Here is a 118895-nt window from a genome sequence, read left to right on the forward strand (position 1 = left end):
GCATTTACATCACCTAATATACACTGTTATCCAGAGCAACTTACAGGCGCAATTAGGGTTAAGTGCCTTGCTCAAGGTTAAATCAACAGATTTTTCAACTAGTTGGCTCAGGGATTCAAACCAGCAACCTTTCAGTTCCTGCCCCAACACTCTTTACCACTAGGCTACCTGCCGCCCTGCTGGCGTACAGTGTGTTCATTGTGCAGTTTCTGCATTCCTTTTTATACAATATAAAACACAACATACTGTTACTTGTGTACAATGAAAGACTGTATAATTCATAAAATAATCATGCTTTCCACTATGTTTAAAATTATTCAAAAAAGGTTTGGTCTTCATGCATCTTTATACAGTATATATACATATATATACATATACATACATACATATATACATATATATATATATACACACATACATATATACATATATATACACACATATACAGTTGAAGTCGGAGGTTTACATACACTTAGGTTGGAGTCATTAAAACTCGTTTTTCAACCACTCCACAAATTTCTTGTTAACAAATTATAGTTTTGGCAAGTCGGTTAGGACATCTACTTTGTGCATGACACAAGTAATTTTTCCAACAATTGTTTACAGACAGATTATTTCACTTATAATTCACTGTATCACAATTCCAGTGGGTCAGAAGTTTACATACACCAAGTTGACTGTGCCTTTAAACAGCTTGGAAAATTCCAGAAAATGATGTCATGGCTTTAGAAGCTTCTGATAGGCTAATTGACATCATTTGAGTCAATTGGAGGTGTACCTGTGGATGTATTTCAAGGCCTACCTTCAAACCCAGTGCCTTTTTGCTTGACATCATGGGAAAACCAAAAGAAATCAGCCAAGACCTCAGAAAAATTGTTGTTGACCTCCACAAGTCTGGTTCATCCTTGGGAGCAATTTCCAAACGCCTGAAGGTACCACATTCATCTGTACAAACAATAGTACGCAAGTATAAACACCATGGGACCACGCAACCGTCATACCGCTCAGGAAAGAGACGGGTTCTGTCTCCTAGAGATGAACGTACTTTGGTGCGAAAAGTGCAAATCAATCCCAGAACAACAGCAAAGGACCTTGTGAAGATGCTGGAGAAAACAGGTACAAAAGTATCTATATCCACAGTAAAACGAGTCCTATATCGACATAACCTGAAAGGCCGCTCAGCAAGGAAGAAGCCACTGCTCCAAAACTGCCATAAAAAAGCCAGACTACGGTTTGCAACTGCACATGGGGAAAAATATCGTACTTTTTGGAGAAATGTCCTCTGGTCTGATGAAACAAAAATATAACTGTTTGCCCATAATGACCATCGTTATGTTTGGAGGAAAAAGGGGGTGCTTGCAAGCCGAAGAACACCATCCCAACCGTGAAGCACGGGGGTGGCAGCATCATGCTGTGGGGGTGCTTTGCTGCAGGAGGGACTAGTGCACTTCACAAAATAGATGGCATCATGAGGAAGGAAAATGATGTGGATATATTGAAGCAACATCTCAAGACATTAGTCAGGAAGTTAAAGCTTGGTCGCAAATGGGTCTTTCAAATGGACAATGACCCCAAGCATACTTCCAAAGTTGTGGCAAAATGGCTTAAGGACAACAAAGTCAAGGTATTGGAGTGGCCATCACAAAGCCCTGACCTCAATCCTATAGAAAATGTGTGGGCAGAACTGAAAAAGCGTGTGCGATCAAGGAGGCCTACAAACCTGACTCAGTTACACCAGCTCTGTCAGGAGGAATGGGCCAAAATTCACCCAAGTTATTGTGGGAAGCTTGTGGAAGGCTACCTGAAACGTTTGACCCAAGTTAAACAATTTAAAGGCAATGCCACCAAATACTAATTGAGTGTATGTAAACTTCTGACCCACTGGGAATGTAATGAAAGAAATAAAAGCTGAAATAAATAATTCTCTCTACTATTATTCTGACATTTCACATTCTTAAAATGAAGTGGTGATCCTAACTGACCTAAGACAGGGAATTTTTACTAGGATTAAATGTCATGAATTGTGAAAAACTGAGTTTAAACGTATTTGGCTAAGGTGTATGTACACAAAAAAGGTTTGGTCTTCATGCATCTTTATATATGTAGCCCCTCTATACTCACCTGTTGTGTTTGGTACTGGACCCATAGACTGTATACTATAAAGAATAAATACAAACCACTCAACAGTCAATAGCTGAAAGCACTGAATCATTAACCCATATGACTCATTTCCTTAGAGGCATTCAAGGATGACTATGAACTGAGTTCACGTGACAGTCACATAGAAAAAGGTTGCGATGTCTCATGGTTGGAATTATAGAAGGGCTGACCAGAAAAGGAGTTGTTTAGAATTAATTCACTCTTTGAAGTCAATGGAGAAACAACTGTTATAGAGATGGACTCAGTGCGCTCCTGGCTCCTGGCCTACAACAACATAATAGCCAGGCTCAGGTTGGTTATATTTGGCTTAACTCAAGCAATGTTCTGAATAAACAAACGTATTTCACAATGAAAGGGAGCTAACACTGTTCCACAAGTAACAAACTCAGCTATACTAACGTTTCCACACTAACGTCAATGTTTTCTGAAAGTGCTTGAGAGAATCTTCATGTGAATTGATGAAGTCGTTAGAATTGTTAGAGAAAGTGACACTAGTGTTGAAGAGATGGTTGTGGATGCACCACAGTCCATAGTGAATGTTTGTCAACCAAGAGAACCAGACATACTTTATGTAAAGAAAGTGGATTTTGTGGCGTTCATTGCAACTGTGATAAACAGCACGGCTCAGGAATTCACAGCCAGTGGTGGAAAAGTACCCGATTGTCATACTTGAGTAAAAGTAAAGATACCTTAATAGAAAATGACTCAAGTAAAAGTGAAAATCACCCAGTAAAATACTATTTGAGTAAAAGTCTAAAAGTATTTGGTTTTAAATATAAAGTATTTTTACTTAAGTACTTTACACCACTGTTCACAGCTGAATAGTTGTAAGGGTTATAAACTACAGAAGATTTGCTGCCCTCCCAGGCTCCTGAGCCTGTGTAGGGATCAGACATAGATTATTGATTTTAACAGTAGAGGCAAGGAGCATGTTGAGTGACTATGTGGTAGTCAGTATGAGTTGAGTATTTTTATCCACATAATTTTAGTATTTTGGGATCTTTTATTTTCATTCTGCCGTAAAACACAACGAAGAAGAAGAAGTGGGCGCAGCCTTGTCTCGTGATCACAACTGTTCAATCGACTCTCGACTCATCCTGTCTGGCTCGGCGGGTACTGTGCTTTTGGGAAGATAGGGCGGCTGCTCGACTTCGCAGGAATTTACCTAATAAACTTTATTCATACAGGGATGTACATTGAGACCAACACACAGGTAATTTGTGTTATTTAGTCGAAATTCAGTTATGAGTGTTCACTCCTTCATTTATCTAACTTCAGTGGACCTGCTATCTCGCTTGCTAGCTCACTGACTCGCCGGGCACTTAATCAGAAAGCTAGCTAGCTAGATATACAGTACCCCATTCATAGACGCTAACATTCTTGGGCAAGCTTTAGAGTCTGTTCGGCTGCTACTGTAGCTATATGAGTTATTAAGTTAATGGATTTAGATCTGCATGGTACTTCTTTACAGTGGTTATTGGTGGGTTGATTTATGTTTGTCTTCTTGCATGGCGATGATAACTAGTTAGTTGTGTTACCACAGGTGTTACTCTTAACAATAGTCAGTTAGCTAGCAGTATTAGCTATACACTAACAGTATGGCTATGTAGCTAGTTTACACACATTATCATCCTTAGCTGAAGCGGGTGTTTGAACGCGGCTCGTGTATAACTACAACCAGTTAGCAAGTCGGACATTTCAGAGTTTCCTAGTTCCGACTAGCACTTGAACGCAGCATTAGCTATCTCAGCTGTCATCATAGGCCTAACGTTAGTGGTCACATGACATGGAGGAAAACATTCTGGTGAGGTTGTCATTTTCCTCCGGTCCATCCCTCCGCCAGTGGTAGCTACTTCTCTTACTGCTGTTAAGAGCAACAGTTTATCTTCGTTTGATGACGAAAACAGCAAAAGTGAGATATTACATTTATTGCAAGTACAAATTCCGTTGTTTTTATCAAACAGTACTTTTTGTCTAATTTGCATGTTCTGGACTTATGCAGTGATAAGTTCATCAGCTCAGTGGTAGAGGATGCTTGTTGTTGACATGACTTTAATAGGACATATGTTCTACTAAGTAGGCTAGTCTAAATCACTTGTTCTTGCCCTTGAACACCATTATTTGAAGAGAGAAATATACAAGATACAGAAATAACTATGTTGTACTGTATTTATACTCAACCAGATATAAGCTGGTGTTGGTTTGCATTCGTGGATCATGGTAGGTCGACTGCAGCAGTTGTACTCCTGGACCACTCCAAGTCAACAATTCGAGAGCTTGGGACTCTAAGGTTCTATCTACATTTTTGTCAAAATTGAGTTATTGACATGGACTTGTTCTGTTCAATGTTCTCTACCTTTTATAGTACTCTAAATACCCAAATTCATGTTGTTAAGTTTAAAAGAATACAACATAAAAATTGTTGACACCATTCAAACCAATGAGGGTTTGGATCTTTAAAGCCAGTCATCTCAGAATCATCTTTTTGCAGATAGAACCTTAGAACTAAGAAGTGTCAAAAAATCACAATAAATCGAATAAATTCTATTCTATCCCACTTTCTTCCCTTTCTGCTCGTAGGCTAACGTCTCTGCCTTCCTTCCTGTTTCTTTCCTGTTTGCTATGTTACAAAGTAGGGTGAGAGTGAGAAGAATCATGTGCCTCCTCTGAGGGTAAGCCTGTGAAACATGCAGTTCACAACACAATCACTACTGCTCTGGGCCGTTCTGCACTCAATGACTTCCTTAGGATTATGTTCTACCTAGTAAGCTAAAGGTGCAATTCGATCAAACCAGCATTGCTGTATATTTGCAGTAACTTTTTTCCCATGGTCAAATAAAATCACATAATGGTTTTGAGTACTGTAGTTTATAAACCAAGATGATGTGTAATATACTGTTGCTGTGACAGGCTCAATGAAGTTGAGCATAAGTGGTGAAGTTGTTTCACTGCCCTAGAAGATGGAACATCATTTAATGGAGACTAGTAAGAACAGTAGTTCCAATTCTGTTTATGGGGTTGGTTCACAAGAAAATGACTAAATGGGTATGATGGTAAGTGTCTGAAAGGAGAGACAGAGGAACTGAACGTTAAATAGCTGAAGTATCAGCTTCAAACGATCAACTCACAGCCCAGTTAAACTACTGAGGACAGGACTTATTTAGAACTACCACAGGTAAAATGTAGGTCAAAAGTAATGGTTTGAATATCAATTAAAGTGTAGCTCATTGAAATGTAAAGTAGGCAATGGCACTGTTTAGGCCTAGTTGTCATCACATGGTCAAGCAGAAGATCACCATGACGTGACCGCAATGTTCTGGTCTCACCAAGAGATCATTTGTCTTTCCAACAGGAGCAGTGACATGGCTGCTGATGACAAATCCTCCTCCTCGTCCTCTACACTGGATTGCAGTGTGGAGCCTCCCATCTCCCCTGGCAGCCCATCCCACCTGACACACTTCAAACCCCTGACTCCAGAGCTGGACGAGCCTCCGCTCCGATCAGCCTACAGCTCCTTCGTCAACCTGTTCCGCTTCAACAAAGGTCATTACCAAGATCATACACACACACACAAACACACACACATAGATTGTTTTGAGATTGTTGACTTGACAGTCATTTGAAATGTTCATCTTCTTGTAAGCCTATGCATTACGATGAAGAGACAAGACAAAATGATTGAGTCAGAGGGGAGCACATTCTCTATTAACCACAAGGACGTTTATTAATAGCTTAATGTTGTTTTGTCACACTGCTCTTATTATTTCTCATTCTGTGGAGTAACCTATAGCAGCCTATAATTTGCAGTACTGTACAGTCTAGGCAACTGTACTGTCCCCTAGGATGCAGGGAAAGGTACTTCTGTAGCCTTGACCACCAGCCTGGTTTACAGTCAGAATTGGTTTGAGGAAACAGAATGGAACGGAATGCAGCTCAGAGCAGAGCCCATGTCCTGTGAGGTAATGTGATAGAATGTTGGATAGGTGCCAGGAGGGGGCCTTTCAACCACATAGGCCATCATGTGTCGCCCTCTCTTCAGGCCCTGCCCTCACTGGCAGGCCCCTCACCAAGGCAACAGAGCTCTGCTCACATACCGGAGCCTGGAGCGTTTAAATATTCTGTCCTGCTTTATTTGAAGTGCAACTTATGAAGGCGTCATAAAGCATTCATATAGGCTTCATAAGCACTACATAGATGTTTCACGAATAATCTATAACCGTATATCATGCTCTATAAAGATTCATAAGGTGGCATAACTGTGTGACATTAGGGGTGGGCGATATGGAAAAAAATTCATACCACGATATTTTCCACTGTCCGGACGATAACGATATAATATCACGATATACTGTATAAAAATGTTTTAACATTTTATGAGCCCTTCAAAGTTAATAAATGACTAAATATTGCTTTTAACCTTAAAGAAAGGGGGCATTGCACATTTTTTAAATTATTATTTGTTTTACTTCTGTGGTAAACCTGTGCAAACATGAAACATAAACAAAGGTATATGAGTTAAATAAATATGCAGTAACATTTTATAAAAAAAATATTTAAAGTACTCAGGATGTAAACTTTTTCCTGCCAAATATAAGAAGTGCAGTCTTTTTTCATATAACACCAGTCATTATGAATTCAAGTTGTAAACCTTTTCAAATTAACTTCAAGCATTAACCAGACAGTCTGTATGTTTCTCAGTTAGCATATAACAATTCACTGCCTCCCTCTTCACAAGTTCCGTGCCAGGAACATCAGTCTATTGACAGTTTCTGGCTTCAAAGTTGCCCTGTGGCATGTGACCACATTGCCCCCAGTGCTAAATGCTCTCTCAGAGGGTGAACTTGTGGCAGGGATGCATAATTATTTATTTGTCAGACAACTCAATTGTGGGAAGTTCGATGCGTGAACTCGTCACCACTCCAAAGGATCAGCCTCACTGTCTGCTGCCATCAGTGTAGCTGTCCAGCTCTTGCTCGATGACCTGTCTCTGGGTTCTTAAGGCAGGTGCAATACTGGTTTTCTTAAAGAAGCTCCCAAGGCTCTTCTTGTACTTCATTGCTGATTGTGGAGCAGTGGCAGCTCCTTTCTCTATCTCACTCTGGTCCTCTTAAAAAGAGAAGTCTCCCACTGTTGTGTTCCCTACCAGGAGGGCTTCTGTCTCGGAGGCAGCTCTCACCTTCACCTCCACCAGCTTCTCAGTAGTCATGTAGGTGGTCTTGAACCTTGGGTCCAGAAAGATAGCCATGGTGAGCAGCTCATCTGTTTCAGGGTCGGTGTATTTGTCATTCAGGTAATTGAGGACCCTCATCTTAATCTCTCCGGTCAGTTTGGCTTTGCCCTCATTTGATTTCAGAACCTCCGTCTTGAACAAATGGAGGACCGGCTTCAGATAGGACACACTCACATATATGTCTCCTGACAAGGCATCTGTGAAATCCTGGAGGGGCTTAAGTGCTGCCATGATAGATTCAAAGATATCAATGTCTTGCCAGGAGGGTGCAAGGTGCCGTGTTTTTTTGCCTGCTGCCAGGACTTGTGTGATGGCCTTTTCCTGCTCCAGGACTCTTTCCATCATCTGCAGTCGAGATCCCCGCCTTGTCGGGGATTCTGTGATGAGCTTGTGGAGGGGCAGGCTTAGTTTATCCTGTGCACTTGTCAGGGCCTTCTGCTTCTTCCAACTATAGGAAAATGTGCTGACCACTTTCTTGCACACTCCTATGGCCCAGGAAATAAAAAGGTGAAAAATAATTACATATTAATCACAATTATTCAATAGAAATAACATAGCATCTACTGTAATTACAACAATTTACAGCATGGACAGTGATCTAAGGCACTGCACTAGAGATCCTGGTTCGAATCCAGGCTCTGTCGTAGCCGTCCGTGACCGGGAGACCCATGGGGCGGTGCACAATTGGCCCAGCGTCGTCCAGAGTAGGGGAGGGAATGGCCGGCAGGGATGTAGCTCAGTTGGTAGAGCATGGCGTTTGCAACGCCAGGGTTGTGGGTTCGATTCCCACGGGGGGCCAGTATGAAAAATAAAGTCGCTCTGGATAAGAGCATCTGCTAAATGTCTAAAATATAAATGTAAATTATTACAAATGTAATCCATCTATAGATTTACAAACAACTGTTGTGATTAAGAGAGCTATGTTGCTTTAGAAAACTGGATAATTTATTGAGTAGGCTATTTATTATTGAAAGAGAGAGGATAGATGCATATATTGAAACCATAGGCTAATGTATCAATTATAAATAAAAGCAATGTAATCCATGTAATGTTTGGATATTGCACACATTTACAAATTACAAATATTCTAGATTTGCATAGCTGTATATATCCGGCTTAACGTATAAGGATCAGGCAGTGTAGTCAGCTCTAACTTTAAACAGAGGAGATGAGGAATACAATAGTTATTCTGCATTTTATGTTGTTGTTGAAATTGCCTCCCTCAGCCCAGCTGCAATTATTTCTCCGGTGTGGTCGTCAGGGAAATAAAAGGTCTGAAGACATTTGCTTTGCAGCTTCCAGTTGTCGTCAATGTAATGAATCGTGAGGCTAATGTATGGCTCTGTGGGTCCGGCTTGACCATAAATCGGCAATGGTAGAGAAGAATCCAGCGTTACGGATTTCGTTGGCACCTCTGTCCCGACATTATGTGTAGAGTTCTGGCAGACATGTTTTACTGAAGTATTTACCGCTCGGGATCTCGTATCTTGGGTCTAGATCTCAAATCAACTTTCTGAAACCGTCTTTCTCCACAGTTTGAATTGGTTCCATGTCTTTCGCTATGTGAAACGTAAATGCACTCGTTATGACATTCCACTTCTTGCTCTTCTTGTCATAGGGAGTACCACTAACGAATGATGCCTTGAGTGACAGCTGAGTGCGGGTCTGGCTTGAAGATGTCTTGTGACTTGCTCCGCTGCTCCGGGGGTTTGTTGCACGCATTCTGGTAGATTCTTCATATTCGCGCACATGCAGGGTTTTCAGGTGGTGAAAAAAAATGCTGGTGTTTCCACCTTTGGCACAATGCGTCTCCACAACCTACACAGTACTGTTTGCCTTTGGCTAGCACAATGCGTCTCCACAACTTACACAGTACTGTTTGCCTTTGGCTAGCACAATGCGTCTCCACAACCTACACAGTACTGTTTGCCTTTGGCTAGCACAATGCGTCTCCACAACTTACACAGTACTGTTTGCCTTTGGCTAGCACAATGCGTCTCCACAACTTACACAGTACTGTTTGCCTTTGGCTAGCACAATGCGTCGACACAATTTACACAGTACTGTTTGCCTTTGGCTAGCACAATGCGTCGACACAATTTACACAGTACTGTTTGCCTTTAGCTGGCACAATGCGTCGACACAATTTACACAGTACTGTTTGCCTTTGGCTAGCACAATGCGTCGACACAATTTACACAGTACTGTTTGCCTTTGGCTAGCACAATGCGTCGACACAATTTACACAGTACTGTTTGCCTTTAGCTGGCACAATGCGTCGACACAATTTACACAGTACTGTTTGCCTTTGGCTAGCACAATGCGTCGACACAATTTACACAGTACTGTTTGCCTTTGGCTAGCACAATGCGTCGACACAATTTACACAGTACTGTTTGCCTTTGGCTAGCACAATGCGTCGACACAATTTACACAGTACTGTTTGCCTTTGGCTAGCACAATGCGTCGACACAATTTACACACAGTACTGTTTGCCTTTGGCTAGCACAATGCGTCGACACAATTTACACAGTACTGTTTGCCTTTGGCTAGCACAATGCGTCGACACAATTTACACAGTACTGTTTGCCTTTGGCTAGCACAATGCGTCGACACAATTTACACAGTACTGTTTGCCTTTGGCTAGCACAATGCGTCGACCACAACCTACACAGTACTGTTTGCCTTTGGCTAGCACAATGCGTCTCCACAACTTACACAGTACTGTTTGCCTTTGGCTAGCACAATGCGTCTCCACAACTTACACAGTACTGTTTGCCTTTGGCTAGCACAATGCGTCTCCACAACTTACACAGTACTGTTTGCCTTTGGCTAGCACAATGCGTCTCCACAACTTACACAGTACTGTTTGCCTTTGGCTAGCACAATGCGTCTCCACAACTTACACAGTACTGTTTGCCTTTGGCTAGCACAATGCGTCTCCACAATTTACACAGTACTGTTTGCCTTTGGCTAGCACAATGCGTCGACACAATTTACACAGTACTGTTTGCCTTTGGCTAGCACAATGCGTCGACACAATTTACACAGTACTGTTTGCCTTTGGCTAGCACAATGCGTCGACACAATTTACACAGTACTGTTTGCCTTTGGCTAGCACAATGCGTCGACACAATTTACACAGTACTGTTTGCCTTTGGCTAGCACAATGCGTCGACACAATTTACACAGTACTGTTTGCCTTTGGCTAGCACAATGCGTCGACACAATTTACACAGTACTGTTTGCCTTTGGCTAGCACAATGCGTCGACACAATTTACACAGTACTGTTTGCCTTTGGCTAGCACAATGCGTCGACACAATTTACACAGTACTGTTTGCCTTTGGCTAGCACAATGCGTCGACACAATTTACACAGTACTGTTTGCCTTTGGCTAGCACAATGCGTCGACACAATTTACACAGTACTGTTTGCCTTTGGCTAGCACAATGCGTCGACACAATTTACACAGTACTGTTTGCCTTTGGCTAGCACAATGCGTCGACACAATTTACACAGTACTGTTTGCCTTTGGCTAGCACAATGCGTCGACACAATTTACACAGTACTGTTTGCCTTTGGCTAGCACAATGCGTCGACACAATTTACACAGTACTGTTTGCCTTTGGCTAGCACAATGCGTCGACACAACTTACACAGTACTGTTTGTTGGTCGAGGTCGGATATCTTAAAGCCAAACCAGTTCCAAACGACAGAGCAGGCCCCCTTTTTTCGGACCAATTCTTCGTCATCCTGCAAATCAACCTCAATAGCATTATTTTCTGACACTTTTACCTACGAAAGGGGTTTACTTCACTAAATGTTTGCTTACTCTGCAGTTGCGCATGCTTGTTTGTTGACTTTGATTGGCAGGCAGATTGCGTGTAACGTCCATGCTTCTAGTTTTTTTCTTTGCTAAAAAAGACTATGTTTCTAGTAAAATTAAACAATTTGAACTAGCCCACTAGGCTGTATCACTCGACTGAAATTTTGAACAAAACAAAAACGCTTTATTTAATTTAATTATCATGATATGCACGATATGGCAAAATCCATATCATGGCACAACGTCATACAGGTATTCCAGTATACCGCCCACCCCTATGTGACATAACCTTCAATTTATTTGTTCACCTTTGTTAATCTTTTATAGAGCATGAAATACAGTTATAGATGATTTGTGACCCATTTATGCAGTGGTTATAAAGCCTATATGAATGCTTTATGAAGCCTTCATAAGATGCACTTAAAATAATGCGGGACCAAATATTCTATGCACAGTATTCACATTCTTTAAATTCCTCTGTTATTATAAGATGGCGATTCAATTCTGATTGGATTAGTAGAGAGAGCAATGTATACAGTAGCCATGGTTTGCTCCTCTTATTAGACACAACATACTTCATCTCTTATTTAAAGTTACATTTGTGTTGGTAAAATAGGAGTACTGATTTGACACACCAATGGTTGTTTGTGGGTAGGAATGTACTACAGAGGTATAAAGCGTTGTCATGTTTGTAGTATGACATGTTTATAAAGATTCCAAATGTCATACTACAGTATACAGCTTTGTCTTCATGGGTAGGTGTGATGATGTTTATTGACCTTAAATGATATGTTCTGATTGGTCTGTGTGTACAGAGGAGGGGCGGCCACCCCCAGTGACAGAGAAACCTGATGTGACATCATCCACTAGGGAGCGTAGGAACTGGACCAGCCCAGCACACTCCACCCACGGCTCTGGGACCCATAGGAAACAACACCCCAACCTGCTCCGTAGAACATCCACCACCTCAGGTAACACACAGACACATTCCTACTCATACTAAGGCCACAGGAGGGACATATACAGTGTATGTCCAATGCTGCAGTTGTTTCACAGTTGTAAGCCAACCTATCCTCTTCCAACAGTGATTCTTTAAAACGTTTACATTTTGAGTGATTGCATTATCTCTGACCTGACAATGATGGTGAAAGTATCAGTTTCACCCTTAACAAATTGATGTGACTAGTCGTGATTTCACCTAAGAGGTGACCCCTAATCAAGTGTAGAGGAGAGACTTGCCAGATGCATTGAGGAGAGGATGGACTGTGTGTTTGGACTATTTCTTATATTACCCCACAGTTGTATTGTATAGCTGTGAGGGATATACATTCTTGACATTGACATTCGTTTTAACATAGAGAGGCGCGAAGTAGAATGGATGTACAATGTGAGTAACCTGACATCCATTCAAAACGCTGATGTATGTCTTTTCTTTTTGCAGTGGACTGGCCATTATGGCCGGGTGAGGGTGAGGGCCTTCTATACTGTGTTTGCTAAGATCTCTAAAATGGTTTTGTGCTTGACTTTAACAACCTGGTTTCAGAGTGGGCGGCTAACCCAAGCACCTGAGTGGTTTTGGTGTGTGTGGTTGATTTAGCTATCTTTTGGCATGTATCGATTAAGGGCCTTCTCGTGTTTTGTTGCCAACACTGATATTTGGAAAGTTGTGTGTGTTTGCATAATGATTATAAGAACTAACATCATACTACCTTTTTGGTTTCTTACTCAATTGCATTATCTGTATAATTCTATTCATGTGAACCATAATTGTTCACTAGAGTCTAGTTTATGGTAACTGGTTTACCGGTAAGCTTCTGTTGTGCTATTGTGCCGTCCTTTTTAAACTAACCTGCCATTATCAAAAGCAAATCCTTGTAGACATTTATTGTACATTTTCATGCCCATATTGGGCTAATTGCCTACAGTCTCTTAGGAGAGGTCCCTCCTTTACCTTTCTGCATTGTATTTGCATGAAAAGGGAGCTTTTGCATGCCATGAATGGTTAGGTGAAGTGTGTTTTATGAAGTGGATACTGAATGTTTGCACCATGTTTGCTCCTAGAGGGTCGTAGGAAATCAGAAACCCCCCTGGTCACTCACGACCCCCGTACGGCTGTTCAGCTCCGCACTGCTCTGAAAAGACTCAAGGAGATCATGGAGGGAAAGAGCCAGGTATCTATCACGCCAATTAGCCCATCACGCCAATTAGCCCATCACACCAATTAGCCCATCATGCCAATTAGCCCATCACACCATTACACAGTTGCTGTTGTTTATTGTACCTCACAACACACTGCTGTTGTTTTACTCACCATTACTCTACTGCAGTTTGTTTTTATATGGAGTAATAAAGCCTAGCTAACCATCACAGTCACACACAGGCAACTGTTCCAAATATAGGACAACATGTTAAGACCCCTCTCATTCTTTAAAAGGAGGCGGTTATTGTTTCATCTGACCATTTGATTTCAGTGAAACATAATTTCCATACACTTTAATAAGACGTCCTCAGCATGAGTTAACACAACAGTTGTTAATAGAAGAGTGGAATAAAGAAGGCCACATTACAAACAGACTCTCTGGGATTGCTTGCAGGACAGCGACCTGAAGCAATACTGGATGCCAGACAGTCAGTGTAAGGAGTGCTACGACTGCAACGAGAAGTTCACCACCTTCCGCCGCCGCCACCACTGCCGGCTCTGCGGACAGATCTTCTGCAGCCGCTGTTGCAACCAGGAAATCCCTGGCAAGTTCATGGGCTACACGGGTGAGTGCTTTGGAGGGGGGAGGCTCACAGGAGTGGGTAGGTGGGGGCCATGCCCACTCCCTGCCTGCATCATTATCATAATCCCTAGAGACCTCCTGAGGAGAGGGGAGACAGCCTCTAAAGTTGTTCACAAATCAGGGTCACAGTGTGTTAGAGAGGCCACAGGCCCTACTAGTTTAAACTGCATTGTATGCATTGTTGTACCTATAACTTAGATCTCTTGCATGAAAGCTCTAGGAGATCTACCGCTGGAGTTATATGTACAGAGGCCTATGGGTACTCAAAGCATGGTGTGTGTGTTTTTTCTGCTGTGGTTGTGTGTGTTAGCGAAGTTGGATTTTGGGTAAGTTGACTGGTTGACCAGTAGTGTTTGAGCACCCCTTTGAAATAGCCCAAACATTGCTGTGATGTGAGAATCTGAGACCAATGAGACATGTTTAACCTTTGATGATGCTGAGATGTGACCTAACCATGCCATGGAGTGACCACGCCACAGTAACCACAATACTGCCTCCATCCTAGCTCATAGCAGGACCCGCTCTTCCTCTCACTGACTCCTCCCCTCTCTCTGTCTCTTTCATTTCCTCCATTGTCACCTACCTCTCTCTCTCTCTCTCTCTCTCTCTCTCTCTCTCTCTCTCACTCTCTATCCCTCCATTGTTACTGTGGGTAGGAGACCTGCGGGCTTGCACCTACTGCCGTAAGGTTGCTCTGAGCTACGCCCACTCTGCAGACTCTTGCTCCATAGGGGAGGACCTGTCTGCTCCGTCTGACTCCTCCATCAGCTCTGTCTGCGTCCTGGAACCCAGCGAGCCTCGTACCCCGGTCGGAGGACGCAAGTCCAGCCGCAACATCTTCCTAGAGGAGGACCTGACCTGGCAGAGGTGAACTAAGAGAGGAGACAGAGAGAAGAGGAACCATAGAGAGAAATCAAGATTTAAATAATATATTTATCTCTTTGAGGAACTATGCATGCCCCACAGAATTAAATAGAACAATATATAATACATTTTAGTGTATCTCTACGGCATGCACACCTCCCTCGCATGGACCTGTAGTCATTCGTCCCATTCCGCTCCTACAAAAGATGCATGCATTCTAGTCATCTATTCGTTCCCCTACCTCACCTTTTTCCTCAGTGTTTTGTTTCTCTCTGTGTATGTCCTCCATGTTTCTCTCTGTGTATATCCTCCATGTTTCTCTCTGTGTATGTCCTCCATGTTTCTCTCTGTGTATGTCCTCCATGTTTCTCTCTGTGTATGTCCTCCATGTTTCTCTCTGTGTATGTCCTCCATGTTTCTCTCTGTGTATATCCTCCATGTTTCTCTCTGTGTATGTCCTCCATGTTTCTCTCTGTGTATGTCCTCCATGTTTCTCTCTGTGTATGTCCTCCATGTTTCTCTCTGTGTAGCCCTACTCTCATCTTTGTCTTTTCCTCCAAATGCAGAGTTGAAGAGAGAGGAGAGAGACACACTAAGCGCTCTTCATCCCCCATGTCCTGTCCTCTCCCTCCCTGCCCACTCCATCCTTCTCCTGTCCCCTCCGCCTGTCTTCCTTTTCTTCCCCTGTATACTGGGTGGGTTCTTTCTCCCTGCTTGGTCCTACTTTCATTGGATCTCTTTTATTAAAAACCATTTCTCAGCAATTTTTCTGATCCATTTTCTGATCACAAATTGTCAATGCAGAAAACAAGCAAATTATGAAAAGAAAATATTTGGGGTTATTGTGTTTTTCAAAGACAGACCTTGTTTGATTTTGTCAGAGAACGCATGCTATTATGTAATTGATTACCACTAATAACATTCCATCCCATTAAACAATGTGACTCGCTTTGATCCAATCATCAGTGTGCTACTCTTGCTCCTAACGACATGTCTCAAATAAAATATCTTTCCCCTTCTCTCCTGGCGTAGAAAAACTCCCATTGGGATGAGAAAGAAGTGAGTCCTGCTGTTGTTTTTATGACCATTCAAACTTCTCTGACAGCTTGTAACAGTTTTGGCTTTCTTTTACTTTTGAGTTGAGCTTTACCCTTCTAGCCCTACCATATTGACACTACTGCATACGTCTACCTTAACAAGTTACGGTAGTATCACATGGACAACAAAGTCAAATGATTTTGTTCAGGAATGAATTTGTTTGTGTGTGTGTCAGTTTGATTCACCAGGAGTCTCAGAACAGTGGGATGAATTCTAGACTGGCTGGCCTACAAGAGGATGGAGGCAAGTCCCCAATAAAGAACCGGTGAGTGTCTGCTTTTGGCCCATCATTTTATACAACCCTTTTACAACTAGTTTTTTTCCCAACTCAGTTTAGGGCTTGTATTTTAGTGCCGTATTCACTGATGGTGCACCCTACAGAGAGAGATGTACGCTATATATACAAAAGTATGTGGACACCCCTTCAAATTAGTGCATTCGGCTATTTCAGCCACACCCGTTGCTGACAGGTGTATTAAATTGAGCACACAGCCATACAATCTCCATAGACAAACATTGGCAGTAGAATGGCCTTACTGAAGAGCTCAGTGACTTTCAACGTGGCACTGTCATAGGATGGCACCTTTCCAACAAGTCAGTTCGTCAAATTTCTGCCATGCTAAAGCTGCCCCGGTCAACTGTAAGTGCTGTTATTGTAAAGTGGAAATGTCTAAGAGCAACAACGGCTCAGCCGTGAAGTTGTAGGCCACACAAGCTCACAGAACGGGACCGCCGAGTGCTGAAGCGCGTAGCATGAAAAAAGTGTCTGTCCTCGGTTGCAACACACACTACCGAGTTCCAAACTGCCTCTGGAAGCAACGTCAGCACAATAACTGTTTGTCGGGAGCTTCATGAAATGAGTTTCCATGGCCGAGCAGCCGCACACAAGCCTAAGATCACCATGCGCAATGCCAAGCGTCGGCTGGAGTGGTGTAAAGCTCGCTGCCATTGGACTCTGGAGCAGTGGAAACACAATCTCTGGTGTGATGAATCACGCTTCACCATCTGGCAGTCCGACGAACAAATCTGGGTTTGGCGGATGCCAAGAGAACGCTACCTGCCCCAATGCATAGTGCCAACTGTAAAGTTTGCTGGAGGAGGAATAATGGTCTGGGGATGTTTTTCATGGTTCGGGCTAGGCCCCTTAGTTCCAGTGAAGGGAAATCTTAATGCTACAGCATACAATGACATTCTAGACGATTCTGTGCTTCCAACTTTGTGGCAACAGTTGGGGGAAGGCCCTTTCCTCTTTTCAGCATGACAATGTCCCTGTGCACAAAGCGAGGTCCATACAGAAAAGGTTTGTCGAGATCGGTGTGGAAGAACTTGACTGGCCTGCACAGAGCCCTGACCTCAACCCCATCAAACACCTTTAGGATAAATTGGATCGCCGACTGCGAGCCAGGCCTAATTGCCCAACATCAGTGCCCGACCTCACTAAAGCTCTTGTGGCCGAATGGAGGCAAGTCCCCGCAGAAATGTTCCAACAGAAGAGTGGAGGCTGTTCTAGCAGCAAAGGGGGATCAAATCCATATTAATGCCCATGATTTTGGGCACACACACACACACACACACACACACACACACTGGTGAATAAGGTGCAGAATGAAAAAATAATTCCATCCATTGAGTAACGGTCCTGTAATGCCAGCCCTGTCCTATCTAGGTCAGCCAGTGTGACCAACCTGTCCCTGGACCGTTCTGGCTCCTCCATGGTGCCCTCCTATAACAGCTCAATGAGCCCCCAGACCAGTATGGCCATGCCCAAACCTGACCACAGCGAAGCGGAGAGGAAGGTACTGCTGGTAAGGATGCTATCTATTTCTTTACTTTCCTCTTTCCCCTTCTATCTCTCTCTGTATCCCTTTCTCTCACTCTCTCCCTCTTTCCATTTCATCCTTTTGCTCTCCCTCTATTCTCTTTCTCTCCCTCTTTCTAGCCCTGTCTGTATATTTGTTCACTCCAATTTACACTCCATTGTTGACAAAGCATACAATAAAAACGTATTTTTGACTGACTGACTGTCATGACATGTAGGACTCGTCCCAGCTCAAAGACCTGTGGAAGAAGATTTGTAACAACAGTACTGGCATGGAGTTCCAGGACCATCGCTACTGGCTCCGTACATACCCCAACTGCATTGTGGGGAAGGAGCTGGTCAACTGGCTGCTGAGGAGTGGAACCATCTCCACCAGGTATAGACATACTGTATCATGGCTACCTGACTGATGTCTGAGTAACCATCCTATTGTATAAAGCAGCGATTACATGAGTTAGTAAATGTTTTTTCTCTCTCGCGCTCTCTCTCTCTCGCTCTTCCATCTTTCTCACTTCTCTACTGTCTCCCCGTCTCTCTCTCTCTCTCTCTCTCTCTCGCTCTTCCATCTTTCTCACTTCTCTACTCTGTCTCCCCGTCTCTCTCTCTCTCTCTCTCTCTCTCTCTCTCTCTCTCTCTCTCTCTCTCTCTCTCTCTCTCTCTCTCTCTCTCTCTCTCTCTCAATTCAATTCAATTCAATAGACTTTATTGACATGGCAAGTAAAATTACTTACATTGTCAAAGTATACATATAACAAAAATGGTGGGACCAACAGCAATAATAATAGTAGTAGTGGAAATGGGATTACCATTAACAGCAACTACAACAACAATATTAATGAGAATAACAATACATTAAAGCAATAGTAGTCAACCAATCTCAACATGACTGAGAAGACACATTACATGCTATGAAAGCCAAAACAAAACAGGAAATATTATTGACATTACATTACACTTTTCACTGGCTGTCCCTCAGGTTGTGGCAGGAGGACACATATTTGGCTGCCAAAATTGCACATTTTGGCTTTTCACCCAATAAATATTTGATTTTTTCTTCCTCTTTTATAGTTTCAAATTCTTTGTACTGAATGATACTTTTGGGAAAGAAAGATTCTCTTAGGTCTGAGTATTTGTCACAGTGTAATAGGAAATGCAGCTCTGTCTCTACCTCTCCCCGGGGGCAGAGTGAGCACAGCCTGTCCTCTCTGGGCAGCCAGGTTTGCCTGTGACGACCGGTCTCTATAGCCAGACTGTGCTCACTGAGTCTGTACCTAGTCAGTGTTTTTCTCAGTTTTCTATCAGTCACAGTGGTCAGATAGTCTGCCACCATGTACTGTCTGTTTAGAGCCAAATAGCATTGAAGTTTACTTTGATTTTTTGTGGTGTCTTTCCAATAGGTGATATATTTTTCTTTTTGCTTTGTGATGATTTGGTTGGGCCAGATTTTCTGAGTGCTGTCCTGAGGCTCTATGAGGTTGGTTTTGGTTAGTGAACTGAGCCTCAGAACCAGCTGGCTGAGGGGACTCTTCTCTTGTTTCATCTCTTGACATAGTAGTGTGATGGAATGTTTTGGGGTCACTTGTTTTTAGATGGTTGTAAAATTGTATGGCTCTTTTTTCTATTCGAATAAGGAGGGGATATTGGCCCAATTCTGCTCTACATGTGTTATTTTGAGTTTTTCTTTGCACTTGCAATACAGTCTTGCAAAACTCTGCATGCAGTATTTCGATTGGATGTTTGTCCCATTTGGTAAATTCAGTATTAGAGAGCGGACCCCATACTTCGCTGCCATATAGAGCAATTGGTTCTATAACTGATTGGACATTTTTGAGCCAGATTCTAATTGGAATTTCGATTTTAATATTCATTTTAATGGCATAGAATGCTCTTCTTGCTTTGTGTCTCAGCTCATTCACAGCCATGTGAAAGCTACCTGTGTTGCTGATATTTAGTCCTAGGTATGTGTAATTTTTGGTGTGTTCTAATAGAACTGTGTCCAAATATAATTTATATTTGTCATCCTGATTTCCTGACCTTTTTTGGAATATCATTATATATTTTTTTTTTAGATTAACGGTCAGGGCCCAGGTCTGACAGAATCTGTGCAGATGATCTAGATGCTGCTGTAACCCCTCCTTAGTGGGAGACATTAGCACCAGGTCATCTGCGTACAGCAGACACTTGATTTCAGTGTTGTGTAGGGTGAGACCAGGTGCTGCCGATTCTTCTAATGTTTTTGCCAATTCGTTAATGTAGATGTTAAATAGTGTTGGACTTATTGGGCAGCCCTGTTTCACTCCACGTCCCTGAGAGAAGAAGTCTGTTTGCTTGTTGCCGATTTTAATCGCACATTTGTTTTTAGTGTACATTGATTTAATAACATCATATGTTTTCCCTCCAATACCACTTTCTATTAGTTTGTAAAAAGACCTTTGTGCCAAATTGAATCAAATGCTTTCTTGAAGTCTACAAAACACGAGTAGATTTTGCCTTTGTTTTGATTTACTTGTTTGTCAATTAGAGTCTGGAGGGTGTAAATGTGGTCTGTTGTACGATAATTTTTTACAAATCCAATCTGGCTTCTGCTTAGGACGTTGTGTTCATCAAGGAAATTATGTAGTCTGCTGTTTATGATACTGCAGAGAATTTTCCCCAAGTTGCTGTTAACGCAAATTCCTCTGTAATTATTTGGGTCAAATTTGTCTCCATTTTTATAAATTGGTGTGATCAATCCTTGGTTCCAAATATCGGGGAAAATACCTGCAGTTAGGATAATGTTGAAGAGTTTGAGTATAGCCAATTTGAATTTGTGGTCTGTATATTTTATCATTTCATTTAAAATACCATCAGCACCACAGGCCTTTTTGGGTTGGAGAGTGCAAAGTTTTTCCAATAATTCTGGTTCTGTAATTGGGGTATCCACAGGATTCTGCTAGTCTTTGACTGCTGATTCAAGGATTTGTCATTTTTCTTGTATATCTTGTTGTTCTGGGCTCTTTGTTATATTGCTGTAGAGGTTTGCAAAGTGATTTCTCCACATATCCCCATTTTGGATAGCCAATTCCTCATTATGAGGTTTGTTTAATTTATTCCAATTCTCCCAGAAGTGGTTTGATTCTATGGATTCCTCAATCACATCTAGCTGATTTCTAATGTGCTGTTCCTTTTTTGTTCTTAGGGTGTGTTTGTATTGCTTCAGTGTTTCCCCATATTGAAGGCGTATATTTTTGTTGTCTGGGTCTCTGTGTTTTTGATTAGATATATTTCTCAATGACTTTCTTAGATTTTTGCAATCATTATCAAACCATTTTTCATGATCTATTATTTTTGGTTTGCTCTTATGTTTCTTAAGATTAGCCAAGGAGGCTAATTTGTCAAATATAATGTTTATGTTCCAAACGGACAAATTTATACCTTCATTGGTGTAGGAGAATGTTAATGCTAAAAAGTTGTCCAGGAGAGATTGTATTTTTTTTTTGTAGATTTCTGTACTGTTTGCACTCCATCTATAGGTCTGTTTAGTACCATGTAATTTATTGGGCTGTGATGCTTCATGGTTGGGTTCTGCTCTTTTCAGATACACTGTGATTTTACTGTGGTCAGAGAGAGGTGTTAGTGGGCTGACTGTGAAGGCTCTGAGAGACTCTGTGTTAAGGTCTGTGATGAAGTAGTCTACAGTACTGCTGCCAAGGGATGAGCTGTAGGTGTACCTACCAAAAGAGTCCCCTCTTAACCTACCATTGACTATGTACAGACCCAGTGTTCGACAGAGCTTCAGGAGCTGTACTCCATTTTTGTTTTTCACTTTGGCATGTTAGCTCAGTTGGTAGAGCATGGCGTTTGCAATGCCAGGGTTGTGGGTTCGATAAAATAATGTATGCGCTAACTGTAAGTCGCTCTGGATGAAAGCGTCTGCTAAATGACTAAAATGTAAATGTCATAGTTGTTTCTAGGGGGGTATGTGGGGAGGGAAAGGTTGTTGCTTCCCGGTAGGTGTTTGTCCCCATGACTGTTAATAGTGTCTAGTTCTTCTGCTGTTCTAGCATTCAGGTCTCCACAGACCAGCACATTGCCTTGGGCCTGAAAGTGACTAATCTCCCCCTCTAGAATGGAGAAACTCTCTTCATTGAAGTAGGGTGACTCTGAGGGGGAATGTATGTGGCACAGAGGAAGACGTTGTTATCTGTTAAGATAGCCTCCTTGTTGATTTTTAGCCAGATAAAGAATTCTCCTGTTTTGATCAATTCGATTGAATTAGTTAGTACAGATTTATACCATATTAGCATTCCCCCTGAGTCTCTGCCCTGTGTGATTCCTTTTAATTTGGTGGATGGTACGATTATCTCCCTATAACCTAGTGGACAGCCAGTGGAAACATCACCTATGCACCATGTTTCCTGTAGTACTACAATATCAACATCATCAATTTCTTTAAGGAAGTCTGGGTTTCTGCTCTTTAGCCCAAAAGCAGAGGACTTCAAGCCTTGTAAATTCCAACATGCAACGTAAAAAGACTTCATAACTGTTTTTTCTTTACATTCAAAATGAGATAAACACTCACAATCCAACAAGAACTATTAAAATAGGATTTTTCAATTAAGGTAAACTCTTATTATGCAAATGTGATTTGTTTATCATTTAAGATAGTATTTGTGTCATGCCACTTGGGTGGATGTAGTGTGAGGATGGTGGAGTTCTTGTGTTCATCTTACCATGACCCTCGGCCTATCACATGTGAGCATAGTAGATTCAGCATTTGTTTGATGTCACTCATTTCGTTGGTGGGAGCTGGACCAGTTGCTCCTCTCACAGCTTGTGCATAGCTCTGTCTGCCAGGCTGTGGCTCCCTCCAGGTGTGGGTCTGTGGTGGGGGGAGGGGGGGTGTTAGGCCTCGTCTGGGTGGGTCTGAAGCTGGGCTGGGGTGGTCTGTGCTGCGCTGGATGTGGTGGGCATTGAGGTTGGTGGTGCTGTGGCCGTGGCTGGGGGTCCAGGGTACTGGTCCGGGGGTGTTGTCTCGGTGATCTCGGGGGGGTGGAGATTGCTCCGCTGTTCCTGGGTGGAGAGGTCGGGATGCGGTTTAAAGCGACGTCCTTGAGAGTCTTAGCAAGGATGGGGACTGTCTCCCTGTACAGGTGAACATGGTCATAGAGACAGTCCAGATCGAGGGTGGGATGTTGGACCAGGTGTACATTGGGTCGCAGGGCACAGTCCTGGGAGAGGCTGGCGTTTAATCTTTGGATTGTGGCAGGGTGGAAGTCCTTCCTCTGTAGAAGGGTTGACACCATGATCCTTGAGTTGGGGAAGATTGCGGAGGCCTTCTCAATCACTCCCCGTAGTGAAGTCGCCACCCTCTCCTGCTGAGCACGCAGGTCGTTGCTTCCGGTGTGTATGATTATGTGGCTTGGTGACCCAAGGTGGGCCTTATCAAGCAGCGCCATGGCAATCTGCGTTGTTGGGCACCACACCTTTCTCGTTTTGTGTCTAGGGAAAAGTTTCTTCTCCTGAACAAACTTCCCATTTGAGTCCATCAACAGGACAATCTCAGCCAGTGTTTCTTCTGGACTGGAGGGGGTAGAGTTGGGGCTGGTGGGTGTTGGAGCTGGGGTGTGGCTGGTCTGTGCCGGTGCCGCTGTCAGTGTGAGGCTGTTCTGGGGGCTGGGGGGGAGGCATGCAGCCGGCAGGGCTGGGGAGGCCTGGCTGGTGGGCTCCTCTGCTGTGTGATGGCAGGTTATAGAGTGGTGATCTAGCTGCTCCTGCAGTCTGTCCTCTGTTCTCTTTCTCTCCTGCAGCTCCTCTCTTAGTGTGGTCAGCTTGTTATTACTGCTCTGCCTATCTTTTTGGAGCTCTCTCACCTCCTTTGTTAGATCAGCCAGCTCTCTCTTGAGTCCGTCTCTCTCTTGCTGAACTTCTTTCAGCTGTGTTGCAAGGCTGCTGTCCTGCTCTGTCCGCACCTTGGTTAGGAGCTCCTCTAAGGTGTGGATGTCTGGTTGCTGTTTGCTCACACTCTCCCTGAGCAGGACTACCTCTCCCTCCAGTGTAGTGAACTGATCCCTCATGGCAGCCATGGTGGTGAGGAGGGCCTGAGCCTGCTCTGCACTGAGGGGGTCGCTCTCCTCCTGTGGCGTGTCCTCCACTATGGTGGGAAGAGAGGTGCTGGATGTGCCTTTTTGGGTGAGGATAGTGGGGGTGAGGGTGGTGCTGGTGGAGTTTGTCTTGTGGGAGGGCATGTCACTGGTGGTGTCCTTCTCTCTCTCTGCTCTCTCCTTAATGGTCTGAAAGTCTGTTTCAAACAGCCTAAGGTTACCTTGCACCATGACAGTCCCAGTCTTGTAGAGGTTGATTGTTGTCAGGGTCATCTGTCTCTTTCACTTTCAGCTTCCACCCATTACAGATTCCCTCTTTCTTTACGGATGGGTATTGAGAGCAGACTGTTGAGCGCCATGCATTTGGCTGGTCAGTGAGAAAGATTAGATTACTCACATCACCGTTTTTATAGAGGTCTGTGAAAAGGGTTTCTGGCCTCCCCTTTAGTAGATTCTGTTTAAAAGCTTTCCTCGTTGTGTCATTTTTGGCCTCTGGAGGGTAGAGAACGGACTCAGCGCTGAGGGGGAGTGGGGACATGGTGCCTGTGGGCTCTGCTACTACTGCTGCTGCTGCTCTGTTCTGCTGCACCGTTGCTATGGCAACCAGTTTTGTTTGTCTGCTGCTGTTGCTAGCTAGCTCCTGTTTAGCTCAAAAACCAGCAAAAAGAGTGAAAGATCTTCACACACAAAAACAGAAGATATGTTTAAAGTTGGAGTCCGTGCTTCTTTTTGATATACTCACTCAGTTTGGTCGTTTGATGTAGTTGTATTAACTCCCCTTGCTAGGCTGGCTTGTTAGCCTGCTGGCTAGGTTTTTGTTGTGTAGCTAGCTAGTGAGAGTCAAAACTTCTTAATTTGAGGCGCAAAGTTACTTTTTTTTCTATTCTGATTTAATAGAGTTGTTGTTCATCACTTCTTGCCTTGAATTCTTTTTAGATTCCAGTGTTTATCTCATTCTAAAAACAAAAGAACTGAAATAAATCAGGAGCTCATGTTGAGCATGACCTTTCTCTCTCTCTCTCACACACTCACACTCACACACACACACACACACACTCACTCACTCACTCACTCACACTCTTGCAGGGCCCAGGCGATAGCCATTGGTCAGGCTGTGGTAGACGGTCGTTGGCTGGACTGTGTCACTCACCACGACCAGCTGTTCAGGGATGAGTACGCTCTCTATCGCCCCCTCCAGGTGAGATACTGTTTTGCGGGAATAAGGGGAAGCACCTGCCTGCTTCTCTGTGTAGCCACTTGGTTTATTAGATGTAGCCACTCCTCCAACAGCTTTATGCAGTACGCACTTGGTTGATGCCACTGCAGCCGACGGGCGCTAAAAGCTCACCACACTTCAATTAAGATAGTGGTGGTGGTGATGATGTTCTCTTGTCTTCTCATCAGAGCACAGAGTTCTCTGAGACCCCGTCTCCTGACAGTGACAGTGTCAACTCTCTTGAGGGACACTCCGAACCCTCCTGGTTCAAAGACATCAAGTTTGACGACAGTGACACAGACCAGGTGGCTGACGAGAATGACTACGTCACGCCCAGTACGTATCCTAGCATGCCTTGTGACTCTGGCCCTCAGGCTAAACTTTACAACAACCAACATCATGTCTATGTCTGCTTTCTTCTTAAAGGTCCAATGAAGCCATTTTTATCTCAATATCAAATCATTTCTGGGTAACAATGAAGTACCTTACTGTGATTGTTTTCAATTAAGATGTTCAAAAAGCAAGAATTTTGTTAGGACTGTCTGGGAGTGGTTTGAGTGAGGAGGGGAAAACTGAACTAGCTGTTATTTGCAGAGAGGTTTGGAACTCTTTCTTATTGGTCTATTAACCAATTTATCGCCTGGTGATGTCTGCAGGCAGGCAAAAAACGTAATCCCATCAAAACAGGCTGAAGTTTCAGGCAGTCTTTTCAAACAGCTCTTACACTAAAACGACGTTATCATAATTATCACAAATTCACAGTATTATTCCAACCTCATAGTGTGGAAGTATATATAAAACACAGGAAAATCACATTTTTGACTGCACTAGGCCTTTAATATTGAGAGTAAACAATAGGTAGTTGAGTCTTTCTGTAATGTCTCTGACATTTCTCTTAGTATTTCTCTTACTACTGAGCTCGTGAACTTTAGAACTAGTGTGTACTCCCCATCCATGCTGCTATGCATCAAGAAGACAAATTACATGTTTTTAACGTGACTAATAAATATCAAACAATTAATTAATCAATCAATCAATCAATGCACCCCCCTCCCCCTCGTTAGACTCATCCAGCCCCAGTAAGAGGACATCAGTCAGTAGTTTCCAGTCAGCGGTGGACAGTGACTCTGCTGCCTCCATCAACCTCAATATGGAGCAGGACAACGTCAACTTCCACATCAAGAAACAGTCCAAGTACCCCTATGTACCCCCGCACCCCACGGAGCAGAAAGGTACAGAGCCACTTACACACACACTGTCCCACCCCCATCGCTTCCACCTAAACAGGAACAGCCAGTCCTATCCCCCTTCACTAGAATGATTGGTTGCTATTGTCTTGCTGAAAGCAAACGCCTTTACATAGACTTTTATTTGATCGATTCACCTTAATCTGCAATAGCATAGCATACAAAGAGGAACTTAACCTATCTGTTTGCTCAGCCAGTTCCCATAACAGGTATACGTTTATGGAAGGTGGAGTTGTGGGTTGATGCATTTCTCCTCTTTCTCTCTCCTATATCAGAGTACCTGGTCTCAGAGGACAGAGGACAGAATATCTCCATCAGTGACGCTTTCATCAAAGGTAGGAACTCCCCACTTCCTAGTTAAGTCTGGCTTCGTTATGGATGTTTTTTTGCAGTTGGTACACTTTTGAACTCTTTAGCAGCTGTGTATTCTTTCTATTGAACAAGCAGTTGGTACTGGACATAATGTACTGTAGCTGTAAACCAAGCTATCATTCTCTCTCTCTCTCTCTCTCTCTCTCTCTCTCTCTCTCTCTCTCTCTCTGTGTCTCTCTCTGTGTGTGCTGTAGAGTCCCTGTTTAACCGTCGTGTGGAAGAGAAGGCTAAGGAGATGCTGTTCACTCCTCTGGGCTGGCACCACAGCTCCCTGGACCAGCTCAGGGAGGAGAATGGAGAGAAGGAGGCAATGGAGAGGCTACTGTGAGTACAGTCGGATAACTTAGAGGTTTGAAAGTTGCTCAAATGTTTTTGTCAACCCTTTTTTTTGTTCATTAAATAGGTATGTGGACTACAGGAAATGCTAGACACTAGTAAAAAGTGGGAGGTTTGGAAAGTAAAGACTAGTCTCTAGCCTACTGAATTGAAGTGGAACTGGAATTGAAGTGGAACATATTTATGAGTCATTCTTTAGATGAAGCAGAGCTCTCTCAGTATGAATTAGAGTGTACTACTGTGTTATGTAAAATGTTTTGCTGGTGAATTTGCATGTTATGCTGACCAAAAACAGCTGTTTTCTCTTGCAAAGAAAATGGTTAACTTCTCTCACTTCCCTCTCCACAGCTCTGCCAACCACAGCCACATGATGGCGCTGCTGCAGCAGCTGCTGTACAGCGAGTCCCTGTCCCTCTCCTGGCGTGACATCATCGTTCCCGTGGTGAGGCAGGTGGTGCAGACGGTACGGCCGGACGTTCGCAGCTGTGATGATGACATGGACATCAGACAACTGGTTCACATCAAGAAGGTACCTCACTGACAGCGCTCTATTCTAATCTGGGTGATTACCTCGACTTTCCTCGAAAGTCTCCATATTGACGTCAATGAACGATTTACACAAAGTCTGAGTTGCCTGCACTTCTCTCAACTCTGAATCAGGTCTTTGTCATTTGGCTTTACGTAGACTGCACATACTGTAGGAGTAGACTGATGACTGATTTAAGGTGACCAAAATGTCGGTCGTTTAACCTTCATTCTTTTTATGTTTGTGTTTTTGTAGATTCCTGGAGGGAAGAAATTTGACTCTGCTGTAGTGAATGGCTTTGTCTGTACAAAGAACATTGCCCACAAAAAGGTAGGTTCCCTCTCCCCTGTAACAACAACCACCATCTCTCCCTGTAAACACAGTCAGGATGACACATAAAGTACCATTTTATCTTGTCTTATTTTAGATGAACTCGTACATCAAGAACCCCAAGATCCTGCTTCTGAAGTGTTCTATAGAGTATCTCTACAGAGAGGAGACCAAGTTCACCTGCATTGACCCCATCGTGCTTCAGGTCAGCCAGTTAGACACTGAGTCAGTGGTTTGTGGGTTAGCTGTCATCTTGGTTTAAAACATTAATGATTTATGTAGCTAGAATAACAAGGTGCAAGTGTGATTTCAAATAACTTTTATAATCAAGGGCTAAGCATTAGCACAAGCAAATGTAGAGAAAATATTTCAGTAATTCCACATTTGCTAGCACCCATCCACAATTTCTAGAAATGAAGAAAAAGAAACGTCATCTTTGTATGTGTCTTTGTTCCCCAGGAGCATGAGTTTCTGAAGAACTATGTTCAGCGTATAGCGGACGTGCGTCCCAACCTGGTGCTGGTGGAGAGGACCGTGTCCCGTATCGCTCAGGACATGCTGCTGGAGCACGGTATCGCACTGGTCATCAACGTCAAACCGGTCAGTACCTCTCTGTACTACTAGTTAAATAATTAACTGGTGTTATCAATGTCAAACCAGTCGGTACTTCCCTGCCCTCTCTCTAGCTCCCTGTACTAGCTAGCCTTGGTTGTGTTTCCATACCCACCTTTATCAAGCGTAAGAACATCTTACTTGTCTAGCTGTTGTTAGATTATTTTATTACTCTTTTTGTATTATGTTTTGCAAATAGATTGTGGTTCTATCAATGTAATTGTTTGCATAATTTCCAATCCCCCATATATATTTTCTATAAATATATTATTTTAAATATATATACAGTGGGGAAAAAAAGTATTTAGTCAGCCACCAATTGTGCAAGTTCTCCCACTTAAAAAGATGAGAGAGGCCTGTAATTTTCATCATAGGTACACGTCAACTATGACAGACAAATTGAGAATTTTTTTCTCCAGAAAATCACATTGTAGGATTTTTAATGAATTTATTTGCAAATTATGGTGGAAAATAAGTATTTGGTCACCTACAAACAAGCAAGATTTCTGGCTCTCACAGACCTGTAACTTCTTCTTTAAGAGGCTCCTCTGTCCTCCACTCGTTACCTGTATTAATGGCACCTGTTTGAACTTGTTATCAGTATAAAAGATACCTGTCCACAACCTCAAACAGTCACACTCCAAACTCCACTATGGCCAAGACCAAAGAGCTGTCAAAGGACACCAGAAACAAAATTGTAGATCTGCACCAGGCTGGGAAGACTGAATCTGCAATAGGTAAGCAGCTTGGTTTGAAGAAATCAACTGTGGGAGCAATTATTAGGAAATGGAAGACATACAAGACCACTGATAATCTCCCTCGATCTGGGGCTCCACGCAAGATGTCACCCCGTGGGTCAAAATGATCACAAGAACGGTGAGCAAAAATCCCAGAACCACACGGGGGGACCTAGTGAATGACCTGCAGAGAGCTGGGACCAAAGTAACAAAGCCTACCATCAGTAACACACTACGCCGCCAGGGACTCAAATCCTGCAGTGCCAGACGTGTCCCCCTGCTTAAGCCAGTACATGTCCAGGCCCGTCTGAAGTTTGCTAGAGTGCATTTGGATGATCCAGAAGAGGATTGGGAGAATGTCATATGGTCAGATGAAACCAAAATAGAACTTTTGGTAAAAACTCAACTCGTCGTGTTTGGAGGACAAAGAATGCTGAGTTGCATCCAAAGAACACCATACCTACTGTGAAGCATGGGGGTGGAAACATCATGCTTTGGGGCTGTTTTTTCTGCGAAGGGACCAGGACGACTGATCCGTGTAAAGGAAAGAATGAATGGGGCCATGTATTGTGAGATTTTGAGTGAAAACCTCCTTCCATCAGCAAGGGCATTGAAGATGAAACGTGGCTGGGTCTTTCAGCATGACAATGATCCCAAACACACCGCCCGGGCACGAAGGAGTGGCTTCATAAGAAGCATTTCAAGGTCCTGGAGTGGCCTAGCCAGTCTCCAGATCTCAACCCCATAGAAAATCTTTGGAGGGAGTTGAAAGTCCGTGTTGCCCAGCGACAGCCCCAAAACATCACTGCTCTAGAGGAGATCTGCATGGAGGAATGGGCCAAAATACCAGCAACAGTGTGTGAAAACCTTGTGAAGACTTACAGAAAACGTTTGACCTGTGTCATTGCCAACAAAGGGTATATAACAAAGTATTGAGAAACTTTTGTTATTGACCAAATACTTATTTTCCACCATAATTTGCAAATAAATTCATAAAAAATCCTACAATGTGATTTTCTGGATTTTTTTTCTCATTTTGTCTGTCATAGCTGACGTGTACCTATGATGAAAATTACAGGCCTCTCTCATCTTTTTAAGTGGGAGAACTTGCACAATTGGTGGCTGACTAAATACTTGTTTTCCCCCACTGTACATACATACAGTACCAGTCAAAAGTTTGGATACACCTACTCATTCAAGGGTTTTTCTTTATTTTTACTATTTTCTACATTGTAGAATAATAGTGAAGACATCAAAACTATGAAATAACACATATGGAATCATGTAGTAACCAAAAAAGTGTTAAACAAATCAAAATATATTTGAGATTCTTCAAATAGCCACCCTTTGCCTTGATGACAGCTTTGCACACTCTTGGCATTCTCTCAACCAGCTTCATGAGGTAGTCACCTGGAATGCATTTCAATTAACAGGTGTGCCATCTTAAAAGTTAATTTGTAGAATTATTTCCTTCTTAATGCGTTTGAGCCCATCAGTTGTGTTGTGACAAAGGTAAGGTTGGTATACAGAAGATAGCCCTATTTGGTGAAAGACCAAGTCCATATTATGGCAAGAACAGCTCAAATAAGCAAAGAGAAACAACAGTCCATCATTACTTTAAGACATGAAGGTCAGTCAATACGGAATATTTCATGAACTTTGAACGTTTCTTCAAGTGCAGTCGCAAAAACCATCAAGCGCTATGATGAAACTGGCTCTCATGAGGACCGCCACAGGAATGGAAAACCCAGAGTTACCTCTGCTGCAGAGGATAAGTTCATTAGAGTTACCAGCCTCAGAAATTGCAGCCCAAATAAATGCTTCACATAGTTCAAGTAACAGACTGGTGGAAATGTGTCCTTTGGTCTGATGTTCCAACCGCTGTGTCTTTGTGAGACGCGGTGTGGGTGAACGGATGATCTCCGCATGTGTATTTCCCATCGTAAAGCATGGAGGAGGAGGTGTTATGGTGTGGGGGTGCTTTGCTGGTGACACTGTCTGTGATTTATTTAGAATTCAAGGCACCCTTAACCACTATGGCTACCACAGCATTCTGCAGCGATACGCCATCCCATCTGGTTTGGGCTTAGTGGGACTATCATTTGTTTTTCAACAGGACAATGACCCAACACACCTCCAGGCTGTGTAAGGGCTATATGACCAAGAAGGAGAGTGATGGAGTGCTGCATCAGATGACCTGGCCTCCACAATCCCCCGACCTCAACCAAATTGAGATGGTTTGGGATGAGTCGGACCGCAGAGGGAAGGAAAAGCAGCCAACAAGTGCTCAGCATATGTGGGAACTCCTTCAAGACTGTTGGAAAAGCATTCCAGGTGAAGCTGGTTGAGAGAATGCCAAGAGTGTGCAAAGCTGTCATCAAGGCAAAGGGTGGCTATTTGAAGAATCTCAAATATAAAATATATTTTGATTTGTTTAACACTTTTATGGTTACTACATGAGTCCATATGTGTTATTTCATAGTTTTGATGTCTTCACTATTATTCTACAATGTAAAAAATAGTCAATATAAAGAATAACCCTTGAACAAGTAGGTGTTCTAAAACGTTTGACCGGTAGTGTATATAAAGAAATCTTGCATATCTTAATTTATTTCCACAATTAACAAATAATATGCGTAATAATGTAGGCAGTTCATACGAAGGATTGTTACCCATAACCAGGACTGGCATTACAAAAACTACATTGTTTGGCAAGCAATTATTATTTTGGGAAACAATTATTGTTTTTATTTTATTTAACCTTTATTTAACAAGCCAAGTCAGTTAAGAACAAATTCTTATTTACAATGACGGCCTACTTGTAAAGCCTCCCCGTCCAAACCCTCCCCTAACCCGGACGACGCTAGGCCAAACCCTCCCCTAACCTGGACGATGCTGGGCCAATTGTGCGCCGCCCTATGGGACTCCCGACCACGGCTGGTTGTGATACAGCCCGGGATCTAACCCGGGTCTGTAGTAACGGCGCTAGCACTGCGATGCAGTGCCTTAGACTGCTGCGCCACTCAGAGGCTATTAGATTGTGATTCATCCTATACTGTCCCTAACATCATTACCCCTTAGCAACGGATGTGGGGTACATACACACACTCTCCCCACCCTTCCCCACAAACAACCACAAGCTCAGATGTTCAGCAGTTGTTCCATCCCGAGCCCAACTCAAGAGAAGACTTGATGTGCGAACACAGTTTGAGCTGTTTGAGAAGGCATGCAACATTTTGCAAGAATGGGGAGATTTGCTTAACCAGTGTCAAGTCCTAGCTCACGGAGCTCAGATTCACCCCTCTCCCCTGAAACGCACACGCTGGTCCCCTGTTGTGACCATTTTCCCAAGCATCTCTGAGCAGTCAGACCATTTGATTATTTTGTGCCGCCCCCCCCATGGGTTACTGCAGCTAGTGTTTTACTACTCTTTATGATGGTGTCTGTTGCCATGTTAGCCTGTTCTTCTGCTTAGCCCATTCAACTGTATATTAGCCATACCTGCCCTCAGTCTCTCTTTCCCACCTCTATGGCTCTCTCTCTGCAGCAAGTCTTATACAGGGTGAGTCGTATGACCCAGGGGGACCTGGTCATGTCCATGGATCAGCTGCTCACTAAGCCTCGACTGGGAACCTGCCAAAAGTTCTACCTTCACTCCTTCCAGCTGGCCAACAGTGAGTGGAAAGTACTCTGCCCTCAACATGCTGCTTTACATCTTAAGTCTCTACAGCTTAGATATTTGAAGCCGTTCATAACACTTATTTCACTTAAATAATCCAACACATGAAACTAACATACTGCAACCAGCTGCTTTCATTCACAACTTCCTCCCGCCTAGACTAGACTTATCTACATGCTCATTCTGACTCTCCTGAGTGCCACAGCACAACTGTGTAATGTGTTCTCCTCTCTCCCCTTCTCATCTCTGTGACAGCTGAGTTGAAGACTCTGATGTTCTTCGAGGGCTGCCCTCCCCAGCTGGGCTGTACCATAAAGCTTCGCGGGGCGTCTGAGTACGAGCTGGCCAGGGTTAAGGAGATCATCATCCTCATGGTGTGTGTGGCCTACCACTCCCAGCTAGAGATATCCTTCCTTATGGATGAGTTCGCCATGCCTCCCAGCCTGGCCAAGACCAGCTCCTTCCCCTGTCTCCTGGAGAGCACTACCGTCGAGGAGGAGGAGAGCCAGGGCGAGAGCCAGGAAGATGGGACCGACCAGAGCACCCTCTTCCAGGGAGGAGAGACTGTACTGGGGGACGAGGAGGAGAAGCCTCCCCTGGGGAAATCTGTATCGGAGTCCTCCTCGCCTAAAGATGTCGATGGCGTCAAAGTCACCAAGAACCACCTCCTGTCCTCCTCATGCTCCCTGGGGGCCGAGGGGGTGGAGTCAGCAGAGGTCATGACCTCCACTCCATTGTCCAATCCCCTGGCGCCGCCACCACCCTACATCATTGATGACCTGGAGGAGTTGGAAGATGCGATTGGGCTGGAGAAGGGGGAGACTGAGGGGGGGAGTGGGTCAGGGGTTCTGGGGAGGGGTGAGTCGCGGGAGGAGAGCTTGGGTTCGGAGACGCCCTCCAGGCTGTTCAGAGACCCACTGCAGGATGACACAGGTCTGTTTGTCACAGAGCAGGTGAGGATTAAGGCTACAGGCTGAAACATGTTGGTTTTAATAAGAAACTTCCATTGTCCTCCAAGAGTGACCAACAATATCCTCGTCTGTTCTGTCACCGAGCAGGTGGCCTCGACGGACGACCGTCTCAAGACGCTGACGGCAGGCTTCAAACAGGAGCTGAAGGACATGATCCTGTGTATCTCCCCATTCATCACTTTCAGAGAGCCCTTCCTCCTCACGCCTGCTGGCCTACGCTGCCCCAGCAGAGACTACTTTCCTCAACAGGTCGGTTTGTTTCCATTCACTGTATTGATTGAAGGATTTTCAACCTTTTTTCTATCAAATGGCTCAATGTAGTTCAGTAATGTACAATAGAATATCAGATAATCCGTTTACGTGACCATCAATTCCTCTGTACTCAGGACATCGTTGGTCATAGTGAGGATGTCTACAAAATATGGTTGTTGTCATGCATACGTGTTACGCCTGTCTCAGAACACTTAAGTGCTGGGCAAATGATCCAATAAGATATTTTCATATTTGAGATGTAACATACTAGTTCCTTGTGCAGGTGTACCTCTCCCCGCTGCTCAACAAGGACTTCAAAGAACTAGACGGTCGACGTAAGCGACAACTCCTCAAAGACTCCACCCCGTCAGGTGGAAGCATGGCCAACGGAGGCCCTCCCCCTCGCCCCATCCAGGTGTTACCCTCCCACCGCCTTACCAGCGCCCGCATCGCAGAGCATCTGGGCAGCAGCCAGGACCTGGCCAAGATGCTGGCAGACTATCGTGCCCAGGGAGGCCGCCTCCGACAGAAGGAGGCAGACCCCTTCGCCCAGCCCCTAGCCCAGCCACCGGTCCGGGAGGCACTGCCACCCAAGCACCCCGTCAAGGCTGATAGTGAGGAGGAGAAGCCAGCGGGACAGAACGGCAGGACCTGGGCCTCCAAGGTGAGACATGGCCAGGTAGTTAGGACACACCACAATATAGGAGGTAGATGGCACAGACAGGCACCACTTCACTCACTCTCCGGAGATATTAGGTCAGGGCTGAAGAGAAGTGCTTTAATGTATTATAAGGTGTATATGTGCTGTTCTTATTATGTTGTTGTTGACCACCATTACTTCTATGTGTTTCAGCTGGACTGCCTGAACCCAGTGAACCATCAGAGACTCTGTGTTCTGTTCAGCAGCTCCTCAGCCCAGTCCAACAACGCCCCCAACCCCTGCGTCAGTCCCTGGTAAACCCCACTCAACCCTGGTGGTCTTCAATTCAATACAACTTTATTTATCCCCTTAGGTGCAACAGAAATGTTGTGTACCAGCTGTGAAAGACCAGCTTACTGAACTTTGAAAGGTCAGCTATTCACAAATACTTATTTGTACTCAACAGGATTGTCACGATGGAGTTCTACGGAAAGAATGACCTCACACTAGGAATATTCCTGGAGAGATACTGTTTCAGGTGAGGGAAAAAATCAGAACCAGACAAATTGTTGTATTGAATTTACAATAAAACCTTTTACCATCCATTTGGTTGTCACTGATATGTAATAAAATATAACTCAATGAAGCACCTCTTCGTGTGTGTGTGTGTTTTACAGGCCATCCTATCAGTGCCCCAGTATGTTCTGTGAGACTCCCATGGTGCACCATGTGCGGCGGTTTGTCCATGGCAGTGGCTGTGTTCAGATCGTACTGAAGGAGCTGGACTCTCCTGTGCCTGGATACCAACACACCATCCTCAACTACTCCTGGTGCCGCATATGCAAACAGGTACAGTAACTTGTTAATCAGTGTGTTTCCTTATCTATTCCATGACTTCCCCCAGGACTGCACGTTTGCTCAATAGCTAGCACACCTGGTTCAACTAATGAAATGCTTGCTAATCAGCAAGTTCTTGACTAGAGCAAAAAGCTGCTGTCCAGGTCTGCTTAGCTTCTATCTCTCACACAGCTTTGATCCTTTATTCTACTCTACTCCACTCTCTTCTACTCTACTCTCTCCTACTCTACTCTCTTCTATTCTACTCTACTCTACTCTACTCTCTTCTACTCTACTCTCTTCTACTTTCTTCTACTCCTACTCTCTTCTACTCTTCTACTTTACTATACTGTACTCTACTCTGTCTCTGTAGGTGACTCCTGTGGTGCCACTGTCTAATGACTCATGGTCCATGTCCTTTGCTAAGTACCTGGAGCTGAGGTTCTATGGTCACCAGTATACCAGGAGGGCTAATGCTGAGCCCTGTGGCCACTCCATCCACAAAGACTACCACCAGTACTTCTCCTACAACCAGATGGTGGCCTCATTCAGGTGGGAAACACAGACCAGGGCTTTGATTTCCATCCAGCCATACATCTAAACGTCATTTATCATTCTTACCACATCTTCAAATGACCTCTAAAAACCAAAACATAAAGATCACTATAGTTATTGTTATTGTGTAGTAAACTGTATATGCCCATCATGCCACTGTACTTGTCTAACCACCAGCTACATCTCAGTGAGACTGCTAGAGGTCTGCCTCCCTCCTCCTAAGATCTTCATCAGGAACCAGGGGCCCTCCAAGGGCAGTATGCAGCAGGACCTCAAGGACTTCTCACAGAAGTAACTGTCTACCTGTTGTCTGACTGTCTACCATGGCCTTAACTTGCCTGGTCCCAGATCTGTTTGTTCTGCATAGCTGACTCCTATGGTTATTGTCCTCTGACAATAACCATAGGAGTTGGCAAGAATGCACAAACAGATCTGGGACCAGGCTAGGAGTCTGAATAATCTAGTTCTGACCAGTCCTTTTCCATTCTCTCCCTCTTCCCTCTTGTCAGGGTGACTCAGGTGTACCTGGCCATAGACGACCGTCTCACCTCCCTGAAGACGGACACCTTCAGCAAGACACGCGAGGAGAAGATGGAGGACCTGTTTGCACAGAAAGACGTAGGTTCCTCCTCGAAAGGGCGGGACCACTATGTGTACAATATGTATACAGCAGTGGAGGCTGGTGTCGCTTTAAGTGGGAGGACGTGCTCATTGGAATGGAACGGTATCAAACACATGGTTTTTTTGTGTGCGTGTTCAGATGGAGGAGGCAGATCTGCGTAGCTGGATAGAGAAGCTGCAGGCTCGCCTCCAGTCCTGTGGTAGTGACTCTCCCCAGCAGCTCCAGACTGTACTGGAATCAGTGGTAGTGAAGAAACAGAGCCTGTGTGAAACACTGCAGTCCTGGAACAACAGGTGAGAACCATAGAAATAAGAATGAATAGAACGGACATGGACGCTCTAACCCTGGCAATTGACTGGTACGCTCGCAATGGCTGCCCGGTATTGTGATGCAAAAATGTCCATGGTATTTTGGAATGTTCTATCAACTGATGCTGGATTGCCATGGTAATGTAGAATGTTCATTCAAAAGATGCTAACTGATGTGGCTCATGGAATGTATTTTTTGTCATGTCAGTTGAGTTGACTCAACAAATCACAGCACAGATTGAAGGGTACACTTCTTGCTTTTACTTCCCGGTATGGGTACTCTCAAAATGGCTGCCGGCCCACCCATTATGTCATCATTGACTTGAATGGAGACGCCCTTTCTATTCAATGTTATTTCTATGGTGAGAACACTGACCTCAGAGCAGCTTTTAATGTTTAAACTTTTAGGGGTGGTTTCCTAGACACAGATGAAGCCTTTGACTAAGAAGCACTTTTAATGGATGAATCTCCATTAAACATGCTTTTAAGTCCAGGACTAGGCTTCATCTGTGTCCACGAAACTGGACCTTAGGGCTGAATTCTAACTTGGGATCAGACTTTCACATCAAAATCTTAATTTATTTGTCACATGCTTCGTAAACAACAGGTGTAGACTAACAGTGAAATGCTTACTTACGGACCCTTCCCAACAATGCAGAGAGAGAAAAGAATATAATTGATCTCTAAGAATGGATTTGTTGAACCATGTAACCTCCAGGATGCAGGACCTGTTCCAGCAGGAGAAGAGCAGGAAGCGTCTGTCTGTCCCAGCCAGCCCTGGGAGACACCGACAGACAGACGACAGCAAGGTCAGTGCAACCGATTCCTGATAGAATTCAGATGATTGGAAGCGCTTAGTATATGATAAGCACTTAGTGTATCAGAAAGCAAGGAATGTAAAGTTGTTTATTTTGTTTGACAGCCAAGTGCTCTGGAGTCCTCTCCACGCAACCCCTCCCCTTTGGTACAAAATGGTGACAAAGGTATGGGGATTGGTTCAGCTTTCAGTCAGAATGCTATACTACTTCTCTCAATGGTGGACAGTAGTTGATGGGTATGTCTGTTATTTGATTGACAGAGGATCGTCACCTCACTGCCATGCCCTCAAGCTGGGGGTCGTCATTGCTAACGTTACCGTCACCAGGGGAACCAGGCTCAGAACCCTTCTCGTCTGGACCCTGCTTCCCTGACCAGGACTCCGTCAGCATCCCAGAGGGTGAACACACACACAACCCCCCACATAAGCTTCCTATCCCCTTTCTCTAGATCTGCAGTGCGTATCTAAATACAGACCTCTCCTGTTCCTAACTCCATTCTCATTGTCTCCTAGATGTGTTTGATGGACACCAGTTGGGCTCCAATGACAGCCTGGTGAAAGAGAAGTCCACAATGAAGGCCATTCTAGCCAACCTGCTGCCAGGAAACAGTTACAACCCCATCCCATTCCCATTGTGAGTACATTATGACTATCTCTGAATAGGCTTTTGGCCAGTAGTATAAATTGTTTCATGATCAGCCATATAAGATAGCATTTTATATAAATGCCAATACTATATTGAGCCCTGTTCATTTTCTTACTTTGTTGTAATGTTTAGCTTGAATCCTAGTGTTGACGGGAAAAATCATCAATATCTCAGGTGCCTCCTACTGCCGTTGTGCCCTTGAGCAAGGCACTTAACCTCTAACCTGCTCCAGGGCACTGCGCTGCTCTGTGGATGACCCTGTGCTGCCGTGTTGTGTTATTGTGTGTCTGGACTGGGCACTGTGAAAGGCCAAATAACAAATATCCTCTGTATAATGGACCAACAAAGAGTGTATTGTACTGTTTACTATTGTATGTTTTGTGACGTCATTGTGTCCGTTGTTTGTCAGTGAACCAGACAAGCATTACCTGATGTATGAGCATGAGAGAGTGCCCATAGCCGTGTGTGAGAGAGAACCCAGCTCCATCATATCATTCGCTCTCAGGTAACAGCTCCTCTCCAACTCTTCTCCAGTCTCTTCACATGCCTGACACTTCTGTTCTAAGGTTTTTGTTGTTTTAATGTTATAGTTATGTTGTTCTAACGATATTTTAATGACCTCTGCCCAACCTCTAGCTGTAAGGAGTATAAGAGTGCTCTGGATGAACTGTCAAAGACGACGTTGAAGGCAGGAGGCGAGGATACCACCCAAACCATCAGGTACACACACCACACAACTTCTGCTGATGTGAACTGTGTGTATGTTACCTGATGTATAATGCCATCCTGTCTGTGTGCAGTTCTGGAGAGAGCTGGGCCAAGAACAGCCCAGCCAAGCCCAACGAGACAGCCTCCTCCCAGATGGGTCTGGTGCGCAGCAGCATGGACTCTGACCCCCTCAGTGAGTAGTAGACCGTCTCAGGGTCAAGGGGCAACATGGGAGGGCGGTGCTAGAAAATCTTGCATTTTTACCTAAGTTCAGCTCTGTTCTGATGTACATTATGTAATGTTTCTGGAGTTCCTAGCATGTTTTTCTTTTGCTTTGAACAGAAGATGCAGACATAGGAGACAAGCATAAGAAGTCAACAGGAAACCCTCATATTGAATTACGTGAGTAATGAGTGTTTCTCATTGGACTTCCCTTTGGGATGGCATCACCTCTTAGCCCGCAAACTTCCTCTCAATAACAAGCATAAGGCCTAGTCAGTAACCCATCTCATATTCTCTCTCGCTCTCTCTCTCTCTCTCTCTCTCTCTCTCGCTCTCTCTCTCACTTTCTCTCTCTCTCTCTCTCTCTCACTTTCTTTCTCTCGCTCTCGCTCTCTCTCTCACTTTCTTTCTCTCTCGCTGTCTCTCTCTCTCTCGCTCTCTTTCTCTCTCCCTCGCTCTCTCTCTCTCCTGCAGAGTTCTCTGATGCCAACGCTAAGTTCTACTGCAGGATCTACTATGCTGAGGAGTTCCACAAGATGAGAGGGGAGATCATGGCGAGTACGGAGGACGACTTTGTCCGCTCGCTCTCCCACTGCGTCAACTGGCAGGCCCGTGGCGGCAAGTCTGGGGCCGTCTTCTACGCCACTGAAGGTGACCGTCAACACCAGAGCCATATTGTTTTATTTAACTTCTATTTACCAGGAAGTCCCATTGAGGTCAAGACACGCCATTAAATATGTCTGTTGTACCTCACAATTCAGCCTGTGTATCTTTACCCTCTCTCTCTCTCCCTCCCTCCCTCCCTCCATCCCTCAGATGACCGGTTCATCCTGAAGCAGATGCCTAGACTAGAGGTTCAGTCCTTCCTGGACTTTGCCCCTCACTACTTCACCTACATCACCAGAGCCGTACAGCAGAAGGTAAACTACACTAACTACACTACCCTACATCACCGGAGCCGTGCAACAGAAGGTAAACTACACTAACTACACTACACTAACTACAATAACTACACTACACCTACATCACCGGAGCCGTGCAACAGAAGGTCAACTTCACTACACATCTGGCTTCAGGTCTAGCACAAATATAGTTACATTGACTTAAATAGATACTTTTGCATATATATATATATATATGTGGACACCCCTTCAAATGAGTGGATTCGGCTATTTCATCCACACATGTTGCTGACAGGTGAATAAAATCGAGCACACAGCCATGCTATCTCCATAGACAAGTGATGAATCATGCTTCACCATCTGGCAGTCCGACAGACGAATCTGGGTTTAGCGGATGCCAGGAGAACGCTACCTGCCCCAATGCATAGTGCCAACTGTAAAGTTTGGTGGAGGAGGAATAATGGTCTGGGGCTGTTTTTCATGGTTCGGGCTAGGCCCCTTAGTTCCAGTGAAGGGAAATCTTAACGCTACAGCATACAATGACATTCTAGACGATTTTGTGCTTCCAACTTTGTGGCAATAGTTTGGGGAAGGCCCTTTCCTGTTTCAGCATGACAATGCCCCTGTGCACAAAGTGAGGTCCATACAGAAAAGGTTTGTCGAGATCGGTGTGGAAGAACTTGACTGGCCTGCACAGAGCCCTGAACTCAACCCCATCAAACACCTTTGGGATGAATTGGATCGCCGACTGCGAGCCAGGCCTAATCACCCAACATCAGTGCCCGATCTCACTAATGCTCTTGTGACTAAATGGAAGCAAGTCCCCGCAGCAATGTTCCAACATCTAGTGGAAATCCTTCCCTGAAGAGTGGAGGCTGTTATAGCAGCAAAGGGGGGACCAACTCTATATTAATGCCCATGATTTTGGAATGAGATGTAGCTACATTTGCTGTGTATGGTCTTGCTTTTTAAGTAATACATTTATAAAGATAATTTTATTTGAAGACATTAAAATATTTTAATTTTTTTTTTTATATTGTCTTTGATTTTGTAGTTCTATGACATTGTATATGAAGGGCTTCCTTGAAAAAGAGACACTGGTCTCAATGGTGACTCCCTGCTAAAATAAAGCTAAAATAAAAGTATCAATGAGCTGTGTTCTTGTCTGTGTGATGGATGGTTATTGCATGAGATTACAACACAGTCCTATCCTAAACCCCCTGTCTGTCTCACAGCGGCCCACTGCCCTGGCTAAGATCCTGGGTGTGTACCGGATCGGCTTCAAGAACTCCCAGAACAACTCGGAGAAGAAACTGGACCTTCTGGTCATGGAGAACCTGTTCTATGGCAGGAAGATGGCCCAGGTGTTCGACCTCAAGGGTTCTCTTAGGAACCGCAACGTCAAGACCGAGTCTGGGAAGGAGAGCTGTGAGGTGAGCATGGCGCTAGTTTTAGCAGCGCTGGGTCATGGGTTCGATTCTCACTGAGGCCACATATACAAAATAAATGTATGCACTCACTAATGTAAGTTGCTTTGTTTATTTATGTATTTTTTTAACCAGGTAAGTCATTGAGAACACATTCTCTTTTGCAATAATGACCTTTGGATAAATGACCTTTGGGAAAAAGCATTAGCTGAATGGCATCATTCTATATTAGGTGGTTCTGCTGGATGAGAACCTACTGAAGCTGGTCCATGACAACCCTCTGTACATCAGAGCCCACTGCAAGGCCATCCTCAGGGCCGCTATCCACAGTGATGCCCACTTCCTGTCTAGTCACCTGATCATAGACTACTCTCTGCTGGTTGGACGAGACGACGCCACAGACGAGCTGGTGGTGGGAATCATAGGTGAGGGAAAAGCTTTATCTCTTTCAAATGTACTCTCATTGGCTATAACATTGATCATTGTTATGCATAGATTAACTGTTTTCTGGTGCTTATAGAAAATCATTCTTCATTTCTCCATGCATGCTGCTTCAAAAATGCATTTGAGTGACATTGTACTTTGCTGTATTTGTAACACAAACGTTCCTCCCATTGTATCAGATTACATACGGACGTTCACATGGGATAAGAAGCTGGAGATGGTTGTGAAATCCACAGGGATCCTGGGAGGGCAAGGTAATTCATCATCTGTCAGACACTAACACCTCCTACCTTAGTCCTTCAAGTCTATTTTAAGATTGCGCCCTTTCACGTTTAGCTTTGAGATCTCTAGTAATTCGTTTTTAATAATATAGACCTTTTGATTTCTTCCTGTAAATGAAAAGCGCTATTCAAATAAAATGTATTATTAACGTTTTGTGTCTCGTTCACAGGGAAGATGCCCACGGTGGTCTCTCCAGAGCTGTACCGAGCCCGTTTCTGTGAGGCTATGGACAAATACTTCCTGATGGTGCCTGACCACTGGACAGGGCTGGGGGTCAACTGCTGAACTGTTACACCAGTGAGCTAGCCTGAGTCCCAGACCTGTTTGTGTTGTCTAGCCAATTCCTATGTCATTTTCACGGCATGTTTGGCAAGACAGCATAAACGGATCTGCAACTCAGGCTACCAGGGAGCTGCTAGCTACAGAACACATAGGCATCAGTCACCAAGGCAGAGAGGAGACCACAATGCAGAAAAACCCTTAGCCCAATATGGAACCATAAAAGCACACTGGATTGATGGATGAAGAAGGAAAATAATAGAAGAGGAAGAGTAATGCAAAAGAAAGAATGGCCAGTTGTACGACTCAATCATTCCATAATAATAATCATAGAATTTACCACAGGCAGACCTAGAGCTGGATAAACTTATCATAGACTAGACGAGTGACTCTTCATGACTGTTCTTTGGAATGATGACTGAACCCAGAGTTGTTCCTGGCCTGGAAATAAATAAACTGCTGTCCCTAATCATGGACATATCTCTCTGAGGGAAGAGATTATCTTGAAGTGCCAAGATGTCCAACTGTTTCAAAAGGACACAGTGAGATAGCACTTAAAAAATAAACTCTTACTTGGTCCTAGTTTGGTGAACAAACTAATCGATGTGATGTAAAGGTTTGTAAATGTACAGAGATTATGTAATTAAAGATTATTAACTGATTTCACAAGGTTTTAAACCTTAATGTCAGTGAGATGATTTTGTGTGCCTCCTGTCTTGTATGTCTACATAGATTTGATGGTAGAAAGTCATTGTTCATCACTACATGTAGTGGGAATTGCTTTACCGGTATATTGACTCCTTACCCACTTAAAAACAATCTAGTCATTTTAGGTTTTCGAAGATTGAACTAGAGGGTCCATTCTCTCAGGTAAGCTTTAGATGGCTAAAAACATAAGCAATGTTAGGTTTACTTGGTATCAAATAGGAAAGCACACGATTCACACACAGCACTAAATTAAAACAGATTTTTATATTATAATTGTACAATTAATTCGTATAAAACAAAGGGAAGCCGGCAAACAGCCTTCAGCGTTTCATACTGCATCAGGAACTGGTATGAAAATCAATCTAACACAGTGAAACGATTGTCACGACTGACATAACATAATATGGACAGACCATGTCTGTTCCAAATCCCACCCTATTCCCGATAGTGCACGACCTTTGACCAGGGCCCATAGGATTCTGGTCAAAAGTAGTGCCATTTGGGACACACACCCAATCTCTCCGTTACTCTTATTTCCAACGACAAGCCTTTAGAAACGGAGGCGTTGAACTAACATTGTGCTTTTTACGTGTGTTCTGGGGTTCTCCTTTTCTGTGGTAGAGATAGTTATTACAGACAAGGCTGTGCTTTACAATGACACCTTATGTACAAAAGCAGAAACATACTTCATTTCGTTTGACATCTTGTAGCAGGCATACATATACACACGGGCATATCTGAGCAGTTAAACATTGGTGTGAGAACACACCCGATTCTACTTATTAGCTGCTCAACAAGACCTTAACTAGCTGAATCAGATATGCTAAATTAGGGTTGGACTGAAAACCCACAGGACAATAGATCTCCAGGAAGAGGGTTGGGCAGCCCTGATGGAGATACTCATTAGAGCAGGGCTCTCCAACCTGTTCCTGGAGAGCTACCCTCCTGTAGGTTTTCACTCCAACCCCAGTTGTAACTAACCTGATTCAGCTTATCGACCAGCAAATTATTAGAATCAGGTGTGCTTTATTAGGGTTGGAGTGAAAACCTAAAGGATGGTAGCTCTCCAGGAACAGGGTTGGAGAGCGCTGCGTTAGAGGATCCACTTTTTAGGAGAATAAAAATTATACAAAAGGTGTAACAAGGCACTGGACAAGTTTAAGAGACTGGCACATTGCTGGTAGGTAGACAGCAGAGACTGGCACATTGCTGGTAGGTAGACAGCAGAGACTGGCACATTGCTGGTAGGTAGACAGAGACTGGCACATTGCTGGTAGGTAGACAACAGAGACTGGCACATTGCTGGTAGGTAGACAACAGAGACTGGCACATTGCTGGTAGGTAGACAACAGAGACTGGCACATTGCTGGTAGGTAGACAACAGAGACTGGCACATTGCTGGTAGGTAGACAACAGAGACTGGCACATTGCTGGTAGGTAGACAGCAGAGACTGGCACATTGCTGGTAGGTAGACAACAGGGACTGGCACATTGCTGGTAGGTAGACAGAGACGGAACGGGGGAGGAAGAGGAAGAGAAGAGTGGTCAACGTCCTGCTGTCCTTTACATTTCAAGTGCAGGCAGTATTCTGTACCATAATATAAACATGAATAAATACCGTACAGGTGTCAACCTCTTCACTGGAGACCTGATCTGACATACTGTATCTGGGCATGTAAACGACTGAAACACTGTGGTCCTGTAACACGAGGGACAGAAGTTTCCTAACTGACCACATGACAGGATCAGGAACAGCGCTGGGTCCTAGTTACGTATAGCCAATAACTACAGCTCAGAGTTGTTCCAGGACAGTTGACGTGGTCAGGAAAAACTCAGGGCCCAATGTCAGATTTTTTTTGGTGTGGGAACATAGAACAGGTTGAAATGGGGCCACTTCTTTGCATAAAGGCCAGACTCTGACTACACATGCACTGTAACTAGAGGGAACGCATTATACCCTGTTTTTCTATAATAGACTTAGAAGTGAATTCCGGAATTGTGCTTCAGTTGGTTTGTGCTCTACTCACATGACAGGGCAGAAAGACAGACCAGGACGTACCTTTCCATGCATACCTAGGCTACCCAGACACAAAAATGAACATATATACTTGTGTTAAGTCAATATTTGGTACATCAACCAACTAAAAGAAAAAAGGTTACAATTCGACTGGGTCTCTTTTCATAAGAACAATCAAAAATTGCTTTAATAAAAAAAGGTCTCAGCCTGTCATAGATAGCCAAGCTGAGACACAGTACCAAGGGTGATCTGGAGAAGAAGCACCAGCAGACAGAATCATGGTGAGGTTAGGGGTCGAGCTCCATCCCTCCAGCCTTTAGGGGGGACAATGTCCTGTGCAAGCCCCCACTGAGAGGTTTTGCTCTGGGACACGAGCGAGGAATGAGGGGTGGTCAGTGGTGGGAAAGTGCTGATCTGCAGACATCCAGGTAGTCTGATAAGAGTCACGGTCATAGTGATCAAAAGGTTTCTGAGTCCGAGTCGTTTTCAGTGGCACCCTGACTGGCACTGCCCTCGCTAGAGGGGTCCGAGGGGGCCTTGGGGCTGCGAGGGCCATGGGAGCTCTTCTCCTGCCTGGGTAGGGACCTCAGGAGGGAACCTGGGGAGGGCGCTCCAGAGCTGCAAGGGGAGTAGAAAGGCATCATGGTAGCCAGAATGAGAGCCAGACAGTCAGCCACCTCCCTGCTAGGAGCGCAAGCCAGAGCAGGGGTCAAACCTGGGGGACAGATAGAAAGTAGGGGGAGAGAGAGAGTGGGCGAGATAGGGGATAGAGTGGGTGGGAGAGAGAGATGGTAGAGAGAGAGAGAGATAGGGATAGAAAGAGATGGTAGAGAGAGAGAGAGATAGGGATAGAAAGAGATGGTAGAGAGAGAGAGAGATAGGGATAGAAAGAGATGGTAGAGAGAGAGATAGGGATAGAAAGAGATGGTAGAGAGAGAGATAGGGATAGAAAGTAGGGAAGAGGAAGGGAGATAGAAGGGAAGATATAGAGAAAGAGAAATAGGGGGGAGGAAACATGGAAGAAGTGGGGGAGAGCGAAGCAAAAAAACAGAGAGCGATGGTGGGACAAGGGATGGGAGGACAACAGGAGAAAGCAGCATTCAATTAGTACACAGCCAGCCTAGACACCAGACAGTACACAGCCAGCCCAGACACCAGACAGTACACAGCCAGCCCAGACACCAGACAGTACACAGCCAGCCCAGACACCAGACAGTACACAGCCAGCCCAGACACCAGACAGTACACAGCCAGCCCAGACACCAGACAGTACACAGCCAGCCCAGACACCAGACAGTACACAGCCAGCCCAGACACCAGACAGTACACAGCCAGCCCGGACACCAGACAGTACACAGCCAGCCCAGACACCAGACAGTACACAGCCAGCCCAGACACCAGACAGTACACAGCCAGCCCAGACACCAGACAGTACACAGCCAGCCCAGACACCAGACAGTACACAGCCAGCCCAGACACCAGACAGTACACAGCCAGCCCAGACACCAGACAGTACACAGCCAGCCCAGACACCAGACAGTACACAGCCAGCCCAGACACCAGACAGTACACAGCCAGCCCAGACACCAGACAGTACACAGCCAGCCCAGACACCAGACAGTACACAGCCAGCCCAGACACCAGACAGTACACAGCCAGCCCAGACACCAGACAGTACACAGCCAGCCCAGACACCAGACAGTACACAGCCAGCCCAGACACCAGACAGTACACAGCCAGCCCAGACACCAGACAGTACACAGCCAGCCCAGACACCAGACAGTACACAGCCAGCCCAGACACCAGACAGTACACAGCCAGCCTAGACACCAGACAGTACACAGCCAGCCTAGACACCAGACAGTACACAGCCAGCCCAGACACCAGACAGTACACAGCCAGCCCAGACACCAGACAGTACACAGCCAGCCTAGACACCAGACAGTACACAGCCAGCCCAGACACCAGACAGTACACAGCCAGCCCAGACACCAGACAGTACACAGCCAGCCCAGACACCAGACAGTACACAGCCAGCCCAGACACCAGACAGTACACAGCCAGCCCAGACACCAGACAGTACACAGCCAGCCCAGACACCAGACAGTACACAGCCAGCCCAGACACCAGACAGTACACAGCCAGCCCAGACACCAGACAGTACACAGCCAGCCCAGACACCAGACAGTACACAGCCAGCCCAGACACCAGACAGTACACAGCCAGCCCAGACACCAGACAGTACACAGCCAGCCCAGACACCAGACAGTACACAGCCAGCCCAGACACCAGACAGTACACAGCCAGCCCAGACACCAGACAGTACACAGCCAGCCCAGACACCAGACAGTACACAGCCAGCCCAGACACCAGACAGTACACAGCCAGCCTAGACACCAGACAGTACACAGCCAGCCTAGACACCAGACAGTACACAGCCAGCCCAGACACCAGACAGTACACAGCCAGCCCAGACACCAGACAGTACACAGCCAGCCCAGACACCAGACAGTACACAGCCAGCCCAGACACCAGACAGTACACAGCCAGCCCAGACACCAGACAGTACACAGCCAGCCTAGACACCAGACAGTACACAGCCAGCCTAGACACCAGACAGTACACAGCCAGCCCAGACACCAGACAGTACACAGCCAGCCCAGACACCAGACAGTACACAGCCAGCCTAGACACCAGACAGTACACAGCCAGCCCAGACACCAGACAGTACACAGCCAGCCCAGACACCAGACAGTACACAGCCAGCCCAGACACCAGACAGTACACAGCCAGCCCAGACACCAGACAGTACACAGCCAGCCCAGACACCAGACAGTACACAGCCAGCCCAGACACCAGACAGTACACAGCCAGCCCAGACACCAGACAGTACACAGCCAGCCCAGACACCAGACAGTACACAGCCAGCCCAGACACCAGACAGTACACAGCCAGCCCAGACACCAGACAGTACACAGCCAGCCTAGACACCAGACAGCTACATAGACATGCCAACACCACAGAACCACAGACAGCTGATATAATAGCAGCATGCAGTTAGATCCCTTTAACACACTGGTACCGGTTCATGCCCAGACCAAGGCGCGGTTTTCCCAAAAGTATCTTTAGGTTAAGTTCATCGTTAGAACCATATGGTTCTAAGATGAACTTAACCTTAAGATGCTTTTGGGAAATCGGGCCCAGACCTGTAGACCTACCGTTCTCATCCAACGTCTGAACACTGGCCCCCCTGGACAGCAGCTCCTGGACAGCCTGCTTCAGACCACTACGGGCCGCTAGGTGGAGGGGCCTGGGAGGGACAGACAAATCAGAAAGATTGTAGTGGTTCTGTAGTGGGGAGGGGCTAAATCTGCGGTTTCCGTTATTTTTATTTTTTTATCTAGACACTTGCACCTCAGAAGTAAATCGGAGGTAGCTAGCTAGCGCACGGCTCTGAGATTAACCATGTCCTATCTCTGACGAACACTTACGTCTGCAGTGCTGCGTTGGTGGCACCTATGAGAACAGTGTCCTTCAGCCTCTCCAGGATGAATAGTACACAGTCCTCCTTTCCCTGAGAGAGGAAGAGAGGAAGAGGAGGAAGAGAGGAAGATAGTGAAGAGAGGAAGAGGAGGAAGAGAGGAAGTGAGTGAAGAGAGGAAGAGAGGTAGATATTGAAGAGGGAAGAGAGGAAGATAGTGAAGAGAGGAAGAGAGGTAGATAGTGAAGAGGGAAGAGAGGAAGAGAGGAAGAGAGGTAGAGAGGTAGAGAGGAAGAGAGGTAGAGAGGAAGATAGGAAGAGAGGAAGAGAGGAAGAGAGGTAGAGAGGAAGAGGTAGAGAGGAAGAGAGGAAGATAGTGAAGAGAGGGAAGAGAGGAAGAGAAGAAGATAGTGAAGAGAGGAAGAGAAGAAGAGGGGAAGATATGAAGAGAGGTAGATAGTGAAGAGGGAAGAGAGGAAGAGAGGGAAGAGGGAAGAGCGGAAGAGAGGTAGAGAGGTAGAGAGGAAGAGAAGAAGATAGTGAAGTGGGAAGAGAGGAAGAGAGGTAGATAGTGAAGAGAGGAAGAGAGGAAGATAGGAAGATAGGGAAGAGGGAAGAGAGGAAGAGAGTGAAGTGGGAAGAGAGGAAGATAGGTAGATAGTGAAGAGAGGAAGATAGGAAGATAGGGAAGAGGGAAGAGAGGAAGAGAGTGAAGAGAGGAAGAGAGTGAAGAGGGAAGAGAGGAAGAGAGGTAGATAGTGAAGAGGGAAGAGGGAAGCGAGGAAGAGAGGTAGATAGTGAAGAGAGGAAGAGAGTGAAGAGGGAAGAGAGGAAGAGAGGAAGAGAGTGAAGAGGGAAGAGAGGAAGAGAGGAAGAGAGGGAAGAGAGGAAGAGAGGAAGAGAGGAAGAGAGGAAGAGAGTGAAGAGGGAAGAGAGGTAGATAGTGAAGAGGGAAGAGAGGAAGAGAGTGAAGTGGGAAGAGAGGAAGAGAGGTAGATAGAAAGAGAGGAAGATAGAAAGAGAGGAAGAGAGGAAGATAGAAAGAGAGGGAAGAGGGAAGAGAGGAAGAGAGGAAGATAGTGAAGAGAGGAAGAGAGTGAAGAGGGAAGAGAGGAAGAGAGGAAGAGAGTGAAGAGGGAAGAGAGGAAGAGAGGTAGATAGTGAAGAGGGAAGAGAGGAAGAGAGTGAAGTGGGAAGAGAGGAAGAGAGGTAGATAGTGAAGAGAGGAAGAGAGGAAGATAGAAAGAGAGGAAGAGAGGAAGATAGAAAGAGAGGGAAGAGGGAAGAGAGGAAGATAGTGAAGAGAGGAAGAGAGTGAAGAGGGAAGAGAGGAAGAGAGGAAGAGAGTGAAGAGGGAAGAGAGGAAGAGAGGTAGATAGTGAAGAGAGGAAGAGAGGAAGAGAGGAAGATAGGAAGAGAGGAAGAGAGGAAGAGAGGAAGATAGGAAGAGAGGGAAGAGAGGAAGAGAGGAAGATAGTGAAGGGAGGAAGAGAGTGAAGAGGGAAGAGAGGAAGAGAGGAAGAGTGAAGAGGGAAGAGAGGAAGGGAGGTAGATAGTGAAGAGAGGAAGAGAGGAAGATAGTGAAGAGGGAAGAGAGGAAGAGAGGTAGATAGTGAAGAGAGGAAGAGAGGTAGATAGTGAAGAGGGAAGAGAGGAAGAGAGGTAGATAGTGAAGAGAGGAAGAGAGGAAGAGAGGAAGATAGGAAGATAGTGAAGAGGGGAAGAGAGGAAGATGAGGAAGAGAGGAAGATAGTGAAGAGGGAAGAGAGGAAGATAGTGAAGAGGGAAAAGAGGAAGAGAGGAAGATAGTGAAGAGGGAAGAGAGGAAGAGAGGTAGATAGTGAAGAGGGAAGAGATGAAGAGAGGTAGATAGTGAAGAGAGGTAGAGAGTGAAGAGGGAAGAGAGGAAGATGAGGAAGAGAGGAAGATAGTGAAGAGGGAAGAGAGGAAGATAGTGAAGAGGGAAGAGAGGAAGATAGTGAAGATGGAAGAGAGGAAGAGAGGTAGATAGTGAAGAGGGAAGAGAGGGAGAGAGGAAGAGAGGTAGATAGTGAAGAGGGAAGAGAGGGAGAGAGGAAGAGAGTGAAGAGGGAAGAGAGGAAGAGAGGTAGATAGTGAAGAGAGGAAGAGAGGTAGATAGTGAAGAGGGAAGAGAGGAAGAGAGGAAGAGAGTGAAGCCAAATAAATGTTACATTCTTTTCATATATAATACACTATTTGTAAATATGGAGTTTGAATGTGGTACAAATGTCATGTCAAAGAAATAGGGAGAGAAATCCCCCCTAGTGGACACTCACGCTACTGCAGGCCAGGTGGAGGGCCGTGTTGCCATTCTGGTCCACCAAACCCAGGCTGGCGTTGGCACTGGTCAGCAGCAGCTCTACAGCCCCGACTCCTCCCTTCTCTGCAGCCATCATCAGCGCACTGCGCCCTGATTGGTCCACAGCATCCACAGGTGCATCATGGGCCAGGAGCAGCTGGACACAGTCCACATTACCAGAGAACGCTGCAGCATGGAGTGGAGTCCTGAGAGATGGAGGGGGGGTGGGATGTGTGAGAAGAGGAAAATGAACAGAAGGAGGAATAGAGAAAAAAAAACGTGGAAATTAGTGATTGAGGAATTGAGGACAGGCTGTGTGATACAGCTGTCTGATGCAGGGATGTGATGACCTACCGATCCTTAGCATCCTTACAGCTGGCCATTTCTGATCCCATGGCCTCCAGCAGTAGTGAGGCACAGGGTTCATGATCATTCACCCTGAGAACCAAAACAGAACATAAACACTGAGATCCATGAGGCAAACTACAGTCAACACTGAGGTCTATAGTCAACACTGAGGTCTACAGTCAACACTGAGGTCTAATAGTCAACACTGAGGTCTACAGTCAACACTGAGGTCTAATAGTCAACACTGAGGTCTAATAGTCAACACTGAGGTCTAATAGTCAACACTGAGGTCTACAGTCAACACTGAGGTCTACAGTCAACACTAAGGTCTAATAGTCAACACTGAGGTCTAATAGTCAACAAGTCAACACTGAGGTCTAATAGTCAACACTGAGGTCTATGGGCAACGCTGAGGTCTATAGTCAACACTGAGGTCTATAGTCAACACTGAGGTCTATAGTCAACACTGAGGTCTAATAGTCAACACTGAGGTCTAATAGTCAACACTGAGGTCTAATAGTCAACACTGAGGTCTACAGTCAACACTGAGGTCTACAGTCAACACTGAGGTCTAATAGTCAACACTGAGGTCTAATAGTCAACAAGTCAACACTGAGGTCTAATAGTCAACACTGAGGTCTATGGGCAACGCTGAGGTCTATAGTCAACACTGAGGTCTATAGTCAACACTGAGGTCTATAGTCAACACTGAGGTCTATAGTCAACACTGAGGTCTATAGTCAACACTGAGGTCTATAGTCAACACTGAGGTCTATAGTCAACACTGTGCATTATATATTTTATCAATAAGGACAATAAATGTGAAGACTTACACAGCACAGTGCAGGGGAGTGAAGGGGTTCCCATCGATACAGCGACAACCTTTCTGCTCCAGCAGTACCTCCACACAGCCCTCGTGACCTGGACACACAAATAAGATTATTAGAAGATGCACACATAAAAGGTATTCCACATAAAAGGTATTCCACGTAAAAGGTATTCCATGTAAAATGTATTCCACATAAAAGGTATTCCACGTAAAAGGTATTCCACATAAAAGTTATTCCACATAAAAGGTATTCCACATAAAAGGTATTCCACGTAAAAAGGTATTCCACATAAAAGGTATTCCACATAAAAGGTAGACTAAATAGCCTTGGTTTCTCAAATGACTGCCTCGCCTGGTTCACCAACTACTTCTCAGATAGAGTTCAATGTGTCAAATCGGAGGGCATGTTGTCTGGACCTATGTCAGTCTCTATGGGGGTGCCACAGGGTTCAATTCTTGGGCCGACTCTTTTCTCGGTGTATATCAATGATGTCGCTCTTGCTACTGGTGACTCTCAGATCCACCTCTACGCAGACGACACCATTTTGTATACATCTGGCCCTTCATTGGACACTGTGTTAACAAACCTCCAAACGAGCTTCAATGCCATACAACACTCCTTCAGTAGCCTCCAACTGCTCTTAAACACTAGTAAAACTAAATGCATGCTCTTCAATCGAACGCTGCTGGCACCCGCCCACCCGACTAGAATCACTACTCTCGACGGGTCTGACCTAGAGTATGTGGACAACTACAAATACCTAGGTGTCTGGTTAGACTGTAAACTCTCCTTCCAGACTCACATTAAGAATCTCCAATCCAAAGTTAAATCTAGAATCGGCTTCCTATTTCGCAACAAAGCCTCCTTCACTCATGATGCCAAACATGCCCTCGTAAAAAAACGGACTATCCTACCGATCCTTGATTTCGGCGATGTCATTTACAAAATAGCCTCCAACACTCTACGCAAATTGGATGTAGTCTATCACAGTGCCATATACTACCCACCACTGTGACCTATTCGCTCTCGTTGGCTGGTCCTCACTACATATTCGTCGCCAAACCCACTGGCTCCAGGCCATCTATAAATCACTGCTAGGCAAATCCCCGCCTTTTCTTAGCTCATTGGTCACCATAGCAACACCCACCCGTAGTATGCGCTCCAGCAGGTATATCTCACTGGTCATCCCCAAAGCCAACACCTCCTTTGGCCGCCATTCCTTCCAGTTCTCTGCTGCTAATGACTGGAACGAATTGCAAAAATCTCTGAAGCTGGAGACTCTTATCTCCCTCACTAACTTTAAGCATCAGTTGTCAGAGCACCTTACCGATCACTGCACCTGTACACAGCCCATCTGAAATTAGCCCGCCCAACTACCTCATCCCCATATTGTTATTTATTTTGCTAATTTGCACCCCAGTATCTCTATTTGCACATCATCTCTTGCACATCTATCATTCCAGTGTTAATACTAATTGTAATTATTTTGCACTATAGCCTATATATTGCCTTACCTCCATAACTTGCTACATTTGCACACACTGTATATATATTTTCTGTTGTATTTTTGACTTTGTTTTGTTTTACCCCATATGTAACTCTGTGTTGTTGTTTTTATCGCACTGCTTTGCTTTATCTTGGCCAGGTCGCAGTTGTAAATGAGAACTTGTTCTCAACTGGCTTACCTGGTTAAATAAAGGTTAAATAAATAAATATGCATACAGACAAAACCCTCAGGCACACTGAATGAGATTCAGACTACAAAGCCATGGTTTGATGCAGGCCTGCAGTAGATTGGTTTAGTAACTGACCATAGTAGCAGGCCCAGTGCAGGGGGGTGTACCCCTGGTGGTCTCGGAGGGGAGGCATGGGCAGTTCAGAACAGGCCATACTCAGCAGCTCAGCGAGCCAGGATGCGTGGCCCCTCGCTGCAGCCAGATGGAGGGCTGTTCGGCCCCTGGAGTCCCCCAGCAACACAGAGGCCTCCTGCTCCAACAGACACTGGACACACTCCTCCTGACCACACAGCAACTGGGCGAGGGGCAGGAAGAGAGGAGGGAGAGAGTGGGGGAATGGAAGAATGAGAGAGAGACAGAGGTCACCTTTAAACTTTTAGACTGGACAAAGAGATCACGTTCTTACAAGCTGCTTAGAATTCAGTACAATCACAGACATGACCAGTCACAGACATGACCAGTCACAGACATGACCAGTCACAGACATGACCAATCAGACATGACCAGTCACACATTTACAGCCATACAAACACACAGACGCTCGTGCCTAAAGTACACACACACACACTGACCCCCAGGTGCAGGGCGGTCAGGCCATGGCTGTCTGTTATGTCTACAGCAGCCTCTCTCTCCAGCAGCAGAGACACAGCGTCCACATGTCCCCCTGCCACCGCCAGCATCAGAGGAGTCCTGACAGGAACAGAGAGGGGACAGTCAGAGCGGGACAAAGGGATCGGTAGACACATCCCCAAACCAATCCCTAGCCCCCACGGACCAGTATTATAGGCTAGGTAGAATGTTTGCCATATTGCTCACCTCCATCCAATCAGATCTGAAAGGACTGGATGGGTGTAAGCAATAGGGAGAAAAGTGAGAGCAAGACATTCCCATTTTATTTATACCCTTCCAGTCCCTACAGATTGGTCAACTTACTGTCCCCGAGAGTCTGCAGCATCCACCAGGTCTGCACTATCCTGGTCGTCCAGCAGGAGGCGGACACACGACGTATGACCATTCATCACTGAGGACAGAGAAGGAGAGACATGAGAATAAGAGAGAAACAGACAGACAGACACACAGAAAGACAAAGAGACAGAAAGACAAGAGACAGAAAGAAAACAGACAGAAATACAGAGACAGAGAGACAGAAAGACAACAGACAGAAAGACAGAGACAAGAGACAGAGAGACAGAAAGACAACAGACAGAAAGACAGAGACAGAGAGACAAGAGAAAGAGAGACAGAAAGACAACAGACAGAAAGACAGAGACAGAGAGACAAGAGACAGAAAGACAACAGACAGAAAGACAGAGACAGAGAGACAAGAGAGACAGAGACAGCAAGACAGAGACAGAAAGACAAGAGACAGAGAGACAGAGACAGAGAGACAGAGAGACAGAGAGACAAGAGACAGAAAGACAATAGACAGAGAGACAGAGACAGAAAGACAAGAGACAGAAAGACAAGAGACAGAGAGACAGAGAGACAGAGACAGAAAGACAGAGAGACAGAGAGACAGAGAGAGAGACAGAAAGACAGAGACAGAAAGACAGAGACAGAAAGACAACAGACAGAAAGACAGAGACAGAGAGACAGAAAGACAAGAGACAGAGAGACAGAGACAGAGAGAGATGGAAAGACGGAGAGGAAACTGAGTATAGAACTACTGCACACAGACCACACAAAAGAGTACTTCAAATTCTCACACACACAACACACACAGTGGTCTCCATTACCTGCTAGGTGTACGGGGGTGCGTCCCCTGTTGGTGTCTGTGGTGCGTGGCGAGGCCCCCTGGCTGAGAAGGGTGTGGACACAGTCAGTGTGGCCCCGGAGGGCTGCTAGGGCCAGGGGAGTACGACCAGCCTCGTCCCCCTGGTCTACCTCCTTCTCCCCTTGCAGCAACACCTCCAGAGCCTGGGCATGGCCGTGGTACGCCTGGGGGACAGGGGAGACAGACAACACACTACACAATCACCAGCTGTTGGCATTCAAAGACACTATAGTCTGTACAATGTACACTCTGTGTGTATGTGTGGTAATGTATGTATGGCTGTATGTACGGTGCTTTCAGAAAGTATTCACACCCCTTAACATTTTCCACATTTTGTTGTGTTACAGCCTGAATTTAAAATGGATTACATTTTGATTTTGTATCACTGGCCTACACACAATACCCCATAACGCCAAAGTGGAATTATGTTTTTAGAAATTTTTACAAATTAATTAGAAATGAAAAGCTGAAATGTCTTGAGTCAATAAGTATTCAACCCCTTTGTTATGGCAAGCATAAATACATTCAGGAGTAAAAATGTGCTTAACAAGTCACATAATAAGTTGCATGGACACACTCTGTGTGCAATAATAGTGTTTAACATGATTTTTGAATGACTACCTCATCTCTGTAACCCAAACAAATAATGATCTGTAAGGTCCCTCAGTCGAGCAGTGCATTTTAAACACAGATTCAACCACAAAGACCAGGGAGGTTTTCCAATGCCTCGTAAAGAAAGGTACCTATTGGTAGATGAAAAACAAAAAAAAGCAGACATTGAATATCCTTTTGAGCATGGTGAAGTTATTCATTACAATTTGGATGGTGTATCAATACACCCAGTCACTCCAAAGATACAGGCGTTCTTCCTAACTCAGTTGCCGGAGAGGAAGGTAACCACTCAGGGATTTCACCATGAGGCCAACGGTAACTTTAAAACAGTTACTGAGTTTAATGGCTGTGATAGGAGAAAACTGAGGATGGATCCACAACATTGTAGTTACTCCACAATACTAACCTAAATGACAGAGTGAAAAGAAGGAAGCCTGTACAGAATACAAATATTCCAAAACATGCATCCTGTTTGCAGAAAATGTGGCTAAGAAATTAACTTTTTGTCCTGAATACAAAGCATTATGTTTGGGGCAAATCCAACAAAACAAGTCACTGAGTACCATTCTTCATATTTTCAAGCATGGTGGTGGCTCTGCATCATGTTATGGGTATGCTATTCCAGAAACGGAATAGAGCTAATCACAGGCAAAATCCTAGAGGAAAACCTGGTTCAGTCTGCTTTCCGGCAGACACCAGGAGGCAAATTCACCTTTCAGCAGCACAATAACCTAAAACACAAGGCCAAATATACACTGGAGTTGGTTACCAAGATGACAGTGAATGTTCCTGAGTGGAATGTTCCTGAGTTTTCACTTAAAATCGGCTTGAAAATCTATGGCAAGACTTTAAAATGGCTGTCAAGCAATGATCAACAACCAACTTGACAGAGCTTGAAGAATTTTAAAAAGAATAATGTGCAAATATTGTCCAGGTATGCAAAGCTCTTCGAGACTTACCCAGAAAGACTCACAGCTGTAATCGCTGCCAAAGGTGATTCTAATGTGTATTGACTCAGGGGTGTGAATACTTATGTAAATTAGATATCTCTGTATTTCATTTTCAATAAATTTGCAAACATTTCTAAAAACATGTTTCCACTTTGTCATTATGGGGTATTCTGTGTAGATGGGTGAGATTTTTATTTATTTAATAAATGTTGAATTCAGGCTGTAACACAACAAAATGTGGAATAAGTCAAGGGGTGTGAATACTTCCTAAAGGCACTGTACATGATAACGCTAGTTATCTGTTTTTTCTGACCACGTGCCATGACCATAAAAATTATAGGTTTTTCCTGCTCAGGTCACAAGATCAGGAAAAAAACTCTTTGCCCCAATTATAATACATGGCAGTGTATGACATTATGCATGGCTAGAGTGGATGTGATAATGCATGGCTAGAGTGGATATGTGATAATGACTCACAGCGAGGTGCAGGGGGCTCCGGGCACCGACAAAGTCTGGGTCTTCCTGGTGACTCTCGCCTCTGTCCAACAGCTAAAACCACAACCACAGATTACCCAGTTCACATCAAAACAAATCATTTAAATTCCATAAGTGGTATTTGTGAGCTGTGTGTATTTATGGTATCTTTGAAATTGCAGTTGAAGTTCTACACACAGATACATTGTTGACTAGCATGTAGCATAGAAAATGTAGCATAAGCGTGTGTATGCACGTGCATGCACTCACCAGCTCCAGGCAATGTCTGTGGCCATAGGCTGCAGCATAGTGGACAGGACTGTAACCCTGCTTATCTTTCAGAGAGGCAGTAGCACCACTTTGCAACAGGAAGTCTAGACATCTAGTACAAAAACATACAATATCGTCAGACACAAACACTTCAATGTGTTATTAAAAAGTTAAAGCCTCAGACAGAGAGGATATGAGGGAGAGAGAGAGAGATGTTTTATAGACACACGCAACGGTTATTCAAACGAGCTGAGCGAGAGAGACAATGACAGAAGATATTGTCTGTCTGAACTGGTCTGTGTGCATAGAGTAGAGAAAGAGAGAGAGAAAGAGAGAGAGAAAGAGAGAGAAAGAGAAAGAGAGGGACGTTCTCAAACAGTCCGAACCATAGGCACGCTTTGCACTGAGCCATAGTCTGTGCTGACTGACTACCTGTATGCCCAGATAGAGGCAGTTATACTCACAGTGCAGCCTCCTTCTCCTTCTCTGCCTGCACCCCTTCACTCTCTGGCACCAGAGTCTGACGTCGCCTTTACAACACAAGACACACAACAAATCAAATCAAATTTGATTTGTCACATGCGCCGAATACAACAGGTGTAGACCTTACCGTGAAATGCTTACTTACAGCCCTTAACCAACAATTTAAAATAAACTAAAGTAAAAATTTTTATAAAAAGTAACACAATAAAATAACAATAACAAGGCAATATACAGGGGGTACCGGTACCGAGTCAATGTGCGGGGGTACAGGTTAGTCGAGGTAATTTGTACATGTAGGTAGGGGTACAGTGACTATGCATAGATAATAAACAGCGAGTAGTAGCAGTGTTCAGAAGTTCTACACAGAGAACGATTAAGACATTCTCTAGATTTTTTTTTTCTTCTCACAAATGTTAATCTTACAGCCTAATTTCAGACAAAAAACTTTTTTGAACATGTAAATCAAGTCTGAGAATTTGGCCATTACAGGCTTCCATAGGGCACTCAAGATAAGTGTTTGTTAGCGCATAGCTTAGGCCAAAATAAATCCTATGGGAAAAGTGGGGGAATTCCTATTCTCTTTGGTATCTCCAATGTATATTCCCTAGATCAGGGTTCCCCAAACTCGGTCCTGGCCGCCCAGGTGCACATTTCGGTTTTTTCCCTAGCACTACACAGCTGATTCAAAGAACCAACTCATCATCAAGCTTTGATTATTTGAGTCAGCTGTGTAGTGCTAGGGCAAAAACCAAAACGTGTACCCATGGGGGTCCCAGGTCCGAGTTTGGGAAACCGTGCCCTAGATGGACTTTCCATCTGATTATTCAGGGGGGTATTCAGGGTTATTTAGCGTCTACAGCTGTGCTACTCTGAATTTCCTGGGATGGAACCAATCAGGGGTGTGAACACTGAACAGTCTGCTTTCATACATACAGACACCTATTCGAACGGCAGCTCAAAATTACATCAGGTAGCCATGGAAACAGAAGAGCTGCTTGCTTGGTCACCACAATAGAATTAGGAATTAGAATACCATTTAATTCAATCCACAGCCATACACTGGCTGAAGTCAGTTTATGATAGGACTTAAGTTGTAAATGCAACAAGTTCTGAATTTGCATCATATAATAGCACTCACATCTTTCCAAGAAAACAACATTTTTGACATTTATGGTCTGTTTACATCTTTTAGAGGCTATTTATACAGAAAAATTGTATAAACCCATATAAACTGTATTTATAATTATATGACAATATTTTAGATTGACAATAATTCTATTAGACAATTTCGGACATATCATGTCTTACTTTTACTGTCCTGCATAAGTCAAATCAGTATTATGCCTCTACTACCATTCATTCCAATTAGACTGCTATTTTCAACCCATTCTGGAATTTTGAAGGTTTATGACATAGTCCCTCTAATAATTTAACAGGATCTCTATGGTCACCACCAAAAACTGTACAGCTAATTTTACCTGGCCTCAGTGGCCTGACTCTCCATTAGTATTTTGCTTGCATATGATAGATAGCAGCATATACAGTGCATTCGGAAAGTATTCAGACCCCTTGACTTTTTCCACATTTTGTTACGTTACAGCCTTATTCTAAAATGGATTCAATTGTTTTTTCCCCCCTCATCAATCTACACACAATACCCTGTAATGACGAAGCAAAAACTGTTTTTATGAAATTTTTGCAAATGTATACAAAATAAATAAACTGAAATATCACATTCACATAAGTATTCAGACCCTTTACTCAGTACTTTGTTGAAGCACCTTTGGCAGCGATTACAGCCTTCAGTCTTCTTGTGTATGATGCTACAAGCTTGGCACACCTGTATTTGGGGAGTTTCTCCCATTCTTCTCTGCAGATCCTCTCAAGCTTTTTCAGGTTGGATGGGTCGATGCACAGCTATTTTCAGGTCTCTTCAGGGATGTTCGATCAGGTTCAAGTCCAGGCTCTGGCTGGGCCACTCAAGGACATTCAGAGACTTGTCCCAAAGCCACTCCTGCATTGTCTTGGCTGTGTGGTTAGGGTCGTTGTCCTGTTGGAAGGTGAACCTTAGCCCCAGTCTGAGGTCCTGAGCGCTCTGGAGCAGGTTTTCATTAAGGATCTCTCTGTACTTTGCCTCAATCCTTTCCCTCGATCCTGACTAGTCTCCCAGTCCCTGTTGCTAAAAAACATCCCCACAGCATGTTGCTGCCACCACCATGCTTCACCATAGGGATGGTGCCAGGTTTCCTCCAGACATGACGCTTGGCATTCAGGCCAAAGAGTTCAATCTTGGTTCCATCAGACCAGAGAATCTTGTTTCTCATGGTCTGAGAGTCCTTTAGGTGCCTTTTGGCAAACTCCAAGCGGGCTGTCATGTGCCTTTTACTGAGGAGTGCCTTCCGTCTGGCCACTCTACCATAAAGGCCTGATTGGTGGAGTGCTGCAGAGATGGTTGTCCTTCTGGAAGGTTCTCCCATCTCCACAGAGGAACTCTGGAGCTCTGTCAGAATGACCATCAGGTTCTTGGTCACCTCCCTGGCCAAGGCCCTTCTCACCCGAATGCTCAGTTTGGCCGGGCGGCCAGTTCTAGGAAGAGTCTTGGTGGTCCCAAACTTCTTCCATTTAAGAATGATGGAGGCCACTTTGTTCTTGGGGACCTTCAATGCTGCAGACATTTTTTGATATGCTCCCCCAGATCTGTGCCTCTACACAATCCTGTCTCGGAGCTCTACGGACAATTCCTTCAACCTCATAGCTTGGTTTTTGCTCTGACATGCACTGTCAACTGTGGGACCTTATATAGACAGGTGTGTGCCTTTCCAAATCATGTCCAATCAATTTAATTTACCACAGGTGGACTCCAATCAAGTTGTAGAAACATCTCAAGGATGATCAATGAAAACAGGATGCACCTGAGCTCAATTTCGAGTCTCATAGCAAAGGGTCTGAATACTTCTGTAAATAAGGTATCTGTTTTTTATTTGCAAAAAAATCTACAAACCTGTTTTCGTTTTGTTATTATGGGGTATTGTGTGTAGATTGATGAGGAACATTTGTAATTTAATCCATTTTAGAATAAGGCTGTAACGTAACTAAATGTGGAAAAAGGGAAGGGGTCTGAATACTTTCCGAATGTGCTGTAGGAACCAGCTCAATCTTGTGGTCTTTAATCTCTGACCATTAACTGCTAAATGTCTTACCAAGCTTTCTGACCCCTGAATTTACATGCAGTTTGGAATATCAAACTGTAACATGAGTCATAGGTCCTAATGGTATCGTCAATGTATGGTCACTATGGGGTGAATCCTAACTTTTCACTTGCATGACTATATGGGAATTGAACTCTTAAGTGGAAGTTACGATTCGTCCCTAAGTCTGGTCAGTGAAGCTCACCTTCTGTCCAGGTCGGAGGCAGCAGCGTAGTGCAGGGCAGAGCGCCCCCACTGGTCAGTGGCGTTAATGCAGGTCCCACACGACTCCAGGGTCTCCAGGCACTGGTAGTGACGACTGGCTGCCGCATAGTGGAGAGGGGTCCTGGAGAGGGAGAGACACACACACGGACACACACACAGCAGGACAGTGTTATATGCTAGCACATTGAGTTGAGTCACACTCTTAAGAGAGCAAAAATGAAGAAGAGTAGATTAGAGGGTAGCTAGGCAACAACACCTCCACTACGCTGATCCTCAACACAGAGGGTAGACAACAACACCTCCACTACGCTGATCCTCAACACAGAGGGTAGGCAACAACACCTCCACTACGCTGATCTTCAACACAGAGGGTAGGCAACAACACCTCCACTACGCTGATCCTCAACACAGAGGGTAGGCAACAACACCTCCACTACGCTGATCCTCAACACAGAGGGTAGACAACAACACCTCCACTACGCTGATCCTCAACACAGAGGGTAGACAACAACACCTCCACTACGCTGATCCTCAACACAGAGGGTAGACAACAACACCTCCACTACGCTGATCCTCAACACAGAGGGTAGGCAACAACACCTCCACTACGCTGATCTTCAACACAGAGGGTAGGCAACAACACCTCCACTACGCTGATTTTCAACACAGAGGGTAGCCAACAACACCTCCACTACGCTGATCTTCAGAGGGTAGGCAACAACACCTCCACTACGCTGATCTTCAGAGGGTAGGCAACAACACCTCCACTACGCTGATCCTCAACACAGAGGGTAGGCTACAACACCTCCACTACACTGATTTTCAACACAGAGGGTAGCCAACAACACCTCCACTACGCTGATCTTCAGAGGGTAGGCAACAACACCTCCACTACGCTGATCTTCAGAGGGTAGGCAACAACACCTCCACTACACTGATCCTCAACACAGAGGGTAGGCAACAACACCTCCACTACGCTGATCTTCAGAGGGTAGGCAACAACACCTCCACTACGCTGATTTTCAACACAAAGGGTAGGCAACAACACCTCCACTACGCTGATCTTCAACACAGAGGGTAGGCAACAACACCTCCACTACGCTGACCCTCAATACAGAGGGTAGGCAACAACACCTCCACTACGCTGATCCTCAACAGAGGGTAAGCAACAACACCATCTCCACGCTGATCCTCACCACAGGGGCCCCACAGGGGTGTGTGCTCAGCCCCCTCCTGTACTCCCTGTTCACCCACAACTGCGTGGCCATGCACGTCTCTAACTCAATCATCAAGTTTGCTGACGACACAACAGTGGTAGGCCTGATTACCAACAATGACGAGACCGCCTACAGGGAGGAGGTTAGAGCCCTGGCGGAGTGGTGCCAGGAAAATAACCTCTCCCTCATTGTAGAAAAACAAAGGAGCTGATGGTGAACTACACGATACAGAAGAGGGAGCACGCCCCCATCCACATCGACAGGGCCACAGAGGAGAGGGTCAAAAGCTTCAAGTTCAATGATGACCTGAAATGGTCCCATCACACCGACACGTGGTGAAGAAGGCACAACAGCGCCTCTTCAACCTCAGGCGGCTGAAGAAATTTGGCATGCCCCCTAAGACCCTCACGAACTTCTACAGATGCACCATTGAGAGCATTCTGTCGGGCTGCATCACCGCCTGGTACGACAACTGCACCGCCCTCAACCGCATGGCTCTCCAGAGGGTGGTGTGGTCAGCCCAATGCATCACTGGGGGCACGCTGCCTGCCCTCCAGGGCACTTATAGCACTCGTGTCAAAGGAAGGCCAAGAAAATCATTAACAACCTCAGCCACCCGAGTGATGGTCTGTTCACTCTGCTACCATTTAACAGACAGAGACTGTACAGGTGCATCAAAGCTGGGACAGAGAGACTGAGAAACAGCTTCTATCCTCAGGCCATCAGACTGTTAAACAGCTATCACTAGCCGGCTACCTGTCCGGTACTCTGCCCTGCATCTTGAGACTAATGACCCATGCATATCAAGTAGTAATGGGGGGGGGTGAAATCAATAGTTAAATATTGCAATACTATTTTGGACGATATTATATCGATACTTTGACTCCAAGTATTTCCAGTATTTTACATCCTATAGCTTGTTCTCCATCTTCTTTTTAAATAGTGAGCCAATGTTTTCAGCACTTTTATTTGCACGATTGATATAAACTAGTTTTAATTATGGCTCTCTCTCATCTCTCTGCAACAGACACTATAGTAAGCAATATGTTTGGAACATCAAATCGCAATAAAATCATTGTATCGAATCGTAATACATATAGAATCGTGAGAATCACAATACATATCGTATCGGCACCTAAGTACGGTGATAATATCCTATCGTGAGGTCCCTGGCAATTCCTAGCCCTAATATAGAGCCATTGAACACTGGTCACCTCATATTCTGTTTATACTGTTGTTTACTCACTGTGTATGTACACTGAGTATACAAAACATTAAAGATGCACTATGCAGAAATTGTTCCGCCATTTCCTGGTTCCTAATATTCTAATAGTTCGCCTAATTTCAGTTTATGTGACAAAACAAGCAAGTATAGTGTAGAGAATCATTGTACCATCTAAATATATTTTCCATAACCAACAGTATTGTATTTTCAGCTGTTTGAAGCTGGTGAACAAAACTGAAAGTTAAAGATGCAAAAACAAAAACTTAAGCACGGGAAACATAGAAATAGCGCACATAGAACAGATCTACCGCTTCTTAGATTTGCTTTCAATGAGAATGACAGATCTATAACTCCCTTTTCTGTGTGAATGTGGTTGAGTCGTCCAAAAAGGTAACATTTATAGATAAAGGTAACATTTATAGATAAAGGTAACATTTATACATAAAGATAACATTTATAGATAAAGGTAACACCAATAATGTGCATACAATATAAACTCTTTCCATGACATAGACTGACCAGGTGAATCCAGCTGAAAGCTATGATCCCTTATTGATGTCACTTGTTAAATCCACTTTAAATCAGTGTAGATGAAGGGGAGGAGACAGGTTAAAGAAGGATTTTTAAGCCTTGACACAATTTAGACATGATTGTGTATGTGTGCCATTCAGACGGTGAATTGGCAAAACAAAATATTTAAGTGCCTTTGAACGGGGTATGGTAGTAGTTGCCAAGTGCACCGGTTTGTGTCAAGAACTGCAACGCTGCTGGTTTTTCACACAACAGTTTCCCGTGTGTATCAATAATGGTCCACTACCCAAAGGACATCCAGCCAACTTGACACAACTGTGGGAAGCATTGGAGTCAACATGGGCCAGAATCCCTGTGGAACAATTTCGACACCTTGTAGACTCCACGAATTGAGGCTGTTCTGAGGGCAAAAGGTGGGACGGGGGGTTGCAACTCAACATTATTATATTTTCCAAATTATATACTGTCTATACACACCACGTCTTTATATTCTGGATTCTCACACATGCTCACTAATATATCTACTTGGATTGTTATGTCTTGATTTCTTGTTTAGATTTCTTAGATTATTTGTGTATTTGTGAGACATTCTACTGTTCTGTTGGACATAAGTAACATAAGCATTTCGCTGCACCTGTCATAGCACCTGCTAATCTCTGTACGCGACCAATAAACTTTGATTTGATAAAATGTTGAGTCAGAGTTGAGGGGAAATTGCTCTGGCCACACAAACACACCTACACAGGAACTGGAGAGAGGAACTCCTTATCTCCTTTCAGCTCCCGGTTAGAACCAGCTTTCAACATCATCCATACACACCACTTCACTGTCCCACTAAGGCCCTGTTCATCTGCCCTTCCTTCAGACCTGCCCACCCTTCTACCTGTCCTCTAAGAGAACTCACCTGCCACACTTGTCCCTCCGGTTGTGGTCCCCACCGCTGCTCAGAAGCAACTTCACACACTCCACATTACTGCAGAACGAGACAGGGGGAGAGGGACGATTGGAGAAAGCATTTTATAATCATGACAAATTATTTTTTGACGAATGCAGTGACCAACAGACCGACAGATACACCTGATGAAGCCCTTCCAACAGAAATGTTGAAATAAACTACACAGGAGCATTCAAAACAATGTCTGGGTGTTCATCTTACTTTCATCAGAAAAACACACAGAGAGAGAGAGAGAGAGAGAGAGAGAGAGAGAGAGAGAGAGAGAGAGAGAGAGAGAGAGAGAGAGAGAGAGAGAGACAGACAGAGACACAGACAGACAGAGACACAGACAGACAGAGACACAGACAGACAGACAGACAGACAGACAGACAGACAGAGAAGAGAGAGAGAGAGAGAGAGAGAGAGAGAGAGACAGACAGACAGACAGACAGACAGACAGACAGAGAGAGAGAGAGAGAGAGAGAGAGAGACTCACCCTCCAGCAGCGGCAGCATGCAGGCAGGTCCTCCCCAGTGCATCAGGGGTGTCGATCTGGAAGCCTGCAGACAGGGCCGAGGACGAGGGGTCGTTACTGAGGGGACACATTACGCTATACCTCCTTCCTACAGGGGCCGATGTACACAGGGAGGGAGGGAGGCAACAAACAGCCACATAGCAGGGAGGACAGTGAAAGAGAGAGGGAGAGACACAGGGGACGGGGAGAGACACAGGGGACGGGGGAGAGACACAGGGGATGGGGGGAGAGACACAGGGGACGGGGAGAGACACAGGGGACGGGGGAGAGACACAGGGGACGGGGGGAGAGACACAGGGGACGGGGGGAGAGACACAGGGGACGGGGGAGAGACACAGGGGACGGGGGAGAGACACAGGGGACGGGGGAGAGACACAGGGGACGGGGAAGTAGAGAATGAGACCGGTGTTAGTGTAGGGAAAAACAGACATGGTTACAAGGTGAGGTAAGGTGAGAGACAGGCAGGCTAGAACACATGCTGAGATAGTCTAATACTCTACTTCTATAAGTACTTATTCTCTGAAAGCACACAAAACAGAGGAAGAGGAAAAGACTGTAGGCAGGGGAAGCATGCTGGGAGTTAAAGAGTGTTCTATTTGTATTCCCATCACGCTGTCACACTTTGGTCCTCTGCCTAGAATCGGAGTATGCTGGGTCAAACCATTCCGGTCATTAAAGGGAGAGGGGGAGGGGGAGTTAACAGCTATGGATACTGAAGCCTATGAATATTGTCCTCAAACCACCCCTCTAACACTGTGGTTCAAGCCGGAAGTCTCCTCAGCACAAATAAATCACTCAGCATCAAAGACCTTCCTTTGTTGTTTTCCTATAGTAGAGGCCTCAAATCCTTCACAGAGCTCAGTGCCCCCCGGCCCTATGTGTCTGACCACACAGTCAAGTGAAACTGCGCGGCTCCTATCAAACAGAGCATGAGACTTCCAGACTGGAGCCAAAATGGTCTCTCCATAGAAGTTGGCCAGTATCTATCAAACAATCAGCGCTCTGATTTCAACAGGAGCAGTCACTAAGATACATTCTATTCTGCTGGGAGACAGCTAGCAATGAGTAATCAGGCTGGTGCTTTATCTGTGTATGCGCTGCAGGCCACTTGCCTGTCTGTGTATGTAGGCCCATTGCCTTGTATTGCTGTTGGAGGAACAATGTGACTCCAATTTGACCAAGGCTGAATAGTTCCCCCTATAGAGGAATGTAGGATTGGGAAGCAGCAATAACATTCCTGTTCTCCAGCCAAAGGAAGAGGACTTATAAAGTACGATTTAGTTTTTTTAACAGAGTACACACAGCCAATGGCTTAGTGCTGGTAGGTTACCTGAAGAGAGCAGCCAATGGCTTAGTGCTGGTAGGTTACCTGAAGAGAGCAGCCAATGGCTTAGTGCTGGTAGGTTACCTGAAGAGAGCAGCCAATGGCTTAGTGCTGGTAGGTTACCTGAAGAGAGCAGCCAATGGCTTAGTGCTGGTAGGTTACCTGAAGAGAGCAGCCAATGGCTTAGTGCTGGTAGGTTACCTGAAGAGAGCAGCCAATGGCTTAGTGCTGGTAGGTTACCTGAAGAGAGCAGCCAATGGCTTAGTGCTGGTAGGTTACCTGAAGAGAGCAGCCAATGGCTTAGTGCTGGTAGGTTACCTGAAGAGAGCAGCCAATGGCTTAGTGCTGGTAGGTTACCTGAAGAGAGCAGCCAATGGCTTAGTGCTGGTAGGTTACCTGAAGAGAGCAGCCAATGGCTTAGTGCTGGTAGGTTACCTGAAGAGAGCAGCCAATGGCTTAGTGCTGGTAGGTTACCTGAAGAGAGCAGCCAATGGCTTAGTGCTGGTAGGTTACCTGAAGAGAGCAGCTTCTGGCAGCAGTCTGAGTGGGCGTTCATAGCAGCCAGGTGCAGAGGAAACATACCATGGACCCCTCGTCTGCAGAGAGAGAGAGAGAAGTCTTTACTATAAAAGGCATACTGTACCTCTGTACTACACGAAAACAAGTGAAAGGAAAGGGAAACATCCATTGCCCCACACACACACACACCTTGTGCAGTCAGATCCGCTGGTGAGGAGTGTGTTAATGAGGAGTTCGTGACCATAGCGAGCAGCGATGTGAAGAGGAGTGTTTCCTTCCTTGTCCACACTGTCAATCTCCCCACCTACAGTACAATAAGACTAGTGAACTAAGACATACTGTACACACACACACACACACACACACACACACACAGGTCTTACCGTTCTGGATGAGTGTCTGGGAGCGAGTGAAGCGGCCGTGGACTGCTGTCATGTGGAGGGGGCTCTTCCCATCCCGACTCTGAGTGAGAAAGACAGAAAAAGACCAGGAGTCTGAATTCTAGAATGAACAGTCTAATACAGATACACTGATCCAGAGAAAATCAGTGAGACCATTCATTCGCTCACCATTCTTAGGCACTAGCCTCACCTGGACGTTGACGTCAGCCCCGTTGTTGACCAGGAACTCCAGACAGAGAGCTCCGTGGGTGGAAGCTGCAGCGAAGTGCAGGGGTGTGAAACCCTTGTTGTTGGGCTGGCTGACGTTAGCCCCGTAGTCTATCAGTTCACTGACCACAGCATCCTGACCGTTGAAACAGGCCACGTGCAGAGCTGTGTTACCAAACGCATTGGCCTCATCTATCTGCAGTCACAGAGGAGCGGAGAACAAGTCATCATCATACTCCACACTATTTAAGTGTGTGTCTCTCTCCATGAGTGTGTCTCTCTCCATGTGTGTCTCTCTCCATGTGTGTGTCTCTCTCCATGAGTGTGTCTCTCTCCATGTGTGTCTCTCTCTCCATGAGTGTGTCTCTCTCCATGTGTGTCTCTCTCCATGTGTGTCTCTCTCTCCATGTGTGTGTCTCTCTCCATGTGTGTCTCTCTCCATGTGTGTGTCTCTCTCCATGTGTGTCTCTCTCTCCATGTGTGTGTCTCTCTCCATGTGTGTCTCTCTCCATGTGTGTGTCTCTCTCCATGTGTGTGTCTCTCTCCATGTGTGTCTCTCTCCATGTGTGTGTCTCTCTCCATGTGTGTGTCTCTCTCCATGGGTGTGTCTCTCTCCATGGGTGTGTCTCTCTCCATGTGTGTCTCTCTCCATGTGTGTCTCTCTCCATGTGTATGTCTCTCTCCATGTGTGTGTCTCTCTCCATGTGTGTCTCTCTCCATGTGTGTCTCTCTCCATGTGTGTGTCTCTCTCCATGTGTGTGTCTCTCTCCATGTGTGTGTCTCTCTCCATGTGTGTGTCTCTCTCCATGTGTGTGTCTCTCTCCATGTGTGTCTCTCTCCATGTGTCTCTCTCCGTGTGTGTGTCTCTCTCCGTGTGTGTCTCTCTCCGTGTGTGTCTCTCTCCGTGTGTGTGTCTCTCTCCGTGTGTGTGTCTCGCTCCGTGTGTGTCTCTCTCCGTGTGTGTGTCTCTCTCCGTGTGTGTCTCTCTCCGTGTGTGTCTCTCTCCGTGTGTGTGTCTCTCTCCATGTGTGTGTCTCTCTCCGTGTGTGTCTCTCTCCGTGTGTGTGTCTCTCTCCATGTGTGTCTCTCTCCGTGTGTGTGTCTCTCTCCATGTGTGTCTCTCTCTCCATGTGTGTCTCTCTCCATGTGTGTCTCTCTCCATGTGTGTCTCTCTCTCCATGCGTGTGTCTCTCTCCATGTGTGTGTCTCTCTCCATGAGTGTGTCTCTCTCCATGTGTGTCTCTCTCTCCATGTGTGTCTCTCTCCATGTGTGTCTCTCTCCATGTGTGTCACAGAGGAGCGGAGAACAAGTCATCATCATACTCCACACTATTTAAGTGTGTGTCTCTCTCCATGAGTGTGTCTCTCTCCATGTGTGTCTCTCTCCATGTGTGTGTCTCTCTCCATGAGTGTGTCTCTCTCCATGTGTGTCTCTCTCCATGTGTGTGTCTCTCTCCATGTGTGTGTCTCTCTCCATGTGTGTGTCTCTCTCCATGGGTGTGTCTCTCTCCATGTGTGTCTCTCTCCATGTGTGTCTCTCTCCATGTGTATGTCTCTCTCCATGTGTGTGTCTCTCTCCATGTGTGTCTCTCTCCATGTGTGTCTCTCTCCATGTGTGTGTCTCTCTCCATGTGTGTGTCTCTCTCCATGTGTGTGTCTCTCTCCATGTGTGTGTCTCTCTCCATGTGTGTCTCTCTCCATGTGTCTCTCTCCGTGTGTGTGTCTCTCTCCGTGTGTGTCTCTCTCCGTGTGTGTCTCTCTCCGTGTGTGTGTCTCTCTCCGTGTGTGTCTCTCTCCGTGTGTGTGTCTCGCTCCGTGTGTGTCTCTCTCCGTGTGTGTGTCTCTCTCCGTGTGTGTCTCTCTCCGTGTGTGTCTCTCTCCGTGTGTGTGTCTCTCTCCATGTGTGTGTCTCTCTCCGTGTGTGTCTCTCTCCGTGTGTGTGTGTCTCTCCATGTGTGTCTCTCTCCGTGTGTGTGTCTCTCTCCATGTGTGTCTCTCTCTCCATGTGTGTCTCTCTCCATGTGTGTCTCTCTCCATGTGTGTCTCTCTCTCCATGCGTGTGTCTCTCTCCATGTGTGTGTCTCTCTCCATGAGTGTGTCTCTCTCCATGTGTGTCTCTCTCTCCATGTGTGTCTCTCTCCATGTGTGTCTCTCTCCATGTGTGTCACAGAGGAGCGGAGAACAAGTCATCATCATACTCCACACTATTTAAGTGTGTGTCTCTCTCCATGAGTGTGTCTCTCTCCATGTGTGTCTCTCTCCATGTGTGTGTCTCTCTCCATGAGTGTGTCTCTCTCCATGTGTGTCTCTCTCCATGTGTGTGTCTCTCTCCATGAGTGTGTCTCTCTCCATGTGTGTCTCTCTCCATGTGTGTCTCTCTCCATGTGTGTCTCTCTCTCCATGTGTGTGTCTCTCTCCATGTGTGTCTCTCTCCATGTGTGTGTCTCTCTCCATGTGTGTCTCTCTCTCCATGTGTGTCTCTCTCTCCATGTGTGTCTCTCTCCATGTGTGTGTCTCTCTCCATGTGTGTGTCTCTCTCCATGTGTGTCTCTCTCCATGTGTGTGTCTCTCTCCATGTGTGTGTCTCTCTCCATGTGTGTGTCTCTCTCCATGTGTGTCTCTCTCCATGTGTGTCTCTCTCCATGTGTATGTCTCTCTCCATGTGTGTGTCTCTCTCCATGTGTGTCTCTCTCCATGTGTGTCTCTCTCCATGTGTGTGTCTCTCTCCATGTGTGTGTCTCTCTCCATGTGTGTGTCTCTCTCCATGTGTGTGTCTCTCTCCATGTGTGTGTCTCTCTCCATGTGTGTCTCTCTCCATGTGTCTCTCTCCGTGTGTGTGTCTCTCTCCGTGTGTGTCTCTCTCCGTGTGTGTCTCTCTCCGTGTGTGTGTCTCTCTCCGTGTGTGTCTCTCTCCGTGTGTGTGTCTCTCTCCGTGTGTGTCTCTCTCCGTGTGTGTGTCTCTCTCCGTGTGTGTCTCTCTCCGTGTGTGTCTCTCTCCGTGTGTGTGTCTCTCTCCATGTGTGTGTCTCTCTCCGTGTGTGTCTCTCTCCGTGTGTGTGTGTCTCTCCATGTGTGTCTCTCTCCGTGTGTGTGTGTCTCTCCATGTGTGTCTCTCTCCGTGTGTGTCTCTCTCTGTGTGTGTCTCTCTCCGTGTGTGTGTGTCTCTCCATGTGTGTCTCTCTCCGTGTGTGTGTGTCTCTCCATGTGTGTCTCTCTCCGTGTGTGTCTCTCTCCGTGTGTGTCTCTCTCCGTGTGTGTCTCTCTCCGTGTGTGTGTCTCTCTCCGTGTGTGTGTCTCTCTCCGTGTGTGTGTCTCTCTCCGTGTGTGTGTCTCTCTCCGTGTGTGTGTCTCTCCGTGTGTGTCTCTCTCTCCATGTGTGTGTCTCTCCGTGTGTGTGTGTCTCTCCATGTGTGTCTCTCTCCATGTGTGTGTCTCTCTCCGTGTGTGTCTCTCTCCGTGTGTGTGTGTCTCTCCATGTGTGTCTCTCCATGTGTGTGTGCGTGTGTCTCCGTACCTCCACAGCCAGGTTGAGCAGGTGTTTGACCACAGCGATCTGACCGTTAGAAGCGGCCGTGTGTAGGGGGGTGTAACCTCGCTTGTCCTTACAGCTGACCTCTGCCCCCTGGCTGACTAGCAGACAGACTACATCCAGATGTCCTGCAGGGGGAGCACCAGAGCACACTCACTGTATAATCATCCATTTAAAAAACAGAAATATTACCATCATATCATAAAGTACCAGTCAAGATTTTGGACACACCTACTCATTCAAGGGTTTTTCTTTATTTGTAATATTTTTTACATTGTAGAATAATAGTGAAGACATCAAAACGATGAAATAACACATATGTAATCATGTAGTAACAAAAAAAGTGTTAAACAAAGCAAAATATATTTTATATTTGAAATTCTTCAAAGTAGCCACCCTTTGCCTTGATGACAGCTTTGCACACTCTTGGCATTCTCTCAACCAGCTTCACCTGGAATGCTTTTTCAACAGTCTTGAAGGAGTTCCCATATATGCTGAGCACTTGTTGGCTGCTTTTCCTTCACTCTGCGGTCCAACTCATCCCAAACCATCTCAATTGGGTTGAGGTCGGGGGATTGTTGAGGCCAGGTCATCTGATGAAGCACACCATCACTCTCCTTGTTGGTCAAATAGCCCTTACAGAGCCTGGAGGTGTGTTTTGGGTCATTGTCCTTTTGAAAAATAAATTATAGTCCCACTAAGCTCAAACCAGATGGGATGGCGTATCACTGCAGAATGCTGTGTCACCAGCAAAGCACCCACACATCATCACACCTCCTTTTCCATGCTTCACGATGGGAACCACACATGTGGAGATCATCCGTTCACCTTCTCGGTGTCTCACAAAGAAACGGTGGTTGGAACCAAAAATCTCACATTTGGATTAATCAGACCAAAGGACAGATTTCCACCGGTCTAATGTCCATTGCTCGTGTTTCTTGGCCCAAGCAAGTCTCTTCTTCTTATTGGTGTCCTTTAGTAGTGGTTTCTTTGTAGCAATTCGACCATGAAGGCCTGATTCACACAGTCTCCTCTGAACAGTTGATGTTGAGATGTGTCTGTTACTTGAACTCTGTGAAGCATTTATTTGGGCTGCAAACTGAGGTGCAGTTAACTCTAATGAACTTATCCTCTGCAGTAGAGGTAACTCCGGGCTTCCATTCCTGTGACGGTCCTCATGAGAGCCAGTTTCATCATAGCGCTTGATGATTTTTGCGACTGCACTTCCAAGAAACTTTCACATTTCTTGAAATTTTCCGGATTGACTGACCTTCATGTCTTAAAGTAATGATGGACTGTCGTTTCTCTTTGCTTATTTGAGCTGTTCTTGCCATAATATGGACTTGGTCTTTTACCAAATAGGGCTATCTTCTGTATACCACCCCTACCTTGTCACAACATAATCAATTGGCTCAAATGCATTAAGAAGGAAAGAAACTCCACAAATTAACTTTTAACAAGGCACACCTGTTAATTGAAATGCATTCCAGGTAACTACCTCATGAAGCTGGTTGAGAGAATGCCAAGGATGTGCAAAGCTGTCATCAAGGCAAAGGGTGGCTACTTTGAAGAATCTCAAATATAAAATATATTTTGATTTGTTTAACACTTCTTTGGTTACTACATGATTCCATATGTGTTATTTCATAGTTTTGATGTCTTCACTATTATTCTACAATGTAGAAAATAGTAAAACATTAAGAAAAACCCTTGAATGAGTAGGTGTGTCCAAACTTTTGACTGGTACTGTATGTTCAAAAACGTAAGTAATCTTTTTTATTTTTACATTTACATCATTTAGCAGACACTCTTATCCAGAGCGACTTACAAATTGGTGAATTCAACTTATGATGCCAGTGGGACAACCACCTTTTTTTTTTATGGGGGGTGGGGGAAGAAGGATTACTTCATACTATTCCAGGTATTCCTTTATTAGGGGGTGGATCAGCTTTAATATTGCAGATAGATTGTAACTTCCATCAATGTAATTGTCTGCATCACTTCCAATTCCCCATGTTTTTTTCTCTCGCAAATATTTATATATACAGTGGGGAGAACAAGTATTTGATACACTGCCGATTTTGCAGGTTTTCCTACTTATAAAGCATGTAGAGGTCTGTAATTTTTATCATAGGTACACTTCAACTGTGAGAGACGGAATCTAAAACAAAAATCCAGAAAATCACATTGTATGATTTTTAAGTAATTAATTTGCATTTTATTGCATGACATAAGTATTTGATCACCTACCAACCAGTAAGAATTCCAGATCTCACAGACCTGTTAGTTTTTCTTTAAGAAGCCCTCCTGTTCTCCACTCATTACCTGTATTAACTGCACCTGTTTGAACTCGTTACCTGTATAAAAGACACCTGTCCACACACTCAATCAAACAGACTCCAACCTCTCCACAATGGCCAAGACCAGAGAGCTGTGTAAGGACATCAGGGATAAAATTGTAGACCTGCACAAGGCTGGGATGGGCTACAGGACAATAGGCAAGCAGCTTGGTGAGAAGGCAACAACTGTTGGCACAATTATTAGAAAATGGAAGAAGTTCAAGATGACGGTCAATCACCCTCGGTCTGGGGCTCCATGCAAGATCTCACCTCATGGGGCATCAATGATCATGAGGAAGGTGAGGGATCAGCCCAGAACTACACGGCAGGACCTGGTCAATGACCTGAAGAGAGCTGGGACCACAGTCTCAAAGAAAACCATTAGTAACACACTACGCCGTCATGGATTAAAATCCTGCAGCGCATGCAAGGTCCCCCTGCTCAAGGCAGCGCATGTCCAGGCCCGTCTGAAGTTTGCCAATGACCATCTGGATGATCCAGAGGAGGAATGGAAGAAGGTCATGTGGTCTGATAAGACAAAAATAGAGCTTTTTGGTCTAAACTCCACTCGCCGTGTTTGGAGGAAGAAGAAGGATGAGTACAACCCCAAGAACACCATCCCAACCGTGAAGCATGGAGGTGGAAAGATCATTCTTTGGGGATGCTTTTCTGCAAAGGGGACAGGACGACTGCACCATATTGAGGGGAGGATGGATGGGGCCATGTATCGCGAGATCTTGGCCAACAACCTCCTTCCCTCAGTAAGAGCATTGAAGATGGGTCGTGGCTGGGTCTTCCAGCATGACAACGACCCGAAACACACAGCCAGGGCAACTAAGGAGTGGCTCCGTAAGAAGCATCTCAAGGTCCTGGAGTGGCCTAGCCTGCACCTGAACCCAATAGAAAATCTTTGGAGGGAGCTGAAAGTCCGTATTGCACAGCAACAGCCCCGAAACCTGAAGGATCTGGAGAAGGTCTGTATGGAGGAGTGGGCCAAAATCCCTGCTGCAGTGTGTGCAAACCTGGTCAAGACCTACAGGAAACGTATGACCTCTGTAATTGCAAACAAAGGTTTCTGTACCAAATATTAAGTTCTGCTTTTCTGATGTATCAAATACTTGTCATGCAATAAAATGCAAATTAATTTTCTGGATTTTTGTTTTAGATTCCGTCACTCACAGTTGAAGTGTACTTATGATAAAAATTACAGACCTCTACATGCTTTGTAAGTAGGAAAACCTGCAAAATCGGCAGTGTATCAAATACTTGTTCTCCCCACTGTATATATATACATACATACAGTGAGGGAAAAAAGTATTTGATCCCCTGCTGATTTTGTACATTTGCCCACTGACAAAGACATGATCAGTCTATCATTTTAATGGTAGGTTTATTTGAACAGTGAGAGACAGAATAACAACAAAAAAATCGAGAAAAACGCATGTCAAAAATGTTATACATTTATTTTGCATTTTAATGAGTGAAATAAGTATTTGACCCCTCTGCAAAACATGACTTAGTACTGGGTGGCAAAACACTTGTTGGCAATCACAGAGGTCAAACGTTTCTTGTAGTTGGCCACCAGGTTTGCACACATCTCAGGAGGGATTTTGTCCCACTCCTCTTTGCAGATCTTCTCCAAGTCATTAAGGTTTTGAGCCTGACGTTTGGCAACTCGAACCTTCAGCTCCCTCCATAGATTTTCTATGGGATTAAGGTCTGGAGACTGGCTAGGCCACTCCAGGACCTTAATGTACTTCTTCTTGAGCCACTCCTTTGTTGCCTTGGCTGTCTGTTTTGGGTCATTGTCATGCTGGAATACCCATCCACGACCCATGTTCAATGCCCTGGCTGAGGGAAAGAGGTTCTCACCCAAGATTTTATGGTACATGGCCCCGTCCATCGTCCCTTTGATGCGGTGAAGTTGTCCTGTCCCCTTAGCAGAAAAACACCCCCAAAGCATAATGTTTCCACCTCAATGTTTGACGGTGGGGATGATGTTCTTGGGGTCATAGGCAGCATTCCTCCTCCTCCTCCAAACACAGCGAGTTGAGTTGATGCCAAAGAGCTCGATTTTGGTCTCATCTGACCACAACACTTTCACCCAGTTCTCCTCTGAATCATTCAGATGTTCATTGGCAAACTTCAGATGGGCCTGTATATGTGCTTTCTTGAGTAGGGGGACCTTGCGGGCGCTGCAGGATTTCAGTCCTTCACGGCGTAGTGTGTTACCAATTGTTTTCTTGGTGACTATGGTCCCAGCTGCCTTGAGATCATTGACAAGATCATCCCGTGTAGTTCTGGGCTGATTCCTCACCGTTCTCATGATCATTGCAACTCCACGAGGTGAGATCTTGCATGGAGCCCCAGGCCAAGGGAGATTGACTGTTATTTTGTGTTTCTTCCATTTGCGAATAATCGCACCAACTGTTGTCACCTTCTCACCAAGCTGCTTGGCGATGGTCTTGTAGCCCATTCCAGCCTTGTGTAGGTCTACAATCTTGTCCCTGACATCCTTGGAGAGCTCTTTGGTCTTGCCCATGGTGGAGAGTTTGGAATCTGATTGATTGCTTCTGTGGACAGGTGTCTTTTATACAGGTAACAAGCTGAGAACAGGAGCACTCCCTTTAAGAGTGTGCTCCTAATCTCAACTCGTTACCTGTATAAAAGACACCTGGGAGCCAGAAATCTTTCTGATTGAGGGGGGGTCAAATACGTATTTCCCTCATTAAAATGCAAATCAATTTATAACATTTTTGACATGCGTTTTTCTGGATTTTTTTGTAGTTATTCTGTCTCTCACTGTTCAAATAAACCTACCATTAAAATTATAGACTGATCATTTCTTTGTCAGTGGGCAAACGTACAAAATCAGCAGGGGATCAAATACTTTTTTCCCTCACTGTACATATACACATACATACATATATACATACACATACATATACATATACATTTCCTTTAAAAAATATATATTTCCCTTTATTACTTTCCAACCCCACCACCCCTTCCCTAATTGGAGTAAACTAGTGAACAACAATGCTTAGGCCTCTACTTCCAGCTTATACATACTATATACATTTTATGGACACAGTCAATTTTACAATAATTATATTTTGTTTGTTTTTACTCCTGAACTTCCTCTACCCTCAACCTCTCCGATCATTTTCATGATGTCCATCCGGTTTGCAAAATCACACAAAAATTATCAATGGAAATCAAATGTATCAACCCATGGAGGTCTGGATTTGGAGTCACCCTCAAAATTAGAGTGGAAAACCACACTACAGGCTGATCCAACTTTGATGTAATGTCCTTAAAACAAGTCAAAATGAGGCTCAGTAGTGTGTGTGGCCTCCACGTGCCTGTATGACCTCCCTACAACGCCTGGTCATGCTCCTGATGAGGTGGCGGATGGTCTCCTGAGGGACTAAAGCATCCGCCAACTCCTGGACAGTCTGTGGTGCAACGTGGCGTTGGTGGATGGAGAGAGACATGATGTCCCAGATGTGCTCAATTGGATTCAGGTCTGGGGAACGGGCGGGCCAGTCCATTGCATCAATGCCTTCCTCTTGCAGGAACTGCTGACACACTCCAGCCACATGAGGTTTAGCATTGTCTTGCATTAGGAAGAACCCAGGGCCAACCGCACCAGCATATGGTCTCACAAGGGGTCTGAGGATCTCATCTCGGTACCTAATGGCAGTCAGGCTACCTCCGGCGAGCACATGGAGGGCTGTGCGGCCCCCCAAAGAAATGCCACCCCACACCATGACTGACCCACCGCCAAACCGGTCATGCTGGAGGATGTTGCATGCACCAGAACGTTCTCCACGGCGTCTCCAGACTCTGTCACATCTGTCACGTGCTCAGTGTGAACCTGCTTTCATCTGTGAAGAGCACAGGGCGCCAGTGGCGAATTTGCCAATCTTGGTGTTCTCTGGCAAATGCCAAACGTCCTGCACGGTGTTGGGCTGTAAGCACAACCCCCACCTGTGGACGTCGGGCCCTCATACCACCCTCATGGAGTCTGTTTCTGACCGTTTGAGCAGACACATGCACATTTGTGTCCTGCTGGAGGTCATTTTGCAGGGCTCTGGCAGTGCTCCTCCTGCTCCTCCTTGCACAAAGGCGGAGGTAGCAGTCCTGCTGCTGGGTTGTTGCCCTCCTACGGCCTCCTCCACGTCTCCTGATGTACTGGCCTGTCTCCTGGTAGCGCCTCCATGCTCTGGACACTACGCTGACAGACACAGCAAACCTTCTTGCCACAGCTCGCATTGATGTGCCATCCTGGATGAGCTGCACTACCTGAGCCACTTGTGTGGGTTGTAGACTCTGTCTCATGCTACCACCATTGATGAACCTTGGAGAGTTCATCAATGAGCATGACGCCTTGATAAGTTCCTTTCCTGAGGATGGCTCACCCCTCACAGTTCTGGGGGACTTCAACCTCCCTATGTCTACCTTTGACTCATTTCTCTCTGCATCCTTCTTTCCACTCCTCTCCTCTTTTGACCTCACACTCTCACCCCCCCCTACTCACAAGGCAGGCAATACGCTTGACCTCATCTTTACTAGATGCTGTTCTTCTACTAATCTCACTGCAACTCCCCTCCATGTCTCCGACCACTACTTTGTATCCTTTTCTCTCTCGCTCTCCTCCAACACTACTCACTCTGCCCCTACTCAGATGGTAATGCGCCGTCGCAACCTTCGCTCTCTCTCTCCCGCTACTCTCTCCTCTTCCATCCTATCATCTCTTCCCTCTGCTCAATCCTTCTCCCTCCAATCTCCTGATTCTGCCTCCTCAACCCTCCTCTCCTCCCTTTCTGCATCCTTTGACTCTCTATGTCCCCTATCCTCCCTGCCGGCTCGGTCCTCCCCTCCAGCGCCGTGGCTTGATTACTCATTGCGAGCTCACAGAACAGGGCTCCGGGCAGCCGAGCGGAAATGGAGGAAAACTAGACTCCCTGCGGACCTGGCATCTTTTCACTCCCTCTTCTCTACATTTTCTTCATCTGTTTCTGCTGCTAAGGCCACTTTCTACCACTCTAAATTCCAAGCATCTGCCTCTAACCCTAGGAAGCTCTTTGCCACCTTCTCCTCCCTGCTGAATCCTCCTCCCCCTCCCCCCTCCTCCCTCTCTGTGGATGACTTCGTCAACCATTTTGAAAAGAAGGTTGACGACATCCGATCCTCGTTTGTTAAGTTAAATGACACTGCTGGTCCTGCTCACACTGCCCTACCTTATGCTTTGACTTCTTTCTCCCCTCTCTCTCCAGATAAAATCTTGCGACTTGTGACGGCCGGCCGCCCAACAACCTGCCCGCTTGACCCTATCCTCTCCTCTCTTCTCCAGACCATCTCCGGTGACCTTCTCCGTTACCTCACCTCGCTGATCAACTCATCCTTGACCGCTGGCTATGTCCCTTCCGTCTTCAAGAGAGCGAGAGTTGCACCCCTTCTCAAAAAACCAACACTCTGATGTCAACAACTACAGACCAGTATCCCTTCTTTCTTTTCTCTCCAAAACTATTGAGCGTGCCGTCTCTAGCCAACTCTCTTGCTATCTATCTCAGAATGATCTTCTTGATCCAAACCAGTCAGGTTTCAAGACTGGTCATTCAACTGAGACTGCTCTTCTCTGTGTCACGGAGGCTCTCCGCACTGCTAAAGCTAACTCTCTCTCCTCTGCTCTTGTCCTTCTAGACCTGTCTGCTGCCTTTGATACTGTGAACCATCAGAACCTCCTCTCCACCCTCTCCGAGCTGGGCATCTCCGGCGCGGCTCACTCTTGGATTGCGTCCTACCTGACCGGTCGCTCCTACCAAGTGGCATGGCGAGAAGCTGTCTCCGCACCACGTGCTCTCACCACTGGTGTCCCCCAGGGCTCAGTTCTAGGCCCTCTCCTATTCTCGCTATACACCAAGTCACTTGGCTCTGTCATATCCTCACATGGCCTCTCCTATCATTGCTACGCAGACGACACACAACTAATCTTCTCCTTTCCTCCTTCTGATAACCAGGTGGCGAATCGCATCTCTGCATGTCTGGCAGACATATCAGTATGGATGACGGATTACCACCTCAAGGTGAACCTTGGCAAGACGGAGCTGCACTTCCTCCCGGGGAAGGACTGCCCGTTCCATGATCTCGCCATCACGGTTGACAACTCCGTTGTGTCCTCCTCCCAGAGTGCGAAGAGCCTTGGCGTGACCCTGGACAACACCCTGTCATTCTCCGCTAACATCAAGGCGGTGACCCGATCCTGTAGGTTCATGCTCTACAACATTCGGAGAGTACGACCCTGCCTTACACAGGAAGCGGCACAGGTCCTAATCCAGGAACTTGTCATCTCCCGTCTGGATTACTGCAACTCGCTGTTGGCTGGGCTCCCTGCCTGTGCCATTAAACCCCTACAACTCATCCAGAATGCCGCAGCCCGTCTGGTGTTCAACCTTCCCAAGTTCTCTCACGTCACCCCACTCCTCCGCACACTCCACTGGCTTCCAGTTGAAGCTCGCATCTGCTACAAGACCATGGTGCTTGCCTAACGGGCCTGTGAGGGGAACGGCACCTCCGTACCTTCAGGCTCTGATCAGTCCCTACACCCAAACGAGGGCATTGCATTCATCCACCTCTGGCCTGCTGGCTCCCCTACCTCTGCGGAAGCACAGTTCCGGAGACATTTGAAACCCCACCTCTTTAAGGAATACCTGGGATAGGATAAAGTAATCCTTCTACCCCACCCCCAAAAAAATAAAAAAAAATAAAAAAATACTTGTAAAGTGGTTATCCCACTGGCTATAAGGTGAATGCACCAATTTGTAAGTCGCTCTGGATAAGAGCGTCTGCTAAATGACGTAAATGTAAATGTAAAGCACCACCAGCAATTCAAAAGTGACCAAAACATCAGCCAGGAAGCATAGGAACTGAGAAGTGGTCTGTGATCACCACCTGCAAAACCAGTCCTTTATTGGGGGTGTCTTGCTAATTGCCTATAATTTCCACCTGTTGTCTATTCCATTTGCACAACAGTATGTGAAATGTATTGTCAATCAGTGTTGCTTCCTAAGTGGACAGTTTGATTTCACAGAAGTGTGATTGACTTGGAGTTACATTGTGTTGTTTAAGTGTTCCCTTTATTTTTTTGAGCAGTGTACTTATTATGGACACAGTATGCTTACATTATTAGTTATCTTGTTGTTATTAGTTGTTGTTAATTGTTATTAGTCCCATCCTTCAACACCACCCATCTATCTCTTAACACCATCCATATTGGATTTCTATTTGCCATATATTTGTACTGTGATGTTTTACAAAAATTCTGAACCTTTCTATTCTCATTGTTTCTACAGATTGTAAATTGAAACTAAACATTTTTGCTAAAAGTATTATTATATTATTGATAAATTGACTATGACTTTTCAGATCACCCAGTAATGCTATCTGCAGGGTTAGCTCCAGGTAAATATTGCAATCCTTTAGCCATTCCTGGACCTGTGTCCAAAAACAAGCTACAAATGGACAGTACCAAAACAAATGATCTAATGATTCTGTCTCTTCGCAGCAAAATCTGCAGAGCTGGGAAGATTCTATTGGTAGCAAGAATTTTATATAATAATTTAAATTGAAAAATTCTAAGTTTTGAATCCGCCGTCGTTTTGCGTATCAGTTCATAAACACTATGCCATGGGATCGGTACGTCAAAAATCTCTTCCCAACTATTTTGCAATCTATATGGGACGGCTGTCAATCATTTTGTCCTTAAATGAAACTGGTATACTTTTTTATTTATCACAGTTTTCTTTAACCAATTATGTTCTTCAATGCAGGGCCGACAGACAAGTTCCTTACATTTTCCCACTTCCCTCTTCCATTTTTGCGGTAATGCTGCAATTATTTGGTTGTAATTTTGGGTAGAGCAGACATTTCCATATGTTTTTGTTAGCTGCATGTGCGACATAACGCCACCAGTCCTACCGATGATATTATTTACGAAGATTATACTTTTTTAAACATTTTGTCCAAACAAAATGGTTTTTTATCAATTAGTATATTTGAGTTTAACCACAATATTGGTTGCATTATTTGTTCTTTCGTTTCTGGAGGATTAAATTGAAATTGCAACCAACTTTCTATGGTTTGTTTTAGAAATAGTGATATTTGGGAGATGATTTCCTTTTCAAATAACTGAAAGTGTGAGGTTATCTAACAAGAAAGTAACCATTCAAAACCATCATGTTTCCATAACATTTTCAGCAATACGAGTAATCCCAGAAGGAAGCAACCAATGTTGTTTGGCTCAGTTCTCTGACTATTAGGTGACTCAGTGATTTCTGAAAACATATTATTTCCATTTCACGGAAGAAAGATATGAATGCCTGAGGCAGACTTGGCACAGACAGATACAGTGGGGGAAAAAAGTATTTAGTCAGCCACCAATTGTGCAAGTTCTCCCACTTAAAAAGATGAGAGAGGCCTGTAATTTTCATCATAGGTACACGTCAACTATGACAGACAAAATCAGAAAAAATAATCCAGAAAATCACATTGTAGGATTTTTTATGAATTTATTTGCAAATTATGGTGGAAAATAAGTATTTGGTCAATAACAAAAGTTTCTCAATACTTTGTTATATACCCTTTGTTGGCAATGACACAGGTCAAACGTTTTCTGTAAGTCTTCACAAGGTTTTCACACACTGTTGCTGGTATTTTGGCCCATTCCTCCATGCAGATCTCCTCTAGAGCAGTGATGTTTTGGGGCTGTCGCTGGGCAACACAGACTTTCAACTCCCTCCAAAGATTTTCTATGGGGTTGAGATCTGGAGACTGGCTAGGCCACTCCAGGACCTTGAAATGCTTCTTACGAAGCCACTGCTTCGTTGCCGGGCGGTGTGTTTGGGATCATTGTCATGCTGAAAGACCCAGCCACGTTTCATCTTCAATGCCCTTGCTGATGGAAGGAGGTTTTCACTCAAAATCTCACGATACATGGCCCCATTCATTCTTTCCTTTACATGGATCAGTCGTCCTGGTCCCTTTGCAGAAAACAGCCCCAAAGCATGATGTTTCCACCCCCATGCTTCACAGTAGGTATGGTGTTCTTTGGATGCAACTCAGTATTCTTTGTCCTCCAAACACGACGAGTTGAGTTTTTACCAAAAAGTTCTATTTTGGTTTCATCTGACCATATGACATTCTCCCAATCCTCTTCTGGATCATCCAAATGCACTCTAGCAAACTTCAGACAGGCCTGGACATGTACTGGCTTAAGCAGGGGGGACACGTCTGGCACTGCAGGATTTGAGTCCCTGGGGCGTAGTGTGTTACTGATGGTAGGCTTTGTTACTTTGGTCCCAGCTCTCTGCAGGTCATTCACTAGGTCCCCCCCGTGTGGTTCTGGGATTTTTGCTCACCGTTCTTGTGATCATTTTGACCCCACGGGGTGAGATCTTGCGTGGAGCCCCAGATCGAGGGAGATTATCAGTGGTCTTGTATGTCTTCCATTTCGTAATAATTGCTCCCACAGTTGATTTCTTCAAACCAAGCTGCTTACCTATTGCAGATTCAGTCTTCCCAGCCTGGTGCAGGTCTACAATTTTGTTTCTGGTGTCCTTTGACAGCTCTTTGGTCTTGGCCATAGTGGAGTTTGGAGTGTGACTGTTTGAGGTTGTGGACAGGTGTCTTTTATACTGATAACAAGTTCAAACAGGTGCCATTAATACAGGTAACGAGTGGAGGACAGAGGAGCCTCTTAAAGAAGAAGTTACAGGTCTTTGAGAGCCAGAAATCTTGCTTGTTTGTAGGTGACCAAATACTTATTTTCCACCATAATTTGCAAATAAATTCATTAAAAATCCTACAATGTAATTTTCTGGATTTCTTTTTCTCAATTTGTCTGTCATAGTTGACGTGTACTATGATGAAAATTACAGGCCTCTCTCATATTTTTAAGTGGGAGAACTTGCACAATTGGTGGCTGACTAAATACTTTTTTCCCCCACTGTACATATATATAATGCCTATATGTCTCACCCATATAAGCTGCCCAGTGCAAGGCACGGCCATCTTTCTTATCGAAGGCATTGATGTTGGCTCCCTTAGCCAGTAGCAGGTTAACCATCTGAAATAGAGGGGAGAAAGAGAGTGAAACAAAAGAGAGCGGGAAGGAGGAAGGAGGGAGGGAGGAGGAAGGGAGGAAGGAAGGAGGGAGGAGGGAGGAGGGAGGAGGGAGGGAGGAGGAAGGAGGGAGGGAGGAGGAAGGGAGGAGGGAGGAGGAAGGGAGGAGGAAGGGAGGAGGGAGGAGGAGGGAGGAGGAAGGAGGGAGGAGGGAGGATGGAGGGAGGAGGAAGTGTGTGAGCGTTGTGTGTCAGTCTCAGCAAGCAGCCGGTGGTGACTCAGGTGTGTGTGTGTATGTGCGTGCGTCCATCGTAGGGGCCAAGTGTGGGCGAGGCTCTTTATATAAGCATTCTAAATACGACGTCAATCTGACTAGTGTTTAAGCTAAAACAACAATTATTCCAGTATATGCCTGTATGACTTTACATCTACCACCTATCATGACGCTTGTGTTGGAGTGTTTATTTCTGGACACAACAATATTTTAATACAGTTGTCATCCCTCACTAGTGTACCTAGGTGATAGTCTCAGTAAGGGTTGATTTGGGACTGAGCATGTGAGTGTCAGGGTCAATTGCATTTCCAATTTCGAATTGGAATTTTAGTTCACTTCCTGAATTGGTCCTGGGCCTAACGGAGTAGATGTATCGATGTAAATAAGAGATGTAAATAATAGATGTGACCCCGTCACCTGTAGTACCTCAGTGTGCCCGTTGAGGGCGGCGTGGTGCAGGGCGGTGCGCCCCCCGCGGTCTGACACGTTGACGCTGCTCAGCAGGGGGATGATGACCTCAGCGCAGCGCAGGGCCTTGTTGGCCGCGGCAACGTGAAGCGGCGTCTGCCAGTTCTTATCCCGCGCGTTCACGTCAGCAGAGTGACGAATCAGCACACGAACCGCCTCCTGAAGAGCAGTGTGTTAAAACAGCACGAGACATGTGTGAGGAGAGTAGAGACGTGTGTGTGTGTGTGTGTGTGTGTGTGTTTGTAGGAAACGTGTGTAAGCAGCATAGACAGAAGAACATGTGTACAGGAAATGCCTCTAAACACTCATGAATGTACAGGTAACTTCCAAAATAAAGGAAACACCAATATAAAGTGTCTTAACAGGGCGCTGGGCCACAAGCCGCCAGAACAGCTTCAATGCGCTTTGGCATAGATTCTACAAGTGTCTGGAACTCTATTGGAGGGATGCGACACCATTCTTCCACAAGAAATTCCATCATTTGGTGTTTTATTAATGGTGGTGGAAAACTCTGTCTCAGGCGCCGCTCCAGAATCTCCCATAAGTGTTCAATTGGGTTGAGATCTGGAGACTGAGACGGCCATGGCATATTGTTTACATTGTTTTCATGCTCATCAAACCATTCAGTGACCCCTCGTGCCCTGTGGACAGGGGATTGCCATCCACTCCCATCAGGATAGAAATGATTCACCATAGGTTGAAGGACCCTCAGAATGTCTGTGTATTTACTGGCGTTTACCTTGCCCTCTAAGTGGTTAAGTAGATTAGATTAGAGATTAGATTGAGTTTATTAGTCACATGTACAGGGATGCAGATGTAACTGCAGGGTACAGTGAAAATCTTATGCACAGTGCTGGTCAAAATATGGATAGTAACAATAATAATAATAATAATAATAATAATATATACACATTTGCAACTGTAGCAATGGTAAATGACCGTTGGGTGGTGGGGGTAGGGGAAGAGTTGGTTGGGGAACGTCCATAGGGGGAGCAGCAGGGGGGGAAGTGAGAAGTGGATGGAACAGTAATAAAAAAGGAAATCCGGGGGGCAGGGGGACAGGGGGAGCAGATAGCTAGCTGCCTAGTGGCTATTCAGCAGCCTGGGTCTGGGGGAAGAAGCTATTGGCCTGTCTTCCAGTTATCGCCCTGATGCTCCTGTACTGCCTGCATCGGAGTGAAGGAAGCGGGGAGAACAGGCCATGGCTCGTGTGGCTCAGGTCCCTGATGATCTTCTTGGCCTTCCTGCGACACCTGGTGGAGGGCAGGCAGTGTGCACCCATAGGTGCGCTCGGCCGAGCGCACCATCCTCTGTAGCGCCTTGAGGTCTGCGACGGTGGAGTTGACGTACCAGGCCATGATGCAGCCCGACAGTATGCTCTCGATGGTGCTCCTGTAGAACACTGTGAGGGCCCTCTTGGACAGGCCGAATTTCTTCAGCATCCTGAGGTTGAAGAGTCGCTGACGTGCCTTCTTCACCATGGTGTCCGTGTGGTTTTACCATTTCAGCTTCTTGGAAATGTGAACGCCGAGAAACATGACATTTTTGACCATCTCCCCGTTGATGAGGATGTGGTAGGCGAATTGGAGCGGGTCGAGTGTGTCGGGGAGGGAGGAGGTGTTGTGGTCTTTGACTAGCCTCTCGAAGCACTTCATGATGACGGAGGTGAGTACTATGGGACGGTAGTCATTCAGTTCAGTTACTTTCCCTTTCTTGGGCACGGGGATGATAGTGGACACCTTGAAGCAGGCGGGGATAGCGGTCTGAGCTAGAGAGAGATTGAAAATGTCAGAAAACACAACAGCCAGCTGGTCTGCACATGCTCTGAGGGCGCGGCTAGGGATGCCGTCTGGGCCAGCAGCCTTGCGAGAGTTAACAAGTTTGAATTACTTACATACAGTCGATCCTAAGCTATTCTAGTTTGAATCCAGGGGACTGACACAAGGTATTGTGTTGGCTGTGTTGACAGATTGCTATGGCTCTGTTAGGGGTCTGGTTCTGTGTTCAATGCTGTGTGCTACTGCCACTGCATTCCTAACTGACTGGCACTCAGAGCAGAGAGTGGTGGACGATGGTCAGACTGGTGATTATAGCTGAGTGTGCTCTCCTCTCAGCTCCTCTCCTCTCAGCTCCTCTCCTCTCAGCTCCTCTCCTCTCAGCTCCTCTCCTCTCCTCTCAGCTCTTCTCCTCTCAGCTTCTCTCCTCTCAGCTTCTCTCCTCTCAGCTTCTCTCCTCTCAGCTTCTCTCCTCTCCTCTCCTCTCAGCTCCTCTCCTCGCCTCTCCTCTGCTCTCCTGTGCTCTCCTCGCCTGTCTTCTCCTCTCAGCTCCTCTCCTCTCCTCTGCTCTGCTCTCCTCTCCTCTCCTGTCCTCTCCTGTCCTCTGCTCTCCTGTCCTCTCCTCTCAGTTCCTCGCTTCTCCTCTCAGCTCCTCTCCTCTCCTGTCCTCTCCTCTGCTCTACTCTACTCTCCTGTCCTCTCCTCGCCTCTCCTCTCCTCGCCTCTCCTCTCCTCGTCTCGCCTCTCCTCTCCTCGTCTCGCCTGTCCTCTCCTCTCCTGTCCTCTCCTCGCCTGTCCTCTCCTCACCTGTCCTCTCCTCGCCTGTCCTCGCCTCGCCTGTCCTCTCCTCGCCCGTCCTCTCCTCTCCTGTCCTCGCCTCGCCCGTCCTCTCCTCTCCCGTCCTCTCCTCGCCCGTCCTCTCCTCTCCCGTCCTCTCCTCTCCTCTCCCTGCCCGTCCTCTCCTCTCCTTGCCTGTCCTCTCCTCGCCTGTCCTCTCCTCGCCCGTCCTCTCCTCTCCTCTCCTCGCCCGTCCTCTCCTCTCCCGTCCTCTCCTCTCCCTGCCTGTCCTCTCCTCTCCTTGCCTGTCCTCTCCTCGCCTGTCCTGTCCTCTCCTCGCCCGTCCTCTCCTCTCCCGTCCTCTCCTGTCCTCTCCTCGCCTGTCCTCTCCTCGCCTCGCTGTCCTCTCCTCGCCTGTCCTCTCATCTCCTCGCCTGTCCTCACCTCGCCTGTCCTATCCTCGCCCGTCCTTTCCTCTCCTCGCCTCGCCTGTCCTCTCCTCGCCTGTCCTCTCCTCTCCTCGCCTGTCCTCTCCTCTCCTCGCCGTCCTCTCCTCGCCTGTTCTCTCCTCTCCTCGCCTGTCCTCTCCTCGCCTGTCCTCTCCTCGCCGTCCTCTCCTCGCCCGTCCTCTCCTCTCCTCGCCTGTCCTCTCCTCGCCTCTCCTCGCCTGTCCTCTCCTCGCCTGTCCTCTCCTCTCCTCGCCCCGTCCTCTCCTCTCCTCTCCTCGCCCGTCCTCTCCTCTCCTCGCCCGTCCTCTCCTCTCCTCTCCTGTCCTCTCCTGTCCTCTCCTCGCCGTCCTCGCCTGTCCTCTCCTCTCCTCGCCTGTCCTCTCCTCGCCTGTCCTCTCCTCGCCCGTCCTCTCCCCTCCTCGCCCGTCCTCTCCTCTCCTGTCCTCTCCTCGCCTGTCCTCTCCTTGCCTCGCCTGTCCTCTCCTCGCCTCGCCTGTCCTCTCCTCTCCTCTCCTCGCCTGTCCTCTCCTCGCCTGACCTTTCCTCGCCTGTCCTCTCCTCTCCAAGCCTGTCCTCTCCTCTCCTTGCCTGTCCTCTCCTTGCCTGTCCTCTCCTCGCCTGTCCTCTCCTCTCCTTTCCCATCCTCTCCTCGCCTGTCCCCTCCTCGCCTGTCCTCTCCTCGCCCGTCCTCTCCTCTCCTCGCCTGTCCTCTCCTCGCCTGTCCTCCCCTTGCCTGTCCTCTCCTCGCCCGTCCTCTCCTCTCCTCGCCTGTCCTCTCCTCGCCTGTCCTCTCCTCGCCTGACCTTTCCTCGCCTGACCTCTCCTCTCCTCACCTGTCCTTTCCTCTCCTCGCCTGTCCTCTCCTCTCCTCGCCTGTCCTCTCCTCGCCTGTCCTCTCCTCGCCTGTCATATCCTTCCCTCGCCTGTCCTCTCCTTCCCTCGCCTGTCCTCTCCTCGCCTGTCCTCTCCTCTCCTGTCCTCTCCTCTCCTGTCCTCTCCTCGCCTCGCCTGACCTTTCCTCGCCTGTCCTCTCCTCGCCTCGCTGTCCTCTCCTCGCCTGTCCTCTCATCTCATCGCCTGTCCTCACCTCGCCTGTCCTATCCTCGCCCGTCCTCTCCTCTCCTCGCCCGTCCTCTCCTCTCCTCGCCTGTCCTCGCCTCGCCTCGCCTCTCCTCGCCTCTCCTGTCCTCTCCTCTCCTCGCCGTCCTCTCCTCGCCTGTTCTCTCCTCTCCTCGCCTGACCTCTCCTCGCCCGTCCTCTCCTCGCCCGTCCTCTCCTCGCCCGTCCTCTCCTCTCCTCGCCTCTCCTCTCCTCGCCTCTCCTCGCCTGTCCTCTCCTCTCTCCTCGCCCGTCCTCTACTCTCCTCGCCGTCCTCTCCTGTCCTCTCCTCGCCGTCCTCGCCTGTCCTCTCCTCTCCTCGCCTGTCCTCTCCTCGCCCGTCCTCTCCCCTCCTCGCCCGTCCTCTCCTCTCCTCGCCTCTCCTCTCCTCTCCTTGCCTCGCCTGTCCTCTCCTCGCCTCGCCTGTCCTCTCCTCGCCTGTCCTCTCCTCGCCTGTCCTCTCCTCGCCTGACCTTTCCTCGCCTGTCCTCTCCTCTCCTCGCCTGACCTTTCCTCGCCTGTCCTCTCCTCTCCTGTCCTCTCCTCTCCTCGCCTGTCCTCTCCTCGCCTGTCCTCTCCTCGCCCGTCCTCTCCTCTCCTCGCCTCTCCTCGCCTGTCCTCTCCTCGCCTGTCCTCTCCTCGCCTGTCCTCTCCTCTCCTCGCCTCGCCTGACCTCTCCTCGCCTGTCCTTTCCTCTCCTCGCCTGTCCTCTCCTCTCCTGTCCTCTCCTCGCCTGTCCTCTCCTTCCCTCACCTGTCCTCTCCTCGCCTGTCCTCTCCTCTCCTGTCCTCTCCTCTCCTGTCCTCTCCTCGCCTGACCTCTCCTCTCCTCTCCTCGCCTGTCCTTTCCTCTCCTGTCCTCTCCTCTCCTGACCTCTCCTCTCCTGTCCTCTCCTCGCCTGTCCTCTCCTCGCCCGTCCTCTACTCGCCCGTCCTCTCCTCTCCTCGCCCGTCCTCTCCTCTCCAAGCCTGTCCTCTCCTCTCCTTGCCTGTCCTCTCCTTGCCTGTCCTCCCCTCTCCTTGCCTGTCCTCTCCTCGCCTGTCCTTTCCCGTCCTCTCCTCGCCTGTCCCCTCCTCGCCTGTCCTCTCCTCGCCTGTCCTCTCCTCGCCTGTCCTCTCCTCGCCTGTCCTCCCCTCGCCTGTCCTCTCCTCGCCTGTCCTCTCCTCGCCTGTCCTCTCCTCGCCTGTCCTCTCCTCGCCTGTCCTCTCCTCGCCTGACCTCTCCTCTCCTCGCCTGTCCTTTCCTCTCCTCGCCTGTCCTGTCCTCTCCTCGCCTGTCCTCTCCTCGCCTGTCCTCCCCTTGCCTGTCCTCCCCTCGCCTGTCCTCTCTCGCCCGTCCTGTCCCCTCTCTCGCCCGTCCTCTCCTCTCCTCGCCTGTCCTCTCTCGCCTGTCCTCTCTCGCCTGACCTTTCCTCGCCTGACCTTTCCTCGCCTGACCTCTCCTCTCCTCGCCTGTCCTTTCCTCTCTCGCCTGTCCTGTCCTCTCCTCGCCTGTCCTCTCCTTCCCTCGCCTGCCTTCCTCTCCTCGCCTGTCCTCTCCTCTCCTCTCCTGTCCTCTCCTCGCCTGACCTTTCCTCGCCTGACCTCTCCTCTCCTTGCCTGTCCTCTCCTTGCCTGTCCTCCCCTCTCCTTGCCTGTCCTCTCCTCGCCTGTCCTCTCCTCGCCTGTCCTCTCCTCTCCTTTCCCGTCCTCTCCTCGCCTGTCCTCTCCTCGCCTCGCCTGTCCTCTCCTCGCCTGTCCTCTCCTCGCCTGTCCTCCCCTCGCCTGTCCTCTCCTCGCCTGTCCTCTCCTCGCCCGTCCTCTCCTCTCCTCTCCTCGCCTGTCCTCTCCTCGCCTGTCCTCTCCTCGCCTGTCCTCTCCTCGCCTGACCTTTCCTCGCCTGACCTCTCCTCTCCTCGCCTGTCCTTTCCTCTCCTCGCCTGTCCTGTCCTCTCCTCGCCTGTCCTCTCCTCGCCTGTCCTCCCCTTGCCTGTCCTCCCCTCGCCTGTCCTCTCCTCGCCCGTCCTCTCCTCTCCTCTCCTCGCCTGTCCTCTCCTCGCCTGTCCTCTCCTCGCCTGTCCTCTCCTCGCCTGACCTTTCCTCGCCTGACCTTTCCTCGCCTGACCTCTCCTCTCCTCGCCTGTCCTTTCCTCTCCTCGCCTGTCCTGTCCTCTCCTCGCCTGTCCTCTCCTCGCCTGTCCTCTCCTCGCCTGTCCTCTCCTCTCCTCTCCTGTCCTCTCCTCGCCTGACCTTTCCTCGCCTGACCTCTCCTCTCCTTGCCTGTCCTCTCCTCGCCTGTCCTTTCCTCTCCTCGCCTGTCCTCTCCTCTCCTGTCCTCTCCTCTCCTTTCCTCTCCTCGCCTGTCCTCTCCTCGCCTGTCCTCTCCTTGCCTGTCCTCTCCTCGCCTGTCCTCTCCTCGCCTGACCTTTCCTCGCCTGACCTCTCCTCTCCTCGCCTTTCCTCTCCTCGCCTGTCCTGTCCTCTCCTCGCCTGTCCTCCCCTTGCCTGTCCTCCCCTCGCCTGTCCTCTCCTCTCCTCGCCTGTCCTCTCCTCTCCTCGCCTGTCCTCTCCTCGCCTGTCCTCTCCTCGCCTGTCCTCTCCTCGCCTGACCTTTCCTCGCCTGACCTTTCCTCGCCTGACCTCTCCTCTCCTCGCCTGTCCTTTCCTCTCCTCGCCTGTCCTGTCCTCTCCTCGCCTGTCCTCTCCTCGCCTGTCCTCTCCTTCCCTCGCCTGTCCTCTCCTCTCCTCTCCTGTCCTCTCCTCGCCTGACCTTTCCTCGCCTGACCTCTCCTCTCCTGTCCTTTCCTCTCCTCGCCTGTCCTCTCCTCTCCTGTCCTCTCCTCTCCTTTCCTCTCCTCGCCTGTCCTCTCCTTGCCTGTCCTCTCCTTGCCTGTCCTCTCCTCTCCTGTCCTCTCCTCGCCTGACCTTTCCTCGCCTGACCTCTCCTCTCCTCGCCTGTCCTCTCCTCGCCTGTCCTTTCCTCTCCTCGCCTGTCCTCTCCTCTCCTTGCCTCTCCTGTCCTGACCTCTCCTTCCCTCGCCTGACCTCTCCTCGCCTGTCCTCGCCTGACCTCTCCTCTCCTTGCCTGTCCTCTCCTCGCCTGTCCGTTCCTCTCCTCGCCTGTCCTCTCCTCTCCTCGCCTGTCCTCGCCTGTCCTCTACTCGCCTCGCCTGACCTCTCCTTGCCTGTCCTCTCCTCTCCTGTCCTCTCCTCGCCTCGCCTGACCTTTCCTCGCCTGACCTCTCCTCTCCTCGCCTGTCCTCTCCTCGCCTGTCCTTTCCTCTCCTCGCCTGTCCTCTCCTCTCCTGTCCTCTCCTCTCCTTGCCTCTCCTGTCCTGTCCTCTCCTTCCCTCGCCTGACCTCTCCTCGCCTGTCCTCTCCTCTCCTGTCCTCTCCTCGCCTGTCCTCTCCTGTCCTCTCCTCTCCTTGCCTCTCCGCCACAGATCATAATGGTCTTTTTAGGCAGTTTAGCTTCTTACCACCTGTGTCTCAGCATGAGGCCCTAAGAATGTGTCGCCATGCTGTTTGCTGCCTGTCACTGTGCGGCATGAGGTGTGTGTGTGTGTGTGTGTGTGTGTGTCAGGGCCACAGTATGCATGAGTAGATCCTGTGCAGTGTGTGTGTATCAACTGACCCACCTCACTACAGGATGCCACCGCGCGGTGGAGAGGGGTAAGCCACATATTGTCTTTGGCGTTGACCCGTGCCCCTAGAGAGAGATGGAGAGAGAGAGTGAGAGAGGGATAGATGGAGAGGAGAAAGAGGGATAGATAGATGGAGAGAGAGACAGAGAGAGAGAAAAATGGAGGAAGAGAGAGAGAGACAGGGAGAGAGATGGAGAGAAGGAGAGAGAGTAAAGGAAAGATCTTGGAGCCACATTGTCCAAACAATCTGTGATAAAAGCTACTTTCTACTCCATCAATTTAAACTGTATTCTGTTATTATAGCTAAGGCTGTAAAGCAGGGGATAGAGTGTGAAGAGAAAGACGGGGGGAGGAGGTTGGTTTACCGGAGAGGATGAGAAGCTCAGTGATCTCAGCATCACCCAGGAAGGCTGCAGCGTGGAGCGGGGTGCGCTTCTCTGCATCCTGACGGAGAGAGAGAGATGGAGAGAGAGATGGAGAGAGAGAGTTTGCCACATGTGCCGAATACAACAGGTGTAGACATTACCGTGAAATGCTTACTTACAGCCCTTAACCAACAATGCATTTATTTTTAATAAAAAAGTAAAATAAAACAACAAGAACAAAAGTGTTGAGAAAAAAAGAGCAGAAGTAAAATAAAATAACCGTAGGGAGGCTATATACAGGGGGGTACCGGTGCAGAGTCAATGTGCGGGGGCACCGGCTAGTTGAGGTAGTTGAGGTAATATGTACATGTGGGAGTTAAAGTGACTATGCATAAATAATTAACAGAGTAGCAGCAGCGTAAAAAGATGGGGTGGGGGTGGGGGTGGGGGGGCAGTGCAAATAGTCAGGGTAGCCATGATTATCTGTTCAGGAGTCTTATGGCTTGGGGGTAGAAGCTGTTGAGGAGCCTTTTGGACCTAGACTTGGCACTCCGGTACCGCTTGCTGTGCGGTAGCAGAGAGAACAGTCTATGACTAGGGTGGCTGGAGTCTTTGACAATTTTGAGGGCCTTCCTCTGACACCGCCTGGTATAGAGGTCCTGGATGGCAGGAAGCTTGGCCCCTGATGTACTGGGCCGTACGCACTACCCTCTGTAGTGCCTTGCGGTCGGAGGCCGAGCAGTTGCCATACCAGGCGGTGATGCAACCAGTCAGGATGCTCTCGATGGTGCAGCTGTATAACTTTTTCAGGATCTGAGGACCCATGCCAAATCTTTTCAGTCTCCTGAGGGGGAATAGGCTTTGTCGTGCCCTCTTCACGACTGTCTTGGTGTGTTTGGACCATGATAGTTCGTTGGTGATGTGGACACCAAGGAACTTGAAGCTCTCAACCTGTTCCACTACAGCCCTGTCGATGAGAATGGGGGCGTGCTCAGTCCTCTTTTTTTTCCTGTAGTTCACAATCATCTCCTTTGTCTTGGTCACATTGAGGGAGAGGTTGTTATCCTGGCACCACACGGCCAGGTCTCTGACCTCCTCCCTATAGGCTGTCTCATCGTTGTCGGTGATCAGGCCTACCACTGTTGTGTCGTCGGCAAACTTTTTTTTTTTTTTTTTTTTTTTAATGGATCAGCTTAATATTGCAGATAGATTGTATCTTCTATCAATGTAATTGTCTGCATCACTTCCAATCCCCCATGTTTTTTTTTTTTTTTTTTTTTATATATATATTTTTTTATATATATACTCCCCTTTATTACTTTTCAACCCCACCATCCTTTCCCTACTTGGAGTAAATTAGTGAACAACAATTCCCAGGCCTCTACTTCCGGTCTATACTTACTATCTACACCTTATGGACACAGTTAATTTTACAATAATTCTATTATATATATACATATATATATACATATACATACATACATACATACATACATACATATCATTATTATTATTATTATTATTTATTTATCTTTTGCTCCTGAACTACTTCTACTCTCAACCTCTCCGATCGTTTTCATGATGTCTATCCGGTTTGCTTCTATATGCCATATCTTTCTAACTGTGCTCTTTCCCAAAAGCTCCCAACATACAGCCTATATACTTATTATGGACACAGTATGCTTTACATTATTAGCTATCTTTGTTATTATTTGTTGTTATTTGTTATTAGTCCCATCCTTCAACTCTATTCAATACCTCCCATCTATCTCTTAACACCATCCATATCGGATTTCTATTTGCCATATATATTTCAACCGTACTGTGATGTTTTACAAAAGTTCTGAACCTTTCTATTCTCATTGCTTCTACAGATTGAGAGTTAAAAATAAACAGCTTTGCTAAAAGTATTATTATATTATTGATTGATTGACTATGGCTTTTCAGATCACCCAGTAATGCTATCTGCAAGGTTAGTTCCAGGTAAATATTGCAATCCTTTAGCCATTCCTGGACCAGTGTCCAAAAACAAGCTACAAATGGACAGAACCAAAACAAATGGTCCAATGATTCCGTCTCTTCACAGCAAAATCTGCAGAGCTGGGAAGATTGTATCCCCCATATAAATAACATTCTATTGGTAGCAAGGATTTTATATAATAATTTAAATTGAAAGATTCTAATTTTTGAATCCGGTGTCGTTTTTGCGTGTCAGTTCATAAACACTATGCCATGGGATCGGTACATCAAAGATCTCTTCCCAACTATTTTGCAATCTATATGGGACGGCTGTCAATCCTTTGGTCCTTAAGTGAAACTGATATATTTTTTATTTATCACAGTTTTCCTTAACCAATTATGTTCTTTAATGCAAGGCCGACAGACAAGTTCCTTACTTTCTCCCCCTTCCACTTTCCTCTTCCATTTTTGCGGTAAAGCTGCCATTATTTGGTTGTAATTTTGGGTAGAGCAGACATTTCCATATGTTTTTGTTAGCTGCATGTGCGTCATAACTCCACCAGTCCTACCGATGATATCATTTACAAAGATTATACCTTTTTTAAACATTCTGTCAAAAATAAAGGTTTTTTGTCAATTAGTATATTTGAATTTAACCACAATATTTGTTGCATTATTTGTTCTGTCGTTTTTGGAGGATTAAATTGAAATTGTAACCAACTTTCTATGGCTTGTTTTAGAAATAGTGACATTTGGGAGATTATTTCCTTTTCAAATAACTGAAAGTGTGAGGTTGTAATCTGAATAAAGGGAAAAAGGCCTTTCTTGAACATTGGGTGAGACAATCTTACTAATTTGCTTGAGAACCAGTTCGGATTTAAGTATAACTTTTGTAAGACTGAAGCTTTTAGTGATAGGTCTAATGCTTTAATATTTAATAATTTCTGTCCTCCGAATTCATATTCATTATATAAATATGCTCTTTTAATTTTGTCTGGCTTGCGTTCCAAATAAAATTGAATATTTTTTTCTCATAGAATTTAAAAAACTGTTCGCTAGGCGTAGGCAAGACCATAAGCAAATAGGTAAACTGTGATAATACTAATGAGTTAATCAGGGTGATTTTTCCACAAATTGACAGGTATTTTCCTTTCCATGGTAGTAAGATCTTATCTATTTTTGCTAATTTTCTATTAAAATTTATTGAAGTGAGATCATTTATTTCCTTTGGGATATGTATTCGAGTAAATCCACATCACCATCAGACCATTTTATTGGTAAACTACATGGTAATGTAAAAATTGTATTTTTTAGTGATCCAATACGTAATATAGTACATTTGTCATAATTTGGTTGTAATCCAGAGAGGTTAGAAAATGTATCTAGATCCTCTATGAGGCTGTGGAGGGATTCTAGTTGTGGATTTTAAAAAAACATGAATCATCAGCGTACAATGACACCTTTGTTTTTAAGGTCTTTATTTCTAATCCTCTGATATTATTATTAGATCTGATTTTAATCGCTAACATCTCGATGGCCACAATAAATAGATATGCCGATAGTGGACAACCTTGTTTCACTCCTCTTGACAGTTTAAAACTTTCAGAGAAATAGCCATTATTTACTATTTTACACCTAGGGTTACTATACATGATTTTGACCCATTTTATAAGAGATTCTCCAAAATTGAAATGCTCCAGGCATTTATATATAAACCCCAGTCGAACTTTATCAAATGCCTTTTCAAAGTCTGCTATGAATAGCAGGCCTGGTTTCCCCATATTTTCCATAGTGTTCTAATGTTTCCAATACTTGCCTTATATTATCTCCAATGTATCTTCCATGTAAAAAACCTGTCTGATTAGAATGAATAATATCCGGCAATACCTTTTTAATTCTATGCGCTATACATTTTGCTAGGATTTTTGCATCACAACACTGAAGTGTGTTGTGATGGTGTTGGAGTCGTACCTGGCCATGCAGTCATGGGTGAACAGGGAGTACAGGAGGGGACTGAGCACGCACCCCTGAGGGGCACCCGTGTTGAGCATCAGCGTGGCAGATGTGTTGTTACCTACCCATACCACCTGGGGGCGGCCCGTCAGGAAGTCGAGGATCCAGTTGCAGAGGGAGGTGTTTAATCCCAGGGTCCTTAGCTTAGTGATGAGCTTTGAGGGCACTATGGTGTTGAACGCTGAGCTGTAGTCAATGAATAGCATTCTCACGTAGGTGTTCCTCTTGTCCAGGTGGGAAAGGGCAGTGTGGAGTGCAATAGAGATTGCATCATCTGTGGATCTGTTGGGGCGGTATGCAAATTGGAGTGGGTCTAGGGTTTCTGGGATAATGGTGTTGATGTGAGCCATGACCAGCCTTTCAAAGCACTTCATGGTTACAAACCTCAGTGCTACGGGTTGGTAGTCATTTAGGAAGGTTATCTTAGTGTCCTTGGGCACGGGGACTATGGTGGTCTGCTTGAAACATGTTGGTATTACAGACTCAGTCAGAGACATGTTGAAAATGTCAGTGAAAACACTTGCCAGTTGGTAAACGTCCTGGTAATCCGTCTGGCCCTGCAGCCTTGTGAATATTGACCTGTTTAAAAGTCTTACTCACATCGGCTACGGAGAGCGTGATCACATAGTCATCCGGAACAGCTGGTGCTCTCATGCATGCTTCAGTGTTGCTTGCCTCGAAGCGAGCATAGAAGTGGTTTAGCTCGTCTGGTAGGCTTGTGTCACTGGGCAGCTCGCGGCTGTGCTTCCCTTTGTAGTCTGTAATAGTTTTCAAGCCCTGCCACATCTGACGAAGCGTCAGAGCCGGTGTAGTACGATTCAATCTTAGTCCTGTATTGACTCTTTGCCTGTTTGATGGTTCGGTCGGAGGGCATAGCTGGATTTCTTATAAGCGTCCGGGTTAGAGTCCCGCTCCTTGAAAGCGGCAGCTCTACCCTTTAGCTCAGTGCGGATGTTGCCTGTAATCCATGGCTTCTGGTTGGGGTATGTACGTACGGTCACTGTGGGGACGACGTCATCGATGCACTTATTGATGAAGCCAGTGACTGATGTGGTGTACTCCTCAATGCTATCTGAAGAATCCCGGAACATGTTCCAGTCTGTGCTAGCAAAACATTCCTGTAGCTTAGCATCTGCGTCATCTTTTTTATTAACCGAGTCACTGGTGCTTCCTGCTTTAGCTTTTGCTTATAAGCAGGAATCAGGAGGATAGAGTAATGGTCAGATTTGCCAAATGGAGGGCGAGGGAGAGCTTTGTATGCGTCTCTGTGTGTGGAGTAAAGGTGGTCTAGAGTTTTTTTTCCTCTGGTTGCACATTTAACATGCTGGTAGAAATTAGTAGAACGGATTTAAGTTTCCCTGCATTAAAGTCCCCGGCCACTAGGAGCGCTGCCTCTGGATGAGCGTTTTCCTGTTTACTTATATCCTTATACAGCTCATTGAGTGCAATCTTAATGCCAGCATTGGTTTGTGGTGGTAAATAGACAGCTATGAAAAATATAGATGAAAACTCTCTTGGTAAATAGTGTGGTCTACAGCTTATCATAAGATACTCTACCTCAGGTGAGCAAAACCTCGAGACTTCCTTAGTATTTGATTTTGTGCACCAGATGTTGTTTACAAATATACACAGACCGCCACCCCTTGTCTTACCGGAGTCAGCCGTTCTATCTTGCCGATGTCAGCTGTATGTTGTCCATGTCATCGTTCAGCCACGACTCGGTGAAACATAAGATATTACAGTTTTTAATGTCCCGTTGGTAGGATAACCGTAATCTTAGGTAATCTAATTTATTCTCAAATGATTGAACATTGGCTAATAGGATTGATGGAAGAGGCAGTTTACTCGCTCGCCGTCGGATCCTTACAAGGCACCCCCCGACTTACGTCCACGATATCTCTGTCTCTTTCTCCTGCGAATGACGTGGATTTGGGCCTTGTCGGGTGTCTGTAGGATAACCTTTGCGTCTGACTCGTTGAAGAAAAAATCTTCTTCCAATACGAGGTGAGTAATCGCTGTCCTGATATCCAGAAGCTCTTTTTGGTTATAAGAGACGATGGCAGAAACATTATGTACAGAATAAATTACAAATAACGCGAAAAAACACACATAATAGTACAATTGGTTAGAGGGCTGTAAAACGGCAGCCATCTTCTCCGGCACCATCAGTTTAACGTTGTGAACAGAGTGCCCCATGGTGGCGTTGGGGTTATGGTATGGGCAGGCATAAGCTACGGACAGCGAACACAATTGTATTTTCTCTATAGCAATTTGAATGCACAGAAATACCGTGATGAGATCCTGAGGCCCATTGTGAGGCCCATTTTTTAAAAGATATCTGTGACCAACAGATGCATATCTGTATTCCCAGTCATGTGAAATCCATGGATTAGGGCCGAATGAATTTATTTCAATTGACTGATTTCCTCATATGAACTGTAACTCAGTAAAATATTTGAAATTGTTGCATGTTGCGTTTATATTTTTGTTCAGTATACAATGACGAGGGAAACACTGCCAGAGGCAATGGATAGGACAGTTAGCTCAGAGTGGACACAGAGCTGGCCTAGCAGAGAAGAGGCTCTAACAGTCAGTATCCTATGGGATGAGCTAATCTAATGGCTACTGGCTGTGTTCCAGCGCTGTGCCAAAACATCCATTGTCCTGGTGGCCACTTGCCAGTTAGCACACAAAACAACTCCTCAAATCCAGCTGGCCCAGCCCTCCACTGCCTCTCAAACAAAAAAACACATCTAAACTGGACAAAGACAGAGTTGTCGTTGTAGTGCCTCTGATAGCAGCCAACAGTCCGTAGAGGAGACTAAATACCCAGAGAAGAGAATGAAGGTTGGAAACAGCCTATGTCCTGTCCTGCTGGAGCCGCTAAGAATATCTCTGTGCTGTTGTAAATAAACATAGGTTTGACCTTTTGCCCATACTGACCCCTGGGCCTTGGCCCACACAGGAAGTGCACAGAGAGAGGAAATAGTAGGGCTGTTTTATTCAGCATTCCCTCTGCTCTGGAGCATGGAGGTACGGTGAATGTCTAGTGGTCTTACCAGAGCGTTGATGTCTTCTGATTTGTAGATGAGCATGCGTATCTCCTCAGGGTCTCCATTGAAGATGGCCTGAACCAGAGGAGGCTGAGGAGGAGACAGAGAGAGGAGAAAGGGTCAGACCCTGGAGTCGTTCACTAATCCTCCTCTATAGACCTTGGGGTCGTTCACTAATCCTCCTCTATAGACCCTGGGGTCGTTCACTAATCCTCCTCTATAGACCCTGGGGTCATTCACTAATCCTCCTCTATAGACCCTGGGGTCGTTCACTAATCCTCCTCTATAGACCCTGGGGTCGTTCACTAATCCTCCTCTATAGACCCTGGGGTCGTTCACTAATCCTCCTCTATAGATCCAAGGTCGTTCACTAATCCTCCTCTATAGATCCAAGGTCGTTCACTAATCCTCCTCTATAGACCCTGGGGTCATTCACTAATCCTCCTCTATAGACCCTGGGGTCGTTCACTAATCCTCCTCTATAGACCCTGGGGTCGTTCACTAATCCTCCTCTATAGATCCAAGGTCGTTCACTAATCCTCCTCTATAGATCCAAGGTCGTTCACTAATCCTCCTCTATAGATCTAAGGTCGTTCACTAATCCTCCTCTATAGATTTTACATTTAAGTCATTTAGCAGACGCTCTTATCCAGAATGACTTACAGTTAGTGAGTGCATACATTTTTTTTTTATATATATTTTTTATATATATATACATTTTTTTTCATACTGGCCCCCCGTGGGAATCGAACCCACAACCCTGTTGTTGCAAACGCCATGCTCTACCAACTGAGCTACATCCCTGCTGGCCATTCCCTCCCCTACCCTGGACGACGCTGGGCCAATTGTGCGCCGCCAAACCACCCGGTCACGGCCAGCTACGACAGAGCCTGGATTCGAACCAGGATCTCTAGTGGCACAGCTAGCACTGCGATGCAGTGCCTTAGACCACTGCGCCACTCGGGAGGTATATATCGATCCAAGGTCGTTCACTAATCCTCCTCTATAGATCCAAGGTCGTTCACTAATCCTCCTCTATAGATCCAAGGTCGTTCACTAATCCTACATAATAGAACAGTAAAGGAAACCTTCATTGCTCTCAGATGACATTCAAACATCAGCACAAGTGGATACATGTCTCAAACAGAAGCAGGGCTAATGCAAGTCTCCCTAAATACTGATCAAGTCTATCTTCAATATGTGTCTAAACAATCACCCTGAAATAAATCTCAAGGTATCAGATTTATCAGCTGTATGTGTGTTAACAAGGAAAGAGGAGGAAAGAGGGGAGAGGTCCTTCACATGGAATTAGAGCATTGCCAGCATTAGCAGCTGTGTGACCCTTCACTCTGCTTAAAAAAGCTGGAGAAGTGAGTGACTGAGTGAGACTCACTGTAGGCCTACATCTGGTATAGGCCTAGTGGTGTAGTTAAGACTGTTGTGGATTTAATAAGACAACTGTATGAGGTTATTTACAGAGGGAAATAAAGTCCTCCAACTCTACAAGGGAACAGCACAGCAGCATATAAACATTAATCTTAGTCTCGTGTAGTGAGTGAAGTCACAGTGCTCTCTCCAGTCTCTCTCGCAGACCTAAATAAAGGTCCCGGACATCGCTGGCATGCAGGCACAAACTTTCTTTGTCAATCAGTACTAGGCTTTAGATCAGCAGGCTCAGTCAGCTTTCTGAGAAACACACTGGACTGACTGACTGACTGGATACGACATGGGGGTAGACAGGCCGACTATAATGAGTCTGGTCATGTCCATGTTCCAATACTTCTAAAATGGATCCTTCCTCCCTTTCAATTTTTGATAGGTGATAGCAATGTAATGGAAACTCTGCCTTCCTTTATCCAAGAACACCCAGATCAGCGATTACCTCACAGAAGGGAGAAAAGAAGGGTGCCTTCTAAAAGTATTTGAACAGGACCTACCTAGCCCCAAGTCTTTGTGACAGACAAGGGGAGACATGGTTCTGAGAGCGAGAGACTGGGGTCATGGCTAGAAGAGATACAGCTTTTGTCAAATTAATGTCAAAAGTTGACATTTTTGGCATTTCTAGCTAACCCTAACACTTTTCCTAACCTTAACCTAATTCTCCTAACCTGCTACGTTAATTCTCCTAACCTGCTGCGTAAGTTCTCCTAACCTGCTACAAAAAGTCAAATCTGACAAAAGCTGTATCCCATCAAGTCACAACCACAGACTGGTCCCATATGGAAGCTGCTTCTGGGTGCTGCAGAGCAGTGGCCCCTGACTATCATCATGTGATGATGACTGACAGGAAAATTGTTTCCACAGCCTGCCAGTTACATACAACATAAAATTCAATGATGACAGAGAGGAAGACAATTGAGTCAGAGCCCTGACTGACTGAGCCCTATGCACCACAGAGTCAGGCCAGAACATGTTGCTGCATCTGAACTTCCTGTCCCTCCTCCAACTTACCGCCTCACTTCCTGTTACACTCTGTCACCTTCTCAGAGTTTACACGCAGAGGAAGCCTAGCTCAGACAACATTTTCAGTTCTGCTTGTGGGCCACACACACACACTGACTAATCCTACATTCTGCAAAATCCTACACACAAAATCAAATCAAATCAAATTCTTTGTCACATGCGCCGAATACAACAGGTGTAGACCTTACAGTGAAATGCTTACTTACACGCCCTTAACCAAAAACACAGTTTTAAGAAAAATAAGTGTTAAGTAAAAAATAGATAAGTAAAAAAAAATATATAATAATAATTAAAGAGCAGCAGTAAAATAACAGTACCGAGGCTATATTGTAGCGGGTGATGTTGAACGGAGTCAGGCGCAGGAGAGGAAATCACGGAATGAATGGTTTATTCAAATAAACAGAGGTACGCAGCTATGCGTAATACACACCAGCACTGGGGAAGACAAAGCACATGGGTGAATATCCCGGCAATACACAATACAAATCCAGCTCCACCGAGCTACATATCCTCTACAATGAACAATAACACACAAAGACATGGGGGCAGAGGGAACACTTATACAGGTACTGATGAGGGGATATGAACCAGGTGTGTGTAATAAACAAGACAAAACAAATGGAATGATGAGATGAGGAGCGGCAGTGGCTAGAAGGCCGGTGACGACGAACGCCGAAGCCTGCCCGAACAAGGAGAGGAGGCAGCCTCGGAGGAAGTCGTGACATATATACAGGGGGTACCGGTACAGAGTCAACGTGCGGGGGCACAGGTTAGTTGAGGTAATTGATGCAATATGTACATGTAGGTAGAGTTATTAAAGTGACTATACATAGATAATAAACAGAGTAGCAGCAGTGTAAAAGACGGGGGGGGAGGACAATGCAAATAGTCCGGGTAGCCATTTGATTAGCTGTTCAGGTGTCTTAAGGCTTGGGGGTAGAAGCTGTTAAGATGCCTTTTGGACCTTGACTTGGCGCTCCGGTACCGCTTGCCGTACTGTAGCAGAGAGAACAGTCTATGACTAGCGTGGCTGGAGTCTTTGACAATTTTTAGGGCCTTCCTCTGACACCATCTGGTATAGAGGTCCTGGATGGCAGGAAGCTTGGCCCCAGTGATGTACTGGGCCGTACACACTACCCTCTGTAGTGCCTTGCGGTCGGAGGCTGAGCAGTTGCCATACCAGGCAGTGATGCAACCAATCAGGATGCTCTCGATGGTGCAGCTGTATAACTTTTTCAGGATCTGAGGGTCATTGCCAAATCTTTTCAGTCCCCTGAGGGGGAATAGGTTTTGTCGTGCCCTCTTCACGACTGTCTTGGTGTGTTTGGACCATGATAGTTTGTTGGTGATGTGGACACCAAGGAACTTGAAGCTCTCAACCTGCTCCACTACAGCCCTGTCGATGAGAATGGGGGCGTGCTCAGTTCTCTAATTTTTCCTGTAGTCCACAATCATCTCCTTTGTCTTGATCACTTTGAGGGAGAGGTTGTTATCCTGGCACCACATGGCCAGGTCTCTGACCTCCTCCCTATAGGCCGTCTCATCGTTGTCGGTGATCAGGCCTACCACTGTTGTGTCGTCGGCAAACTTAATGAAGGTGTTGGAGTCGTGCCTGGCCCTGCAGTCATGGGTGAACATTGAGTACAGGAGGAGACTGAGCACGCACCCCTGAGGGGCCCCCGTGTTGAGGATCAGCGTGGCAGATGTGTTGTTACCTACCCTTACCACCTGGGGGCGGCCCGTCAGGAAGTCCAGGATCCAGTTGCAGAGGGAGGTGTTTAATCCCAGGGTCCTTAGCTTAGTGATGAGCTTAGAGGGCACTATGGTGTTGAACGCTGAGCTGTAGTCAATGAATAGCATTCTCACGTAGGTGTTCCTCTTGTCCAGGTGGGAAAGGGCAGTGTGGAGTGCAATAGAGAATGCATCATCTGTGGATCTGTTGGGGCGGTATGCAAATTGGAGTGGGTCTAGGGTTTCTGGGATAATGGTGTTGATGTGAGCCATGACCAGCCTTTCAAAGCACTTCATGGCTACAGACGTGAGTGCTACGGGTCGGTAGTCATTTAGGCAGGTTACCTTTGTGTTCTTGGGCACAGGGACTATGGTGGTTTGCTTGAAACATGTTGGTATTACAGACTCAGTCAGGGACAGGATGAAAATGTCAGTGAAGACACTTGCCAGTTGGTCAGCGCATGCTCGGAGTACACGTCCTGGTAATCCGTCTGGCCCTGCGGCCTTGTGAATGTTGACCTGTTTAAAGGTCAACAGGTAGCTCAGTTGGTGTAGCTCAGTTGGTAGAGCATGGCGCTTGCAATGCCAGGGTTGTGGGTTCGATTCCCACGGGGGGCCAGTATGAAAAAATGTATGCACTCACTAACTGTAAGTCGCTCTGGATAAGAGCGTCTGCCAAATTACTAAAAATGTAAAAATGTCTTACTCACATCAGCTACAGAGAGCGTGATCACACAGTTGTCCGGAACAGCTGATGCTCTCATGCATGCTTCAGTGTTGCTTGCCTCGAAGTGAGCATAGAAGTAATTTAGCTCGTCTGGTAGGCTTGTGACACTGGGCAGCTCGCGGCTGTGCTTCCCTTTGTAGTCTGGTGGGAAGCACTAGCTGGTGTAGTACGATTCAATCTTAGGCCCTAAAGCCTAACGACAGTTTAACAACAGTCTAATAACTACAGTCTCTCCACGTCCCAGTTTTTCCATGGAGATCTAAACAGCCACAGTGGTCACTCTGCTGGAGGAGCAGTGATTTATGGGAATGGGGCACACAGATTGATTGAATCCTCCACACAGATTGATTGAATCCTCCACACAGATTGATTGAATCCTCCACACAGATTGATTGAATCCTCCACACAGATTGATTGAATCCTCCACACAGATTGATTGAATCCTCCACACAGATTGATTGAATCCTCCACACAGATTGATTGAATCCTCCACACAGATTGATTGAATCCTCCACACAGATTGATCCAGAATGTTTTCCCGCCTTTTGCCACGAGCTGTTCTCTCCCTTACCATCGGCAGAAGGTATCAGAGCATGAGGTCTGATACTAACAGGCTCAGAGACAGTTTCTATCTAAAAGCCACTTGTACTGGACTGACCAGCTGCTCGGATTCTCAGCACCTTAACACGCATGCACTCACTCGTGCACACACCCACACAGACATATATACATTCATGCTACACACACATCACAACTGCAGTTTCCAGACTCTTATTATACTGCTCAGTTTATACACTGCCCCCCCCAATACATGTGTAAATATTGGACTATAAATTGTGCCTTCCTGTATTATATTGATGCTAAAATGTTTATTCTATTCTACTGAGCCATTTACTTCTTATCTTTTTTATTTCTTATTGTTGTTGCATTGTTGAGAATAACCTGCAAGTAAGCATTTCATTGGACAGTGTATACCATGTGTATCCTGTACATACGACTAATAAAACCATTTTAGCATGGCCAGCGCCATTGAGGACTTGCACCATTTTTAAGTAGTCAACTGGGTGGGACTTCCTATGGGTTAAGGAAGGATCACATGATTCCATCCAGGTCATCAGGAGGGATCAGCCAATGAATTATGCTTCTGAGCAAACATTCCATAACTGCAGGTGGCAGTAAATTGCCAACCTTGGCTTTATACCCATTTAAAACAACACACTCCAGGTGGTAGCATGCACCCTTTCAGTTTGTTTACCAACTCATAGAAGTAGTAGAAGAAGAAAATTGACTACTTCAAAATGGAGATGGCCTTAATGTCGCTGCCCGTGCACTCACATATGCCATAATGGGACAGTTACAAAGAAGAGTCCTCTATCATTCTCTATGATGTGGCCAGTTCACAGTCACACGAGAACTTACATTTTACATTGTAGTCATTTAGCAGACGCTCTTATCCAGAGCGACTTACAGTTAGTGAGTGCATACATTTTCATACATTTTTTATACTGGCAAAGTTTAAGAGAAGAGCTGTGCCTTTAAAACAGAGAGGTTTTTTGCTGTCTCTTTCAAGTCCTCACACACACACACATACAAAAACAGCTGGCATCACCTACTGGTCACAATGCTGCTGTCTGTCACTCTTTGTAATTGCAATGGGGACTTGGGGAACAGTGCTACCAAGCGTGGGGGGAGGGGAGAAGAGAGGAGGGGTCCTGGCTATAAGTGAGCAGCCGTCCTGAATGAGGAGATTCCCCAAACCACACCACCCCTCCAGGCAAAACAAAAATCTCTAACACTGAGCCCATTGTTGCCACGGCACAGGCACAGCACACTACCCTCATGTTCCTCCCTCGCCCTGACTCCAAAGGCCAATGAATGTTCTCAAAACGATCCTTTGTCCAATAGGAGAGTGGCAGCTTCCTTGTCTACATTTAGAACACCATTAGGGTCAGCATCTTAAATCAACTAGTCCTGTCTCAAAGGGTCCCAATGGAACCAAGAGGGGCCCCCAGAATTTGACAAAACAAATGGATGCCCCCCCTTATCTCTGTTCTGCCCTCATCCTACACAAACTTCCTGTATCTGATAGAAACTCTGTTTTCATTCTTTGAACTGCAAACAACACATGCAATCATGTCACACACACATTTTGGCCTTTGGATTTTCCTTCCATAAGGATGGTGAATATAATAGCTGCATTGCTATTGATGCCCGAGGGTACAGAACAGATCTGAATCTCCACCCCCACAGCACAGCTCCAAAATTTGAAGCTGCTGATGCCGATGATGTCCCACTATAAATTCATTTCAGAAATAAAACTATAGGGCGCGTGACTGTGTTTTTCTCAAACCCTTACTGTCGGCGGTGAGAGAGAAAATAGATATGTGTGTGTGTGTGTGTGTGTGTGTGTGTCAGTAAACGCACGGGTCGTGTGTGCGTCACCTGTTAAGGACATATTGCAATCTTGACACGGGAAGGTCAGCAGCATTCAAAGAAATAAAAACATAATAAGAAAACTGAAAAGACAACATATCATGTCATGAGCATCCTTCAGCCCCCGCTTCCGAACAAACCCACACACCAACGCACACACACACACACACTGTGATGAGGTGTGAATGAAGGAGTCAGGCGCAGGAGGATAAAACACAGAAGTCCAGAGTTTATTCCGTTTACATAAATAAAACGTTACCCAGCGTCAATACGAAACTATCACAAGGGAAATATTCCACCTTGGCAATAACAAATGGAAGAGTAGCTTAACCGAGCTACTCACTCTCACAATGAAACAATCACTCACAAAGACAAGGGGAACAGAGGGAACTAGACTAGGCTAGACAATCTGGACCCTTTCTTTCTAAAACTAGCCGCCGAAATTGTCGCAACCCCTATTACTAGCCTGTTCAACCTCTCTTTCGTAACGTCTGAGATCCCCAGAGATTGGAAAGCTGCCGTGGTCATCCCCCTCTTCAAAGGGGGTGACACTCTAGATCCAAACTGTTACAGACCTATATCCATCCTGCCCTGCCTTTCGAAAGTTTTTGAAAGCCAAGTTAACAAACAGATCACCGACCATTTCGAATCCCACCGTACCTTCTCCGCTATGCAATCCGGTTTCCGAGCTGGTCATGGGTGCACTTCAGCCACGCTCAAGGTCCTAAACGATATTATAGCCGCGATCGATAATAGACAGTACTGTGCAGCCGTCTTCATCGACCTGGCCAAGGCTTTCGACTCTGTCAACCACCGCATTCTTATTGGCAGACTAAATAGCCTTGGTTTCTCAAATTACTGCCTCGCCTGGTTCACCAACTACTTCTCAGATAGAGTTCAATGTGTCAAATCGGAGGGCCTGTTGTCTGGACCTATGGCAGTCTCTATGGGGGTGCCACAGGGTTCAATTCTTGGGCCGACTCTTTTCTCTGTGTATATCAATGATGTCGCTCTTGCTGCTGGTGACTCTCAGATCCACCTCTACGCAGACGACACCATTTTGTATACATCTGGCCCTTCATTGGACACTGTGTTAACAAACCTCCAAACGAGCTTCAATGCCATACAACACTCCTTCAGTAGCCTCCAACTGCTCTTAAACACTAGTAAAACTAAATGCATGCTCTTCAATCGAACGCTGCTGGCACCCGCCCACCCGACTAGAATCACTACTCTCGACGGGTCTGACCTAGAGTATGTGGACAACTACAAATACCTAGGTGTCTGGTTAGACTGAAAACTCTCCTTCCAGACTCACATTAAGAATCTCCAATCCAAAGTTAAATCTAGAATTGGTTTCCTATTTCGCAACAAAGCCTCCTTCACTCATGCTGCCAAACATGCCCTCGTAAAACTGACTATCCTACCGATCCTTGACTTCGGCGATGTCATTTACAAAATAGCCTCCAACACTCTACTCAGCAAATTGGATGTAGTCTATCACAGTGCCATCCGTTTTGTCTCCAAAGCCCCATATACTACCCACCACTGTGACCTGTACGCTCTTGTTGGCTGGTCCTCACTACATATTCGTCGCCAAACCCACTGGCTCCAGGCCATCTATAAATCACTGCTAGGCAAATCCCCGCCTTATCTTAGCTCATTGGTCACCATAGCAACACCCACCCGTAGTATGCGCTCCAGCAGGTATATCTCACTGGTCATTCCCAAAGCCAACACCTCCTTTGGCCGCCATTCCTTCCAGTTCTCTGCTGCCAATGACTGGAACAAATTGCAAAAATCTCTGAAGCTGGAGACACTTATCTCCCTCACTAACTTTAAGCATCAGTTGTCAGAGCACCTTACCGATCACTGCACCTGTACACAGCCCATCTGAAATTAGCCCACCCAACTACCTCATCCCTATATTGTTATTTATTTTGCTCATTTGCACCCCAGTATCTCTATTTGCACATCATCTCTTGCACATCTATAATTCCAGTGTTAATACTAATTGTAATTATTTTGCACTATAGCCTATTTATTGCCTTACCTCCATAACTTGCTACATTTGCACACACTGTATATATATTTTCTGTTGTATTTTTGACTTTATGTTTTGTTTTACCCCATATGTAACTCTGTGTTGTTGTTTTTATCGCACTGCTTTGCTTTATCTTGGCCAGGTCGCAGTTGTAAATGAGAACTTGTTCTCAACTGGCTTACCTAGTTAAATAAAGGTGAAATAAATAAATAAATAAAAATTATACACATACTAATTAGGGGAACGAGCACCAGGTGTGTGTGATTGACAAGACAAGACATTACAAGTGGAGTGATGAGAATGGGATCGGCAGTAGCTAGTAAGCCGGTGACGACGAACGCCAAAACCTGCCCGAACAAGGAGGGGAGGCATCCTCTGCGGAAGTCCTGACACACACGCATACTTCCAGACGAACAACCCCATGGGGATCCAGTGAGAAGAAAAATGAAGAAAAGGAGGATGTCAAGACCTAATAACTTCCTGTCTCTTCCCTTCTCTGGAACACAGAGGAACACAGATGACTAAATGATTCAAATGTATTAGACTGGACAACACTCACTGGACCGTACAGGGTCACTCACTGGACCGTACAGGGTCACTCACTGGATAGTACAGGGTCACTCACTGGACCGTACAGGGTCACTCACTGGATAGTACAGGGTCACTCACTGGACCGTACAGGGTCACTCACTGGACCGTACAGGGTCACTCACTGGACAGTACACACATAGAGCCATACACTTGTATAATCTCTCTGCAAACATACACGTCCGTTACAACCTGTGCTAACTCAAACAACCCACTGAGAATAACCAATGCTGGTTTGAGAGCACACACAGTGGTGCCTTCCTCACATAGGCTTAAGTCAGATGTACAGGCGAGATAGGCCCTCGGATCACTTCCTGCAACTGCTGTTCTACACAGTTCCGACTGGGCTGATCTATAGATAAAGGCCTGGGATAAGGGACAGAGGAAGGACAAACAGCAGCAGCATTAGCATTCGGTCTCACAGACAATACTGAGCCTCTGTATCCCTATGTGGCCTGGAGTTTTTCCTCACCATGTAATTTACCCAGAGGAAACTCTGGGCCCCTCGTTTTGCCCATGTTTCTGGTCAAGTCACAGTCTCGAAAACCCGACCCTATAGGCAACAGTGACTACGGTCTGGTTTCAATTATGAACTATTTTGCCATAGAGGAACTACGTCGCTGCCTACATCACTACTTTATCTGCTAGGGAAAAAATACAAAATAGAGCTAGCAAGATGGAGATCATGGAGGTTATTTCGCAAGTGGCTAGCTTGCATCAACTACCTTCACTAAAACCACTGCAAAGATTTTGCCTGCAAACTTTGGTTTTGAATCGCGACGTTCTGGCATGTCTGCCTCGTGATTCGTTGGGAGAGTTGTCTATCTGAAGAGGACCCACCCCTGAACAATTTATTTTCCATTATCAAAGTCGCCAAAAGAGTCCATCATTGAAACCAGACAATAGTCACTGTTGCCAGGGTCGGGTTTTAGGGACTGGTCAGGTCATGTGTTCAAGATAAACTCCAAGCCCAACAAGACTGGACTGAGTGAGGACTCAGAGGACCCCTGTACTGTAGCTGTTGTCATTATTGTCTGCTTGACGCTGTTACTCAGCACCTTTGGAACAAAAACAGCCCCCTATACAGTGAACAAAAACCATCTCAGATATGTGTGTGGTGCAGCGATACGCCATCCCATCTGGTTTGCGCTTAGTCCCACTATCATTTGTTTTTCAACAGGACAATGACCAAAATCATACCTTCAGGCTGTGTAAGGGCTATTTGACCAAGAAGGAGAGTGATGGAGTGCTGCATCAGATGACCTGTAGCTCAGTTGGTAGAGCATGGCACTTGCAACGCCAGGGTTGTGGGTTCGATTCCCACGCGGGGCCAGTATGAAAAATGTTTGCACTCACTAACTGTAAATTGCTTTGGATAAGAGCGTCTGCTAAAATGTAAAATGTGACAGCAACATTGCATTGTGGTCAATGGCTGCAAAAAGATAGTCCCATGCTCTGATGGTGAAGTTTGACGTTGGTGACACAAATAGGTCATTTTGCTCAACATCCTATACTCTTCTCGCTGACTACAATTTAGGAAGAGAGAAATGAGGAACTTGACTAGACAAGCCCAAAATGCAGAACACATTCTTTTGACAAAAAGAATGCACCAGTAACAACTTCACAGATCATAACAGGTGCGGACAGCAACATAATTCATGGAGACGATAATGGAATTCACAGCTGAATTCCGGTGGCACGTGGCGGTGACTCCACCGGGTATAGCTTGCAGAAGAGCCATCAGAATGTCAATCCGAATCCGTTGTCCTAATTTTAAAACGGTAAGGAGAACAAAGAACAACGGAAATACTGCAAATGCAACTACAAAATGCGATAACACACACCGCCCAATTTCATTCACAGCGCGAGATGCCCGGCACACCTCCTCGCTCGCGTAGCGAACCGCAGCTGTTCCTCTGGGCACCAGAAAAACAATTTCCTCTCACTTGCCAGCGATGCATGAAAATAATTTCTCAATTATGTAACGTTTACAAAAACATTCTGCTTGCCCGAGACCTACTTGGGCATTTATTTATATCAACAACGTAGCCACTATCGCAATGCATAATGAGGAAAGCTTATAGACTATCTACATATAACGTTAAGGAAATATGAATTATTTGTAAAATTGGCATAGCTACCTGTTCGACGAGTTTTAGAACAGCCATAATAATCTCGATCAGTTTGGTCAGCACATCAACACACTCCCTCGAATATCAGATCATGCAATTATCTTGGAATAATACTGCAGTTCAAAATCTGCTATTTTTCCTCTTGTAGTCACTCTTTGTTGATGCAGCAGTCAGGGAAGTGAATCGTGCATCAATAATGTTTCATTTTCTGATGCAACGCAGAACCTGTCGGGGCCCGGGCTGTATCACGGCCCCATGGCCTGCTCCACTGACACTATCTGCGGCGAGGGGGAGTCGCGTCAGCCGCCGCCACAGTGTGTGAAGGGAGGAGCGGAAGAAGGAAAAGCTTCTCCAGCTCTACCGACTGATGTAAACAATCCGCATTTACAGCTTCTGCACGGGGGAATTTCTCTTTAAATTACCAAACACTCCTTTCTCACTTTGCAGCTCCGAAAATCTTCCTGTGTATGTAAAACGGGTAAACTGAGATTGCACAGGAAAATCAAGCCTCTCGCTCTCCTCCACTCAGATACAGAATTTGAGGAGAGTCATCGCCGATTGTCAGCGCCAACGCTCGGTAGAGCGCTCCCTCTGCTGCCCTCATGTGGCTAGAATAGGAAAAACAACTATTTGGAGTAAAGTCAGAGATGGGTTTGTAAGTTGCTTTGGTAAATGTTCAGTGGCCTACAGATGCACTACAGGTGAATTACCTACAATTGTAGATATATGAATTTGTAACAAACAGGTTCGTTTCTTATCATCAATCTGAAATGCCCTTATGTCTTTATGCCTTCATCTCTGTGTACAGTATCAACATATCTGTTTACTGTTGCCTCTCTCTCTCTCTTTCTCAACACCCACACACCACCTTTCGCACTGTCAGCAGGTTCAGGAAGATGCATTCCTGAGTTTATTGTGTTTTGGAGCACAAACAGGAAATGTGTCTCCGAATCAGTCATTACCATTCTAGGTCTGGATGGTTAGAGAGAATCAAATAACTCTTCAAAAGGTTACTGGAGATTGGAACTTTGGCACAGAACTATATGGAGCACGATACATCTCATTATTGTTGCATCTCTGATTTCCTGTTGACAAAATCATACAACCTGTCTCCACCCCTATATAGCCAGCCACACCAGAAAAAAATTCTGGTAACATTTATAGATAAAGGTAACATTTATACATAATGATAACATTTATAGATAAAGATAACATTTATAGATAAAGGTAACATTTATAGATAAAGGTAACATTTATAGATAAAGGTAACATTTATACATAAAGATAACATTTATAGATAAAGGTAACATTTATACATAAAGGTAACACCAATAATGTGCATACAATATAAACTCTTTCCATGACAGACTGACCAGGTGAATCCAGGTGAAAGCTATGATCCCTTATTGATGTCACTTGTTAAATCCACTTCAATCAATGTGGATGAAGGGGAGGAGACAGGTTAAATAATAATTGTTAAGCCTTGAGACAATTGAGATATGGATTGTGTATGTATGCCATTCAGAGGGTGAATGGGCAAGACAAAAGATTTGAGTGCCTTTGAACAGGGTATGGTATCAGGTGCCAGGCGCACCCGGTTTGTGTCAAGAACTGCAACACTGCTGGGTTTTTCACGCTCAACAGTTTCCTGCATGTATCAAGAATGGTCCACCCCACCCAAAGGACATCCAGCCAACTTGACACAACTGTGGGAAGCATTGGAGTCAGCATGGGCCAGCATCCCTGTAGAACGCTTTCGACACCTTATAGAGTCCATGCCCCGACGAATTGAGGGCTGTTCCGAGGGCAAAAGCCGTGGGTGCAACTCAATATTAGGAAGCTGTCCTTAATGTTTTGTACACTCAGTGTATTTTTCTCCCTAAATTCCCATTTCTGTCTGCATTCTACTGTCTGTATGAGATAGTGTCTGCCTGCCTCCCTGTCTCTGTTGATAAGGGCAAGCAGAGGTCACAGCCATATGGCTGAATGGAAGGCCAGTTAGTCTGCAGCTCAGTGGCTCAGCCCAGCCTTCCCATTCAGAAAGATCCCAGATTCCAGCAGCCAACACCACAGTATGACTACACTCGCTCCAGGGCTTCTTTCTCAACCCCCTACTACCTCGCTACAATGGAAACCCTCCCCCACCACTCACATATACAGTTGAAGTCGGAAGTTTACATACACCTTAGCCAAATACATTTAAACTAAGTTTTAAAAAATTCCTGACATTTAATCCTAATAAAAATTCCCTGTCTTAGGTCAGTTAGGATCACCACTTTATTTTAAGAATGTGAAATGTCAGAATAATAGTAGAGAGAATGATTTATATCAGCTTTTATTTCTTTCATCACATTACCACTGGGTCAGAAGTTTACATACACTCAATTAGTATTTGGTAGCATTGCCTTTAAATTGTTTAACTTGGGTCAAATGTTTCGGGTAGCCTTCCACAAGCTTCCCACAATAAGTTGGGTGAATTTTGGCCCATTCCTCCTGACAGAGCTGGTGTAACTGAGTCAGGTTTGTAGGCCTCCTTGATCGCACACGCTTTTTCGGTTCTGCCCACACATTTTCTATAGGATTGAGGTCAGGGCTTTGTGATGGCCACTCCAATACATTGACTTTGTTGTCCTTAAGCCATTTTGTCACAACTTTGGAAGTATGCTTAGGGTCATTGTCCATTTGGAAGACCCAATTGCGACCAAGCTTTAACTTCCTGAATGATGTCTTGAGATGTTGCTTCAATATATCCACATAATTTTCCTTCCTCATGATGCCATCTATTTTGTGAAGTGCACCAGTCCCTCCTGCAGCAAAGCACCCCCACAGCATGATGCTGCCACCCCCGTGCTTCACGGTTGGGATGGTGTTCTTCGGCTTGCAAGCGTCCCCCTTTTTCCTCCAAACATAACGATGGTCATTATGGCCAAACAGTTCTATTTTTGTTTCATCAGACCAGAGGACATTTCTCCAAAAAGTACGATCTTTGTCCCCATGTGCAGTTGCAAACCATAGTCTGACTTTTTTATGGCGGTTTTGGAGCAGTGGCTTCTTCCTTGCTGAGCGGCCTTTCAGGTTATGTCATAATAATAAAATAATAATATGCCATTTAGCAGACGCTTTTATCCAAAGCGACTTACAGTCATGTGCGCTTACATTTTTACGTATGGGTGGTCCCGGGGATCGAACCCACTACCCTGGCGTTACAAGCGCCATGCTCTACCAATTGAGCTACAGAGGACCACATATGTCGATATAGGACTCGTTTTACTGTGGATATAGATACTTTTGTACCCGTTTCCTCCAGCATCTTCACAAGGTCCTTTGCTGTTGTTCTGGGATTGATTTGCACTTTTCACACCAAAGTACGTTAATCTCTAGGAGACAGAATGCGTCTCCTTCCTGAGCGGAATGACGGCTGCGTGGTCCTATGGTGTTTATACTTGCGTGCTATTGTTTGTACAGATGAACGTGGTACCTTCAGGCATTTGGAAATTGTTCCCAAGGATGAACCAGACTTGTGGAGGTCTACAATTTTTTTTCTGAGGTCTTGGCTGATTTCTTTTGATTTTTCCATGATGTCAAGCGAAGAGGCACTGAGTTTGAAGGTAGGCCTTGAAATACATCCACAGGTACACCTCCAATTGACTCAAATGATGTCAATTAGCCTATCAGAAGCTTGTAAAGCCATGACATCATTTTCTGGAATTTTCCAAGCTGTTTAAAGGCCCAGTCAACTTAGTGTATGTAAACTTCTGACCCACTGGAATTGTGATACAGTGAGTTATAAGTGAAATAATCTGTCTGTAAACAATTGTTGGAAAAATTACTTGTGTCATGCACAAAGTAGATGTCCTAACCGACTTGTCAAAACTATAGTTTGTTAACAAGACATTTGTGGAGAAATTGAAAAACGAGTTTTAATGACTCCAACCTGTGTATGTAAACTTCCGACTTCAACTGTATACACTATACGCCGTAGGAGCAGTAGAGGCCCATGCATGCGCTGCATTTGACCCAGTTTCCAGGCAGACAGACTCCACCATGTTCATTGCTCGCTCAGCTCTCTGATATATTCTGACACTCTTGAGGACGGTGTGTGTGTGTGTGTGTGTGTGTGTGTGTGTGTGTGTGTGTGGACGTGTTTAACTATTCTTGTGGGGACCAGAAGTCCCCACAAGAATTGTAAACTAACAAAAATTTGACCAACTGGGGACATTTTGTTAGTCCCCACAAGGTTAAATGCTATTTCTAGAGGGTTTAGGGTTAAGGTTGGAATTAGTTAGAATTACGTTAAGGGTTAAGGTTAGGAGCTAGAGTTAGGTTTAGGGTTAAGATTAGGTTTTTGGGTTAAGGTTAGGGTTAAGGTTAGGGTAAGAGTACGGGTTAGGGTTAGGTTTAGCGTTAGTGAAAATAAGATTTTGAATGGGTCTGAATTGTGTGTCCCCACAAGGTTAGCTGTACAAGACTGTGCGTGTTTGTGTGTGTGTGAGAGCGAGAGAGAGAGAAGAGAGCTGAGCTCTGAGTTCCTCTTATCAGGGTTGGATGGGAAACTACCTGGGTCACTCTGGGCGCTGGTCTCCCAGTTCAAGGACCGCACTCTATGAAATGGTCTTCATGAAGTGTTGGAGCTCCTCCTTGGTGATTACAATTGGTTGACTATAGCCATGTTTGCCAGGCTTTTAGTGGCATGAAGGCACAGCATGGCATGGGGACAGGTCTAGGTCGACTACCTCGCTCCACTGGCATTAACCCAAACTATGAGTAGCAGTGGAGGCTCCTGAGGGGAGTATGACTTATAGTAATGGAACGGAGCAAATGGAATGGCAGCAAACACCTGGAAACCATGTGTTTTCTGTATCTGATACTATTCCACTCCAGCCATTACCACATGCCCATCCTCCACAATTAAGGTGCCACCAACCTGCTGTGACGAGTAGCCTTTTTACATTTTTAACCCTTATTTTACCAGGTAAGTTGACTGAGACATGTTCTCATTTACAGCAACGACCTGGGGAGAAAAGGGATGAATGAGCCAATAGGAAGCTAGGGATGATTAGGAGGCCATGATGGTATGAGGGCCCGATTGGGAATTTAGCCAGGACACAGGGGTCAACGCCCCCTACTGTTACGGTAAGTGCCATGGGATCTTTAGTGACCAGAGTCAGGACACCCGTTTAACGTTCCATCCGAAAGACGGCACCTTACACAGAGCAATGACCCCAATCACTGCCCTGGGGCATTGGGATATTTTTTTGGGACCAGAGGAATGAGCCTCCTACTGGCCCTCAAACACTTTCAGCAGTATCTGGTTTCCCATCCAGGGACCAACCCTGCTTAGCTTCAGAGGCAAGCTAACAGTGGGATTCAGGGTGGTATGCTGCAGAATAAGCTGACTAAGTAGCCTATGTAACACTGACCTGTATATGAAGGAAAGTTTGCGCCTTATTGAATTACATCATCAGACCTTAAGATCTGTGGGAGTTCTGTTTACGGGACTCCCTAAAAACATGTCACTCTGATACAGCTACGAGACTTTTCCTAGCAGGTTAGGAGAGCATTTCCACAACCCTAACCCTTTTCCTAACCTTAACCTAATTCTCCTAACCTGCTAGGAAAAAGTCACTTCTAGTCATAGCTGTATCAAAGTGGCGTATTTTAGGAAATCACTTCTGTTTAGATACATGAGTAAGCTCCTCTGGCGTGAACCCAAGGAAGCCGGAGGGTATCCCACATAGACATATAGGGCCTATTTCGTGGATACAGATTAAGCCTAGTCCTGAACTAAAA

At 45.9% G+C, this 118895-nt stretch overlaps 2 protein-coding genes and 1 long non-coding RNA gene across 14 annotated transcripts; 2 read left to right on the forward strand and 1 right to left on the reverse strand.

The window, feature by feature from the left end:
* Positions 1-2305: 2305 nt before the first annotated feature.
* LOC121554984 (1-phosphatidylinositol 3-phosphate 5-kinase-like) lies at positions 2306-43530 on the forward strand. 10 transcript variants are annotated; one of them, XM_045212104.1, is made up of 47 exons: positions 3272-3373; positions 4794-4832; positions 5513-5703; positions 12034-12189; positions 12660-12686; positions 13280-13389; positions 13813-13984; positions 14658-14868; positions 15898-15924; positions 16139-16228; positions 17615-17768; positions 18001-18158; positions 24952-25063; positions 25270-25417; positions 26146-26313; positions 26604-26663; positions 26895-27024; positions 27385-27565; positions 27818-27892; positions 27990-28097; positions 28352-28492; positions 32789-32915; positions 33176-33873; positions 33979-34140; positions 34427-34807; positions 34997-35097; positions 35250-35321; positions 35461-35632; positions 35994-36172; positions 36353-36466; positions 36685-36793; positions 36936-37090; positions 37824-37914; positions 38028-38088; positions 38184-38321; positions 38436-38556; positions 38701-38742; positions 38978-39073; positions 39205-39288; positions 39369-39469; positions 39619-39678; positions 39973-40149; positions 40315-40418; positions 41636-41833; positions 42060-42252; positions 42451-42525; positions 42723-43530. In XM_045212104.1, exons 3-47 carry the CDS (start codon positions 5523-5525, stop codon positions 42836-42838), a joined length of 6336 nt encoding a protein of 2111 aa, XP_045068039.1. In that variant the 5' UTR covers positions 3272-3373; positions 4794-4832; positions 5513-5522; the 3' UTR covers positions 42839-43530. The 10 variants fall into 10 exon arrangements, with proteins under 10 accessions (XP_045068032.1, XP_045068033.1, XP_045068035.1 ...); XM_045212097.1 differs by lacking the exons at positions 3272-3373; positions 4794-4832 and adding an exon at positions 2306-2451; XM_045212098.1 differs by lacking the exons at positions 3272-3373; positions 4794-4832 and adding an exon at positions 2306-2451 and having other exon boundaries at positions 17630-17768.
* Positions 43531-44554: 1024 nt separating this feature from the next.
* On the forward strand, positions 44555-44977 carry LOC121554986. Its single transcript, XR_005997824.2, has 2 exons — positions 44555-44756; positions 44789-44977. It is a non-coding gene; the product is annotated as an uncharacterized LOC121554986 (long non-coding RNA).
* A 104-nt stretch (positions 44978-45081) lies between these two features.
* LOC121554985 (serine/threonine-protein phosphatase 6 regulatory ankyrin repeat subunit B) lies at positions 45082-113630 on the reverse strand. Of its 3 annotated transcripts, none has more exons than XM_041868728.2 (27): positions 113115-113630; positions 100994-101077; positions 93963-94041; positions 93592-93662; positions 85835-86035; positions 85051-85138; positions 72656-72798; positions 69125-69337; positions 68917-68995; positions 68723-68837; positions 68528-68610; positions 66652-66715; positions 66126-66194; positions 62229-62369; positions 58817-58882; positions 58353-58464; positions 58086-58157; positions 56009-56210; positions 55206-55293; positions 54845-54962; positions 54348-54567; positions 52540-52627; positions 51713-51796; positions 51336-51564; positions 49049-49131; positions 48776-48867; positions 45082-46272 (listed from the first exon to the last, which is right to left on the reverse strand). In XM_041868728.2, exons 1-27 carry the CDS (start codon positions 113139-113141, stop codon positions 46016-46018), a joined length of 3168 nt encoding a protein of 1055 aa, XP_041724662.1. In that variant the 5' UTR covers positions 113142-113630; the 3' UTR covers positions 45082-46015. The 3 variants fall into 3 exon arrangements, with proteins under 3 accessions (XP_041724662.1, XP_041724661.1, XP_041724664.1); XM_041868727.2 differs by having other exon boundaries at positions 66652-66778; XM_041868730.2 differs by having other exon boundaries at positions 46061-46175; positions 66652-66778.
* Positions 113631-118895: the final 5265 nt, after the last annotated feature.

This window comes from Coregonus clupeaformis, chromosome 40, assembly GCF_020615455.1.
Source record: "Coregonus clupeaformis isolate EN_2021a chromosome 40, ASM2061545v1, whole genome shotgun sequence".
Taxonomy (NCBI): Eukaryota; Metazoa; Chordata; class Actinopteri; order Salmoniformes; family Salmonidae; genus Coregonus; species Coregonus clupeaformis.

Bases quoted from the DNA above. Each gene is read 5' to 3' on its own strand.
- LOC121554985 (XM_041868727.2), bottom strand. From the start codon at position 113,141: ATGGCTGTTCTAAAACTCGTCGAACAG. The intron at 55,294-56,008 runs GTAATGGAGACC...CTCTGTCCTCAG, and splicing joins CACCCCCGTACACCTAGCAG to TGATGAATGGTCATACGTCG. The intron at 52,628-54,347 runs GTCAGTTACTAA...TTGTGTGTCCAG, and splicing joins GCACTGGGCCTGCTACTATG to GTCACGAGGGCTGTGTGGAG.
- LOC121554984 (XM_045212097.1), top strand. From the start codon at position 2,396: ATGGACTCAGTGCGCTCCTGGCTCCTGGCCTACAACAACATAATAGCC. The intron at 25,418-26,145 runs GTACGTATCCTA...CCCCCTCGTTAG, and splicing joins GAATGACTACGTCACGCCCA to ACTCATCCAGCCCCAGTAAG. The intron at 34,808-34,996 runs GTGAGACATGGC...TATGTGTTTCAG, and splicing joins GCAGGACCTGGGCCTCCAAG to CTGGACTGCCTGAACCCAGT.